We start from the raw sequence: 144,179 nt of genomic DNA on the forward strand, positions 1-144,179 counted from the left end.
AGACGCGTATGCAGACATGACCTTATTTCGCAGATACTGGGCACGGAGGCCAGTCCAGGCAGAGCTACATTACCAACCGGTTCACGTTTGAGTAGCTACGAGGCTCCTGGAATTTCTGCCAGCATCGTTGTCCCTGTTCAGACCCAGAACTGTTGCCGGTTTGCCTGCGAGCCTGAGCCCCGTGCCAGCGCGCCTCGGGGGGCTCTCCAAGCCTCTCCCAGTCTCTGCGGTGCAAAGCCGCGGGGATAAGCGGGCGCTCCCGACACCGCGGGCTGCCGCTGCGCTCGGTGCCGCGGGCGGGCGGCGTTACGCTGGGGGTTCATCTGCTGGGGTGGCGCGTTCGGCTGAGAACGCCACCCGCTCCCCCGCGGCATCTGCCCCAGGGCGCGGGGCGCGAGGGCTGCGGGGGGCAGAACCGCACCCATGGGACAGAAGCGCGCTCGTCCTCCCCCCGCCGTGCCGCCGGCCCCCCGCCCCCGCCGGGCCGGCCTCGGGAACGCCCCGCGGGGCTGGTGCGGCTGCGGCCGCCGGAGCGCGCCTGGCGCGGGGGCAGCGCCGGCCTCTCCCTTCCCGCCCCCGCCCGGCGCCGGCGCCGCGCACAGGGGCGGGCCCAGGGCTGCGGGCAGCGCGGCCGCGGGGCAGCGCGCACCGAGCGCGATGGCGGGGGACCGCGGCGCTGTCCGCCGCCTCCTGCTCCTGCTCCTCTGCAGCTCCGCGGCGGCCGGGTACGTGGGGCCGGGCGAGCCGGGGCCGGGCGGGTGCGCGGGGCGCCGCGCCTCCTCATGCTGCCCGGCGCGCAGGCTGCGCGGGCGGGGGCGCTTCCCCGGGGGTGCCGGCGGCCGGCGGGCAGCTGCGCGGAGCAGCGCTGCCTTCTCCCCGTCCCGCACGCCAGCGCCCGCTGAGCGAGCATCGCCTCCAGCCGCCGCGGCGGAGCGCAACGGGAGGGCTTTGCAACTTGCGCCGTGCGTTCTTGTGCGGACGCTGTTACTTTTTTTGGGATTGTGTTTCACTCCCTGCCCTTTCTCCCTCTGCCCGTTTGGATTTTCCAGACCTGCATTCCTGGTGGCGGCTCCCTGGAACATCAGGCCTGGAGCAAACATGACTGTCGGGGTGGCTCTGCTGCCGGACAGCCCAGCACAGGTCACCGTCAGGGGAGAAGTGATCAGAGATAACGAGACCATCTTGAGCAGGGAGATGGTCTTTGAGAAAGGTAAGAGAACGGAGTTGGCCTGGAAGGATTTAGATTTGCTTTCTCCCACAATAGTCTGTTGCTCCCAAAATATCCCGGCTTCTAAATGGTACTAAAATAGGAGCTTTTATTTTACCAAGTAGGGGCCACTTAAGAGAAAACAATCCTGTGCTCTGCTGGTTCTGTGTGCGGGTGGGTGACTGAGCTGGGTAGTGACTAGTTGCATGGGTGTGCCAACTCATTGTAAACTCTGAAAATAATCCAATAGTAGCAAAGTGTGATGGATATAGGATTTCTGAGAAGCCAGGAAGTACTCTGGTCAATGTGGTGGGATGAAGAACAAGTAGAAGAAGAGGTCCTCACTGGTAGGCTTGTTGTTAGGGTGCAAGGTGGAAGCAAACAGGATAATGGTAGGGGTGGAACAAACAAGGTGATACAGTATCTGCAGATGGCTGCTTCTCATGCCCTAGGAAAGGGAGAATCTGAGGAGGATAGGGGAGATGACTGTGTCAGACACCATTACTTGGAAGCTCTGTGCATTTGCGGAAACAGAAATTTTTAAGGATCAAGAACTGGATCGTGGGACAGGTTGAGGACTGAAGATAAATACCCCTGAGAGCAGGCTGATTTAATTTATGCCCCGGGCAGCAATAGAAGATGTGGTGGCAGTTAATTGCATAAAGGCCAGCTGGGAACAGAAGCACAGAGATGCCCTGCCTGAGATTTTCCCTCATGAGAAAGAAAATATTTTGTCTGGATAATCCAGCTTTCAGACTGTTCTTAGTGTGAGGCAATATAAATGATGCCCAAACTCTAGCTTTTTACTTGTTGTAAGTAGAGAGTCTGGGGGCAATATGAAGTCCTAGAAAAAAACTACCCTGCTGTAATGCACTCTCTTCTTGTTAGTGTCAACTAATTTTTCTGTTAATGTCTTATAATGTAGATACCTTAATTGGAAACATCACACCTTCATTTCAAAGCCTTCATGAAAGGCCGCCTCCCTTCACAACCTGTAGAAAAGACTGAAATTTTGAGTGTGGTGAAGTGCATTTGACCAGATTGAGGAATTCATGGCCTCGTGATGCAGAAAAGCATATCTGATCAACCCCCTTCTTGCTATTTCAAATATTCAGAAAAAGTTCGCCAGAACTATGCATTGGCAGGTTATACTTCAAATTGGGTATTGTTTATCCACTCTAATTTTATATTGTTTCCAGCTCTGTGTCCTCCAGCAGCCAGTGTAAAAGGATAAACCCGAGGTAAATTTCCTGTAGTGGTAAGGCTGATAAAAAAAGAATCATCTAAATTTTCATTCCTTATTTAAATCATATTTAGACACCTGATCTGTTAGCATCCAAATGTAATACTAATGGTTGTTGTGATGTATGCCTAAGGCAAGTACTTTAGGAGGACAGGTTTGCTAGCATCTAAAATCTTCATGCAAGTAAACCAGACTGGCTGCCATGCCTACTACGGTCCTTCATCTTAAGTCTCCATAACACACTATATAGCATATTTAGATTTTGCTTATTCAAAAATAGAGCAAGCCTATTGGATTAGACATAGCAGAGGATTCAGCATTGGACAAAGGAGCATTCATACTCTGTGGAGAAAATAACTTCGATGTATTTATTACGCTGTTAGTAGCGAGCTTGCCTTTTTAAGTTCACAACTCTTCTTCAGACCTTTCCTGGCAATATTTTGATACAAAACCAAAAAAACCAAACCCAAACCAACTGATTCATTGTTTTTACAAGAAAAACTGTCTTCCCCTTTTCTTCTTCTAACTATATGGCTTTTATTTCCTGCTTTTGTTCTGCTTAACATCAAGTTCAGTGAGACTTGCATGGGTTTCAACCTGTCTGTTGTCCTTTTCAACATTAAAAAGCAGACAAGTGCCTGGTAATTCCAAGCATGTGAAAATATTTGGATGTCCGTATCTGCACAGCACACAGAACGATGCTTGACGCTGTGAGTTGCTGAAGTCAGAGGGAATGCTGGGTGATCAGGCATAGGTGTGACACTGTATCAGGCTGGATACAGTGAGGAAAAAGCAGAATATATTTTAAATATATATTTGAATTTTCCATGCTTTTTTACTTGATAAATGGAACCTAAAAAAAAAAAAAAAAAGGTGCTGAGCATGCAGTGTATTTCCTCTTGCAAAGATCTTAAAATTTGGGATGTGGCCATTCATTCGTTAAAGTCAAGTTATATAATTTGTTAGTCATTTGTTCTCTGTGAATAACTATGTAGGCAAAACTGTTACGGGCCAGGGGCAAGGGAACTGCCCTGTAACAGAGGAGGCAGTGTTGAAGGCACGTATCTGAAGGTGCTACACAAGTGGATCAGTTGTGAATAGAGTTACCCAGAGAGAAAGCAGTTTGTCAGGGTAAGATTCTAAAGCTTTAAATTCTTCACCTCACAAAACAACTTTAAGATAAAATATGTAACAATACTGTTGTAACTGTGTTAGTCTAAGAATGTGACTGAAGGACGACTGGGGGAAGTTTTATTAGGCCAGCTGTTGCAGTTGAAGGAAAAAACCCCAAATATATCTCCAGGCACACAAAATCTTCTTTAAATGACATCATTGGTGCATATATTAGTGCCCAGAAAATGTTGCTTTATCTGTCATTTGGGCCCATTGGGTTACACAGGGTGGCTAATACAGTGGTATTACTGTTCCTGCGGTACACATGAATTTGATGACTTTCATTGCCATGTGTCTATGCAGAGTAAGTATTAAGAGAGGCATAGTGTAGCTGAAGATGTTGACATGCTGAATATCCAGGAAGCTGGAACTGATCACCTACCTTGGTTAGGCTGCAAATTTAGTGGCACTGCTGCCTAAGCTGGCTCAGTTATGCTCTGTATTTTTCCTTGCATGGTGGCGGCAAAAGCAGGGGATTAACTGAGTTAAGAAACTGATCTGACTGAAATTAAAGTTTTTATTTTGTTGAATATTTTTTTAGGCAGACAGGTTCCCTGGTTCAGTGTGCAACATTTGTGCTGATGGAAATGAGATGGGTGCAGAGCTGGGAATTGGATGCTGGGGACAGATATGCTGGGGACAGTCTGAAAGACACTGTTTTTATTAGTGCTGTTTAATCTTGCAGGCTGAGTTCAGCTGAGTACCTAAGCGTAAGCGCTATAACATACCTGTCTGGCAAAGTGCATCTGCAGTTGCTTAAAGTTAAGTGCTCTGGTTCTCCAGCAGCAGCTCAGTATGGTGCATGTACTGGTCTGAATTTCCAAGTTAGTTCCGTAAAAGGATCTTGCTGAATTAGAGGCATAGTTATTTTTTCTTTATATAACTCTTGCTTTATGTAAGAAATAGAGTGCTTGCCCTGTGATGGTTGATAAAACATTTCACTGTTTTAATGTTACTGGAAGTAGAATTTTGATATCTGAGTGATGCTTGGGAAATCGTCCATTAGAGAAAGGCTTTAGCAGTTGGGGTTGGTTCACATCTTTATCACGCTTCTCATATAACAAAGGGGAATAATGTATTTATTAATAAAGTGGCTGGTTTGTATGTTTTGGAGTGAGGGAGAAAGTGTGCGTGCACATACATTTAAGGAAGTGCTGATGTTTTGAGCTTGGCTCAATGTTCCAGAATCCAAGCGTACTGTAGCAAGGGAGATTAAGACCAATGTTTTGGTACAGGGATTAAGTTAATTAGATTAAATGTGAACACAGACCAACCGAATGTCTGCAAGCAGGATGTTGCTGCTACAGGTAAACTTTGTGTGAGCAAGTGCAACCGAGAAAAATAAGTCAGGGCGTCACCAGGGGAGAATAGGTTTCCATTGTTTGCAGCAGTCTCCAGAAAAACACGAAGCACTAACTAAAGCTGTTTCTGTGCACGGTATCAAGCCTTGACACATTCTCTGTGGAGATGAAGTATCAGAAAGATCTTCACCCTGATTGAAATTGACTGCAGAAGATAACAATGGCTTATGTGCAATTTGAGCTGTTGGGTTTTCTGGGTCATCAACAACAACAAAAAAGATGGAAATAACAGACAGACAAGTTAAATTTTATGCATGAATGGCTTGATTTTCAGTGATTACAGTGAAGAGTGACTCTTGCCATGCATATTTATCCAGTCATTGATCAATAAAGATGTAGTTTGAATTGGCAAGAAGTGTTGTTGTACAGGGTTTGCTCCCTAGACGTTGCAGCGTGTGTTAGTGTATGAGAAACCTTATACCTTAATTGTGAGAGCTTCTGAAAAGTCTGTTTTCTTTGTTGGTGCTAGAATGGTTTGGAAAAAGTAAGTACATGTAAGCTGAAAAAACGAATTAGTTTTAGAAAAAGCTTTCATTTGTAATGAGTTGTCATCATTTACCCACCTGCCTGAATGTTTTTAATTCTTAAGAATAACATTTAGTTAGAGCTTTGGGTATTTAAGGTACAACGTAATTTATTTAAGGCACAGTGAGTGAGAACTACTTTGTGAAGTGAAGAATCTGGTTTACAATAGCATGCATAGTTTGGGTTCCCCGTAAATTACTTGTACATGTTAATTAATTTGTACTGCTTTTTGTACTTCTAGAGAGGAGTAAATGTACTTGTTAATAGAGGTTACTGAGCTAGAGCGTGGTAAATACTCAGCTAAGATTTATGAAACATGGTAGAGTTTGTGAGAATGTCTGTCAAGCTCAGACTTGTAGTGATCATCCGTATAGACAATGGAAAATCTGCTTTTACCCGAAGGCATGTTTTGCATACTTAGTAATATGGTTCTGACCATGTTAGTATGTGAAACGGCGAAAAGCACTAGGGATAGTAAGTTATATAGTAACAGCCAAATGGGAATGAATGGCTTAAGTATGCCAGTCAGTTTTGTTAACCTTGAGTTGCTTCTGCACCTTATTTCAGAATGAAATGACTCACTCGTCAGTGACCACAAAATCTAGGCTGAAAATCTGTGGGGTAAAGGATTTTGCTGGAAGTTTAGTGGGACAGCTCCTTTCTGCCTAATTCTGCATCAATGCCTAAAAAGCCAAACAGCAAGAGAGAATGAGTCCCATGATTTTGTGTCCATAACCTCCACTTCCAAACACATGTGTAACTGTGCCTCATGAAAAATAAGTTGTCAGTCAGCACAGGCAGATAACCTATGCAAAAGTAGACCGAAGGAAAAGTTTTGGGCAAGGAGGTATTCGGGCTGGATCCAGAGGCAAGGGAGCTAGCAGAGAAGAGGACCCTCTCGTACAGGCTTTTGTATTGCTGGAGTACATATAAGAAAAAAAAAATACCAACAGGCTTCTGTGCCTTTTGTTGAATCTATCCTGCTAACAGGGCCATTAAGTAATTTGCAGAAAGATGGAAGTATCAAGCTCATCCAGTAGTTGAACTTTTTCTTACTGATTGGATACAGTTTGAAATTTGAGGGAGAGTCCTTCTGTGGCTCAAGTTTTACAGGTTTGTGCATGAGGTTGTTTGTTCACCATGGTCTTCACCAATATTCAGCGAAGGAGAGTGTGGCGGACTGGACGCTGTAGGCTGTTTCACAGTACCTTGAGAAGAGTGGAATAACTGACTTCTATCAGAAATGGTGGTAGTGTGGCAACTCTTAGAGAGGAGGGAATATTACATGTGCCAGTGTGGGGTTTCCTGTTGCTACTGTAAACTGGTGGTGCTTTACAGCTTTTAGGAATGGGAGAAGAGAGGAAAAACAAAGTAAAGGCTGTGAACTTAGTGGTGGTGGGGGAAATGATGCCAATAAACAACGGGCATTGGAAGGTAAGATGTTATCAGAAACAAGAAGGAAGGGAAGCAAAGGGAGAACACTCTTGAGGGATTCATATTAATGGGGTAGTACGATTAACATAGCAGAAGGGTAAGAAATAAAGTAACTAAACGCGATCTTAACATGGGCCAAAAAACATCAGATAAAAGGAAACCCATTTGTATAAACTGAAAATGAGATCAGATTACAAAGATAGAGTTTAAAGGAGTAGCATGGGTAAGAAATGACAAAGCTGGAAAGGCCAAACCGTGAGTAGGAAAGAATGTGAAGGATAATAAGGCAGGATTTTTAAATGTCATATTGGTAGCAAGAAAACTAGCAAAGGATGTGGCTTGCTACTCTAATGAGAAAGGTCAGTGATGCTGAGAGGGAGTAAGTGTTCAGTCTTCACTAAGAGGATCAACTAACTGCCATGGAAAAGGGTTAAGAATTAAGGCAACAAAAGGGGAGGAACAGTTTAAAGAGTAATTTGGTAAAGTAGATGTTTAGGCCTGATAAAATTACCTGTAGAATATTTAGGGAATTGTTTGAAATGCTAGTGAAGTTTTGAGAGCATGAGTGAAGAGAGGGGTTCTGGGAGATTGAAAACTTGCAAATAAAATGTGTTCCACCATGGGCTGGCAGGGATTGTAGGTGGATAAGAAGTGGGATATTGTTATATTTTGACTTTAGTAGGGCTGTTGATAGTCTGGCGTGGCACGCTGACAAGGCAGCTGGAGAAGCGGGGACAGCATGGAACTCTTGCTAAATACGTTTGTGGCTGGATGGAAAATACTATTCACAAAGTAGGTCTAAAGTGGTTCACTCTCAAACTGGAAATGGGTTGCCCTGAAACTGTATTGTTCAGTATGACTGACATGGATGAGAAGGGGAGAATGTTTATTAGATCAGTGAAGGAGCAGCAAGGATGCTGGGAGGAAGGATTAGATTTTAAACTCATTTTGGCTATACAGGAAATTATTAGGGGAAAAAACGGAGTATGATTCACTAGGGGAACTGCATAATTCTGCTCTTGTTGAGGAATAAAAGAGCATGTGTTTACTGGATGGGAAAAAAGGTGAGGCAGCAGTCCTGCAGAAAAGGGTGTGTGTGGTGGGCGTGGGTGATGGTTTGAAGGTGGAAGCTTGTAAGTAATACTGTGGTGCTCAAAAAAGAAGGCAAATGCTGTACTCAAGTATATACACAGAAATATTTTCTGTAAGTACTCTAGTAATCTTCACAGCTCTAATTAGGCATCCTGGGGAATGCTGTGCCTGATTTGGGACATTCCTCATGGAGGCTGTGAGCCAACTGGAGATGTTCCAGAGATAGCAGAGGGAAAGATAGGAAATCCATCAGAAGACAAGTTCAAACCAGACAAAAGAAGGTGAGCCTCATACATAAGCTGAAGAGGCATGGGTAAGCTCAGTGGACAGTGAGGTGGGTTGAGAACTGGATGAATGGCAGAGCTCAGAGGGTTGTGGTCAGCAGCAGAGTCCAGCTGGGGGCCTGTAGCCAGCGGTGCTCCCCAGGGGTCAGTACTGGGTCCAGTCCTGTTCAACTTACTCATCAGTGACCTGGCTGAAGGGACAGAGTGTGCCCTCAGCATGTTTGCTGATGGTACAAAGCTGGGAGGAGGCTGATACCCCAGAAGCCTGCACTGCCATTCAGCGAGAGCTGGGCAGACAGGAACCTCATCAAGTTCAACACAGGCAAGTGCAGGGTCCTGGACCTGGGGAGGGACAACCCCATGCACCAGCACAGGCCAGGGGTGACCTGCTGCTCTGCAGAAAAGGACTTTGGGGGTTCTGGGGGACAGCAAGCTGCCCATGAGCCAGCTGTGTGACCTGGTGGCCAGGAAGGGCAACGGTGTCCTGGGGTGCATTAGGAGCAGCGTGGCCAGTAGGTTGGGGGAGGTGATCCTGCCCCTCTGCTCTGCCCTGGTGAGGCCTCATCTGGAGTGCTGTGTCCGGGTCTGGGCTCCCCAGTTCAGGAGAGACAGGGAACTGCTGCACAGGGCCCAGTGGTGGGATACCAAGGTGATGAGGGGACTGGAGCATCTCCCTTGTGAGGAAAGGCTGAGAGAGCTGGGCCTGTGTAGCCTGGAGAGGAGAAGACTGAGAGGGGATCTGATCAATGTCCACTAATATCTTAAAGGCCAGCGTCAAGAGGACAGGGCTGGGCTCTTCTTAGTGGTGCCCAGTGACAGGACAAGGGGCAACGGGCACAAACTGCAACACAGGCAGTTCCATCTGAATATGAAGAAAAAGTTCTTTACTTTGAGGGTGACAGAGCACTGGAACAGGCTGCCCAGAGAGGCTGTGGCATCTCCTTCCCTGGCGAAATTAAAAACCTGCCTGGATTTGACTCTGTGAGTCTTGCTCTAGGAGAACCTGCTTTAGCCGGGGGTTGGACTAGCTGATCTCCAGAGGTCCCTTCCAACCCTGACCATTCTGTGAATCTGTGATTAATGAGGTGGAAATAAATTGTGGAACTCTGTGTTCCACATGTTGTGGGTGGAAAATGTGATTGCTCAAATTCGTGAGGCAAAAGTCCATCAAAGGCTGGTCCAGTATAAAAACACGAATTCTGGCTTGTCAGGCCCCAAGCTCCAGATTGCATAGGCTGGAAAGAGTACCCAAGGAGGGGTCACTGTGTACTTGTTCTGTTTTTATGCTGTTCAGATGTCTGTCCTTGACCATTGTTGGAGATGGTACTTTGGGCTAAACAGACTTTTGATTTGACCCTGGGACTCTTCTACGTTCTGGAAAGCAGGAGGAAAGATGGTAGGCATTGTGGCAAAGTGTCAGGAGAAGTGTGCTACGCACCTGGTTATTACCCTTCAGGTACAAAAAAGGTAGCTTTGAAGAGAAAGGGATGGGAGCTAAAAGTGCATCTCCAGATGGGTATAGGGTGATGTCCTTATTGGCGTCTAATTAGAAAGACATCCAAACTAAGGTGCTGAGGGTTCTAGAAGTACCTGCAGAGACAAGAAGCAGCTGGGAAATTCATGGGTCTGCAGTCACACACAGGTGACTTCTCTTTTCATGAGACTCTTAGGACTATCTGCACTGGCAGCATTGCTGGTTCCCATGCTCTGCTATCCCTAACTACCTGTTTGTGAAGGCAGAGTTGAGATCCTATCTGCATGGGTTGAATAGCACATGGCAAGAAATGATGCTGGTTCACCTAGATTTACTGCAGTCCAAATAAGTATGTGTGTAGAAAATGTGGTCAGAGTGACAGACTTCTTCTCCCCTACTTCTCCAGCTTCCTGGAGGTACAGTTGTGACATCCAGGTGCTTATTTTGTATAATTATATTCATTCAATATATAAATATATTAAATTTTTTACCAATTAATGGAGTCTCTGGTAATATTTTTATATATCTAAATAATTTTGTGATCTCAGAAAAGTTATGTGGCTATTTCATCTCAGACTCTGAATGCTTTCCAGAAAATGGAAGAAAACCAATATGAAAACAAACCTTCTTTCATTCCTTTAAGAGAAACTTAAATAGTTCCTGGATAATGTATTTACAGTAAATGAGTCTGATAGGTGATTTCACTTTGGAATTTTGCTCCAGCTGCAGCCATTGATGCAATGAGGGTGATATTGATACTGCCAAATCTCTAGCATAGACAGACTTAGCCGCATTTTGTCCTTGTATGGTTTCCCTATGTTTTAAGTCAGAACAAAAACTTTGGCTGCTTTAAATTGCAGCAATAGTGGCTTTGTCTGTGTTTATTTCATGGACATCAGAATGGATAATAATGATGGCCAGTAGCGCCTTGAAAGCAGGATGTGCATGTGCCTGTGAGCTTGTGTGTTTGTGTACAGTCACTAAAGGAAAACAAAGTGAACTAAATTAATTTCTCAGGCTTAAATCTGAGATTGTTCAGAATCGTCTATGTAGTTTCATAGATTGGATCTGATGTCATGAAAGTTTTCTCTGTAGTATTCAAAACTTGTCTTGCTAACAGCTGTAAATTTGTAATTCATGGGAATATAGTTATTTGGTTATGATAAGCAGTGATAATGTCATGCACATGACAAAAAGTCCATGGATGTCTCTTAGAGGCTGATCTTGGGAAGAAGTTGAAAAGAGCCTGTACTTGTGTTTAAGTGTCTGGGATGGTAGCTGCTGGATAGCTGTCAGAAGGTCTCTGATTGAAGAGATGATTTAGTTTTAGAAATATTAAGCCATTTTTTTTACTATGCATCATGCAGTGCCTCAGATAAACCACAGAGCATTTTAAGTATTGAGTTCTTGCTTGCAGCTGGCTACTGTCTGACCACACATCTCAAAGTGATAATAGTAGTATAATCATAGAGTTGGTTGTTTTACTTTAGAAGACTTAAGTGGAGAATTAAATGTCTGAATTATGACCTAAGTGTAAAAAGAAATTATAAAGGCCAGTCTGCAGGGAACTTGGTGTTAGTTTGTGGAAGGGATCGTGGATGTGGCAGGGCAACAACAGGTCACCCAGCATCGGCAGTGTGTGTCCGCCTGTCTGAGGGGGTGGAAGATGGTGGTATTTCTTAGGGGTGGATCTGGCAGTGCTGATGAAAGAAGGGCTGAACAGGTAAAAGGTACAAGCAGGGAGGTACCACGACTCCTTTGCTGTGTGAAGTAGGGAATGCCATGGTGAGGGGGCAGAGGAGCAGCCCTTGTCTTCATGCCTTGTGGTAAAACTGTATCTCCTCTGTCGTGGCCATGAGTGTTTCTGGTTGTGCTTTCTGTGGTTGGGTTTCCACCACTCTTCTGACCTTGGAGTAAAGGCATATTGGGGAAAAACCTTTGGAATTAGCTGGAGAAGGTTTTTTTGTCATGACTTGTCCTGGTTGTCAGGAAAATATCCCTACAGTCTGCACCGTAGACCAAAGCTAGAAGTTGCTAGCAACTGCAGAATTTGGTAAAACATGACTTTAATTGCAAAAATGTCTGTGCATGTTGCCTTTCTCCTGTCTTCTAGAGCTGCAATGCAGTCTCTTGACCAGACCCTCAGGTGGTAAATTCAGGTCCAGTTCAGATTATTCCTCCTGTCTCTTTATGCCTGCCTTTATAGTAAGTGTTGCTACCCTGCCTCTCTCCCTTTATAATTTTTGAGTGCTTTTAGCCTCCAAAATTGCCAAAAGGACTGAAATGGATAAGGGGTGGTGGAGATAGGGAGTAGGGTAATGAGTGGCTGTGGAGGGCAGTGTAAATAGTGCTGCAGGCGGGAGGGTTTTAGGAAGGGTTTAGAAGGCTTTGTGGAGAATTATACCCCTTTGCTACAGGCCTGTTGGCGTTTGGCTTTGGATGTCTGCCTGTCACTAGCAGTCCCTATTGCATCCATTTGAGTGCTGTATTGCCCCTCCTTCTATCTGGCCCAAATGTAGCCATAACTTAACAGCAGTGGCTCACACTATGTATTTTGAGCTACTTGAGTAACTAAACAGTGCTAATTTGGGTGCTAATTTTAGGATAATAGATGAGGATTGTAACATGTTTAAAAAAACCTGTGAACTCAACAGATTTGCAGGCCTCCTTTTGTGAAGAAAAAAATATTTTCACTCTCTATAGACAGTTTAGGCCTTGTTATTTATGCTTTCTTTTTTTTAAAAAAAAAAAAACACCAAAAAAAGTATATAGTTGGGATGGGAAGAAGATCTAAAAATGTGGAAGAACATTGAAGAACATTATTTTTTATTTCTCTGTTGTGAGTTTTTTTAAATAGACTCCACAGTAGAAAAAATTCCATTTACCACTGCAGAGAAAATGCTTCTCTGTAAACATTTCCTAAGCATGGCTATGTGAACACAGCTGCCAGAAGAAAGACGTAGCATCATTTCAGTAAATCAATCTGAAGTGATTCCAGTTACATTTTTACATCCTTACACAAGACTAAGAAGGAATGAGGATGTAGGTAGAAAAGGTTAAGTGAGACAGTCTGTAGTGATACCTGCCACATGAGCTAGAATATAGAGTCAAGACCTGAATTTGTATAAATCAGAGACTGAAGTGCTGCTGTGCTGATTTATGTTGGCACAAGCTCTAGTTCACTGTGCCAAGCCATACAGTAATTTTTCTGGAACCTCTGCCCTTTTTTGGGAGTGGCAGCTGAAACATTTATGTCTAGTCCTAGCGCTGGTGGTATCAGCTCATGAAAGTGTAGCATACGTTTCTTGGTTTGGGTCAGGCCCATGCAGTGGGAAGAACGTAAGACTGCAGTGTTTATACAGCTCTTCATAAGTCTAAAAAAATTTGCATGTATTTGGCTCTGTAGAATTTTTTCCTGCTTGCTTTGCTGTTAACAGTACTATTAGACCTCCAAAAAATGGCATGGTGGCTGGGTACATTAAGATGATGATTTAATTTCCCACTGCTGTCTACATGGCCTTTGGATTCTCTTCTGCTGGACTGTCCTAAATGCCAAGGACTCTGAGGAAAAGGAGGCAGGACAACGTGGTGTTTGTTCCCGCAGTATTACCATGTATTTCCTCAATGCAGTATTTATTGAATAAATACAGTACAAGCTTCAGGAATTCTGTGAGAGAAATGATTTTGTAAATGATGAGGAAGGATGTTTTTTCTTGAGGGGCCCTGTGACTTCTGTGGGGATTTTTTTTTGTTGTTTGTTTTTTAACTTTCCTCAAGATTAGCCTGGAAAGGTCCACTGAATTTTTCCTGCCTTCCCCCGCAGCTAGGGCATGGCTCCCAGCTGGGAGTTTTCTTTAACTAATCCCTTGCGGCAGCAGGGACCCGTGCTCTTCCTTGGTCTTTCCCCTCAGTGGCCTGTTGCAGTTGTGCTGGTTAGCCTGCTGCTGCACAGAGCAGGAATGATGAATCGGGAGGAAACATTTTGTTGTCCACAATGCTTGGTGCAGGTGGCAGAGCTGTTCTGGGATCCTTTCTAAACCTACTTCTACTGCCTGGAGTTCGTCACCTGTAATTGTTGAGAGGTGTATTTAACAACTGAAGGGGTCCCTTGCAAGGATGTGCCAAAGGAGGGTGACAGATGTTGCCATTTCTGGGGACAGTGGACTCGACTGATGTTGTGTATAAACCACGTGGAAGTGTTATGCACTGCACGGTGGGTAAAAGTGTCCAGCTGCATGATATAGCTGAGCTTCTAGCAGAGCAGTGCCTTGTGCTGGCTGTTGGGGCATGGTTAACTGCTTATAAGCCTGAGATTGCTGTATCATTAAATATAACTTCAGTTCATATAGTAGACAGAAAAATGTGGTGAATTTCAGCAATTCAGTGTTGGCATAAAGGAACTACTTTGCCTACGGCTCTCACTTGAGCACATCTGAAGCCATCCCTGGGCGTAGCTGAGCAGAGCTCCAGGGAATTCATTGCAACTTGGTAGTCTCTGAGAACATGGGAAAATCTTGCATGACGCGGAAATTCACAGCAACGCCAAAGAGTTTCGGATCTGCCTGGGCTGCTCAGTTCCTAACAAAATAATTACGTAGTGACATGAATTGGAAGATTACCTCATGCCCCAGAGCCTCTTTTATGATTTTCACTGGTTGGGAATGAGGTGGCTCTCTGGGCTTTATCAAGGCAGCCAGCGAGGCTGTAACTCATGACACTGCTTCAGAAGGCAAATGCTTTTCGAGTTGCACAAAGAAGATGTGACTGTGATTTAAATCTCCCTCCTCCCCAACTGCTTCCCCCTCTGCATCACAGCTGTATATTGGCTCAGACCCGATGTTAGGTTTCCCAGGCCTGGGAACACAGAAGAAACCTGGTATTTCTACCTTAAAGGTTTCTGTCTTTTGTGTGCTAGTGGTTCTCAAAATAGGTGGAGGCAAGTGGGCCCTGCTCTGATGAGAAAGCTGCAAAGTACCTGCCCTGTTATGTGTAAGGTTGCTTTGGAAATTGTTAGATGCTGTGCAGGGCGATGTGCAGCAGCCCCCTTCCATGCTCTGCCCTTGTGGTGCGTGTGTGCTAGTGTGTTGGCTATTGGCACGGGTCAAGATGTAGCCCTGTGTGCCAAGCAAGCTTGGTGGAGTGTGGGGCTCCCTGCCGCCCTGCAGTAGGGCAGGATGCCTCGCTGCTGGTTATTGAGAAAATAAGTGTGTATTTTGCCTGAGTCTCCTGTCTGGAAAACCTCAAAGGCTGGCAGGGTTGCTCAGAGTCAACGACTGCATGGGCTGCTTCTTGGGTGAAGAGCGGGATGATAGGAAAATAATTGTGGCTTTAACAGTGGTATAAACATGTTATGGGAAGAACTGTGTTGCTTAGGGCCTGATGCCACCCATTCCCACTAAGCTTTTGCATACCTGAATGAAGTGTTGGGGTGTGCTACCCACAAACTTCATCTGTGGGATGCGAGTCATTTGGCTTAACCCAGGTTATAATTTGAATAGATGGTACTGCTGGATGGGATCTTTCCTTTAGTGCAGCAGCCAGGACAACCTGTGTTCAGTCCATCAAGACTTCCTTCTGTTTGTCACTGTCAAAGGAAAGAATTCCTTGCCTTTTAAAATTAACATTTATTGTAGATCAAAGGTCAAGTGATTGTTTCATCATGGAATGCTTTTATGTTCAGGATCAAGAAGGACATAAAATAAATTAATTCTTTCCTCTTTTTACTTTTTTTTTTCTTACTCCATGAAACAGATGAGTAAAAGACAGGTATAAACCCATAGCTTTTTAGGAGATATGAAAAAGTAACTGAATGGAATTGGCAAAAGAAAATATTAGTCAATATGAGTCAGCAGAGTGCCCTGACAGCCAAGAGGGCAAACCACATCCTGGGGTACATCAAACACAGCATAACCAGCTGGTCAATAGAGGTGATTATCCCGATGTATTTAGCATTGGTACGTCCTCAACTTGAGTACTGTGTATGGTTCTGGGCCCTACAATTTTAAGAAGGATGTGAAGGTCCTCAAATGCATCCAGAGGGGGGCAACAAAGCTGATGGCAGGGCTGGAAGGAATGTCCCATGAGGAGCGGCTGAGGACTTTGGGTTTGTCTAGTTTGGAGAAAAGGAGGCTGAAAGGTGACCTCATCGCTCTCAACAGCTTCTTGAGGAGGCGAAGTGGAGAGGGAGGTGCTGATCTCTTCTCCCTGATATCCAGTGATAGGACATGTGGATTCCCAAAAATCCACAAAGCGGTGCCAGGGGAGGTTCAGACTGGACGTTAGAAAGCATTTTTTACTGAGACCGTGGTCAAACAGTGGAACATGGTTCCTAGAGAGGTGGTTGATGCCCCAAGGCTGTCAGTGTTTAGGAGGCATTTGGACAATGTCCTTAATAACATGCTTTAACTTTTGGGCAGCCCTGAAGTGGTCAGGCAGTTGGATTTAGCTGATCTTTGTAGGTTCTTTCCAACTGAAATATTCTAGTCCTGTTCTATTCACTTATGTAATTAAAATAAAAGCTGTGGCACTGATGGCTCCATGATGTAATGATATCCAGAGGCGTAACAGCACATTTATTTGGATTCTAAAAATATTTGAAGGCACATTAACTAAAATAGTTATAATAAGTTGTATTGACCCACATACATTAATATGTTGGTTACTTATTCCCATGGTGATGTAATGCGTGAGTATGGTTAATTCTGGGTGCTTCTTTGCTTAAGGGTGGTAAATTTTGTGCATGGTTTTAAAAAATAGAGTCTTTATGTGAGCTGCAGAATCAATGGAAAATAATAACTCAGGTGGAACAGTGGTTTGAATAGGTTGTGAAGGTGTTTCAGTCTATGGGAATATAAACGAAAATGTTCCAAGTGGAGAACATGGATGTCAGCCCCCACCAAACAGAGAATTAATGTGCAGGACTGCTAAAGTATGAGCTCCAGTATGCAGCTACATCTTCCATCAACCACATCAGGGAGGAAGGGGTGGAGCGGATTTATCTGGTGAAGGGGAAGCTGGGAGCCAGTGCCCAGTGAAGAAGCAGCTCTAGGTTGTTGTAGAAGTAATGGCTCAGCACAGGCATACTGCCGCGCTGCGGGCTTTGCTTCATAGCAGTGAAGCCACCAGGTGGGAGGTTATGCTAGAGGGAATAGCCAGGATTAAAGGTAGGTTTTTTGCTGTATTCCCTTTCTCTAACAACGTAGTCTTTTTCTGGTTTATTCCTTCAAGAAAAATTGTCAATCTTGATAAAAATGACTACAAAAAGTAGTTGCCTACTAAACCCCAGAGATTAATACAAAATATCCTGGGTTTCTCTTACACGTGAAGGAGTTGATTCTGCAACTTCTTTGCAGAAGCACAGGGATCTTTGGTCTTAGGGCAGTAGTACCAGAGAGGGGAGTTCTCAAGGACAGCAGTACCGTACTCTCCTTGTTTAGGTAGCTCCCAGCTGGGACACTGCTGGCACCCTCAGATCATTATTTAAGCAGAGCACTGCATTTCAGTTTTTCTGGGCTGTTCTGCTCTGGCTGGTTCTTTTAGTGGAATTTGGACAGTGGTGATTGTTAGGGATTTGCTGAATCTGGTAGCCTGATGGTAGGGAGATCATGTCTGTGACTGGGGCATTGGGGTTCCCCCCGCTGGCGTGCCTCTGGGCTTGTGGCGGTGGATGTGTGGTGGGCTGAATGCTCCCCTGGGATGGGCCTGGGTGTTACTGGGATTCCCCCAGCTGCCGGCCTTCCTTTGTAGTCCTTCATGTATCTGTGGAGGTGGGCTGCATATCCCATAACCCGGTGGTGGATGGCAGGGGCCTTGGCAGACTTGGGAGGAGTAAATGCAGGGAATGAGAGGCTGAATGAAGTATAAACACTGTGTCAATACTGACTAATACAGCAGTTGCTGTAGGCTGTGTATTTTTTTAGTTTCACGTTCGGACGGTGTTTGGCAGCTATCAGCTGGCCGGTAAGCATGTGCATGCCGCCAGCTGGTCACAGCCATTGCATGTGTGTTGGCTGGACAGTCCATGTGCCCTGAGCTGCAGAGTAGGTGCGTCAAGGTAATTCGGTTGTCCAATGGCGATTATGGGCAGTGTGGGAACGGGGGAGCAGCACTGCTCTTTTAATTAACCTGATAATGCTGATGTTTTGGTAAGTTTTTATAAGGTTTCTGACAGTGTGGTATTTCTTCTTTTTCATTCAGATTCCTTTGGGACTCTTGTTCTTCCAGCAGTAAGTATTTCTTCCCTTTCCTCCTTCCTTATAAATTGTTGACTCTCTAACTTTTCCTCAGTTGGTGTCGATAAGATGATGTACTTTGTATGTGATTGTAGCTCTTTTCACATTCTCAGATGAGCATATTTATTGATCAGGAAGCCAAGGAGTTTTCAGATGAAGTGCTCTGCAACTTGTTAGAAGTAATTACAGTATGTGGGAGCTAATTTCCAGCATCAGCACAAGCTGATAAAACTTGCACACAGAACTTTACTTTGTGGATTTTTTTTTGACTGGCAGATACCTACGTCTCTCAGACACACCATGAAGGCTGATAAGAGCTGAAAGAATTGTGCAAAGCAATACTTTAGAAATACGAAAATAAAAAAATGTATTTATATATAGTCTTCTTAAGGATTCAGAAATGCATGTTCAGTGAAAGTACGTAATAAGCTAATTGGTCAATAAAATGTGTAATACTGAATTGTGTGTTCACTATGAGTCCTGAATTTATAATCCTGGATGATAATCTTGAAAACCCGATCCATGTATTTGTGAAAATGATGTATTTGTGTCAGAAAAAAAGTTTTACCAAAATCTTTATTTTTTTAAACATTTGGAAATCTTGAGTATCCCTAAATCCAGTGGGTTTTAATTCTGATCTCAAACTGTATATCCGATGAAATAATCTGGAAATGTTTGATTGATGGGTAATCAGTGATAATAAGCAGCTCAACATTATGAAGACTACTAGGTTGAAATGCATCTATACAAACTGTAAATCAACAAACAAAATTCAGGTTTTGTTTTTTTTTTTTAAAAAAAGATTAAATTAACAAGTTCCTTAATATAATCTGGCCAGGTCTTAAAGTGTTAAAGCACCTAAAACTAAGTGAGGTGATTTCCTCCCTCTCTTTCCGCTATCTGAAGTGATGAAAACTGACTCACTTTTTAATAATCAGATGCTTTTTCATTCGTATAGCCCCAGTAGATTTATGTTTTGCCCCAAGTCTATTTGGCTGGTAGCAGAAGGTGGGTAATGAGTGTCTGATTTCAGCTGTCATCATTTCCAGAGGAAACAGTAGCTTCCTTGTCTGAAGTGCTCGTGATGGTGGCTGGTGTGGTTAGAAGTATGTGCGATGGCTTTTTTCTCTCTTACATTAGGAGTCCCAGAATGGAGATTGTAATACCGTTCACTTGGGGGATGTATTGACTAAAATATTTTCACATTAGGTTCCTACTGCCTACTGTTAAAAGCTGTCTTGCTCATATTTGGGTTGAAAAACAACCCTTTAGAGAAGGAGTTGGTGGGGCTGAGGTAAGCAGTTAACCATTATTGTATGAAATATGCAGTTTCTGTTTGTATAGATGTGTGAACCCGAAGGTGGGCTACTTTGCACCTCAGCTGTCCTAATTCACTTCTGTGGCAATAGCAACTTCATTGCCTCTGGCTTTTACATCAAGAAAGGTACAACAGGCAGTTTTGCCACCATGTTGCAGGAAGGAAAGATCTTTTGAAATACAAAAAGTATAAAAATCAAGGGAGCAAACCATCCTGTCTATCATTTTTCATGATAGGAAAAACATACATAAAAATATATGAGGTCTCTAAATGGCATTTACAGACTTACAAAGAAATCAAAGACAGTCCTTGCAAGTATGTTAAAATAATGCTGTAAGAGCACAATTCACCACTATGATGAGACAAAACAACCTGTTTTCCCCCCATTTTGATTTTGAATATTTATAATGTTTCCTGGACTTCTTGTAGGGTATCCTGTCTGCATTTTAAGGACTACACCTTCTTTAATAAATGATAATATTCATAAATTAATCAATTTTTAGGTAATATTTGACAGATACAGGAACTAAGGCTGTTTTCCTCCTATTTAATATATTCCAGAATACTTGGCATGGAATTTGGAGAGTGTTGAAATATGTGAATCATATGTTCTTGGCAATGTGTATACGAAAACCTGCAGTTGAAGAAAATGCAGGATCTATTTCAGTGTGGACCTTTGCACCTAAAATGTAGTTATATAAGTCCAGATTTTAAAGGGGGAATCTCTTCTTCCTGTGTCATCATACGCCTGCTTATGGGTGGAAAAAAAGAGCCTGTTTATTTTTCCCCTTCCTGGCTTGTTTTCTAAAACAGAGTCAACAGAGAGGGATGACACTGGAGTTGATTCCTCTTTATAGGTAAACACACAGAGAAGGAAACAATACTTGATACATTTGCATCTCCTTCGTTTGTCATCCTGTGACATTTTTTCCTGTTTGGGAATTTCTGTTACCTCACTGTGGGCTCTTAAAATTAGTTTTGACAGCATGACAGCCTTTCATTATGGAGCTTGGTAGGATACTTTTGAAGTGCTGTGCCTGGTGAGTTAACAGCTGTAATTTTCATTACCAGTGTAAGAGGAGTGCTTTGTTTCCATATGTTATGCTGAAAAATGCAAGCCTGTCTGTTTTAGTTGTCTTGACTTCAGAGGTTTTACTCCAGATTTACTGTTGTAACTGCAAACAGAAGCATGTGACTCTTAAGCTTTTTAGCAGGGCTACTTGTTGGAACGAGCTGTGTATTGTGTTAAAACCCTTCTTCTTCAAAGAGACACTCTTAAGCACGCGGCAGTACAGAAGCAGGCATCTGGGCAGGGATGTCCCTGGGGGTCCTTCGTTGTCCGTGTAGGCTGTGCTTGAGTGAAATTGCCGTGTGCTGCAGCAGCTCTGCTTCAAGAGTTTTAACCTCCGTGGCTGGGATTCCGCCCACCTAAATTTAGGAAATGAACTGATGCGTCTGAGTTAGGAGCTCTGTTTCCTCTGCCCACTAGGGAGACAGACAGGGAGACCTGTGCATGGGTATTCTGAGCTTACGTGGTCTAAATTTCCTTGCCAGTGGTATGTGTGTTTACTGCCGGCACTGAAGGAGCCTTCAATGTCTATCCTAAATAAGTTAACTGTATAGAATGTCTCTTCCTTTATTCCTTAATATTTTGGGAAGAATACTTATTTTACTTTCTAGATCAGTCGCAATATGTGCTGTAATTATGAATCACTAAACTGAAATGAGACAAAAGCAGTGAGCTTTCTATTGAAAAACAGTACCCCATCTCACGAGATCTTCATTCTCAGTATTTTTCTATCCCATAGGACATGAAGCACAAGCTTGTAAAAAGAAGTGCAAGGTTTTCTTGCTGTCCTTATCTTGCCCTCATATAGCTTCTTTAGCTCTTTCATTTCTGGAAAATTCATTACCAAAAAGTGATAAAGTCAGAGAAATATTAGCCCGCAATATCAAACCCAAGAAATTTCTAAATACCTATGAAAAGAAAAGATAGAGCGCAATCTGTGTGTGAGTCTGTGGCGTGCATAGATACATGGATTGTTGGAAACTTGATTAGTACTGAAAATCGGATGCAAATATGTTAAAAGATGCTTCTGCTAACACATTTTCAGGTAATTGTTGAAATGACATTTTAAAGCCATGAAGTCCTCTCTTTTTTTCAGAATTTACATACAATGATAAGTTCAGGAGTATGTCAGTTCTTTATGTCAAGTGTTTTTGGAACAATAATATCTTCAAGAATATTTGGATAGTTAACAGAGAGTTAAATATAGTTAACGCTATTGTCTTTTTAGTTGCCTTTGAACAGTGCTTCTGGGAGTTATGAATTACTGGTGGAAGGCCATGCTGATGGCCGGCGCATCTTCTCTAACCGTACCAGCTTGATGTACATGTCAAAGAGCATCTCTGTGTTCATCCAGACTGATAAATCTATGTATAAACCAGGACAAGATGTGATGTTTCGGATTGTCACTGTCTACCCTGATCTCAAACCTTACAAAGCATCTCTGAATATATATATCCGAGTAAGTATCTGCAGGAACCTAAGTTATACATAGAAATCTGTCATATGTTCCCACTTTATGTGACAAATAGAGATCATATGTATTGCTACCTAAATCTTGTTAGCAAGACTGCTCACATTTAATATGCAGCCTGACTTTTCTCCTAGGACCCTCGGAAGAAATTGATTCAGCAGTGGTTGATGGAGCAGGGTGATTTGGGCATAGTTTCCAGGAAATTTCAGTTATCAATGAACCCTCCGCTAGGAGACTGGTCCATAGAGGTGGAAGTGAATGTGAGTATTAACATTGCCAATCCCAGAGAGATTTCAGTTCTCCTGATAATGTGAATAACATTGTGTTTGTGTTTGTTTTTGTGAAGCAAAACCAGAAGTAAACATAGACCATGAGATGAAGAAATCCTTCTCTCATGGCAAACTCAGGATATTATGCAAACCTCACAAAACTTTAACTAGTGTGTAGTTCTATAAGGAAAGATATAAAAAAAGCATACATATTTTATCCTAAGGTCTGTGCTGTGTTTTGATTCTGTACAAAAGTTATTTAAAAAGTGAAGGGTTTTAACATTAATATAAAGATCTTATAGACTACTAGTCTTTTTTTTTTTAAGTGAAATGCCCTTACATTCATTTTATAAGTGAATATACAGAAATTTGTTGTGCCCTGCTGTACAGCTAGTCTCAAGGGTTGTGGAATCAAAGACTATTTAGAAATCTCTGCCTAGTTTCAGGGGCGTTTCAGCAGTTCATGGTGACTTGAGTAGTTGCTGAGGAAGAACTAACTATGCAAGATAGAAAAGGTAAATAGTAAAGCAAAACTGTTGCATAACAAAACCAGTATGATCTAGTTTGCACGTTGCTGTTGATAGTAGTTCTATCAGTCCAGTCCTTTCAGCTGTACACTCCTCATACACTGTGGAATATGTTGCAAAAAGAACTGGAGGTTCACCTGTTCAAAACTTTGTGTCAGGTTTATTCAGCCTGCATTAAATGCCCTTAATTTGGGAACTGCATTTCTGACTTGGCTTGCAGTGGCTGTTAGAGACATTTAGCAAGTACAAACAGGGCTGCTTAATGTTCTCTAATGAGAGAGATGATGGGGTGGAAACCAGAAAAACTCATGTGATCATGTATTACTTGGGAGTAATATTTACCAGTACTATTATATGCTCAATAGTTTTCTATAGGCTGAGGTAGGTGAGGGTGGTGCTCCAGTGAGTGTCAGGACTGGATTTTTTGGAAACATTCTCATGTGGGTGTGGAGCCGTTACTATTGTCCTTGACAGGAAAGATGTTTTAAGTTGTTCCTGCCCTTGTCCCTGTGCTCAGCCACTCCTTCCCATCTCTGAGCTGCTATTCAATAGCTTCTCAGTCATGCTGAGGCAGCTGTAGTAAGGCTGAGATCTAAAGCATGCCAGGGAAGTGACCCAGACGGAAAAGCATCTCTGTGTTTTTCTTTGCCTAACGCAGAAAGACTGGTTTATTGATCTGGTTGACAGCACAGCCCCACTCAGCTACACAGGTGCTTTTCAGGAGGTGGGGAAGTGTGGCTCAGATGTGGGAACAAAGGCTGGTGACAGTGCTGGGCTCCTTCAATAGCTCGCTTGCCAGGCAAAAAAAACTTTCTGCAAAGGTTTGAGTAATCCTGAAGTCAGGAGGATGCCGCTGAAGGAATTGAAGCAGCTTTTTTTACGTTCTGAATATGAGTGCCACACCCTCCTGAAACAAAACCAAAAGACAAGGAAAAAGAAAATTGTAAAATTGAAAGAAAAATGCTTTGTAGATTCTTCTGGGCTAATGAAACAGCTGTGAGAAAACAGACAAGTGAAATCTTAGTGGACTGTAGTTGATGGTATTCTAAATTTTAGCCATTTAGTACTACTGTAGAAGGTTAATGACTCTGGGAAAAACATATGACAGGGTGGGAGTATCTCTCAAACCATGAGTAATGAGGAGAAAGTAAATAGGGAATATTTTGTTCACTATTTCTCCTGATGCATAGCTAGAGGGCATGAGGTGATGGAGATGAAGAGCAATTTCAAAATAATTAAAACAGCGTAATTGAACTGTGAGGCACAGCACTGGTGGATGTTGTGAAGACTGAAAACTCAGGTGGGATCAAAAGATGACTGGACAAATTCACAGAAGTACACTCTATTAAGTACTGTTAACTAGAAAGCCCTGAGGCTTGAGCTGACAGTGTCACTGCTGGCTACCCTGGCTGATGCTGTTCTCTAGGTGCTGAACCTTGGCTGCTGCCAAAGACTGGACATCGGCCTTCATGTTAGACCTACCAGGGTACAACCTTTCCCAGGTTGTCTTTTATCATATTTTAATCTAATTTTGCCTAGGATTAGATTTTGAAAACGTAGGGCTTTAACATAGAGTGTTTGGGGTTCTTAAGTTCTAAGTGCTCCAGCAGTATGAAGAATATCCAGGGGCAGGGATGATGCTCATCACTCTAGATATCTTTTTCTGTTCACCATTGTTACAGGAGATGATTCATGGTGGAAAGTACAGCATAATGCTTTTGGTACATTTTGCGAAGTGCTCGCTTGGGAAAAGATAAACTTCAGCAGAACAGGAGCGTGATTATTTTTTTCGTTTACAGAAGAAATGGTTAATATTCAAGAAACAATAAATGGAAAAAAAAGGAACTAGGAGATAGCTGTCAATAGAAATGAAAGTCTGGACTCTTGTTTATTTGTAGGAAATATAAAGATCCCAAGGAAAACTTGGTGGTTGATAGAAGTATGAAAGTATTTCTGCTAGAAACAAAATAAATTCTAATGGTGGCAGAGCCCAGTAACATGAGGAAACAGTAATTATGTGGCAGAGATGGAAACATTTAATAGGGGTGATTATTTTGAGTGGTTAAGTGAATCTCAGTGTGGGGAAATTTGAAAAGACCATCAGAAGGTGAATGTCTTTAACAGAAAGAGTAAGTGAGTTAACATGGGAAACTATAGAGCTGTCATCTGGCATGAGAAAAATGACTACAAAGGTGATTTGGGATTCCACTGATAAAGAGTTAAAATCTTCAAGGTTACTATGGATTTGTTATTGAGGTAGATTTACTGATGTAACAGATTTTTTAAAAGCTTTTCACTATACAAAATCCAATGAAAAACAGCAATGTATGTAAAGTCTGTCAAAAAAGGGTGGATTGATTTTTGGGCAATTGACGCTCACCCAGGGTGTTTCTAATATAAATTGATGACAGAGTTAGCCACGTCAGTGGGAGACTGCAGAAGTCCCATCTGATGACTATATATCAAGAGATCAAATGAACGAATGGATTTATTGATTACAGTCTGTGAGTGCTGTTATGGGTTTTAAAAGGCTTTTTAATCTAGTGGAGAAAAGCATAGTATGAACCAACCAATAGAAATTGAAGCCAGACAAATTCTTCGGCATGTATACATCTTTCATTGATGAGGCTCTTTAATCACTGGAACAAACAAAAAAAATGGGAGTGAGGGCTTCTCTGTTACTTGATGTTTTAGCACCAGGAATAATTGTCTTTTTGGAAGATGCATTGTAATAATGCAGATTGCTGGAGTAGCTGAATACTAGGGTAACCTAACCTGGCGTAAAAGGAGATCAGGCTAAATGGTTCCTTCTGATATTAAACTCTTGGAATTGAAAATTAAAATAGAGGAGAAAAAGAACAGAATATTATATTAAAAAAAAAAAAAAAGTTGTAGGCTTTGGGGTCCAGAAAAACCTGGCTAGCCTTACAACACTTATAAGGATTCCTGTGGGAATAAAATAGCAATGCCAACTCCCACACATAGAAACTTATATCTACCTTCAAACTCCTTTCCCTCCATCATTCACACCTGCTCTACTTTAATTTTCCAATTCCATGTTGAATATAATGACAAAGCAGTATGTATTATTTCTGTAGCATTGGATAAGGCTGTCATATGCAGAGATTATTAAATAACTATTGCAATATTCACACTGTTACACTAGGTGTGTCTAGTGGGTTATCTCACAGACTTACTTTTCTGATAGCATGTGGTACCTTTGGGTTAATTAAATCTGCAAGAAACCGTGCAGAATAAAGGAAAAAAACTTTCCTGATGGGAAACTCTTTGTGGTTCTCTTAGTTCCAAGTGAGCTTATACCTTGAAATACAAGGTCATATGGAATGGGATTCAGCTTGAGTTTTAAGATGTGTGGATGTCTTTATAGGTGATGTGGGGGAGTTTTAGTTGGTATTCAGTGAAAGCTAGTGAGGGACCTGGATCACTCCAAATGGATAATCCTAGCTATTGCCTGGATATCCCTCGCTGTTCTGCAGCTATTCTGCTATCCAAGGGAGGTGCAGGTTTTTACTGTGTTTTGTATAAAGTTACATAGAATCACCAATCCCTTCCTGATAACAGAGGTCACTGAGAACTTGGATTTACTGCTAAGGAATACTTAGTATATGCCTGGCATTTTTATGAGATATGCCTACCTATCCTTAACTAGTACTGCTATCGCAGCTTGGGGATCTACTCAGGGCTTTAGGAACATCTTCAGATGGCAAACCCAGGCTGATCTCCCCATGACTTGGCTATCCAGATGCCATGATGTGAGCTTTCTAGTTAAACAGTTGGCTGTGCAGCCTTTCTGTATCAGGTTTCCCTCTTGTCTTTGAAGAGCACTGTTAAGACAGTAAATAACTTTTCCCTTCTAGTGGTTACAGATCAGTTCCCAAGTGTACTGAGTTTGGATTCCTGGAAGTACTGCCTCTGAATCCTGTTTTAAAACAGGTTCTGGCTGCTTGCTTCTGTTAAACATCCTGTAGTACTTTTTATTAAGAGTTCAGGTGTTAGTACAGCTGTTCCAAGAAAACTCAAGACAGAGTAATTACAGTCTGGTTCCCAAGTCTCCACCTTGTATTTTAGTTGGATATCTTATATTTCCTGTTGTGGAAACTGTTGCTGAAAGGCTTCTAGTTGCTGAGTGTTAGTAGTAGGCATCTCTGACCAGAAGTTGTTCCTAGTTATAAGGCATTTTGTAATCTAATTTATGGAAGTTGTTATTTGGAAATTTATGTTCAAATACTGAAAAGCAGTAATTTTCAGGTACAAGTAGGACTTTCTGAAAGATTTTTGAAAAGTATTATATCTTTTTAGAAGCTTCAGCTGTAAAGCAACTTTCAGAATCAACTGGGGTTGGTGATATACTTTACACTTTGAATTTTTTAACTTTTGAGGTTTTATGTATATTACAGCGTATCCACAGTGAATTCTGTGATGCTACAGATTTCACATTTGATGCGCTGAGTTTGAGGTTATATATATCACTGCTTTAAAAAAGTGTCACCTTCCTTCAAAATCAGACTGTATGAAAAAGCTTTGGAATTGGCTGTGTATTCAATAGTTTGCAAATGAGCACTAATATTTAATCAGGATCTGATCGCATGAATACCGCTGATGCAGGTGGGACTCCGCTTAGTTTCTGGAGACTGTGCTGGTGGATTTAAACAGGAGTCTGGGAATTCACAGAGAATTTTATTTCTGCGTTTATCTCCTGCCTCTGAACATAAAGCACGAAAGTGATCATGAAATCCTTCTGTTAATTCCTGTAGATAAAAATCTGTTGTATTTAGCTGCAAAGCAGAGGTGGAGGAGTCTTTCTGAGGCGGGCCGTGAGATGGCAGTGCAGCCATGGGGATACAGCCGGCGCTGGCTTCCTCAGGGCAAAGCCCTGAGACCGCACCTGGAGTCTTTCCTGATGCTGTAACTTGTGACGCATGTAGGTGTCAAAGAAATAAGAAAATGGACCTAGACCAGATTAGTTTCAGGGACTTTAGCTTGCCAAAGAAGAAGAAAAAAACTGGGTGGAAAAATTATTGTGATCTCACTTGTCGGATTAGACCCAAATGATTTCAAACAAGATTTGCTCATCACAGCAGAGCAAAAGCTGGACTGCAGTTGTTAGTGATTCTCAGATGTCAGGATCCACAGCATCTAAGGCTGAACTGCAGAAAGGCTCGTTAATATTCACAATATCTTAAGGATATCTTTTTGGCACTGTTTCTTAATACTCTGGGCAGTGTGCACAGAATGTAACAGATGTTCTGCAGTTTTAAGAAATGCTGATTTAGAGCAAAATGCTAGTAGTCTGTGTGGGTGAGTGTGTTTAGGAAGCAGGAGAAGGCGTGGAAGACAAAACCGACTAGAATAAAGCAGCTCTGGAAACAAGTGGAATAGACATGATGTTGTTTTCCTATCTTCAAGAAAAAGTATCTCGTGTTGTGTGTGTAACTGCTTGTCTTAAAAGCCACCACTCCTGGAAACTGGTTTAACAACTTCCACTCCAAAATATTTGAACAATATTTGCCAGAGAGACAGCCCTGCCCTGAGGAACTAAAATGATGTGGAGTGGTTGAAGTGCTGTTACTTGTCCTATTCCAAACCAGTTTGGCTGAAAAGTGTGTGTTAGCGGGAAATCTGGCTTGGTGTTCAAATCATCAGGATGACCTAGTAGGGTCTTTTCATTTCCCTGCACTGTGAAGCATGGCTTGCTTTCTGTCATTAAGGTTGTCATTTTAGAGAAAGCGAAGCCAAATATGCTACTCTCACTTTAATCTTTGTCTTTGTTTTCTACTGTTTACAGTTCTGCTAGCTTTTAATTACTTGTTTAATTTATTTATTTTTTTTTTTACTTCTAAGGTAAGTCAACAAGTGAAACAAAATCTCATTTTCAAGGGAGATGCTTTTTCATCCTGCCAGCTGGAGTAACATTCTGTTCTTGGTTTGCGTAACTGCAAGGGTGACATATATATACACTTATCATTGGAAATAAAAGGTGTGCAGAGAACATGAGATAAAATCACTACAGCTCATTTTCCTAAGATACCTGTTCCTAAGATTACCTGATAGTAATGATTGTGGGCTGCAATGCCATTATTTAGCACTTTTTGTTGTAAGGATTATGATCTGCACAAATGTTGTGAAAATAGCGGATTTTACATATATCTTTTCAAACCTAGGAATGTAAATATAGCAATTATTCTGGTGATTGGTGACTTAATAATGAAATTGTAGCAATCTGATTTTTACTTTGATAGAAATGTTTTGCTAGGAAAAGTATAAATATAGGGTAAATAGAGGTTTAAGGGGCTTGGTCTGAGATGCTTAATTTGCAAAGTCATTGATCAGGTAAGTGAGATCAGTTACAATTGTTTCCACCTTGGATCCTGGTCCTAGGGTTTTTTCCATAGGAACTCTCAGTTTATCCCCTCTTGCCACAGACACTCATTCCCATTTGACATGTTTTGATGCTACCTGATGGTTGGTTATCCATATTCAATCTCCTTTGCCCTGTGTTTCAAACCATCTTCGCTGAAATACTCCAGCACATGTGATAACTTGTAGTGGTGTCACTGTTCTCAGGAATAATCAAAGTAATCAGACTTCTGAGCTCTATATCAGCATAACCTCATCACGCAATTGAGCAGAGCTGATAATGTTAACCTTTCCAAAACAGCCACTTCTTAGCGACAGACTGTTGTCTTTCTTGATCTTTCCCTTATTTCCCAGAAGACTCTTAAGTGAAGAGGCAAAACAAGCTTTCAAAAGAGGCCTCTCCCTTCCTGTCCTTTGGGAAGTGGAGATTCTTTTGGTTTCTTAGACTATTTTCCCGGCCCAATTTAGATCAGATTTTCCTCTTGGAAAATCATTGCTCTGGTGTAATCCCTGCATCAAACAAATCAGCTGAGATTCAGAGCTCCAGTTCTAGGCACTGCTGTAAATCACGTCATGATGTTTCCCTGCTGATGGCAGCTTTTGGTATGATGCTGTAAAAAAATGGTTGAACGAGGGTTATATGTCTGTAGACAAATGATGTACATGCCTGTTCAGAATCACTGAATGAGAGTCATTTAGGTTGGAAAAGACCTTTAAGATCATAGAGTCCAACCATAAACCTAGCACTGCCAAGTCCACCACTAAACCATGTCCCTGAGCACCACATCTACACATCTTTTAAATACCATCCAGGGATGGTGACTCAACCACTTCCCTGGGCAGCCTGTTCCATTGCTTGACAACCCTTTTGGTGAATTTTTTCCTAATACTGAATTTAAACCTCTCCTGGTGCTGTTTGAATTTCTTGCACTTTAGCAAGGAAGAACAATTGAGTAAGACAACCGAAAGCAAAATTTATGCCGCTTACTATCATGACTTTTTTGTCAACTGTGATTATACCGAAGAACAAAAACATCTGCTGAATTTTTAATGTTCAGAGAGTGAAAAAACCCTTTAAAATTAATTTCCCAACAATGTGCCATATATAGCCTGGTGTGCCATATCTCAAAGATATGCCAGAATATACTTTCAGATACCCTCCTGAGGAAAATAAGGAAATAAGTAAAAAAATCAGAAAAATAGGAAAATAGAAGAGAATATAAGTAACAATGTATTGTATAGTTGTTTATTTCTTCCATCGATTTTTAACTAACAAATAAACAAGAAAGGAAGATATAACTGAATATCTCTGCTGAAGTATGTACTGTAGACTGTAACAAAATTTTAGCTGCCTTTTGAGTAAGTGAAGAAACTGAGGTTTATACATGCTTTTGAAATGGTCTTGTCCTGTAGATACTGTAGGAGTTTCTCTTTTGTATAGGTATACTTGAGTTAATTTTAAGTGGGCTAGTAAACATACTGCTGGTAAGTCAGTTAATGGTTCATCATGACGACTGAGTACTTATGCTACGTAGTTTTATGCTACCTAGCTTGGATTTTTGTTTTTTTATTCAGAAACCAGGCACATGTAGATGTCTGCAGATTGGAAGCTCCACAAGCTCTTCTCACTTAACAGTCTGCCACATGTGAGCTTCTGTGTCCTTCTCTGGTTCAAATACATACTACTGGTTCCTACAGGAGCTCCATAACAGGAGCTGATAATGGCTGAGCCATGATTTAAAATCACATCTGTCAGAAATTGTAATTTACCTTTAAAATGGGTGGGATTTGGCCTCGAAGGTACGTTAAGCTTGCTAATCTAACCACAATTATATGTATTTTCTTGTATGATTTTTTTTTCTCAATAGGGTCAAGTTCATTATCAAAGATTTAAAGTGATGGAATATGGTAAGTGTTACTTAAGGGCATTTAGTAGTGACCAGAATTGGTAGTTGATTCTGCATTAATTTCAACTAGCTTCCCTTAGCTAGTTCCCTTAACATGAACCTTTTGAATACCCCCAGAAATTTCCAAATCTCTTGCTTCTCTGAGACTAATTCTGTGTCCTGGGAAAAATATCATCTTATCAGGTGCCCTGTTTATCTTTGGTAGTTTTACTACTGTACTGTCTGGATGTCATACAGTCTCTAAAATGCCTATCTTAAGCCTATGAGGTGCAGTTATTGTCCCTGTTTTTCCAGGATCTTGCAGACAATGTGTTCATCCCAAATTATCTGTATAATGTCTGATCATGAAGCTTACATGTCTTAGAAGCTTGTGTACAGGCTGCTGTTACGTTGCTTGTTGTTCTCCCTTCAACAACAAGTCAGTCTGGGGCATGCATAGGGCAGGGTTAAAAATCTATCTTATATTCTAAGGAATTCTAAGAAACTGTAGTAGTCTTTATCATATTACACTTCTACCTTTGTTACTAAAAATAAATAAATCAATCACTTGTGTGAATTTAAAGCTTTCTGTAATTTTTTTCCCAGTTTTACCAAAATTTGATGTTATGATAACAATGCCATTATACTACTCTTTGAGAGAGGAAGATGTAACTGGTGTTGTCACTGCAAAGTAAGTAAATCATTGATACCGTTGTCACCCCCACTTTTAAGAAAATTGTGTCAAGTGAAGAATTATATTCAGAATGCTAAAAACGTACCTTCCAGTCAAAATTATTTGACTAACGTCCATTTCTATTTACTGGAACTTGTTATAACGATGTTAGATAGATTTTCATACTTCTAGTTAAGTTCTTTTTTGGTCTGGTAAAGGTATTTCTAGACTATAGCCAGGACATTCTGAGCTACCTTATTCAGAAAATTTTGTGAGTCTTTTGCTTACTATGTATATTTTGAGGCATTTTTTTTGTTCTTATCGCTCTTTTATGGTGCTCTTCAACTTACTGCATCAAGGTCTGTAGGTACAGTAACTATATTTTATTAGACCACTTGGAAAATTTTGCAGACGTCTATGCGCATCCTTCTTGATCCAATTTATCCACGTTGTAGATTTGAAGTACAGGCTTCTCCTGCCTATCACAATACCTATACCTGTAAGTAGTTGAAGAACTAAAAACTCTTGAGAAATTCAGAAGAGACTTCACATAGTCTATGGTATAAATAATACTTTATTTTTCAGTTGAACAAATACCTAAACAAAAAATTAGTATGCATTAATCTCAAATAGAAATTAATTTTATTTTGGGAAGACGAGAGTCAGATAGAGCTACCTGACAGATCCGTTCAAGAAGACCTGAAATAAAAGGTCTTTTGTGATTTTTTTTTTTTAATGCAATAAAATACATACCTTCTAAACAACACTCTGTTTATAAGTGAAATGTTGAAATGATTGTTTAACAAGCTATTTAAATTAAATGTCTGGACTTCTGAGAAAAAGCTTCCTTTCCTAGAGGCAATGCAGCCTAATACTATAAACAATCTAGGTTTCTTTTAAGGGGCAATTTTTAGAAAAAGGTTTTCCTCAACTTTTTTTCCATTCTGTTTTGCTTTTGGAATCCATTATATGCTGATGTGAATTTGGTTTCCTATGTATTTTTGATCTTCTACAGGGTACCTGGCTCCTACATTAGGTATACTCATAGGGTATTTGAAAGTGTATCTGTCTGCTGCAATAAGTCCAGACTTGGATGCCAGTGAATGGTCTGAGATTGAATCCCAGTAGTGCCAAAGTTTTGTTGATATGTCATAATTATTTATAGGGAATTACTTCATTCCTGGTGACTGCTCCTATAGGCATAATGCCTCTGTATACAAAGAGCTTATGTGTCCCTTACACTTGTAGATGTCATAAAATCCTTTTCCTTTCTCATCTCTGGAGTGTTACTAGATTAAGTACAGAGATGCTATCCAATGGCAGTATCATTTCAAGGTTAATGGCAGCTTATTACTGTAATTAGGTCTGCTTGGAAAGACTGAGTTCAGATGCAAGACAGTGTTGTCAGAGTTCTTCCTGTAACTATGCTATTTTATTGTTCTTTCCCTCTGCTTTTCAGCTTTGATATGTCTTAAGTGGCTGCCAAATTCATAATGATTTAAAATACTTAAAGTTATCACATCTTAGTGCATTACTACTGATGGACTAGTGTGATTTTGGCGTGCCCACCTCACCTTTCTCTGTCTAAATCTGATAATGTCATTGTTTCTTTTGTGTATAACACGGAAACATGTATACAAAATGTTTATTTTATTACTGCTTACTGACTTCAGGTTGCTAATGGCATTCTAGAAGTGAGTATGTTACAGTTTTCAGATTTGCCACAGCTGCAAGTTATGTTTGTCATGTAATAATGCCATGATTTCTTTGGACTGTGATTAGTAAGTAATTTGAGTACAGATATCTTGAGGCCTCTCATTTTGTGTTAGCAGCATTTGGGAAGCAAAACACTTGCACTTCCCACATCTCCTTTTAAATCTACTGTGTATTAGTAATGATGCTGCGTTGGTGTTCTATTCAATGACTTACTTCCAGCTTAGCTTAATATAGTTAATTTTCCTACATTGTACAGCCCATAATAATAGTAATAGGTTTATAGAACTCGTGCAGGGAAGAGCAGCACTGTGCATCTGACTTTAGTGTTGATAAACTGGTCTCAGTATTGAAAATTGTGTTTCAAAGTATAAATGTGTTCTCGCCATGTTTGAGATCGGGAAAAAAATGTTTTAGTAGAATCTTTTGCTTCGAGAGCTCTTCAGGAGCCCAAGCCCCGGCGGTGGCTCCTTGTTTGATTTGGACTGTTGTGTTTCAGGTACACATATGGAAAGCCAGTGAAAGGAACTGTAACGGTCACTTGCCTTTCTGTCTCCTACTGGACAAACAAGAGAAATATAACAACAACAATGGAGGTGAGTCTTCCATTAACAGTTTGCATTATTGCAGACTTTAGACCTGTGTCTCCTTTTGTAGGTTAAATATGCCTGTGACATTCTGGAGCGCTGAGTTCAGCTGGCATGGTCTGAGTGACTTGCAGGGGTAGTGTTAAACTCTCTTTAATTTCCAGAATAAAGTGTCTACATTCAGGCTGCTTGTTGGGAATGATATTTGGCTGCTGTGATCCCTTGAACTGTGCCTGGAAGTTATTTTGGAGAGTGCTAGTTGGCCCAGGAAGAAAAAACTTTCCAGGAGCCGCTGTAGCAGCATAGGTGATGGAGGACACATGCCCAGGAACACTCCCTGGCTCTGTGTGTGCCCCTGCATGCTCAGCCCTGTGTTACAAGGCTGGAGGAGACCACTGTAATTCTCTAGGTGGAGCTCTAGAATGATAGAGACCAAAGCCTTTTGCCTACTAATTGCCTAGTAATTACACTGGAGTTACTGTACTAGTTGTAACCTGGAACATGAAATTTAAAAAGGCATGCAGTTTTGTTCTGAAGATTTAAAAGTAGCGATAGATTCATGGCATCTTTTTGCAAAATCAAGCATTCTACATTTGAGCTGTGGGCTACGTTTGAAGCAGGTCCAATTTCTGCTAAATGGTGTGCCTGTCATTTTCTGTTGGCTGACTTCAGCAGTTGGCTGACTTCAGTGCCTTCAGCAGCACTTAGCCTACAGAAGCTCTGAGCTCAGAGATACTGCATAGGGTGTACCACTCCTCCTCAAGCAGGGATCTGTTCATTGTATTTTTCTGTAAAACATAGGCACCACTGCTCTGGCCATGTAGAAGTGTGGGTAATTCTAGTTATTAGGGGAAAAAAAGTAACTTTCTCCATAAGGCATTGTTGACTCTAAAAAGTAACGAACTTCTGGATTTGATAAAAATTGTTACTGAAAGCAAAAAGAGGTCAGTGTTCATAATTCTCTGGTGCTGACCCCCCAGAACTTGTATGTGGGGAGAGTACAGGACTTAATCAGAAATAAGCTGTTGTAGATGGAAAGACATCCTTGGCTTTGCTGGCTCAACAGTTGTTTTTTTTTTTCCCTGAATTGCAGATAAATGGATCTGTGAATATAACCTGTAACAAGCATACGTTGCAAAACTTGAATGCTGATCAGTTGTGGCACCAAGGTGACAATGATTACACAGAGCCAATAGAAATTATCGCTGTGGTCACTGATTCGCTCACAGGTATGTGGTGGTGTCATGTCTTCTGAGAGAAATCCAAGGAGTAGGTGGTACTGGAAGAATTTAACTGCTGTGTAGAAGGGATTGATTGGGGTGCTAGAAAAATATCATGTGCTGATGGCAGTGTGAACCATATACATGCAAATATATTATCTGAAAAAAATGTATTATCTGAACTATTGCTTGCCTAGATATTATATAGTTTAACCAGCTATTAAGTCAGTTGAATACAGTTCTGTGCTCAATGGTTTGTATATAACCAAGAAATAAGTTCAGATGGGGGCTTAAAGTCAATGACCGATCACTTTTGATGAGAAGAGTAGGCATAAGAACTGCTAGCATTAGCCTGGGTTTTACAAACAATTTTAATCATAAACTTACCTTACTTGTTTGTTTGTTTGTAAACCACATCAGTAGAAAGAGTTCTGCCCCAGTTTGTCAACTGTCTACCTTCTTCTAGACTGGCTGATTTGCAAACTGAGCCTTTTTGTTCTTGTTCCACTGCACCCTGCTTATTAGAAAAAAATAATTTGTACCAAATTTCTGCCTGTCCTAGAAACTAGGTTTCATTACAGATTTTTTTGTAGTAACCCCAGCAAGGTGAAGTTGGTTGAGTTGGGATTCATGAGTTCCTTCCTTGTGTCACTCTGACATAGTCTGTGTGGAGTAGAGCAGTATGTGGTATGGCTTACTTAACATTGTGGAAAACATTGTATACCACCTTTGTACTCATCCTTAGCTGGAGGGATGAAGAGTGATAGGAGTGGAAATGGTGAAAAATATGATAGAATTCTTTAAAAATCATGGACACTGAATAGTAATACTGCTAAAGAAATATGCATGTTAAGAGCATGTTGTCTAAACACATACAATTATTCAACAGGAATCTCCCAAAATTCAAGTACCATCATATTTCCAAAGCAAAGTGACTATTTTATTGAATTTATGGACTACTCTAGAGTTATAAAACCTTCTCTGAACTTCTTAGCTACTGTAAGTTCTTTTTTTTAATTACAATCTGTGCATAAACAAATGTGAATTCCTCTCCTGTATATTTGCTTAGATGCCAAAGTTTGCCTTGAATTTTTAAGTATAATTTACAGACTTGTTTTCAAATTACCTCTTTTTCATGATACATGTTGGCAAATACTAAACTTAGAGGCATTTGCTTTAGAAAAGAAAAAACTGGCAGGGAATGCTATAGGGTTGGCAGGATATATTTTATCGTTTCTCAGCATTGTTATGGAAGAGGAATCTTTTCAGTCTCTAGCTGATTGTTTTCCATTAGGTGACTGTGCATTAAAAAATAATTAGTTGTTGAGTCCCAACCCTCCTAATAATATTTGTGTATGGAAGTGTGTGTGTATACACTCAGAAATATATACTTTATTTAATGAATACGTGTAATTAAGCAGTTGTTAGAAAATTCAGTAAAACTCATCAGACATTGCTTTCAAGTGAAAGTGTCTTTTATGCCTTCTGTCCTGTCTGTCTTACACCAGCTGCAGTTCTCTCTCAGAAATATTTCATGTTCTTCATGCTGTCCATAGTCTGCGTTCAATATTTCTGTATTTAGCAGAGGTTGCATATTGCGTCACTGCATTTTGCTTGAAAAGGGGAATTGACTTTACAATTCTTGAGCTTTACTGTATAGAAATCAGACCTAAATACCAATAAAATAGGCTGAATATACACCTTCAGAGTAGATTGGCTCAAGCCATAGCTTTGTGCTAGCCTGATCATTGGGGGGTTTGGTTTTCTTCCTTTTCATTTTCTTTGTCAGTGTCCCAGTTTAACTCCAGCTCTGACCTGCTGCTTCTTTCTCTTCCAAAGATAAGCTGAGTGAGAGGTAGCTGAGGCATTTAGCAATGCTTGCAGCTGGCAGAGAAGAAGGTGTCAGTTATGTTCCTAGGAGAGTATGAAGGAACAACTACTGCTATTACTAGTAAGTGGAGATCTGCATATGGTGTACAAAGAGGATAGGAAAATAATGGCAGAGGAGGAGAGGTAATGGAGTGACACCTCTGGACTGAAAAAGAAAAGGGAAACAGTTTGGTACTTGTAAACGTAGAAGTTGAATTTTAGAGTGTAATGCAGAAGGAGAATGGGTTTACTATAGATGAGAGTGTGCTTGGATGTGGGAATAAATGTTGATGTAAGCTGTAGTACTGATTGATGGATACTGGAGTGAAGAAGGTGCAGATTGTGAATTTTGGGCCTTTTTTCAGCTCATTTGATGAATCTATAAAGACATCTGACTTGGCACCATCTCTGCTCATCTGACACGTTTTCCTGCACATGAAGTAATGTTAGGTTGTCCTTTGTTGTGATGGTGAGATACAAGTGATAAAATTAAATATTCGGATCTGTATAATTTGCCTGCGAGACAGGCATTTTCAACAAGAAGAGTAATTGGGAGAGCTGAAAGGCTCTCCTTTCAGTTGCCTTAAAGGTCACTTTTCAGTTCCATCTGTGTTGCTTTTGTTCTCTTTGCTCCCTGGAGTTAAAAAATAATTTTGTTTTTGGATGACTTGCTCACCTGCAGTGCTCACAGGGATTAAGAATAAAGTTACTGATATGTGAGAAATCTGAGGATGCTCTTGTTTTTTTTGATATGATGTGAGTGCATATATATTGTCATAGGTTATATGTTGTGCATTTTAGAATTACCTTGTTTTCTGTCTTTTTGCTTTTAGCTAAAGGTGACACGTTTTGATAGCAACCAGCTGACAGCTGAAGAGAGGCAGAATCTTGTCACAATCACTGCACAACAATCAGACCTGCTTTTTCACCAATCTTCACTTTCTCACCTTGAGAATGAGGCAACAGAGGAGAGAAATCTGACAGTCCATGTCCTAAATTACACTGTCCCAGAAAATGGAATAATTGATATTGAGTTTCCAATCCTGTCTGATACAAAAACTCTGAGAGTTCAGGTATTGCTTTGTAATATGTTGTTTTCGAGCAGTGACACACCAAATTGAGTGGCCTGAGATCAATGACTTGCTGTTTCTCCCATCAGTAACAGCTGATACGTCACCTACTGTTATTTTCCTTACCTCATATTTATGTTAGAGCTGGAAAGAGATGGATCCTGTCTAAATGTGATCTGATAATTGTACCAAGGTAACAGGGGAAAAAACCAAAACAGATATCCAGAGCAAGCAGTAAAGTGGTCCTGTACTGCCATTAAGGCTGCAATGTTCTTGTGAACAGTACCTTATACGTGATCACCACACAGATTTTTCTGTTTTGTTAAGAGCTTTGTTTTGCGTTGTCTTCAGGCAGAGTTCCTCAGCAGTAGGACCGACATAAGTGTCTATGATGTGTTCAGCTCCCCCAGCCAGACTTATCTCCAGGTTAAAACAAAAAGCCAGGATATAAAGGTACACTCTGAGACAAAACTTGCCAGTTTAAGAACGGTTCAAGTTACTCATTATGTTTCCATACTCATTCATATGAATTATGTGCTTTTCCTAGGCTGGGAAGCCTTTTGAGGTGAGCATTGCAAGCAACAAGCCAGTGAGAGAGTTCCACTATCTGGTAAGTTGCTGGTTTTACATATAGGGGCAATCCAAGATGACTTTTACCAACTTGAAAAATACTCCAGTGAGTGGAATGTGACTGTACATTGGAGAGAGTCAGTATTTTTCATTGTGCTTTGTGAAAGAGGCACAAAAACTTCCTTTCCACTAAGATGGTCCTTTTTGAAAGAGAGCTCCATTTCATTACCTAGCAGAAATGCCCCTGGCACTGTAAGGAGGTGCTCTCTGGAAAAAGTGTGTCTCTGATTTGGGTGTTGGGTTATCTTTGGTTATAGATGTGTGAGACAAGGCACAACTGTGAGAGCAATACTGTCTCTTGACTGTGCAGAGCACCCATGATGGGAGAAGGGGCAGGGATGTCCCAGGAGTAGCCCAAGCTGGGGCATGTCAGTAAGTCCTGTAGGTGCAGGTGGAAGCAGGGGGCTGGTGGAGCCTATATGCATCGTCAGGACTGTCAGGGCTGAGCCTGCAGGCACAGGGTAAGGAGAAGACCTGCCCGCTGAGGAAAGAGATGGCCCAGTGAGCAGGGTGGCATTGTTAACAAGGGAACTTTGTAGGAAGCATTTTAAAGTAAATGGCTTGTTTAATGGCTCAGCTGCTGTACTGTATTTTACAGCATCTGGATTGAAGGTTTTATATATACCATCGTCTCCCCTCCTGTCTTTAACTTGTACCTGTCTTGTGCACAGGCTACACCATAATGGTCATGGTAACTACAGTTTACAGTTCTTTTTTCTTTCAGAGACTTTAATAGTACACTGAATAAGGAAGACCTTAGGATAATATGAAATGTAGGCATTCATCTGTATTTTCTGAAATAGAAATATATTCTAGATTTTTAAAAAATCAGGTTCGTGCAGTCAAAGGCAGGGAATTGCCCTTCGTGGCTCTGTCTTCATTAGTCAATGGTATGGTCCAGCAGGAACTGATTTAGAGTGAAAAAGTTGATGCTGTGGGCCTGAACTCAAGATGTTTCAAGGTACCTTCAGACTAGCTCTAATCTGATCTGGTAAATGAAGGCCTGTTTTTAACTGGAACATGTTAGAGGGCCCCAGTTCACACTCTCCATGGTGCAAACTGAAGTGTGGTAAGTAGGGGTGTTTGAGAGATTTGCTTTTAAAACTGTGTTCCTGATCCAAACTCAAATGCTATTATAGATGACCCATGTGACCTAGCTGTATTGCTGTTGTATTTTTATGTTCTCATAGCATATATTGTGCTGTTCCTCATCATTGTAGTTCTTGTCCATAGTGATAAAAGAGTTAAAGCATGGAAAAAATCTATTTCTAATATATAAATATTACATTACCCTCCTGTTCCACACCCAGTCTTATAGAACTGGTCAACCACATAGTAAAATAAATAAGTCACAGTTACATGTCTCTTCTTTTAACAGTTATTTGTAGAAGGAATTGCAGACCTTCTGGCATATTGAGATACCAACAGATTGTGTGTTTCAATTTTCCATTTCAGGTGTTATCTAAGGAGCAAATTATGGCTTTTGGCACAAAGGCTGCAAAAACTTTCACTTTAACAGCAGAAAATTCCTGGGCTCCTTTGGCATGTATTCTTGTATTCTACGTTGATGAGCTTGGAGTGGTTGTAAATGATGCTCTCACTGTCCCCATTCAGCCTGTTTTGGATGACAAGGTAACTGTATTGAACTTGAGTCTGAGACCATGATTTTGTCTGTCTATTGCAAGGTAAACAGTATTTTAGGTCACAGGATTCTAAATGTGAAAAGACTTCCTCACTGAGGATCTAACCTGAGCTTTGTGTAAGTCCTTGGAAAGGCTTTTGATAATACCAGTGCAGTTAGGATCCAGCTATTGCATATCTGAAAGAAATTTTTACTAGCTCTGTGTTTTCCACATAAACAGGTGCACTACATCTCCTTGTGTTTTTAATAGTTTGGTCAATTATTAAACCGAAGATTGCTCTGGGCCAGTACAGTGGAAAGGCGCTCATAAGTGCTCTAAGTGTGGAACTGTAAATGTTTATGAAGACCTTGTTCTAGCCTGGCAGTGGTCACATTGTACACGGTGTGTCATCAGTGAATGTGACCAGTGTTTGTGTATGATGTGACTGTGCGTACTTTAACTCAAAAACCTTGAAGAGCAGTGGGAAACCCACTATTGTAGCAATGAATTGATTTTTCCAAGATGAGATTTGGTCCTTTGTGCAAATAAAAGCCTCGGTGTGCTTTTTTTTACAGGTGAGACCACTCAAAGGCTCTCAATGGGTTCAAATTCTTCCTCCCCTATGGAAACTTTGACACTTACAACCAGACATCAGTAGGGAGGCTGCTTGTCTTATTCCTGCATGAAAAAATTCTCCATTCGCTTTGTGATTTATCCAGACTCAGGATATGAGCATTGTTATCACAGGATGAGGAAGTGGAGAGGCAGGATGGTGAGAGGGCTGTAGGCACCCATTTTGTGGTTATGGCTATTATCACAGAATCACAGAATGGTCAGGGTTGGAAGGGACCTCTGGAGATCGTCTAGTCCAACCCCCTGCTAAAGCAGGTTCTCCTAGAGCACATTGCACAGGGTTGTGTCTAGGCGTCTCCAGAGAAGGAGATCCCACAGCCTCTCTGGGCACCTGTCACCCTCAAAGTAAAGAACTTTTTCTTCATATTCAGATGGAACTGCCTGTGTTGCAGTTTGTGTCTGTTGCCTCTTGTCCTGTCGCTGGGCACCACTGAGAAGAGCCTGGCCCCGTCTTCTTGACACTGGCCTTTAAGATATTCATGGACACTGATAGATCCCCTCTCGGTCATCTTCTCTCCAGGCTGAACAGGCCCGGCTCTCTCAGCCTTTCCTCAGAAGGGAAGAAATGTTATTATGTAACAGTGTCTGAGGAATCTAAATAAATAGGAAACAAGTAAGATGATTTAGTTGAAACTTCAGAGTTTTAGGGTAGATATAGGAAGGTATTTCTAATGACGAAGGCAAAACTCTTTGGTTCAGCCTTCTGGAAACAAGTTGAAATATTTCCACTGATTGCAGTGTCCACAAATAAGATTGCGTTACATTTTGTAGCAATGAGGTAAGGCCTGATCTTGAAAATGCCAATTTGATTAAGTGTAGTTTATGGATGAAAAACATGATCGTAGGGTAATATACTGGGAGGATGAAAAGTTGAGACAATACATTATGAGAATTTCAACCCTGCTGTATTTGCTGCATTTCACTGGATAGTGAAAAAATGTAAGATAAGGAAAGAACTGATTTCAAAGGCTTCAAAATTTCAAGCTATTTCTACTTCACCATTTCAATGCTAGCCACTGAAATTAATCCAGTGCTGTGGAAAGCTACTTTTTGTGTAATTTGTAGCCTTGCCAAGCATTTAATTTCTGTAAATGAGTTGGTAAAATCAAATATACAGAGGTGCACTGCTACAGTGAACCCAGAAGCAAAGCATTTTTCTGAGTAAATCAATGTGATGCTCTTTTATAGTGAAGGACATGGTGCTAATCCCATTATATTGGCAGCATCAGTTGGTTTGGTGTTGCTCTGTGATTTTCATACTGAATGTGCTTGGAAGATACCATTACACAGATTTATCAGAGGAAGGGTATAATGAGGCTGTAGTTTCAAACATCTAATATATGTATTTACATGTAGGGTCAGGATTCAGTTGCTTAAGCACAGACATCTACTGTCCTCCAAGAGGCCACAGTGTATTCAAGATGTCATCATTGGGACAGGTGGATGTTTCAAAGGTCCTATAGGAGACCTGTCCCTTTCTGGAATGAGAGCTGAGGATCAGACAGTGTTCTGTGGGACATCTTAAGTGTCCAGTTGCCTTCAAGTGACTGAGTCTCATCTCTGTGTGTGAGTTACGTGTCTAAACTCTGTTTACATAGAATCAGTTACCCCAAAAGTGTGGTTTGAAGTTATTCTTCCTGGACTCCAGTTCCTGCTGCAGAAGGCTTAGTCATGTGTCCTGTCTGGCACTACCACTGGACATGTCTTGGATGCCTTTGAATGTCTCAAACGACACTTAAGTGCCAATGTTTATGTAACTGAATCCAACCCACAGCCATTTCGGTCTGTGGAGCTTGTAGGACTGTTTTATTCACTGCCACTTGGATTTATGCTTCGTGCTGAGCCAAACGACTATCTAGTCTCCATTATTTCTTTTGACTGTGTGTGTGATGGGAGCTTAAACATTGAACTGAAACATGGTCAGCTAAATGTAGGAAATTTAAGTGTGGACCTCAATTCTACCTCGTGACTTTGTAGTAACGGTGGTTTGATGAGGGAAGAGAGTAAAACTGTTCATTTTAAACAGAAATTCTGCCTTGTCCTCTGATGTAGTGGGGATGGGATGCATTAGAAATACCTTACAGCTGATGACCCTTCCTCTCTTCAGTACCCCAAGGAAGGCATCCTGATGCTGTACTAACCTATTTATTTCCTTCTTCCTTACCCGTGCACCTATTACATATATCCCTTTTCTATATTGATCTCACTGTGGAACTCTTAGTTGTAATCTTCAAGGGCTGAATTTTTCCCCAAAATAATCTTTCACTAAATATGTTAGGTGCTGTGTTGTGCACTGATGAACAGCAAATTCATTTCTTTTACTGCCCTCAGCTGTAGAAACTGCTGTGTCCTGGTGGGTCAAGAGGTTGCTGCTTGTATGCTGAGAGCTGGTTGGAATGACAGTGGATCCTGATGCTGACTTCCCACTAGCCCAGGGAACTGATGAGTTTGGAGAGCAAGAGCGCAAAATGAATGCTGTAGTCTTTTCGCAAAGGTCCTAGGAAAAGCAAACCCAGAGTCTTACTTATAGCTAATTAAACTAAGGAAATGCTTCCTTGGAGTTCTTAGTAGCAGTAAATATCACTGTGTAATTTAAAGCAATACTGTTTTTCACTTTTTTCTAGATTAAAATCTCTTGGAGCAAAGATAAGGTCAAACCATCTGAGAAAGTCTCCCTTAAAATCAGTACAACAGAACCAGGATCGGTAATTGGACTTGCAGTTGTTGATAAAAGTACAAAGCTTCTAGGAGAAAGTAGCGACATAACAGAAGATTCTGTAAGTAAATGGGAAAAAGTTTTCATTATTGTATATACGAAATATTTTCATGGAAATGTTATAGTTTATGTGCTGAATAAGTAATATTCTTTGGACAGGATTTTTATTCCTTAATTATGCAAATTTTTTTACTTCCACAAGTAGTTTATCAACACTTGCGGAAAGAATGGAAAAGACTGTAAGGCTTATAAGGTAGTAGGTCCAGCATTTATAATTTGAATTAATACTTTATTGTTCTTCCATTTGATAAACTGCTCAGTTAACACTTGGCAGTTTCTTCTTTCAAAAAAGACAAAAAAGTCAGAAAATCTCCCTACTGATTTGTGCTTTGTGCTCTTTAAAATTAGTAATATAAAAAAAGAAAAAAAATATTTTTTGAAGAGCAGAATAAATTATTAATCTTTTTGAATTCCCTCTAGTTGCAGAAGCTCTAGTACATCAACAATTTGAAAGAGCTTACAATATACGTCATTCTTAAAGTGCTCAAATGACATAGCCTAAGTGCTGCAGAATATCAGTGGACTGTAGGCTGTTATTTTAGGCTTGTTATAGCCTTGGTCACTCTTCCATTAATCATGAAACCATTGCAGCCTAATCTCCTTCGTCCTGTCTTGGATTCTTTTCTCTTTGACATGAGAGCTAAGCGAGCTGCTGCTTGAGGTACAGCTCTATGAATTAACATCTACAACTGAAAGTTCTGAAAAATGTGAATTTGCATTCAGTCTTTGTATGATTTTGTTTTTCTTGTCTTAGATCTTCCATGAGCTCAATTTATACAGCACAATACAGTATTTCCCCCTGGTCAGAGGTTCCTTCGGTGTCTTTCAGGTACTTTTTGTTTATTCTAAGCTGGCTTTTTTACTTACTGCTTAGTGATTTGAACATCTGGAGGACAATGCCCTTTTTAAAGTTCGCAACTGTAGACAGCGTACTGCTTTCATGGCTTGATGTGGGTTTTGAATTGTGACAGTTATCAATATGTAAATACTCTGAATGCAAAGAAATATGTTTATACTTTCAGAAATATGGATTGCTTCATGCTTGGTATTATCTTCCCTTTGAAAAGTTTTCAGTCTTTAAGGCAATATTCAGATACAGATGATCTCAGTTTTGTTGGTTCCTGTATATTAATTGCTTTAGTTCTATGATTGCTTTATTATGATGACTTTTTTTTCTTACAAAAAAAAAAAAAAAAGAAAAGAAAAAGAAAATAGATAAGTACTGTTGATGTCCTGAATGTCTTGTATTGAGATATACTGTATAAATTTTACCTAGAAATGCAGCCTTTGGATATCAACTGATGCAATTCTTGAGGAAGATAAGGAACATTTTCTTTGTAAGTAATAAAAATAAGTGTAGCTGAATTTAATTTACTGAGTAGGGGAGGAGATCCATGTTTTAGGGCCCCTATTAGGTCTTCTTACTGTATGCAGGCTTCATCCAGCCTTGCAAACTATTACCATTTCCAATGTTCAAGACATACAAAATGCATATGACTAGTATTTTAGAAACTTTGGTTTTGCTGCTGTCCTGAGTGACGCTACTTAAAGGCCTGAAGATGAATGGAGCTACTATTTGCCATTCCAGTTGATACAATCCAGTGGTTTGTCATGTGTAGCCATGTTACGCCAGTTCCATAAGCACTCCAGAGAGGCCATGTAGAAATCTTAAGTTTGTGTGAAACACTTTTTACCCAAAAAAAAAAAAAAAAGGCAAGAAAATTAGTTCCTAATGTAGTTACTATATGTAACAAAGCTATAGATTGTTCTCCAAACACTGCAAACACTGTATTAATTTGACTTTTTTAAACTGTATTAATTTGATTTTTCTTAAACATAGATATTTGTAGGTAGGACAATATTTTTTTTATTTTGCAGATGGTGGAATGATACCCATAGAGGATGGTTTTGGTGATGATATGCCGGTATCTAAAAATGGACCTCCTGATTTCAGCAATCTCTATGTGAGGACACATTTTCCAGAGACTTGGCTTTGGATAGACACTAAAACTAGGTATAAGATTAGAAGGAAATGGAACCTGATTTACACTTGCCGTTGTTATTTGGTAGCTTTTAGTAGCATTCTGCAGTGGTGCTGAAGAACATTGCCTAAGTATGTGGTGTTATTTATATTCTGCTACCACCTAGGGGCCACATGTGAGATTGGAGACCCGCCAAACGATGCATTGTACAAAATGCACAAAATAGGACAATGCCTGACTGAAGGCCTTGTAGTTTCAATAGAAACTAGATAAAAATCCTGGACACAAAAGTAACTCTTATCCTTCTGAAGATGGGGAGATAGCAGATAGGGAGACCCAGCCTTTTTCTCTGGAGTACATGAGAAGACGGTGATTAGCCCGGAAAGGGAAATTTATTCCTGTCTGCACCTAATTCAGTGAGCAGTTCAAACAGATGATAGTCGGATAGAAATCCGACTGGTGTCATGAAGCACAAATCTTGTATTCTTTAAGAGCTGAGAGGTTTGGGAAGCAAGTGTCATCTGGGATTGCTTTAAAGGATATGTAAAATTTGATTACATGTAATGTGTTTCAATGTAATTACCTTCAATTAATGTAATTTAAAATAATTTAGACCTTTAAAAATTATTTTGATCCCATCACAAATATTTATAAATGATTAGGAAAATAAAACCAGATAAACAGCGCTTTTTCCACCAAGAGGTTGGATTTAATTTTTGATGGATTTTAAACATTTGTGTCCGCTTAGTGATGTCTGTAAATGGATACTTTTGAAAGTCTGCTCTCCCCTTCTGCCATCAGATCTGACAGAGACACCATAATGGAAGTCATTGTACCTGATACCATCACATCCTGGGTAGCCAGTGCTTTTGTGATGTCTGAAAACAGCGGGCTTGGAGTGACGACTGCTCCAGTGGAGGTACCATGGCACTAGACAGTTTTCTCCTTTAAATGGTGGTAGCACTGTAGATTATTTCTGGAAGCTGTATTTTAGTTCTAACAGCAGCCATCTCCTTATACTAATAAAGTGATTGAGAGGCCATGTGTATCTAATCTGTGAAGAAATCATCATCGCTGAAGATATGTGATACTGTATCTGCCCCCCCCCCCCTTCCTACTCCTCTAAATATCTTGGATTTTACACAGGTACTTGGGTGCCTATTTTTGTTAGAGCACTTTCAGGATGCGCCCCCTTCAGAATCTTTGTATGTAGAAAGGGAGAATGATTGCCTGAGGGCAGTGTGTTTCCATGTTTTCTTGGCTCTGCCAAGAGGGCTTTCCATGAGTTGATAGTGCATGCAGGGGGGTTTGCACAGACTAGCTGGGAAGAGGTGGCTGGGATGGGAGAAACACATTTTATGCTGGAAAGATCATGCCACTCTGCTGCTCCATTAAGACTTACCCTGGGAGCGAGGATGGGAGGGTTGCTTGAAGGTTAAATTCTGGCCTTGCTTTCATTTATCTGTCAAAACTAGTCTTGGAGTAAACATAGGTGCTACTTCTTGGGTGATGTAGCTTGAGGAGCAGAGTGGCCACCGAAAGCTGGCAGTGGGGTGAAATGCTGCTTGCTGCTAAGTTCCTGTCTCCTGAGGCTCTTTTTGTACTTTCAAGTGTTCAAGGAGTTTAGCACTTTAAGCTAAATTCAGGGCTCCTCAGTTTAGGTCTCTAATCTGAGATACCTAATGTACAAGTGCAGTTGTCCTAGGCTCACTGTATTCATGGAAACAGCTACTTAGAGTTATTTAGCCTGTTTAAAATAGGAATTACTTTTTGAAACCTCATTTAACTAGTATTTTACATACATTGAATAATCCTCTGAAGGTAGTTACCTCCTTCCATTCGTTATGTGAAGGTCCTAGAGAAACTATGTTCCTAAGTGAGACAATTCCACTTAAGTGCCTATAGAAAGGTTGAAATGCTGCAGGATTTCCAGCTTGATGCCAAGGCTAGTCCAGGCGTAGCTTGGAGACAGCCATTTACTCGTTTAAGTTCTCATGCCCTCAAATTCTTGGGGAGGGGCAACTTTTGGGATCCAAACCAAGATCTAGGTCCAGATTTCATAGTTGGCTGCTACACCAGACACAGAACATGTGCTTTGAACATCCTGATCATAACTTCATCACAGAATTTGGACCCCAATCGTAATTTTGTGGCTAAGACTCCTTTGAGACTGAAGTCATGATTCTTGTTTCTTTCACTCAGCTTGGCAGATGTGGGACAGAAGGAGGAATATTTTTCTGATTCAGAGTGTATGAAAGTATATACTTGGACTCTCATCCTCAAATCTGAGAAGGCTGCAAGTAGAACAGATGTTGAGATTATTATTTAACTAATCACTCACATGCACTGTTCAGTGCTTCATCCTCGCTGGGATGTTTAGATTGCACTTAAGAGTTCCATATGCTGAAGCATATTAATCAGTACCATATAGAGAGGCAAATAAAAGAAATGCATGAAAACAGTAATGGGGAAATAGATAAGTGACATCTGCATGCTTAATGGCATTTACTGCTTTGCATCTTGGGTTTTTTTTGACTTCTACTACACAGTGTCGATAATTTTACCCTATTGTATTTTATTGTAATATACCAGAATATGTTCTAAAAATTGCAAGAGTTTTACAGAACAACAAAACAAAAAAGACAAAAGAAAATAAATACATAGGGAAGAGCGAACCAAAAATTCTCCATCAGAACTTCTCTAATGACTAATATCTAAAGAATTTTTTGACACTGAAAGCTTTAGCAAACAACTTTTCAAAGTTTAAAAGGAAAAAGTTGGAATATTTGCTAGCTAGAAAGAAAGCTGAGGGGTTTTTGGATCTGAAACTCAAGACACTTGGAAGAATTTTTTTTTATGAAAACCAAATGAAAACCATTTCTAGTTGACATTTCAATAATAGAGGATATCATGCTTCAGCTGTTCTTATTGTACAGATGTTCATAAACAGTGAAATTTTGATCCTATTCAGCTTGATGAGAGCTTACCACTGACTTCTTGGAGCCAGGACTTCATCCAAAACCCTCTGTTCACAGATAAAAGTAACTGCTTGCTGGTATATTTCTACAGTTTTTCTTGTAATTAAGAAAAGATGTATTTTTTGAAATATAAATAAAGAACTTATGCCAAGATTAATTTTACAAAATAACGCATTTTAAGGTGCTGGTGAATTACAGAATTTGGGAGAGTTAGTTGTTTTGTATTCCAATATGCAGTTCTGTATTGACATGGAGATAAAGCAACTGGCACATTCCTAATCATCCATTACTTGTGCACTCAAAACAGTTCACATGTACCTTAATGAGCTGTCAGAACAGATCACAGCTTCCAGACTTGCAGATGATAGACTCTTAGCCCCAATTCAGGTGCCTGTATTGGAACTTGCCCTGTGAAAGCTGCCAGCAGCTCTCATCTGAATGACGCTGCTGCATTCCCACAAAGGTGCTAATGACCAGAAGCATCTTTTGCTTCTGCTTCAGCCCTGCAGTAATTCATTTTGTTAACTGTATAGTACAAGTAAACATACTGTGTCATCTGAATGTAAAAGTGATCAGAAGACAAGCTGTATAGTCATTTTCATGCTAGTAGGGGTTCATTGCTGATTTTGTTTTGCAGTTAGAAGCTTTTCAACCTTTCTTCATTTTCCTCAACCTTCCATACTCTGTCATCAGAGGAGAGCAGTTCATTTTGGAAGTGAACATCTTTAATTATTTGAAAGAAGAAGCTGAGGTAAAAAACCAGACTCTTTGTACTTAAATGTTACTAGACACTGCAGAGTTTTCATCACTGGTGGAGACCATGTCTTTCTCTTGTGAGAACTTTAATATTTTCTTCGGTGGGCAGACTATAAAGCTATTTATACACAAAAAAGGTGGCAGCTTATGAAAGCGGTTCTTCAAAATTAACACTATTGTATTGCAAATGTTACTGTATTTACAGGTTACTGTGATCCTGGATATGAATGATGCTTTTGAAATTATTCTAACATCCAATGAAATAAATGCTACAGAAGATCAGCAGTCTGTATCTGTACCAAGTGAAGATGGGAAAACTGTTCAATTCGCAATCAAGCCAAAAAAGTTGGGAGAGATTCCCATCAAAGTGACAGCAATATCATCTGCTGCTTCTGATGCTATCATCCAGAAAGTTTTAGTAAAGGTAAACAGTCTGCAGCTTGGCTTGTTCCTGAAATAAGTTGTTGCCTAAAATAGACAACAGTGGGCAGCAAAAATGCAAACCAATTTACTTGTCCGCCTCTTGCTTCATAAGGTTGGTTTTGGGTCAGGTGGCTGTAAGTCGAAAGCACTTCTTTTAAAATAATTTCTCCTTTAAAATTCTTTAGATCTCCTTCCAGGAATTAATGTATAGATCTGTTCTACAACAGATATTTGTTCAACAACAAGATAGTTTGTCAAATGCTTCTGAAAGCAAGGTGAAACCTGTTTGTGCATCAGTGAACCCCTGCTGCTAAGATACCTTAATAATCTGGGGAGAGTGGGCCAAATACATTTGTTATGGATAAGTGCAATCAATTTTGCCATACACTTGGTTTTAGTTCAAAGCCTATTTTATATGAACATTTATGTATTTTGCTAGTGGTGGAAATCTAGCCTCCAGACTTTCTGATAAACCAGAAACTGGTAAGACTGGCCTGACTTTGGACATCGAAGTCTGGTTCGTGTTAGGCTCCATTTCAGTGAATGATAGTAGACATTTGTACATCTTATCCTAAAATAAGTGCTTAAGATCATAGAATCAGAATGGTTGAGGTTGGAAGGGAGTAGCCTTACCTTCTTACTCAGGGCAGGATAGACTACAGCAGGATGCTCAGAACCTTGTACAGTCAGGTTTTTAATTCCTTAAGGACAGGGCCTTCACAGCCTCTCTGAACAGTTTGTTCCAGTGTTTAAACACTCTCACAGTTCAAAAAGTTTGGTGGTTTTTTTTTAATAGTTGAAAGGAAATCCCTTTATTTCAAGTTGTGTGCGTTGCCTCCTGCTTTGCTATTGAGCACCTCTGAAAAGAGCCTAGCTCCATCATTACACCCTGCCATAAGGTATTTATACACATTGATGAAACCTCCTGAACTGTAGAGGAGTGAAGCTGGGTTAATGAATATTGATAACATACAGCTGTGGACTGGCTTCAGGGGCGGTGGGTTGGCTGATGTAGACAAGATGCAGCTGTGGCTGGTTCTGTTAAGTGGTCGGGCAGCCAAGGAAGAAGCAGAGAGAAGAAAAATAGAGAGTGCCCCCTGCATGAGGAGAGACTAGGAGAAGGCAGCAGAGGGACTGGTGTGAAGAATATGATAGTATGTGATGGTAAAAGACTTTGTTGCAGCTGGTTAGTTTTGAGAGTGCTGCGACACTGGACCTTTTCTTCTCCAGGCTGAGCAGAGCCAGCCTCTTCTTAGACCCCTTAAAACCACTATCTTGCAGGATTGTGAGATGTTTTCCAGTGGAGCTACTTACTGACCTTTCTGTTGAAGTTCTGTTGTGCAGAAGAGAATAAAAGCCTGTTAGACCAAGGTGTAGGCTGAGGACAGAAACCTATTTATTTTCTCTGCTTCGAGGACAATTTTTCTTAAGGGGTTTTTTCATGCACGAGGAAGCAAAACCTTTATGTCCATGTACCTAACTTCAGTTTAAGTCCTCCTTGTATGACAGGCTGTAGGATTGCAGACAGCATGAAAGGTACTACCTCCAGCCTTGGCATGTGCTCAGCCATGGAGCTCTGTGCTTGGCCTGGAGCTCACTGGAATCGGAGATGCTCTCATTGACTTTGTGGGTGTATTTTTGTAATTCACATGTAGTAGTTGAGGTAGGTCTTCATAATGACAGAAACATTTCTGTGTCAGTTTGGAGAGGCCAATAGCTCAGGTTCTTGATATGTTAGCTGGCAGCACAGAATACCTGTCAGTGTTTTAGACCCCTCAGTACTGTAACCATGCAACTCCTGTCCTAAAAGTAACAAACTGTTGGAGATTACAGTAATCCTATCTTTATTTTGATAGGCTGAAGGATTGGAACAGATATATTCTCAGACCGTCCTTTTGGATTTGACAGAGAATAAACCACAAGTAGTGTCAAAAACTTTGGATTTCACTTTTCCTTCTGATGTTGTAAGTGGCAGTGAGAGAGTGCAGGTCACTGCTGTTGGTAAGGTTTATCTTATTCTGTCTCCATCTTTATTATTTACTGGTCAACTGTATTTTTTTTTTAAATACTTTTTTGCCAGCTGGGCTTTTGTTGAACTCAGTATCTAAAATATATATGTCCATAATCCAGCTGCTGGCATCTTTGCCCTGTAGGCATAGGTGGTTTTTAAAGAACAGAGCAGTTGCCAGTACTAACTAGAAGTAGTAAACTATGTCAAGTAGAGCAAGTAGGCTGGTATGTAATAACCTGAGCTACCCTAGCTGGATTTGCCAGAGCTTCTTTCATAGCCCCTGCTGAATAACCCTTACAACATTTTTGCCCAGTATGGCTGTTGCTTTATAGATTTTTAGGGAACTGCATTCATTTTTATGTAATTGCTATATTAATAGGTTGAATCATTAATTCAAAATAATTTATCATCACGCATTAGAATAAGTGTAAGAAAACTTTATGGATGGAATGTGTTATTCCTTTAATTTATGTAATTTGCAATATTGTGGTATTGACTATCTGTTTGCAGAGTTAGAGGGGGAGTCGGATTTTAATAAGGAAGGTCCTGCAAAGTTTGCACATATCCTGTTTAAATTTTGCTTGTCTGCAGAATAAAACCTAAAACCTGACTGATGATTGTTTCTTGTGACACCTAGGCTTTGGTAACTGTAGGTGAGAGATGAAATACAGGAATTTTCAAATATGTACCATTATTGAAACATTTTCCAGGATTAAATATCTTTTGTTTCTTCTTCTTTTTTTTTTTTTTTAAATGGTAGCTGTTTGAAATTACTCTATTTGGAAAGGTCTGTGGGGAGGTGGGTCAGTGGGCACAAAGTTAATCAGAAGATGAAGTATCTTTTCTGCCTGGTTAGTGGTGTTTAGTATAAACGTTCCTAATGTATTTTCTTGCAGTTTAGATGATACCACACTTTTTGTGTATCTATTTACTTGTGATAAGCTCTAATTTATTTTCATTACATTTTATCTTTCAGGTGATTTACTTGGGCCTTCTATCAATGGTTTGTCATCACTGATCAAGATGCCTTATGGCTGTGGTGAACAGAATATGATCAATTTTGCTCCAAATGTTTATGTTTTGCAATACCTGACTAAAACCAGGCAGCTGAGAGAGGATATTAAATCAAAAGCTGTATCATTTATGAGAAAAGGTCTGTATGCTTAAAGGCAAGGTGTTAGATTTTTAAGAACTCTTACTAGTAAAAAGATATCTGTGACTTTGCATTTGGTGCTTGAAATACTGCTCTAACTTGAAGAAAAGCTCATCTTCTCTTACTTTTCTGGGCTGAAAGAATTAAAGAGCAAATGGTTTTGTTTACAAGGACAAGTTTGCTCAGAAAAAAACAAGCTGTTTTTAAGTAGTTACTTTTTTTTTAAGACAAAAAATGCATTTTAGAAGGTAATTCTTAGGTATTTCCTAGGTGATTGTATTTCTCCTTTGCTAGAACTGTAAGCGAACATTTCTGACCTCTGCTTGAGGCACAGAGGTTGAAAAGTAGTCAGTGGGCAGAGTGAACTATATTCATCCCGTGTGTGTATCTGTCTTCAGTGACACCATCCCCATCCTGCCACGTCCTTGTAAAGCTCAAGGAGTTGCGGTTGCTCTGGTGGCTGTCTTTCACATACCCAGGTTTTAGACTTGATCAGAAGTGAGCTCTGTGCTGGAGATGAAAAGCTGGAAAATTTTAGTTAGACATTGTTGTATATTTTAATTAGGAAATACTGCAAGGCGTCACAAAGTGTGGAGAGCTTAGTTGCACTATGCCTCTCTGTGCCTTTTGGATCAGGCAGTGTCTAACTGCGATGTACCACGCTCGCCATGTGTCAGTCTGCATGCTGAGAGCCTGGTTCACAGAGAGGAATGAGTTTATCCTCATGTGAGCTACACCCCTACTAAGGTGCTATGATGACATTTTCAAATGTTTAAGTCTCAGGTTTTTTGTTTTTTGTTGGGTGTTTGATTTATTTTTTTTTAAGTTGTTGACATTTCCCTTGGAAAAGACACAGCTCAAAATAATTTTTCCTTTCATCAAGATCCCAATTTTCTGTCAAAAGCAGTAAAAGCAGTTAACTGATTTTTTTTTAAACCCTTCCTACTACACGATTTAGTTGAAAAGTAAGGGGGGGAGAAGAGATGTGTTATGTAAACAGCTACTCTGAAGTTTGTAAGCAGTCTGCCACTCTTTGAAGCCTGACTTTTGCTACCATAATTTTTCTGAAGTTTTCCAGTATTGTATTTATTTCAAAGCAAGTGAAAATTATAGGATTAAATGTCACATATGCAAAATATTGTGTTACTTAACTTGTTCCTGCAGCTTTGAATTTAGGTACATGTTTTTAACACTATAATAGCAAAACCAATTAATGTGCTGAAATATTTGTAAGCTTAAGATAGAAAAGAGCCACAACGTGAAAAATACTCTGGTTTTCTGCTTTATTTTAACAATTGATTTCAGTTGTTCCACTGATTCTTTTTGAAAGGTAATCTTAAAGTTGAAATTTATCTTTAGTTTGAGATGTAACTTTTAGTTGCTCAGTTTTTGATAGGATTGTCAGGAAGTTTAACTTAAAATAGATTTTATTTCAGATGTCAGAATTCACTAAATATTTGAAAACATGACCTCATAATCTGAAGTAAATATAATTAATTTTAGGGCTAAATGCTTGTGAGAAGAAGGGATCATATAGCTAGCAGAGACTGCTATACGATCTTTGTTTTAGCAGTCTTTATTTACCTAAAACAAAGGCAAAGTGAAAGAAAAGGTGCCTTTCTGAAGGAAAAAAATTCCTTCAGTTGTGGGAATGACAGATCCCATCTCAAAATCACTTCTTCAGAAATAAAAAAAAATCCTGGTTTGTCTGAAAACTTTGGTGCTAGACCCAAAGCAAGCAATGAGTTTGAGCAGTATATCCAAGCCATTTGAAATGCAAGACCCTTTAGTTCTATCACATATTCCTGAAGCCTGTTCTGTCCCAGTGCACTCTCGGCCTTGCTCAGTGAGCCTCCTGCATCTCTTTGGTTCCAGCTAGTCCTCTGGGACTACTAGTGTACATCATCATAATAGGATCCATCTTTTCCTTGCTTTTCCACTTGAACGTGTTGACATTTGAAGTATTGTTTTTCATGTTTGATTGGAATGAACGCGGTGGTTCGCAGCCCCCAGGTCTCCGTTCCAGCATTTCTGCAGGCTTCCCCATGTTAGATACTCTCATGTTTGGAGACTTGCATGACTGCAGTGGGGTTGGCATTGAGAAGAAAGCAAGCTAACTGCAGGAAATAGCTGTGTGATCGCTCCATCCTCCCCCTGGTTCTGCTCATCTTTCTAATCCCTCCCAATCTTAGACAAATTCGGAGATTAATTTATCCCTGTGTAAGGGCTGCTCAGCATTCTTTGTTAAGCAGGCCGTTGGTCTTAGTTTTGTGCTTTTACGCTACCAGTGGGATGGTGATTATAATACATATTGCTTGTCCCACAGAGAAGTAGACCTCAGTTCTCAAGCCTTGCAGTCAGATACTTTTGAAAAGGAAGCAATCTATTTGTGTGTGTATATATATATATATATATATTTGTGTTCCTCATAGCACGTTATTTTGAGGCTTAAACTTTGACATTGACTCTTGCTTCCCTTGGTGAGAAATGCCATTTCTTCCTTTTTCCTCCCACTCAGGAGGGCTTGACTTCTCAAGGTCATTAACTGGGATGACAGATTTTTCTGTATGGGAAAGATTCACCAGTTTTAACCGTGTAATCAACCACTGTTGTCATGTTAATACATTATAAAACCCCTTTATTTAAGTTTGATTTTTTTATAATAAATTTGAAATTGTGATTCCAAACTCTTCTGAAGAAACAAAAACTTAACCTGATGCTACTGGGATAGGAGTTTGTATGGGAAAATGCACTGGTATACTATAGCAGCTCAGATTCACGTCTTTATATGTCCTCTATAATACAGAGACCTGACTAGGATTTCATCTTACACTGTAACTTAGATTGAGGTACCAGGCCATTTGTTCCTCAGTAATTAGTGGTGTGGTTCGCTCACTGTGTATCTATATTCCGGATAGTATGTAAACAAGTAATTAATCCTTTATCAGTGAAAGCAGAGAACATTTTGGATGGGAACGGTTGTGGCTGGATGGACCTCATGGGACATATTTAAAATCATTAATTTGTGTAGGACTTAGTGATGGTTGCCTGAGGGTTTTCCTTCTGCCTGGCTGATTCACTATTGTGTCTGTCAGGTGTTAGACTAATGAATATACTTTCTTAATTATAATAGCTAAAACAGTAAAGCCAAGGAGAAAGACAAGGTGGGAGGAAAGAAGAAAAGATGTCTTCCAAAATGCTATAAATAGATACAGTTATTGTTCTGGATACACAAATGGCAAGCAAAATGTAAGGGAAGGAAAGCTTTAGGTATCAGGAACTACAGTAAATAGCATATCATAGAAAGCTCTTAATTTCTTAAGATTAATGAACATTGGTTCTGCAGTGAAATCGGCTATTAAGGGTGCTGCTAGGTGGTTGTGAGCAGCTAGTGAGCCCTGTGGGGGCCCTTTTATTATAGATATTCAGCAGTCAGGAGAGAGCTGCACTTGTTCTGGATACTGAAAAATCTTTGGATACATTTTGAATGGGTCCCTCTCAGGATTTCAGGACCTTCAGGTCTTTTGAAATTTTTTACTCATTTCAGAACAGCTTCTTCCAGTGTGCTTTTGTGCTAGCTAATCCTTTGATTTCACAAAAGCAAGCTGCTGAAAGGGTCTGCTTTGTAGCAGCATTTGTAGCTTTGCTGTACCCTTGCCCTTCCAGTTGCAAAAGACTTCATTTTCGCTTGTGCTTCCTTCTGCTGGAAAGATAGAGTGCTTCTGTAGGCACATATAACTCCAGCTCCCCAAAGCAATGAAGCATTCAACTATAGCTGCTACTCCGCTCTGCGCTTGCTGCTGCACTCCTGAAGCCACCGAGTTACGTGGGAGCATGTCTCTCTGCACTGAGCTGTCGTGTTTGGGTGGCAGATGAGTGGGAATGGGAGCTTCTGGTTCTGCTTTTATAGATGGATCCTTAGTGTTACTGCTGCCCACTTTCTCATCATCTTCCTTGCAGTTTTGTGTGTTGCTACATGTTTGGGACATTTTTTATGAAATACAAGCTCAGGTTCTGCCCTTCTCACCCTTAGAAAGTGCCTCGCTTCAGCTGAGCAGGCAGTTTGTGCTGGAACTGTCATGAGAGGGAAGTGTTCAATACCCATCTCTGCTTTTCCACTTCAGGCTACCAAAGAGAGCTGCTTTTCCAGAGGGATGATGGCTCGTTTAGTGCCTTTGGAAATGAAGATCCCTCTGGGAGCACGTGGTAAGTAGTTCTGCCAGATTCACTGTAGAATTTGAGTATTTTAGATACTTTCCCTGCAACTAAAATTTTTTTGTGAAGCTGGTAAAAATTTCCAGTTGTATTAGCCTTCTGCCTGGTTTTCATTAGGTGTTTAGGCCAACTCTAAGGTCATCCCACTGAATAACGTGCTGTCAAAGCCATTATTAGGGCAAGACTTCTTCATTTCACAAAAGATGAATGATGAATTATTTTAGCCAGGGGACTAGCTTGGTCTGAAAATTTTTGTGTTGCTTTCCTCAAAGGAATGAAGAATAATAATTAAATGACTTACTCTTGCAGTTGACTGAAACCATTTAGGGCTATGTGATCATCATTGCTTCAAACAGATTTTCAGTTCTTTCCGTACTGGAGGCTGAAGGCTGATTGAGGCATTTCCTAGGGGGTGAACAGTTAGTGGTGGTAAAAATCTTTCATACTTACCTTGCACATACCTCCTTTTTTTGAGACTGTAAATACAGCTGAAAAAGCCTTCCAAGTGCTGAATGTTACCCTGAGAAGCATAGTGAGCACCGTAGTGGAAGCTAGGCAGATGGCAAAGAGACAAGTTCTAGCTCTTTGTTCAGCTAACCGGTGTCGGTTAGTGTAAATACACTTAAGCATTTCAGTGCGCACTTCTGACTTTAAATAGAACTGTCCCGGTTACTGTGCCACTGATTGAGTCACTCCTCCTGGAGTCGTTGAGCGTCTTTGGTTGACATCAGCAGGGTTTGCCTTTGACTCAGAACTGATGGATTGGAAAATGAAGATAATTTATTTGTACTGGCAACTGTGGTACTTAAATAGTGCAGTGACAGGTTACGTGAATACATGTTTGGCAAAGAAGGGAGTCAAAGCAGGATTTGGCATTGTTAATAATAAGATAAAAAAGGCTGTTTCAATGGTATCGTTACAGGAATGATCATGATAATTAAATCATGCTCATAACTACATTACTTTGTAAACTGATTTTTGCCGCTTTAGCCTAGCAGCAGAAGGCAGGAGAGCAACATTTGAATAAAGATGTACATGTGCTGGCAGACTTGGAGTCTATACTCTGTATTTGTTTTTTAAACATAACAGCTGTTAAAGGGGTGATCTTTAGGAACAAGGACATAACCTCATTTTTTTGAGGGTTAAGCTTAATCTACTTGCTTGTCTGGGTGAGGCATATATTTTCCTCTGTGCTTGGGAGATGTGTGTAGAACATGTAGTATGCATCACTGTATTCTTATATCATCTTAAACAGAAAAAGCTGTAATACGTTGCTAATTTTGTGATACTTACTTAATCTTTTCCCCAAGGTTATCAGCTTTTGTATTAAGATGTTTCCTTCAAGCTCGTCCATTCATAGATATTGACCAAGACGTACTTGTGGATACAGCTAAATGGATTGTCCGGCATCAGAAATTAAATGGAGAATTTAATGAGCCTGGGAAAGTGTTACACAGTGATCTTCAAGGAGGTGCCAATAATCCAGTCACTCTCACAGCTTATATCATGTCATCCCTCCTAGGATTCCCAGATAAACAGGTAATGGAATTCATAAATAGAATTCCTTGTTACTGAAATGCTTCATAAATTGTCAGAGTACCTGGAAAACGCTTGGTAGTTTAAGGCAATAGAGGGACATCTGAACAGAGACAAAATTTGACCTGATTTTGTTCAACTTCCCTTATCTACCAGAGACAATATAAAGTTGTGCTGTTAGACCCTTCAATTTTATGTGCCTTTGCAAAAATCTAAAGGCAGTTGCTTTTAGCAAGAACATTGTCATGGCTTTAGTCCAAGAACTTACAAAGAAATTTATGGCGGGAACTATCCTTAGGATGTTAAGTCATTCCAGTTGATTTAATTAAGATTACTCACGTTCATAAAGGACAGTGCCAGATCAAAAGGCTTGCCTTTGAGATTTGTGCCTGTGACTCTGGAAGAGATTTTCAGTATTTCTTTGTTGTTTGGTGATAGTAATGTTTCTGTTTCTATACAAATTTTTCTTTTAAATTTTAATATTTCAATATATATATTTATTTACTGTACTTTCCTCATTATGATCTTTGTTTCCAGCATGCTTATGTCATCAAGAGTGCTACAAACTTTCTAGAAGATAAACTAGAAGAAGGCATTTCGGATAATTACACTTTGGCACTTGTTACATATGCGTTGTCCTGGGCAAAAAGTACAAAAGCAAAGGAGGCCCTGAATTTACTGAACCAGAGAGCAGAACACCAAGGTATTGCACAACTATCTTAGACAGTTGTATAGATGGATTTTTGTCAAATTTAAAACCACCTATCATATATCTACAACTTGGTATAGAATTAGAGATGAAGAGAACCCTTTTGAATTCAAATGTTTTGAGTATGATACAGAGAATAAGTGGAGAACTTCCAAGACAGCCGTAATGAAAAGTGTCCGTAAATGAATGACAATTCACAACAAAGCTAGGCCTTTCAGTCTCAGTCACCGTGTTCCTGATGGGAGTACCATGATGCTGTTGAAGAACATGACTTGTCAAGTTTTCCTGTGGTGTTATGTGCAACTGTAAGATCAGCCTGGTTAAAGAGAGGTGGATGAGGTTAGCTATTCCAAAGTGGTTTGAGTAGATCAGGAGGGTGTTGGGAGGCAACTAGTTAAAATCAGTATTGTAATGAAGAACTGAAAGATTGGACTTTCTGTAAGACAGTGCAGAGGTCTGTTGCATTTCCTGTAGGAAATCTCTCATTATAATTGTCTCATTATATTTAAATTCTGAGTTCAGCATGACTCAGCTTTTTCCCCTGTTCTGGGGAAAGGACAGGCTATATGGAGTATAAGAAATGGAAGGTTTTTTTGGCTCATAATAGTAACTGTCCTCTTGAAAAATCTGAAGGGATTAATGTTGTAGCCTAGAAATGGAGCCTTCTGGGTGTCCCTCTGTGTTTACCGAGTTAGGTCTTTCAGACAGTCACTTTTGATAAGGGAGGAAGTCACTTTTTTAGAAGACTTGACTCAAGAATGAGCCTAGTGAGCAGCTGTGCTGCTCAAGATGCTAGTCTGGAAGAGAAAGTAGCACCCCAGCAATGAGGTGGCCTTTTCACAAGGGCTCCTTTATGTGAGCACTTCGGACTGATGACAAAAGGATCAATGTAAAGTTCACTGAAATCAATGGGAGTGACTATTTGGAGTCCAGCTTTTTTTGTAGCTGAGTTCAGCCACTGCTGATGAAGTGCTTCAGTCAGTCCTTTACAGGACATGTGCCTAAACATTAACACTTTTAAAGAAGCTTGCTAGATCCCATATGTAGACATTAATTAAGAGATTTCCCTTTCCCAGGAAAGTCTTTCCCAGAAGTTCAAAGACTTCAGTTTGTGGATCTGAGGTTATTGTTGGTTCCTTTTGCAGGAGAATTTCGTTTCTGGATAACACCTGCTTCTGAAATTTCTGATTCATGGCAGCCACGGTCCATCGATATTGAACTTGCAGCATATGCTCTGCTCTCACACTTTCATCAAGACAGATTAGCAGAGGGCATCCCTATTATGAAATGGTTAAGTCAGCAAAGAAATCACCTTGGGGGATTTTCTTCTACTCAGGTAATAGCTTGTCTCGAGGAGTTTCATTATACTTTCTAAATAAGCACTATATATTTAATACAAAAAAAAAAAAAAGGAAAAAAAAAAAGAAAAAGAGACCATTTGGTTTTTTTACGTGATAATTACTGAATTTTGTTTTGCTGTAACAGCCTCTGTTATGTGCAAGCTTGCATTCTTTATGTTATTAGCATCTTAAACCTGGACTACCAATTTTAGTATATTGGCATGTGTAATAAAAGACAGAATTAGAGGGTCACCTTGGTTGTATAAAATATAACAGAAAATCTTAAATTAAGAAGAAGTGATGCCAGTGGAAAAATAATTAATCAGATTTTCCAAGCAAGTATGATAAATATCTCTGCTTACTTTCTTCCCAAGGAGAGGAACCTCTTTCTATTCTTTCCATATGTGGGTCTTTAAACTCCTGAAAGGCTATTAACTAAGATAATAAAGGGGAGTAGGTTTTAGAGAAACAGCTCATCCTAGTGCCTTTGTTGGCAGTTGGTCTTAACTTAATAATGTACTTTGTCCTCATTATTGCATAGATTTTTGATGGGCCATGAAATTTGGAAGATCTTCATTATCTCCAGGAGGTTTCCATGTTCTTGAAACCACATCTTGTAAGCTGTGCCGGCATCCAGAAAATGTGTATAGTCCTTTGGATTGCATTAGTTTAAACTAGCTTTTAAATTAACTGCAAATGCTGGTCACAGTAAAATGTCACATTTCATTGTGCTGCCTAGTACCAAGCTGTACAGGCCATCCTTCATTATTTTCAAATGTTTGTTCATATTAATTGAAATTAGTTCTACTAAATAAAATGCAATTTAAGAACCAGCTTAGTTGCCCAGAGGTTCTAGTATTTTCCTGATGCATTAATCCTTGCTTATTGTTTGAAGAGGCTGATTGAAGCACTAAATGAGTTGAAAAAGCTTTTCTGTATTCTTCAGAAACAATTTTTACTGGTAAAGTTTGAAAATCCAGCAGCGTACCATTTACCCTTGAGGGTGAAGTTGAGAAATGAATTTAATCCTTTTGTTCTTCTATGGTCTAAGCTATTTTGATTTCAGAATTACTACAGTGTCTCTCCAGATGCCTTCTTTTAATTTATGGAAATGACTCCATACTTTTCGTTAACTTCTAAGATTGCTTAAAAAAAAATAATATTTGAAGTGTTTCCTTCCATGAGTTTATTGCATTAGAAACTTAATATATTTTTAAACAGTAAGTAGGAAAGTAATCTGTTGCATGTGTGATGTTTTGTAAATTAGGATAACTTCTTGCAATTTGTATACATGGTATAGTTTACTCTTGATTTGAAATCAGTATATTTTGCTTTATAATACTTTTAATGTTTGGGCATAAAATGTACATGTTTCATATATATAGGAATACAATTCACACAAAAAGTAGCATATATATGAATGTAGTTTTAAAGGGTAGGAAAGAGTAGCAAATTCTGCAAAGCCTGTGTTGCTGGGCAAGAGGGGTGGGCCTGTGAGTCTGGCTTGAGACCATATTTCCTAACTTTTCAGGTTGTGTATTTGACACAGCATTGTCATACTGAGCTGTGTACCTTATGTTCCAGATGTGAATATGTCCTGGTGAAAAGTCTTGGGTATGCCTCCTGCTTTAGAGCATGCCAAGGGGAACATTTATCTTCTCTGCAGGTGGTTCTTTGCCTTCTTGTTTTTCACCTGTGTTTCTGGGAGTCTTTTGAGCCTAGGATGTGGAAGAGCTCTGAAGTCATGTTCAGCAATGTCAGATAGCATTTCTAGATATTTTGAACTCTGAATTTAGGGTGAGAAATGTAATTGTAAGGACTTGGAAAAAGCGCTTCACAGTATTCCTTGGTTTTCACAGCTTAGGTAAGGGCAAGCATATTTCTGCTTTCAGTTGATTAAGATCAGATTCTCCAACAAGATCTTAGAGCCCCTTAGGTCTGTAAGATAGATCAGACATACAGATCTGATAGGTCACTGTAGTTTCATTCCCTTCAGTGTGAAAGAAGTTTTTTCAGTTTGGGCTTCCAAGCTGTGTATCTTCATCACAAACTGACATGTGAGTGGGCTGAGTAAGGGCAGAGTCATTCAGATGCAAAGAAGTACTTGAAGATACTATTTCAGGGTAAATATTAGCCTCCTACTGAAAAAGTCAGCCACTTACTCCAGACTATTGAATGTTTTTGTAGCCCATTAGTTGTATCTTCATTCACACCATGTTAAGCACTGGAGTTGGGATCTCAGCTGTAGTGGTTCAGCGCACCAGCAACTTTGGCACTGCTGCTAATCAGCTGATCTTTCTGGATTTTAAGAAATCAGTGAAGCAGGTCATCTCAGACAAGGATGGGGCATGGGAAGGAGAGTGGTTTCTAATCGTTTAGAGTGAATAGGCAGCACATAGTGGCACCTTAAGGTATGGCACAATCACCATGTCATAGCTCATCAAAGCTTCTGTTATGTTAGCATTTTGTTACTAGAAGTGACCTAAGAATAAACAAACCACCTCTGTATGCTGAGCCTGCAAGCCAATTCCTTCACTGTCACTGGTTAAAAATAGGTGCAAAATGAATTACATAACAGCAAAAATCCCTGAGAAGTGTTAGAGACATAATTTTTTTTTTCTAGAAAACAGTGGATGTTAAAATTATCATTCACTAAACTGTGATGGACCAAATATTCAAAAACTGCCTCTTGTATTCAAAACTTGGAGAGCTAAGCCTGCAATCATACACAAAGAAAAGAAAAAATTACGTATAGATATATGATACTGTGTTTATAAACATATTCTGCAGTGGTTAAACAATTGCACAAAACCTTTAGTTCAAATATAGAGTTTAAAAAATGGGCTGAATACCTTTGAAATTGTTTCCAGGGGTATGATAAAAACTCATTTCAGGCTATTTTTTTAATAAATGTTAATATTTTTTCAGACCTGTAGCTTTTGCTTCAGTGGTCAGGTACCCTGAATAACTCCTGTGCAGTATTGGATATTTAATGCATAGTCACCAAATAAATCTAGAAAGCAGATTGCTTTCCTCATTGGCTTTCTCTTCACTCTTCACATGGTATGTGATTCTGACTGTTGTGTCTACCACCATGTCAGGTCTTCCACATAGCGTGCACAAGAGCAGAACTTCCTTAGCTGGTTCCCAGTTCATTCTCCATTGTATGTCACAGTAGCTAACTTGTCCTGTGTTGCCATCCCTCTTCTGTGCTGGGATCTTTCATACCAGCGGAATCCCAGTGGAGGTGTGGAGGTGGCTGCATGAAGACTCCAGCATAAACAACAAATGGGATAATGCAGGAACTGTGAGGTCCCCGAGGCATGGCCAATGAACAGGAACTTCTCTGTGCAGATGGCTTCTTCAATGCAGGATTTGTTTCTCTCAACAGGACACGGTGGTGGCTCTGCAAGCCTTGAGTCTATTCGCAACTCTCACTACTGCAAGCAAAACAGAAATGGATGTGACAGTGACAGCACCTTCTTTGAAAATGCCAGAAACATTTTCAATTGATACTCAAAACCGTTTTCTGCTTCAGACCAAGGAGGTACTGTAGAAAGCGAGGAATACTTTCGTAAAGTCTAACTGAAAGTACTTTGAAAATACTGTTTTGCTTATCTTTCTTTCAGATTGCCCCTGCACAACCAATGACAATTACAGTGGCAGCGCAAGGAGTAGGATTTGCTGTCTTTCAGGTACACAGTGCAGTTATTCTTGCTAAAAATATGCTCTCTATAAGGAAGGTGTGTTTTGGAGCTTTATCAAACATGCTAATAAGAACAATCTTCTGAAATGTCTCAAATCACTACCAAAGTACTTCACTAATTGAAGAATGCTCTGAACCAAATATTGTGAATGGACATATTCATGTGATTGTTTATGTTTAATGGCCTGGACTTTTTAATACTGCTGGATGATTGACAGTTCTGGGGCACTTCATGGACCATATCGAAACAGCCCTGCCCACCTGCAGAAATGCAGTGTCCATCTGTAAGACAAAGCACTGCAGTGATACATTGGCAGGCACGAAGGTCAGAGTTAAAAAAAAGGCATGTGGACCAGGCAGGAGTGCCTCATTGAGAACCTGTGGTAAAGCATGGTAAGGCACAGATCAGTACAGAACAAGATTACACTGCTAGTTATTAGCATTATTTTCCTTTTATTGAAGCACAATACAACAATGTTGTGAAAGTTAAAAAATAAAAGACTGTTACAGCCAGAATCTCCAGCAATTTTTACACTGTTCTCAAATAGCATGAACGACTGAGTCAAAGGATCCTGCAAACTGCCAGCAGTAATAGATGCTTAGCATCAGCCAGAAGTGGGGGTGTGGTGAGGGATGGAAGGAGGTATAGTGGTCCCCTCTCCGCCTGTCCTGTGAAAGACTCTTTTGGTAGTATGAATTCAAACATCTTTACTTACATTTAAACAAATTAAGCTGGGATCAGCTCATACTCTATTTAGAACTAGGAAACTGTAAACAGCCTTTTCAGGTGCTTGCTCTTTCCTGATAACAGGAAATCTTGTTCTGCCTCCAAGATTTTCTCTAACCCTATGACAAATATAATGTGAGAAGACGACAGTATTGGGTCTGATTTGATATGGCCACTAATGGGTGTCTCTTCCCTGCCGTCCTGTCCATGATAGTGGCTTAGAACCACACAGGTGAAAAAGATGGCTTCTGAAAAGCTATGGGTAGTACAGAAATACTAGCCTCTAAGCATGAGAGACTCATTTTATTTGAAGTATATAGATAAACTCACAATTGCTGAGCGTATCACAAAAGCAGAGAATTCCTACTAGACTCCTTCTAGCTGTACTTGGGAAAACTGAACTTGGGCTGCTTTTAATCATCTCAGAGTTTTATGCCAGGTCAGACTCCATCTCAAGTTCCTTCCAACCTGACCTTCACTTTGGTGTTCTTATGTGTCTGGGAAACAAAAAAGCATGGTGATGGTTGGTAAATATGCTTTTGATAAAAGACCTTTGCGAAGAAACCTTCAGAGCTGCTTATCAGCAGTGAACAGCAGCTAGAGATACGCCTCATTCGTTCAGCACCAGTCTGCAAAACCCGCAGTGCCGTAAATCATGACCCATGTTTATTAATTCCCAGAAGTGCAAATGAAGTTTACAGCAAAGTTCAAAAGTTTCAGAGTATAGCTTAGATTCAGACCTGCAGGCCCAGATAGGAATGAACATCTCAGCAGGACTGCATTCACACATCTGTGGTTACAGTGTGTGTGTATGTGGAATGCAACAAAGTAGGGTTCCAGAACAGTTAGGGCTACTTAACCTTAATCGTTGTTGAGAAATTTTCCCTGATATTAAGACAAGTTATTTGCCAGGCAAGCAGATCAAAAACTTTTCAGCAAATTGTTTCTTGCTGGAAGATGCCGATTTGTTAAAATGAATGCCTTTTGTGGAAGCACGTTGGTTCCAATTATGTTTTTGCCAGCAGGAAAATTTCACATCCAAACCAGTGTGTCTGGTGAGGACTGAGCAGAAGTCCTCCACCCAGAATAACCAGTAGTTGACTCCATGGTTAAAGTTCCTGGTTTGTTGTATGAACATACAAATATGCTCCCAAGTAACTGGTGTTCGGAAACCATTGCCAGATTATCTTCTATGCTTAGGTCACTGTGCTGTCGCCTTTTTTCCTGCAGCTTTGAGTCAGAGATGCTGTGACTTGATTCAAAATACTGTACTTAACACTCTGTAGTAGCTTCTCCAAAACCTTTTCTTTGCTCAGGTCGGTTCTTGCCTTCTGCTTCCTTTGGTAGGTCTGGTATTCTGAAAGAGCACTGATGTCATTTGAATGAGATTGATCTTTTTCCCAGATACAAGCTAGATCTAGGTCACATGTAATAAATCAGATAGCATGTGACATTGCGATCACATTCCTTCAGCTGGGTTTCATTGTCTTAGGCCTGCCAAAGTACAGTGGTGAGATTCACTGTTCTGGGATTTGACTTTCTGGCCAAATATGGCGTGTCAAAACAGTAATTCATTTAAATATCACAGAACACAAGATTTGGTCCATTAATGGAAAAGGCTGCTTTCCCAACAGAATGGATTCTTAGAAAAAAACCCACAACCCCACCTTATATCCTGTGAAATCTCACTATCTGTGTGTGCAAGTTGGCAATGCATTCACTCTTGACCCTGCAGGATCACATAAAATGTATTTATTTTGGATAGTATAATTGCAAAAGCAGACGTTTATGTGTAGCTTTATGATCCTGCTGTCAACAGAGTCTCCTAGCTTATCCCTTCATTATGTGAGCACATTCCACGGAAGACCTAAGACACTTTCTCTGCAAGAGGAAAGAAAGAAAGGATGATTGTAGGTTTAGGGTATACGAAAGGCACTTTCCAGAGAAAGGAGTCAAAGAAGCAGTCTTCCCTAGGTGGCCTGCTGAAAGTCATGGAAGAAATACCTCTCTGCTGTCTGCTGGGCTTGGCAAATGCCTCAAAAATTTGGCATGGCCCATGCTTTCTAGAAGGAAGAATACCGCTGAAATCCAGGACTAGCAATGAGGGAGAGGGTTGGAAGGCTCAAGGAGGATGGGTATGGGCAAAGTGGATGGGTGAACGAGATCTCCTTGATCTCTTGGTAGTGTATAGAGAGAGAATGAGGAAAAAACCTGTTACTCATCACTGAGAATCTGACAGTTTTTTCCACTCAGTGTATTTGTACCGGACTTAGGCTGAACGTTAATCAGTGTAATGGTACTGGAAAAGGTACACTGTGAAACGCACACATATTTCTCCATTACAGTTTGAGTGGATACTAAGTAGTCAAAAAGGGGCAGAAAAATATTGGAGATGATTTCACTGAATTCATGCCCTCAGTCAAGCACATTTGTGCTGCTAGTTGAAAAACAAAAAGGATAGGGAAAGAGAAATCGATTAGAGTATTATAAATGAGTCACTTTTTTGAAACCTGGTGCAGTTGATTGGGTCAGATACTGTTAAAAGCATCTGTCTCATGCAGAAAATTAGCTTTTAGTTTTCTCTTCTTGGGCCTCTCACCAGAACTGGTTGCAGCGTGACGAGACTGGACCAGATCTGCCTCTAGCTTTGGCAGCTGCTTCTTAAAAGGGTTAAGAAGAAATGCAGTTGCTTGTTTCATTGATTTAATGCTAGTTTTTGTCCCTACTGGTATAGTAAGAGTGTATAAAGAAGGAGGCTTTAATTTAAACTCTGTTTTGAAAAAGATTTTTCCTTCCTTGTCATGAGAAATCGGGAAGGGAAAGTCAGACTATAACAGCAATAATTTATTCCATGAAAATACTAGCTGATTGACCTGTTCAGTATGTGGTTTCAGACATCCTTCATTGGCAGTAAATTCCCATTCATTAGCTTTTTCTGGCAAAAGTTAAAACAGCTTTGTTTCTGTGATGACATATCATTGAGGCACCGCCAGCTTGTCTTCACCAAAATTTCTGCATGCCTTTAACTGGCAGGCTTTCTAGATTGGCTTCATCCTTGGTACTGCCTTCTCCTGCAGAGTAGTTTTACAGGATAAGTCTTTGCTGTTGCACGATGGTTGTCCTGAATGCCTGTACAGGACTGGCTCTGTATTCATACAGCATGCTAAATTCAGTGATGCAAGGCAGGGCAACAGGAATTGTGTGTGTGGATTGAAAGAAAGAGCATAACTTTCATATCAAGGAATGAAAGATGTAGCAGCAAAAGCAAAAATCAGAAATTAAAGACTCCTGTTTGCACAGACTTGCTAGCCTATAACAGACTTGCTAACCTATAACTTGGACAGCCCCCTGTTATACCTTTAAATTTGGACTGACAGTTTTCCATTAGCTGCCAGAAACTGTTGTGAAGGGACTATGGCTTTCCAGAGGCACTCTCTTCATTCCCTTTATCCCTAGCCAAGCAAAATACATGTTGGGGTCTTGCAAGGGGAGTTATTTGAGCTACTTTCTGGTTTTCTTTTTCTACCAAAATCAAAGAAGATTCCTCCCTCTGCCCTGCCATGTGTTTTATCTTGATGACAAAGGGAACAGATGATGAATATTAGTTTGTATGTGAAAACTGTGCAAACTTAATGTTGGTGAGAATCACAATTTTGCCAAGTAATGTCAACTATTCTTTGATAGTAAATATTTTCTTAGTTTCTTGTATTCAATTTTGTCATTCTAGGGTTTTGAAAGTTGAGCTTTCTGATTCATCACACTGAAGTGCTGAGTCTGCAACCCATTCTCTTGTCCTCTGTCAGAGGTGGTGTCCCATTTGTGCCACAGCAAAGGGATGCTGCAGTTACCATTAACATCGCATCAGGTGTTAGTTAGCCTGAAGCACATTAGAATGTTTTCTCAAAGTTAAATTTCATTTTTTCTGTCTTTTATGGAGTGTAAGTACAGAAGTAGGCTAGAGCAGATGTGTTGAGGCAACTGATCCTATTCATTATCCTGTATCCCGTAGGGACCAGTAGAGAGAGGATGACCAATGAAGGCTACTAGAACAGGGCAAGCATGAAGCGATATCTCAATGCTATGCCCTCTTGCCTTTCATCAATTTGCTATACGGGGCCTTCCCAATCCACAGTTCATCTCTGTGTGCTTTCTCTGGCTGGGTAGGTGGTTTCTTGGTAGGTTCTTTTTTTCTTCCATAAATATGTAACTTTTAAAGTATTTCTTAACTTTAACAACCACAGCTTCTTATGGCAAGTAGTTCTGCAGCTAATGGTGTATTGCATGAAGAAGCAGTACCTTTCTCGGCTTGAGTCTGCTGCACGTGTTCTTGTATTTTGATAGAAGGTGTAAGAGTGACTGTGTTGGGTCAGAGCAAAGCTCAGTCTAGCCCAGTGTTCTGTTTTCCACAACAGCCAGAAGTGGATGCTCAGGAGAAAGTATAATAAGATAAATACATGTAATACATTACCTGACTGTCTTCTACCTCGTACCCTGTATTATTTGAGACCTTCAGCTGAAGATAGTTTCTGTGGGCTCAGAAAATTTTGGTTCCATGAAGTTGTCTATTTTGCCCTTGAATGCTTGTACAGTTTAGTATCTACAGCATCTTGTGGGAAGGAATTCCGCAATTTAATCTTGCATTGCATGAAAAACTGTTTTCTATTCATTCATCTTTCCCAATGCAGGTCATTAGTCGATAGACCTTTACTGTGTCCTTCTTCCAACTTCACTGTTTACGTCTGAATTTTCATCTAATTTACCATTTCTTAAATGGTTAACAGATCCAGTAGTAATCAGTTCAAACCCCATTATTATGTACGTAAAATTTCTTTCATTCTGCCACTCTTTGCAGTAATCTTGTCTTTGCTACCTCAAATAAATTGGTATAATCAGCAAACTTTATTACATCAGGATTCACCCTATTTTCTGCATCCTGTATAGATACATTTAATGGTCACCCACTTGTCATCCTCTAGTCTGGTACTAAGGCAGTTTTTAAGAAACACTGCAGGTAATAATTCAGCTGTTTCTTTACCTCATCAAATCCAGTTCTGTAGGCAGTACAGCCTGTTTTTTTACTGCATAATATTCTGTCATGGCTGGTAATGTGAGAGTGCTGATTGGTGGGCTCTATTCCAGCTGCAGCATTTCTGCTTTGGCTCTTGACAATTTTATAGGATATTGAGATAATCAGGCTATCTCCTAATTATTCAGACCTCTTTTAAGGGCTTCTGATTTTGCCACTCTTCTACAACCGTTTCAAGGATCTTATGCACGTCTACACTAGAAGAATTGGAAACTCTTCAAACTGTGCCTAGCAGATGAGCTTATTTTATATTAATGTCACTGTCCTGCACTGGACATCCTGCCATACTTCTTGGCTCGCTTAGCAGAGCTTGGCATTGTTGAGCACAGGGGGTGAGAGCTCTGTCCTTGGGGTGGACTGAAGACCGTAGCTTTGTCTTTGCACAGATGAACAAGGTGATGAAACTGCTTACTTAACTGCAAGGAAACTGTTGTTCTGAGCTTGGAGTACCGTGCTATTCCTCATCTGTTTTGTGTGTATGAATTCTGTGAAATGAAGACTGAAGACAAATTCTGTACATATGCTATGTATTTGCTCTTGCTCTGCTTTCATATACAGCCTGTCTTTTTTAACCCAGTGGGTGTTGCTCTCTGAAGTTTCCCTTTATTCATCCCATTTCACTGTCAGGAAGTAGCTGCACACATTATAAACCAGCAGGCAACTAGGGAGAAAATTACTGGTTCTCCTACAGCTCCCTTGTGTTTGCCTCAGTTGTGTCCTGCTAATTATATTGGTTCTCTGCTGCATTACGAAGTCTTCAGAAGGGATAGTTCTTTCGGAGAATTCCTAAGAATCTCGTGTGTGTGACTGTCATATAGAAGGCCATGTATATCCTGTCTCCTGTGAGCACTCCCCTGGCACTATAGTGTTAGGAACCGAAGTGTTTTAACCACACAGATTCGCTTTAAATATGTAACCTAATGTCTCTACTTGCAATCCACAGCTCAATATTATTTACAACACAAAACACACCGGTCAGAGGCTCAGGTCTGTCCGAAAACAAGAAGCCTTTGACTTGAATGTTGATGTAAAGGATGATAAAGATGATAAAAACCATTTGACCTTGAATGTGTGCACAAGGTAGGTAATTTTGTTGAAGCATCTCATACACCTCTTTGTCTGTACATCTTTTAAATGATTTAAAATCAGCTTAACTACCCATTTGTTTGTATGGATTTACCAATGTATGGGATATAAACATATAACTAAAGAGAATAAAGAAATTGCTTTGTAAAACCAGCAGTAGTTAAACTAAGAAGCAATTCCTAAGTCAATAAGTAGATCTTTTGTGCAAAATTGTTGCTGGCCAGGTGATATCTTTTACTGGTATGCATAAAGGTTGTGGTACCCTAAATATCTGAGGTGCATGGCAGTGTTTGTGTGAAATACAAGAAAATGCTCAAAGGCTTCTTTGGTGCAAGTGCTTCTTAGCTATATGGAGAACTGTGGACAGACTTGAAAACTGAACCGATGTCTTCCACATTCTAACTTCTGGTAGCAGACTGTGACAACTGCCCATTACTCTTACCTTTCATGAATAGAATGCTTTGCTTTTGATCTAGAAGTAGATCTATTTTTTTTGTGAAGAGAGAAGGAAGTTCTGAAGTGCTGAAAGCACCATGGAATAGAAGTAATCATTCTTTGGTCATCTCTGTTAATAAACTTTGCTCAGAACAATTTTGGCAGGAGCCAAAATCCATATTTTGATAAATTCAAAGTCATATAAATTTATGATAAATTCAGCTGGGGTTTTGTCTTATTGTGCAAGTATCTTTGTGGTCTTTCATTTACCAGTATGTCTTATGAATATGGTAATGTAATATAATGCAAGCATCGCTCTAGATTTGAAAGAGGTGATGAGTTTTCCAGCCAGGCTGATGCTATTTCTGCTGAATAAGACAGGCGGGAGGACGGGGGTCCATCTGGGATGATGTTTCTTGTTCTGTAAATACCTACTAAGAACTGAGCTGAGACTGCTGAAGTATCATGTCAGAGACCACAGAACAGCCACAAGATGTTACCTGGATAGAATTTGCATTAGATGAGAACAGGTGACGATGAACAGTCGTATTGCATATTCCTAGGTCAGCCAGCCATTAAATCAGGTTGTTTCTTTGACTGCTTTGCTGCCTCATTTTTAATTGCTGAGAGAGTGTTTAAACATGTATTTCTTTGAAATACATGAAGATGTTTGTTCTCTGGCAGTTTCTTCAGTATGCACTTATTGTAGTTAAGAGCACTGCTTATTTGACGGTAAACCCTATAGGACATTGTATCTATATATTTGTGGGTTTAGTCTTCTACCTTTTATTATCTAGAAGGATGTTGAGATGACTACATTCTTTGTATTTTAGGATTTAATCTGTGAATACTTCCTCTAGAAACACTGTTTTCGTCTTGTGACATTTTGATGGGTTCCTTGTAAATGCAAATGCAAGATTTGCAAAGTACCACCTGATCTACCGTGATTACTCTTACATTCATTTCCTCCACATCCTCTTTTTGTTATTTATTTAAACTTTAAACACCATATGCCTGGAACTGTTTTTATGCTCAGCCTACCACAAGGAAGATGTGACTGGAGATGGAGCCTCTAGGTGACACCATTATACAAGTAATCAGCTATAGTGGATATGATTTTAGCACAGAGAGGATTGAGTTAATTTGGGAAATAGCCAGCAGGCACAAAGCCAGAGCCCGGTTTTTATGTGTTTCTGGTAACAAATTCAGTGATACAGATGGTGGGCAAGGACACTAGAATCCATGAGAGCTCTTGAAATAGAATGGGCTTGTTCTCTTTTAAAGTTTTCTGTGAAGTGTCAGCAGCTTTCTACAGTCTAGCACAAATTCCTGACATGTAAAGAGCTTACATGTTGGGTCTGGGATAAGTCTTGGCTGAGCATTCTGATTTTCTGGCTAAGACCTTTGGCTCAGGAGTACAGACAGGAAGGGCTCCATTTCTCTGGGAAGGCACGAGGGTGATGATGTTTTAATTGCAAAGTATTCAAAGGATAGGGGAAAATCTAGTGGCATTATAAAACTGCCCCAGGAGAATATTTGGAACATTAAGATTCATCAACTCTTGTAATGGAAAGTGAACTGGTATAAGTTCTAGTAAGTGTGTTTCTGTTCTTTAGGCTGAGACTTCATCTCTGGTTGCTTAGCTTGATAGACTAGTCATCCTCTTTTTTTTTTTTTTCTGCTTATATATTTTATATAATATATGCATTATCTATCTCAAATTCTTTAATTAGTTTCAGGTTGGTCTACTTATAATCTTTACAGCATGATGTGGCTTTCTGGTAGAGAAACCAAAGCAGGCAAATACAGAAAGACTGCTGAAATCTCCACCGGTTTAGCTAGCTGTGGGTATGTGTAGTCAGGTAACAGAGGCTGCAGCTTTACAATTTTTTTCTTTCTCTAATCTGCAGAATATTCCACCTTTTCACCAGCTTGTTAGTGATTGGTCACGGTCATCTCAACTAGGTATCATTTTTGACAACACTGGAGCAGATGTCTCATTCAAATTGAACTGATTCTTGGTTAGAGAAGCTAACTCACTGTCTGGGAGTCAAATACCCAGGGCTGCCAGTGTCTCCTTTGGTCAGTCTCGTTGCCTGCATACCATTTCCAGGCTTGGGAAACAGCTGATGGTTCTACTCACTGTCTTGTTTATGCTTTCTGTGTACACTAGCTTGGTTGTATTTTCTCCTCTTTTGCATTATCTATGAGAGGGTCTCATACAGCTCTTACATTGCTGAAAGAGCTGAAACATAAAATTTAACTCAAAACATTCTCAGTTCTCTTCAAGTACAAGTTTTAAGTCTTCTTTCTTTCTTTTACTGGTCGTTCTTGCATGGTGACTTTTTTTTTTCTTTTTAAAGAGACCATGGAGTTGAAGAGACAATACCAGGGGCCACCCCTCAAGACTGTCTCTCTTCTTTGTTAAGACAGCCAGATCCTCATAATTTCTAGGGATATATCTTACTCACTTCTTGACAATGCCAAGCGCGTTTAGTTACCTGTTGGTATTTTGATAGGCAGCTTGGGTATTTTCCTCCCCTCTTATTAGTAATTATGCAGAAATAATTACATCCAGTTCCAATTCAGTTATTTGTTTTCAATAGCAGCTACTTTGGCACAGCACATCATCCAACAGATGGTTTCATTTGTTTCTAATCTCATGAGCCAACTGAAGTCAGCAATTGTGCTGTATTTCTTTCAAAGTCATATCTGCATTTAATCAGCCATGCTGCCAGGCTTAACAGCATTGCTTTGAAAGCAAGTCTTCCCTCTTTTTTTTTAAACCATCCAGCTCTACAAAGAATTAGTTTAATAACTTTCAACTACTGTCAAGCCTTTAAAATGAGGATTGGAGAAACTTCTATTCTCGTACAACAATGATCATTTACCCTCTGTGCCAAGGGGGTGAAACTCTTCTGCCATTTGCTTCATTTAAAGTAATAATCTTTTGCAGGTATCACTGTAGCACAGACCATAAATATATTTTGATCTGTTTTGCACCATAGTATTGTAAGGCTTGCTCAACAGAGCAAAGCTTTTTAGTACAGCATCTGATTTTCACATAGGAAGAAGATGTAATGATAAGCAGCATGTATGAAAAAAGAAGGAACTCAACTTCTTAAATCTTCTTTTTCCAAAACTGGATGAATAACATAGCTATGCATTTTAAAAATGGAACTTTGAGAAATAATCTGATGATGACTCTATTAATGGAACTACCAATTTGTATGAAGGAAATATAAAGATTTGGGAGACTTTTTTTGGTGTATACCTTTATCTCATCCTCCAAAAATGAATAAAAGCAAAACAATGCATCCACAATAGGAAATATTTATATTTCTGTTCAAGAGTTCCTACAGCAATTTCTTAATTACTTCTTTTATAACGTATTTAATTGCAATATTTCCTGCATATTTGTGATGTAAGCCTGCACTTATAGATGCCAATGAAAAGCTCCTAGTGGTGTCAGTGTGGTCTCTCATACGATTTATGTACTGTAGTTTTCTCAGTGCTAAACCTGCTTTTGCGTATGTGGTTGAAATTATCAGGCAGAATAATAGAGAAATCAATTATTATCTCTTTATTGTTAGAAAGGTTCTTGTTGGCATTTTTTTCCGTTTGTTTTTTAAGTATTCTTAAGCGTTATTGCTTCTATAGTTGGGATTTAATGATCAAACAGTTTCTTTGGAGTGGATTACTGGTTTTCTACTAAAAGTTCCTTTGTCTCTGTGTTTTGAAAAGGTACTTGGGTTCCAGCACAGCTCCCAGTAGTGGTATGGTCCTCATGGAGGTTGGCTTACTCAGTGGTTTCTCTGCGTCACCAGATTTCATTCTATTAGACAATACATTTAAGAAGATGGAAAAGGACAATGGAAAAGTCAATCTATATTTAGACTCTGTAAGTTGAAAATAACAAGAAATGTGTTTGTAGTGATGTTAATCTTGACTCTGCCATTGTTTGGTTTAAATTTGGAAAGACATTGTATTCTTTGGGTAAACTAACATCTGCTATTCACATTGATTTAACAGTTTCACTGTTTTTTTAGCGAGACTGACTGGATAGGTACAACTCAGTTATATTTTTAAGGGGTTTCTAGATTAAGCCTCTTAAAAATCATACATAAGAAGGCAGACATTTCAAGAAGTCTGTAATTTGGCCAAAATTACTACAAATGAGGTAAGCAACTTTATATGCATCCTGACTCCAAGTCTTCAGAAATTAAATGAACTACCACTGAGCTAGAAGTCCTTACCTCTTCCATGAAACCACCATCACCTGGCTTCTCAGGATGTTTCTCTTGTTTTTCTAGCTAAATGAAACACAGGTTTGTGTGGATATTCCAGCTGTGAGAGACTTCAAAGTGGCAAACATCCAAGATGCTTCAGTGACTGTAGTGGACTATTATGAACCTAGTAAGTGTCAGTCATTCCAAACAGATCTCAGTGATTTGGAAGTTTAAAATAAAGTTTCTTTTTGTGGAAATAAGACAAATTTTAGTGAAGACAAAGACACATCAGACTGAAATTTACTTTTTTCATTGAATTGCAACCTTTTTGGACATTGACATTCCAAATTTTTGTAACAAATAGTAATGTTTTCCCATATATATGTTTACTGTTCTAATGGATTGGTTCCTCAGCTGGTGTGGATTGTCAGAACTTATTTGTCAGCTTGTATAAATTGGCTTCAATATGGCCCAACAAAATGAAGAAAGAACTCCACTGTGGTTCATTTACCAAGTTAATGATTATCTTTCAAGTATCTTTTACATCTGTTTCTGGTTTAAACTATGAGTCCTTCACTGGAGAAAATGCAAGTGTTTTGATTTCTATAGTTATGTACAAAAGATGTACATGGGAAAAACTGTTTCAAAGCTGTCTGGGTTGGGTTGGTTTGGTTTTTTTTGGTGTAGAGTGTGTTTTAGAGAAAGGCAACGATATACAGAGCTCTTGGGCAAAATGAAAAGCAAAGAAAGATTACAAGCTGCTGGAGAAGATATTAAGAGGTTTTCATTACACCAGCCAGCTGAAACATTAAGGATTTGGGCTTGGTCTGAGATAAGGCATAAGAAAGTTGTGTAGGCAATTTTCTTCATGTTGGTTTGTTTTAGCACAAGACAAAAGACAACCAAATATGCTATGATGTGTACTACTTTAGCTAGATGAAGATCATATTTATTCTATGTAGGCTGAAATGTTTGATCAGTCATAGAATTTTAAACTAAAATAGGAAACTAGCGGATGTGACTACACTGTCCATTAATGTAGAGCATGTTTTAAGGCCTAGTGGCTCAGCAAAGTAAAGCAATTTTTGATTGAGGCAAACATATAACACTTAGAATCTGTGGCAAAAAGGAGTTTCCACATGCTTCAGTTTCTAGGAGAAATGCTCAAGACCTAGTCTTTTTATAAGACTGCTGTTAGATAATGAATATGTGTATTAAAAAGTTGCATATAAAAGCACATGCGTTAATATTTTTATTCTATGTAAATACATTTAGTATCCATAAGTTCTCAATTAATCAATATTAATTTAAAGATACTAATTAATATTCTCAAACACTAAAATTTGTGTGACATATTCAGTGCTGCAATAGAAACCTTTGACCTTAAGAAAGAGATTGTTTCAAATACTGTTTTACAAGACACCATTCCTACTATTGTGTAGCATAGGCATACTATTGGTCAACGTGATTCTGAGTTCTCTCCTGAGAGAACACCTTCCTATCTAATACAGGAATGTCCTTTTATTTTGGTCTGTTAGTTTCCATCGCTCTCATAGTCAGTGACCCAAGGTGTATATTTTATGCAATGGTGACAGCCAAATTCATGGCCTGTTCGGAGCGAGGAGATGTCTAAGGAATCCTCATGCTCTGCAGTTTATCTGTGTGGCAGATACTACAGCTGGCATAGGTATAAGGACTGGCTTGGATGCCAATACAGCAGTGCCAGCAAGGAGATCTGCCGGGGTTAATATACACACACCTACTGAGCACATTCACATGGCTGCTGCTTCTCTTACCTGACTTTGTTCAGAGCTAGTTGAGTGTCACAGCTGGGTAAGCATTCGGGCCTGTAAAGTTACATCTTTTATTTATTTTTTTTTTTTAATATCTTGGGGCTTGAAAGGAAACTGAATATCATTTCAGTTAAAAAATACTACTTATAAAAAAAAAAAAAAAAAAAAAAAGAAATTGCATGTCCCTAGTTGGAATGAAAACCTCCAAACCAAAAAAACCAACTGTGGGAAAGAACCTATGCAAAAATTTGTTCTGTGAGCAATTGCTATGCATTGATGTTTTTGAAATGAATACGATTTTCCAGGCTTCTAGTCTTGGCTCTGTAGCAATTCTTCAGGGAACAGGGGAGCAGAATACAGGAGCAGGAGCTAAGTGAGGTGAGCAGTCCCAAATTCAGGGTGCTGAAGCTCCCAAACGTAATGGTGACAGACAAAGCATCAGTTATGAGAGACCTAGCTCTTAAATGTCATAGCCGCTAACCTGCCAGGTAAAACATCCAAATTCCTTTGTCACGGGGGTTGCTTTGTAGGTAGGGGAAAAATTACTTTAAAAATGTTTGACTGAAGTTTGTGAGCACATTGGGTCTCACAGTTGAGATTAAGTCTGTGGAGGTGTGCCTTTCACCAAGCATTTGCCTGAATATACGGAGAACATTTTGACGTTTTGGGAGAAGAGCAAAGGTTAATGCCTAGGCTTAAACACCTGGTCTGGGAAGTATTTTGCAGTGTATGACAAGATCTACATCAGAGTTTAGTGCATCCTTTAAAAATGCTTTCTTTGTGAAACTTAATTTGTTGGTCAGTTCTCGGAAGTGCATTAACTAGTGTTAACTAATCTTTCTGAACAGGGAGAAGAGTGGTGAGAAGCTACAATTCAGAAGTAATGCAAAGTATAACCTCTTGTGACTTCTGTGAAAGCGATTGCGGTCTTTGCCACCGAGGTGGTTCTCCAGCCTTGCTTCAGCACTCTTCGTTGGCCTCTTTGTTCTGTGTGCTGTTTGTCCTTCATGTAAACTTGCTGTGCAGTTGGGTGCTGTAAAAGGAAACTGATCACGTTTCACATCTAAAGTTTCCATAAATTATCCAAAGAAAGTTTTATGTTCAGATACCAGCCTGTCTTTAGCGATTACAGTGACCAAACTCCTGCTGCGTTCAGGGAGAGCTGGGCTGGCCCATATGGTGAATTTCTGGCTGTGCCAGAAAACTTCTTTAAGTGTCTGCTGGAAAAACTTTCCAAGCGTTAGTTTCATACTGAAGTTATTTTCTGAAGAAGCACAGAATTACCAAGAAAGCAGTCAGAAAATACAAACCTAGCTCTATGTTCCTACTTCCTTTTTCCCTCAACTTTAAATTGTGCTTTGTTTTTTTAGGGATGTATGTTAGTTTACTGTGCTTTTCTGAAACACTAGCTGCTTCTCTGTTGGGTTGTTGGTAAGCAGAGCTTGGTATAGAGCTTGGTTTGTTCTGTTCTGCAGCCATGACACAACATTAATACTGAATTTAGCTGTATGCTGTCATGGGGAATAATATGAAAAGGAGCTGGCTTCAGAGCAGATCCAAGAGCCAAAAAGTGCTGCATTCGCAATCTGCTGAACACTCCAGAAAATTGTCAGTCATCTTTTATCGATACAGAGAAGCTAGGTGGATTTTTTTGCCAATTCATAAGCTAATCATGTTTGAAAATAAGGCCTCAGGATGTTCTCATGCATTTTACTCTGAAAGGCTTTTACTGTAAGTGTATCAAAGATGGAGTCTATGTTTGAGACTTCATTTTGCTGGGGTTATTCAGAAGCAAACCCAATTCTCTTTCTGTGTGAGAGTGCTGGTGTCCACTGGCATATTTATGGCCAGCAGGATGATGATTGCTTTGATCCTTTTCTGATTTTTGGAAGTCTTCTAGAAATGTTGCTCTGGGGCATCATTTATATCTTACATTTGCGGTGTTGTCTTGTCGACAATTTAAATGGCGTAACCCTAAGCAGCTACTTACTGCTGTCTGTGCCACGTTAGCTCGTTGGCCCTGACTGCCATCTCTGCGTGCAACTCCTGTTGTTGGTTGGTGGGAGAGGCTTTTAGGAGATGTGGGCTGCACATGCATTCAGTCCAGCAAAACAATTGACGTGCTTGCTTAACTTTAAGCACATCCTTGTATGCTTAAGTGCTTTGCTGAAGTAGGTCGGGGAGACAGACGGCGAAGAGCAGCAGGCACTTTTACACCCAAACCTGCTCTTTGCACGTGAGGAGAATTACAGGTCTTTGTGAATGTAGAAATGCGTGAGCTTGGGACCTCTTCCCTCCTGAGGGAGTGTATGAACCTCTTCCCTGTCTGGCAAGCCGATGTTTCCTTCTTGAACACTGCCTGTGATATCTAATGCTTACTTCTTTTTGATAAGGAAGCCAAGCCGGTAGCAGTCCTGGTTACTGAAGTGAAGTTAATAGCTGTCGTGCCAACTAACACAGGTAGAAATTCTAAGGCTATTGATTCTCTGTCATACCTTTTTGAGACGGAATGTGTACGTGTGCACATGTAATAATATGGCACTTTCCTTGAGCAATTTCTAATTGTTACTCAAATTTTGCTACTGCTTAAAATATATATTTTTGTATTTTATGCTGATCTGTACTTTTGTTTACAAAGGAAGTTAGTGCATGGGAGCATGGGAAAAGGCTTCAACTTCCTGAACTAGGTGCCTTCTAATACCAAGGTGTAGGTTTTTAACTCCAAAACGAGTTTAGGTGGGGTTGTTTACTTCAGCTGTATTGAGAAGTTTTTTCACAAACCTGGGGTTCTGTTCTGTCTCTCTGGCAGACCTTAGTCCTGGTTCTTTGTATACAGTCAGTTCACGCTTTTCAGTTGTCTTTGGGTGCCCTTTGGATCTAGCTGCTTGAATTAGTGCCTTAACATGAGCACCTGTGCTGCTCTGACCCACATGAAGTAAGATCATATTTATTGAAATCCAAAGCACTACGTAGTGAATGGGATACAGGATCTGACCTTCTCTAAGTCATGCCCATGGTTACGCGGCTCCAAAGCTAATAGAAACTGAGATACAAACTGAAACACATCTTTGTGTCTCATATCCTTTATTCACATATGGGAGCATAGATTAAATTGCGCCAAGTTTAAGATCTGGAAAACATTCACACTCTAATCTGGGATATGTTTCACTGTGGGTTTGATTTCTTGGTGGCCTATGAAAGCAGGTTTTCTTTTGCCTTTGGGGACAGCAGTCTTGACGTGTCATTTGCCTTCATTTAATATAATTTCAAGAACCCAAAGCGCACGTACTTTCAGTTTTTAATATATGTAGAACTTCTAAAGGGACATTGATACCTGATTAATGTTGGGATAAAGAGGCTTATGTTCTAGACAAGATGTACTGGAGATGAACTACTCCTTTGCAGTAGATAGTAGGAATAAATTAGTTTTATTTTGCAGGCAGTCCCAGCTTCCTGAATATCCTCCAGAAAAATGGATTTAAGCTGCTCAGCCTAATTTCAGATAGTGCAGCTTTTATTAGTATTCCCTTACATTTATTTCTGAGACAAACAACACATGTTTTTAAATTTCTCTAGGCTGCCTTGCACACCCTACTAAGAAGCATCAGTCATAATGCAGCATGTCATGGAAATTGTCTGAGTCAGTGAACAAACATCCTCTTTTATTTTATTTTTTTCTATACAGCAGGCGTATATTACAGACATCCAAATCTGCCTCTGTACTAAGCTATTTTAAAGGAGCATTGTACATTGTATGACTTTAAAGAAATGTTTACACCAGGTGGCCTTTAACATCCCTACACTGATGCCTTCGGCTATTGCTTTGAATGAGTTGCAGATGATATATTTTGTCTTGTGTGTTGGCAGTGAATGGAACAGAGGAAAGGGAACATTATGTGGCATAGTGACTTTTTTTTTTTTGTTTTCCTTATCATTGCATAGAAACCTTTTACACGAATGCTCAGCATATTTTTTTTTTTTCTTTTAACTGCTCTGTAAAGTCAGGTTTGATGATAGAGGGGCCATGCTCCCACTGAAGTTACTAGGAAATCTTTCAGCAAAAAATCTTCAGTAACTCTTTAGGAACAAGGTCTTTAAGGAGTGGTGCTAGAAGTAGTCAGGAAAAAGGTATTTTGTGATGGAGCCTTCAAGTTGCACTGCCTGAACATTTCTGTGTGGTTGCTGTTTCTTTGAAATCTGAGCATTGTCCAGTACTTCCCATGCCCTTTTCAGCCATATGCTTTCAATGGATGTGGTCTGTGCAGGGCCATTAATATGCTATTAAAGCAGTAAGAAATAGTCATTTAGTTAGGATTGGCTTCATAACAAAACCATAATGCATTTTAATGGATCTTCCCCACCCCCCCCACCCCCCCCGCCCCAGATTCTACCTTTGCTGTCATCCATGATCTTAGCTGAAGTTTTCTTTACAAGTTTCTCTGTGGGTGTCACCTAGAAGCCTTCTATACCACACGTTGTACTGACCAGCCAACAAGTGCTGCCTAACAGTTTTACAGCACCTTGGAGTCTGCGTGCTGGGCCAGCTCAGTGGCTGCTTTGTTGCCCAGCTGCCATGCTGTCCTGTGCTTCACAAGCAGGAGCCTGTGGCTTGTGCACATGAATAATAAAAGGGGGAGCGGCCAGACTGATGCAGGAGAAACATAAAAGCCAAGGTCCAACGTTACGTGCCTCAATTTTGCCTTGAAAGTCACTTGAAAATTGAACCTAAGATTCAAAAATTGGTTTTATTCACTTTTCAAAATACTATCCTAGCAATATTTCTCCAAATGTGTTGTTCAAGTTAGTATGAATATTGGCAACATTTGGTTTAAGCAGATTCCTGTAGAAAGCATATATATATACACATAGCCATTATATAGGCTCCAGTGTACTACAGTGTGCAATGTATGTGCAGTTAAAAACATAAAAGGTCTTCACAAAGTGCCCAAACCAACAGCATTGTGTGATGCTCTGTTTTTCAAAATACACAGGCTTTTAGGGAAGATTATATTTGGGAAGCAACTCGTGCCCAATGGCATAATTTTTCTATCTCAAATACTGAGAAAGAGTATGCAGTTTTAATTCTAATGGCTAATAATATTTCTGTTACAGCCTTTCTTCTTCTACCATAAATCTTTATACAGTGAACCATCTTTATGTGTTTAGTCCTCTTAAATACATAGGAGATTTTGAAATTAGATTTCTCACTAGTAATTTGTCCATAAAATATAACAGCAGTTATGTGATCAGGTCTTTTGAGGAGTTATTAGATTCTCCTTTTCCCCATGTCAAAATATGTGAATTCAGTGTTTTTTCTTATTCAGTTTATTGAATTTTTGTTTGCCACTTGGAAATAGCATTGCACTAATGCTATTCTATGCAATAAAGTCTGACAGTGTGCAGTAACAGATCAATCCAGTGATTTTTTTTCCTAATGGATAGCTCATTATTTTCAGATGTGTATTAATTGCTTATGTGCTACATTTGTGTCACCAGAACTCCAGTGTTAGTATTTCTCTGTAATTTCAAATCATACACTTTATTTCTGTATTTCTTAGTGGTTAATCAAAAGCTTCATCAGCCTTGCTCAGATCTTATGATGTTACATTATGAATTAATTTTTTTTGTTGTGTTTTTTAGTACTGTTAGGTTGGGCGGGATACTGATATGAGGAGGAAAATATAAAAAATGCTGTCTCAAAGGAATTATCATATAAGCAGGTGTAATGTACCATACATTAGCTATCCTACTGGCTGTTGCATCTCTTCTTTTTTCAAATCAGACACTAAGCAATTTGAACTAACATTCTTGGCTGCCTTGAGACTTAGTCAGATACCCACTTTGATCTAGTTTAGGATAATCATATGCATTTCCACTTTTGATCGAATCAGAAACGGTAGAGAAAGAATGCTTTTATGAGCTGTCTTGAGCAAAGGTGAACTAACATGCCAGCTATGCAAATTGCTTCTTTCTTTTCAAATAATAAAACGAATGTTAAGGAACTAGACTGTTCCACAGGATTTTCAAAAACTGTCATTGATTTATTTTTCTTCAAATAAAGTTTTCAATAGCTATTTTTGAATTCTATTAAAGATGACTTTTAATAATATCAAGTGTTTGCTTGTTTAACCATACAGCTTCCTGCACTAGAACACAGCTTCTGTACGCTGTCAACCACTACCCATCCTCACCGCGTCTTAGAGGCTGCCTCACCTGTGTGTTAAAGCTCATAATCCAAAGTGATGCAGCAGTGGTTTCCGTGGTCAGGCTGGTAAGCATGACCCTGCAGATCATTGAGTGGGACTTTTCTGACAAGGGGTCACCTCATTTTAAAAGCATACTGCTTGATTCAACATGAAGTTATAGGAAGCTTTGCTGTTACCTTTGGCAGAAGTAGCATAAATAGTCTTATCTGATGAGCTCAGTTCAGGCCGGCCCGTGGTGTTCGTGGAGAACCTCAGGAACTGTACTGGTTCTGTGGACAGGAGCAAACCTTTTAGATAAAGAGCCCATTGCTGTCCAGGGACTGAAGTGGCTGTAAAAGAGCTCCAGGAAAACTTTATGCTAAAGTATTTTATAAAAACTCAATTGATGTGCAGATTATTATTTTTTGGGGGGGTGAACTGCTATTTTAACTGTCATTTTTCATGCTTTGGAAGTTTGGCCCCCATGGCGCTACTTTTCCCTAATTCTCCTCACAGTTCTCTTGCTGTTCCTCCGGCCTGCCCTTGGAAGGGCTTCCTGGCCTGTTTCAGCTTTGAGGTCAGGATCTGCTCAGCCTTGCTCACTTCTTTTACCCTGACCTCTCAGTGATCTTGCCCATGAGCTCGGCAGCCGTCCCTGTGCTGTCTCACAGGTCTACCCTTTCCTTCAGAGCTTTTGTTGCCTGTGAAGACTGAAATCATTTTCAGTCTCACTTTTGTGGATGAATAGCTACCAACTTGAACTCAGGGTGGATAAAAGGGACACTTTGGACTTGTTCAGCACAGATTTGTGAAGCTGAAATCATGTTTAGCCGACCTGATAGCTTTCCATGATACGGAGATTGGCTGCATGGATGAGAAGAAACATTGGATGTTTATGTAGACTTCAGTAAGGCTTTGTCTCGTAAAATCCTCATAGATAAACTGATGAAAGTATGAGCTAAATGTGTTGTCACTGAGGTGGACTGAAAACTGGCTGAACAGCTAGACTGGAAGGGTTATGATCAGCAGCACAAAGCCCAGCTGCAGAGCAGTCCCTGGTGGCGTACCTCCGGGGTCGATACATGCGTGGTGCGTGGCATGCTCTTACATGCACTTACAAAGCTGTATCGCTGCTCTCCTGCTGCGCTGGGCTGGCATCAGCCAGCAACTAAGCACCCACCAGCTGCTCACTTGCTTCTCACCCGCAGCAGGATGGGGGAGAGAATCAGGAGGGCAAAGAGAGAAAAACTCATGGGTTGAGGTAAAGACAGTTTAATCGGGGAAGGGGAAAAAAAGGGCGGGGGTGGGGGGTGTGGTGGGAAGGAAAAACAAGTGATACAAAGGCAATCACTGACCACCTCCCATCAGCAGACCGATGCCCAGCCAGTGTTTGAGCAACAGCTACTTTGGAAAGTACCTCCAGTTTTATCGCTGATCATGACATTCTGTGGTATGGAACATGCCTTTGGTCAGTTTGGGTCAACTGTCCAGCTGTGTCCTCTCCCAAGCTCTCGCTCACTTCCAGCCTACCTGCTAGGAGGGCAGCAGGAGGAATAGAGATGGCCTTGATGGAGCTAAAACATTGGTGTGTTATCTACACTGCTTTGGTCACAAATCTGATATGCAGCACCGAATGGGCTACTATGAAGAAAATAAACTGTCCCAGCTGGATCAGTACACCTACGAGCCCTTCCAGCAGGTCTGCTTTGCTGTGATTTTTCATGTGACGGTGTGTGTGAGCCTGACAAGCCTTGTGATCCCGTGGAGCTGAGAGCTATTGTGATGACCAACATCTTGCGCTTTCTTGTGTCCTCTGCCTCTGTGTATCTGCCGCTGTCTCTTCCCTTCTAGTGAGATTGCAAGACTCTTGCCATCTAGGTGATGCCTGCCTTTTCCTGTGTTGGCACAAGTTTGTTGCGATAGGGTCTCTCACTGTATGTGCCAATAACATCCTTTTATGGGGAAATACAGTAAAGCCTAAGAGTATAAATTTGGAAATATTTTATTTTGATACAGTTTAAAATACCTCACGTATTGAGTTTGTGTAGCAAAGTTTTGGTAGTGGGGGAGCTATGGGGGTGGCTTCTGTGAGAAGATGCCAGAAGCTTCCCCCGTGTCCAATGGAGCCAAAGCCAGCCAGCTCCAAGATGGATCCACCGTTGGCCAAGGCTGAACGCATCAGTGATGGTGGCAGCACCTCTGGGATAATGTATTTAAGGGGGGGAAAAACTCTCCACTTGTGCAATAGAAACTGCAGTGGGAAAGAGGAGTGAGAACATGTGAGAGCAGCAGCTCTGCAGCCCCCCAGCCCAGTGCAGAAGGAGGGGGAGCGGCTGCTCCCTGTATTCCACCTGCAGCCCGTGGAGGTCCATGGTGGAGCAGGTACCCACCTGCAGCCCGTGGAGGTCCATGGTGGAGCAGGTACCCACCTGCAGCCCGTGGAGGTCCATGGTGGAGCAGGTACCCACCTGCAGCCCGTGGAGGTCCATGGTGGAGCAGGTACCCACCTGCAGCCCGTGCAGGACCCCACACCGGAGCAGGTGGATCCCGAAGGGGGCTGTGACCCGAGGGAAGCCTGTGCTGGAGCAGGGTCCTGGCAGGACCTGTGGCCCCTGCAGAGAGGAGCCCAGGCTGGAGCAGGTTTGCTGGCAGGGCTTGTGACCCTGTGGGAGGGAGCCCAGGCTGGAGCAGTTCGTGAAGAGCTGCAGCCCATGGGAAGGACTCACACTGGAGCGGTTCATGGAGGACTGTGTCCCATGGGAGGGACCCCAGGCTGGAGCCGGGCAGAGTGTGAGGACCCTGCCCCTGAGGGGGAAGGGGCGGCAGAGACAGCGTGTGATGGACTGACCCCAGCCCCCATTGCCCATCCCCCTGCGCTGCTGGGGGGAGGAGGCAGAGAAAATCAAGAGTGAAGTTGAGCCTGGGAAGAAGGGAGGGGGGGACGGAAGGTGTTAGGATTTGGTTTTATTTTCTCATTACCTTACTCTGATTTGATCGGTAACAAATGAAATTAATTTTTCCCCAAGTCGAGTCTGTTTTGCCCATGACAGTAATTGGTGAGTGATGTCCCTGCCCTTATCTCGACCCACAAGACTCTATATTCTCTCCCCCCTGCCCAGCTGAGGAGGGCAGTGACAGAGAAACTTCGGCGGGCGCCTGGCATCCATCTGGGGTCAGCCCACCGCACCTCAGTTGTACAGATCAAGAACCCACAGAAGTAAAATTCCTGTGTTTGTTAGCTTTGAAAAAAATCCCATTCTATAATTGCTTTTTCTCACCTAGAGCTCTCCCTGAAATCCCCCGGCCTTGTAGAAAATACACCTATTTCCAGATGGCAGCAGATGATAAAAGATACAGAATGATTCAGTCTTGTTTCTTGCTTTTTTCCTCCCATATGTGTAACTGCTTTAAGAGCTGCAGGTTTGTGGGTTTGTAGTTTTTGCCCAGAATGAGAAGATAATAAAGCAATAAAAATGCTTAATCTTATTGCCATATGTTTCAGCTGTGTGCTCTTATTCTTAACACATAACTTATGGTGGCGTTCATTTAATAGAAAAGCACTTCCCAAAGTGGAAGATGGTTTCATGTTTTCTCTGCTTTCTCAAAACATTTTCCCTAATGCTCAAGACATTTGCCTGATGTCTGCCATTTGTTCTTCCTGCCTTTCAGCCTCCTTTCTCCCCATTATTAGCACATTAGGGACTAAGGAGTGGTAATCTTTAATGGCAACAAGAACTGCAGCAGGCTGTGACTGCTGAATGTGAAGAATATAAATTTCTAATAATATAAAATGGTGGATGCTGATTGCCGTCTTTGCATGCTCTGCAAATTATCCTTTTCTTGTTTTCCCTTTGATTCCTTCCATCTGAGTTTACTCCGTGTAGCTAGTGTGTTGCTGCAGTCCCGGTAAACACATTACAGTCCTGAGGGGTGACAGGACTGTGACCTTAGGGGAACAACTGAGGAGGGGAGTATTCCTATAATGTCTAAATAATTGATGGAAGGACATGGGTTTCTGAAAAGGGTAAGTCAGAGCACCTAAATTATGTCCCGATTTATTTATTTACTGTGTTTCTGCTATAGAGGGAGCCTAAGGAGACTGATATCCTAGTGACAGTGTCTTAAGGGTCTTCAAGCTCCGTAAGTTAGGGGAGAGATGAACTATACCTGTAAGAGAAGGAAGGGTTAGTTATGAACCACCAGTGCAACCTTTGGCTTCTCCTGGGAGTGACCCAAGTCCCTGGCATGATATGGAAGGTCCTGGGACTCTGTCAGAGGTAGAGCAGCCTCTGAGCAAGACGTGCTCGTGAGACATGGAGCTGCTTTGTACAGTGACCACCTTTGTGGTAAGACTTTTTCCATGTGAAAAAAAAAAATGCAATCTAACACAGGCATGACTTCCAGGGTTGATTTTACCTCTGAGCATGCTGTGACCAAGTACAGCTGTGCTTACCTGGGCAAGAGGAGTTAAACCCTAATGCATCAGAGTTTAAGCTAGCCTTGATTTGTGAGAGACTAGGAATAAATTTGATGTAATAAGTATTGTGCAGCTAAATTTTCATACCTTTGGAAGCATCCTCTGCTGGTTTCATGACTGGGCTGGATGTGTTTCTGCTGTTGTCTGCTATAATGCCCTTCTAGTGCAAGGATCCCTGGATGGAATTGGCACTTACGATCCTCTTCTGGACTTTGAAAGCCTTATAATAACTGACTGTTGCAGTGGAGGAAGGATTATCTTTTGAATCTTTGGAAGAGGAAGTTACTGAATTAGGTTTCACAGGGACGTGTTGGGGTCCTGTTTGGAAAGCTAGAAAAGAGCCTTATTAAATTTGCAGGCAGCAATAGGCTGGGGGGGACTTCCAGCACTGCAGAGAATTCAAGTTGACCTTGAGAAAATGCAGAAATGCTCTGGAAACATTAGTTCCACTTGAACAGAGATAAGAGCAAAGCTCTGTGCTCAGGAAAGACAGTTCTGAGCTGCACAGATGCAGAGTGGGGAATGACTAACAAGGTAGAAATTCTGCTGAAGAAGGGCCGGGATGCGAACGGATCGTTCACGGAATGCAGGCCAAGCTATTGCATCTGACATTTATCAAGCCATCGCAAAAGAAGCAAATGTGCTGGGCTGTGTAAACAGGAGTGTTGTCTGGAAAGCGGTGCCTTCTCCATCCAGCGTTGCTGCAGTCTCAGCTGGAGTAGCTGCTCCTGCGTGGGCACAGTACTCCAGCTGTGCACAAGGGGCTCCAAATGGAAGTGGCAGCTGAAATGATCAGGGACCTCACAGGTGAGATGTATGAGGAAGGGGTTGAAGGAACCAGTGGTTTAAGCTACAGAAGAGACAGCAGAGGTTAATGTGATAACAGTTTATCACAGAGGTTATTATGATAGTAGTAAAAGTAGTAAAGAGATTTAAATATCAGCAAGAAGCAGTAAGTGTAGGTATTAATAAACAGAGTCAAAGGATCTTGAACACTTGAGTTTCTGAAAATAGCTTGTAGGCTAAATAACACCAAGGGAGCCTAAGGAATGAAATCCAACTATTGTAGCTGGGCAACCGAAAGGCTGCGAAGCCTGATAGTGGGGCTTTTAAACAGTTTGATATAAATGAGCTATAAATGCCTGTACCACACTGGGAGACCAGCAAAGGCCAATGTAAGACAGTGTGGGAGTTAATGGAGAAGCTGTTGTAAAACTTGCCTGGGGCATGGACACGATTTCTCAGTGTCTTGACACTCTTATTTATCTGGGTCCAGAAACCTGTGACTGGCTCTGCTCCCGTAAGGCCATAGCAGCAGCTTGAATAAACGGTAGCACAGCAGAATGGAATTCAGGATTATTTAGATGCAAAACTTGTTTTGTGTTTATATTCCTACTGGCAATTAACATTTAGTTTTTGTCTTGTATTTTAGGTAGTTTGTTGCGTTTGGTGTCCTGTTTTATTTTCTTCATTTGCCTTCAGTTTTAAGTCTTTTATGAAATCCAGGTGGCTGATTCCTTCTAAGATGACTACAAGAACTGCTTTGTAGTTCTACCTTATATTTTATGTAGTTTTATGCACTAGTGTCTGCCATAATCTCCCAGCTGATATATGAACAGATTAATAAATGCAGAAGTGTATCTTCTAGGCCAACACTTTTATTATGGTCATTGAGAATGCAATAAAACTGATTCACTGTTCATGAAAGCATGCAAGAAAAGGGAAACCCACTGAGTTTATTACAATGCCATTCAATATATTTTATTACTAGAAGAAATTAATATACAGTTAAGTTTTCAGATGGTTTAAAACGTTCAGGGAGGTAGATAACAGGAAGTTAATTTTGCAGTCTGATAGGAGGTACTTGGTACTGTGGTATCCATACTGAGTCACTTATCTGGAAATTTTAATTTCAGTTTTGTCAGTAATTGTTTAACTTCAAAATATTTTTATATTAAATATGAAAAAAAGAAGAGTGATAAATGTAAAATGGAACATCTTAAAACAACTTTGGCTGTCAATCAAAGCATCATATTTTTGTTTGTTTGTTTGTTTCAGTATTATTAGCTTTAAATAAAGCAAATTAGGAAGATGAGACATTTAGACTATAGGTCAGTTCCCAGAAGGGTGGTTTTGATGCAGGCTACTGGATGAAACGTAGAAGCAACCAGAGCTTGAGTTTAAGTGTAAGTATTGGTGTAAACATACCATCTTTTTCCTACACAAGCAGTCCTGAAGTGTCAGGCAGATGCATGTGTAAGTGGTGCAGAAGTGTTGACTCCTTTCTTTTTTTCTTACCTTTTAAATACTTGCAGAGGAAGCGCAAGTGGTTGGTGCTTGCTTTCAGACCTCAGCATCCTATTCCCTGTGCTGTGGTAGCACATGTCTGTCTGGCACTAGCAGGGTGTTCATGTCTTGAAACCAGCTGAGACCTTAGGCAGTGCTACGCAGGCAAGAGAGGATTTTAATATGTCTGGAGTAAAGAATAAGAAATTGTATCCCTAATAAAAAGGAATAAAATGATATAAAAAAGAGCCTCTCGATGTGATTCACAACAGCCGCCTACCAGGGAGACTCTACGAGTATCCTTGGGGATTCTTCTGGCTCACATTGATGGAAAGGGAGGACTGGGCTAAGGGATACTTTAGGTAAGTGGATAGACATGTCTTTATACATTTTTTAGAGATGAATGCTTATTAAAATGCTGGATCAAGGGGCCGGGATAGTAATATAAGCACATGTGGAAATAATGTACTGAAAAAGCTCTGTGGTTTCATATGGAGAAAAAAGATAGCAGCCAACTCTAGCTCAGTGGGCAACTAATTAAGCCAGAGATCTCTCTGTACATTGTATTCTAAGTTCAGTACAAAGGCATGTATCAGCAAGGTGCCATGTGACTTTTCCTTTACAGTTTGCAGTCGATTTCAGGAATGAACTATGCACCATCACCATAGCGATCATTTAAAGATGAATGGGTTGCCTGGATGTTAGATGAGACTCAGTATGATTAATGTGTCTTGTTCCTGTGCATGATCCTTTTCCTTGGTCATTTGTTCACACGCAGGTAAAGCTTGTTGTTTCTCCCTCCCTGATTTTAATTGGATCTTAGTTAGAATGATAAAAATATGAACACTTTTAATGTTTAACGTTAAGTTATATCGAGACAGTTGTAAGGAGTGAGTTTGCCATTGCTACATATTCTGCTCGCTCCATTTAAAACGGGGTGCTGCGTTTCATGATTCCTTCCCCAACTCCATCCACTATTTCTCCAACACACAGAGACCAACCACAGTCTAGAAGACTTTTATTACAGGATACAGGAGAAGCAAAACCAGAAAAAAAAAAGAAAAAAGGTGTGAATTCTTCATGAGGAAGCACAGCGTGTGGTCTCAAAATGGCACCTCTCACCGAAGGAGTATGAGACATTTAACAGCGCATTATGCGGAAAACAAAGCCTAGTGTGACCTGCCTCAGCTGCTTCTCTAGTTTCATTCTTTTTTCCACTTATTCATAATGACCTTATTCTTCTACATTTGCAACAAGTAGGACTGGGATAACGCTGCACAAGGTCAAATGCAAGAACATCCTCAAACACAAACCTAACCCCCGAGTCTCCCTAGATTAGCACATTTCATCTGGCAACTGGTGGGGCACATCTGGCTTGCAGGAGGTTCGTATCTAGCCCTTTTCCCTGGAGGTGATCGAAAAGCAGTTATGCGAACCACAAGCAAAGCCAAGAGCCACCTTGTGCTCCCCAAGCCTGGGTGGCTGCAGGGAGGCAATGAGAGGGGCGGTGAGCAAGGGGGGCTGCATGCGGCGCGGGCGGCCTGGCAGGCAGCGCTTGCTGCTGGCACTGTCTTGCCCCAAGGCCCCGGTGTGAGCAGCTATCTCCCACCTAGGGCAGTGGCCAGCCTCTGTCCCTGCTCACTGGCCAAAAAATACTTTTGGTGATGGGACGTGAGTCTGTCTGGGAGACACAGGGAAAGCTGGCTGCGTGGAAGAAGGAAAGCAAGGGAGGGAGAAGGAACAAAACTTTAATCAGGCTGATGTTGGACTATTGGTGCTAGATCAATGTATACATCGGTATTTATTCTGTGCTAGCGGCAGCAGAACTGACTTCAGGCTGACCTCGCATGAGTTGTTTTACAGGTCACAAAGCACATTCCTACATGTGTTCAAGATGCATTTTATTGGCCTGGACATGAATCTCTTGCTCTACAACACGTGCAGCGTACCTATAATGTAGATCACTCCACAAAGGATGTCAAGGAGCAGGACATGCTGGCATGAACAAGCCCAGCAACAACGTCAAGCTGCAGTGGAAAAAGGCAAACAACAGGCTCCAGTGTATAAACAAGAGCACACTTGGGAAACACGTGATGCCCTTCCACTCCTCAGCTACCGAGATCACCACGGCTGTGTTTTGTCGAGGTCTGCAGCAGGAAACCAGTGGTCTGACTGTGGAGCTCCCAGGGGCAGACAACAAGGGTTGTCTAGAAAGCACAGCCACCACAGGAAGGTTAACTGAATTAGGGTTGCTTGAAGCCCCTGGGGGTAAGGGGTGGGACAAGATTTTTCTCTGTCAGCTCTGCCTAGCTATATCAAAAACTCTTGAAGTCAAGGAGAATAATTTGTTTGCTGTAACCATGAAAGGTAAGATTAGAAGCAGGTCATTAAATTGCGGAAAACAAGTTTCAGTTTAAACATCAGGGAGAACCTTCCTAAGAGGACAAACAAACTGTGGGACAGGCTGCTGTGGGAGGCAGCCTGCTTCTTCAGCAAGAAGAACAAGTTGGACAGACATCTGCTAATAATGACCTGGGTCTATATGAGTCTTTCTAGGTGGTGGAGATGGGTTAAGTATTCTTTTGATGTCCTTTCCTGCGTTGTTTTGTTATGTCTGCAAGCTCTGCTGCAGTGATATACCATTGGACCGCTTTTATAAGAGACCTGCTGAGACATGCAAGGTGTAACTTTCTGCTGATGCAAAGGTATGTGCTGAAAAACTGCTTTGAATTCACTGGAGCTACAGTGGGGTTACATGGTGTAAATGAAAATTTAGCCCATAATTCCCTCCATAAGTCAATGCCGATTCTTAAAAGCACAGCTGGGCTGCCAGCACATCGGACTTCTGATTTATAACAGGGTTCACAGTATTTTCAGAATGAAACATTCTTGAAAATGCCTCATTGGAAAATATAGGATCAGGCATCCTATAAGAAGTATCAGATACGGTGATCTGAATTTCTGAGTCTTTCAGGGGTTGTCTATGGCTAATAAACACGAGCAGGCAACCTAACTACAGATCTGAGTTGCATGAATGTACATCATGTAACTTTCTCCCAGGGTGTTCCTAAAGTGAGGCCGAATCATAGCATAGGTTTTTGTAGCTTACGAAGCCCAGCTCCTGGTTATTATAAAGAGATTTAAATGATGTCTTTGTGACTGTGCTGGTTAAAGCTGTGTTGTTAGATTACAGCATGCAGATTCAGCTCTACAGAGTATAAGCAAGCTACCTGGGGAGTGTTTTCATTAGTAGCTACGATTCCATGCCAATCATATCATATTTCTCCTGAACTTTCCGACTTTTTCAGCATTTTCTTTCCCAAGGATAAAATTGAAATGTTAGAGGTTACAAAACCAGAAAAATGATTCTGACTATACCTTAGGCACATAATAACACTCACAGAAAGCAAGATCGTGATAACCAAGATAACAAGAACACTTCTGATTTTTAGTTACGCTTTTCCATGAAACCAGAGCTCACGTTTGTCTATCCAAACAGATGTTAAACAAAGGAACTATTTAACACCAAATTAAGTGTGTGCTGAAGGCAGGTTGTTAGGCAGAAGCACAGCTTTACACCCACTACCTTTAAAATACACGTATGGATGGAGCTGGCATGGTCCCGATGCTTCCTAGGATCACATTTCTTGCTGTGCTTACAGTTGTGCCACATTTTAAGTGCTGTGACTGGGTGTACAGGGGTTTTAGGAGTCCGGGACTACACAAGACCCCAAGAGTCAGAGCCCTTCTAGAGTATCTTAGGTTTAAGAGTCCTCATGAACTTAGTCAAGTAGCCCTGCTGTTGCTGTTCCCTGGCACTGAGGTGGCAGGGCAAAACATCCCCTTATTTAAGTGACTAATTATCTATCGCATGCAATACATTCACTGAGGTGCTGGAAAGTGCAGTGTAACTGGTGGTTTCGTGTTTTGTCACACGCTGCTTCTCCAGGAAAGGCTGTGCTGAGATTGAACCTTGAAGGGGCCAGCCGTGCAGCAGAGTACTGTAGGGCATTACTCTAGGTAGGAGGCACTGCCTGCCAGACACGGCTGTGGGCAACAACAGCTGACAGCCACTGGCCTGATTATACAAACCAGAAACAACCCCTGTTCCTTGGGAAGCTGACGCGATTGCAGGATGGAAGTTGAGGACACGGCTAATAAAACCGGGAATTTATCTTTTCCTGGTGAGAATGCGCACTACCTCTATAAAGGCAACTCTGAGAGAGAACAAGGAAGGATATAGAGATGTCCTGACATCTTTAAATTTTTAGCTCTTGAAAAATTCTTTAGCACTGCTCTGCATCTTTTCAAATATCCCATTAACATTTACAGAAGGAAGTCTATCGTGGCTGCTCAGCCACACCGCTTGCTAGAGCTGCTAGTCACCATTTCAAGTGACCAAATGACAGAGAATGTAGCTGGTGTACTGCACACCCTTGTCAAAGAGAAATCAACCGAATCCAACCTGCAGGATTACGTGGGAGCAGTGATAACTGTAGGGAGAGATTTTTGACCTCTGCAAGTTACTAGTTTTGCATATCCACATGTGTATGGCTTGAATAGAAGCACAGCAGTTTGTTATTTTCTGTTCTACAGCTTGCAGCTGTAGAACACTTTAAATCTGAATTTGTCCAAATCTGTGAAATCCCCAGTGATGTAGGTCTTATATCCTGGCAGAAGTTCAACTCAACATCCCCAAAAGAGTGTTGATGAGGTATGTGCTCTCATCGGATACTTTCTGTATTTCCATTCTTCTGGAGTGCAGCTGCCCATGAAAGAAGCCACAATGCTGGGACAGAGCAAATACCAGAATTTCTGCCCTTGGGCCGCTGTAGTTTCACCATCTGAGAAACAACTGATTGCATCCATTTTAAGTATTAACTGCTGTGTTATTAACTTTTTTTTAAATTATTATTTCCTGGTGAAAGCAATAATCCAAACATTAGCACAAACTGGTGCACGCCTTGCAGCACTTGGAGCACAGGGGGAGGCATGGAATTTTCTTTGGAGGCCACCAATGAGTCTCAGCTGAGGCACCTTCTCAAAGTGGGGATGTAATGCTCAGCCACCAGCTGCACGTATTTTAATTTCTTGAGGCCATCTTCAAGTACTTATGTTGAATATTCCAGAATCAGAAATGGAGATGAATTTCAGTTCTTGGTTTCCGAAAATCCCAGAGTCCCCGCGAGCTGTAAGTGAACTGCTCCTTTGAAAATGACCTCACTGCTGTCCAGTGACCTAACTACAATTATAAAAGCTTACTGGTAGGTTCACACTGGAAAAACATTGCCAATAGTCAAAATTAAAAAATCTGCATGCACAGTATTAGCATAACTTGGGTATCGTCTAGTGAGCGAGCCTGGAAGGGTCTGAGAACCAGGTGACAAAAGTTTTTTTTCCTTTTTCTCCTAAAGCCAACAGCCCAATGTAGCTCTAGTTTTACTTCTCAGCATGCTGTATTGGATTTTATCTGGTTTTATTAAAATAGTCGGGTTTTGTGCAAGTCTTTCCATACATGCAGTTAAGCAGAGAAAATAAAGGAGGTAGAAAGATCAAATGACTATGTTGTTAGGTTTTTTTTTCCTTTTATTACTTGCAGCAGAGCATACAAATCTTATGTACCATCATATTCTATGAAGGAGGCTGATGCCCAAGCAGGAGAGGTTCACATATAATCTGTGATTGAAAATTTCAGGTTTTTAGGTTACTTGAGAAGTGCCACTGGTTTAGAGAAAATGCACATTCAGCCACTCTCCATTTTCACTGGATCCTATGCCTAAACCATCCTATTACAGAGTCCTAAAGCCACAGGAACTTACCAAGTTTCCTTTCAAGCTTCCAGATGATCTACAAGTATTTCAGTAAGTCTTGTGTAGACTCCCGATACAAAATTGGATCCCTTAATTAAAGAAAGAATTTACAGTTTGAAGATTTTTTTAAACAGGATTTTCTTTTAAACACAGTTATGGATAGATAGCTGGCTTTATAAAAGTGTATCAGATAAGTATTTCAGATACATTCACTAAAAGATTTTGCAAACAAAGTGATTTTTTAAAAGCTCTAGAGGCAGTGTAGACCCCAGCTGCCATGCGCAGCAAATTCCCATTTTGAAAAAGCTCCTGAAACTGATTGTAAATGATGCACTAATTTCCTAAAAAAAGGGATTTACTGAAACCAGGTTCTACTTCAGGTCAACCTTCTAGACAGCCTTTCAGGTGCTAAACTAATGGAATATGGTGTCGAGCCTCAGCTGAGTTTAACTTAACTAAAAAACTTGTCAATCAAAAATATTAATTGACAAATTATCTGACAAGTCAGATCATTAAACAGCTGGTTCATGTTCTTTTAACATCCAATTTTAAAACAGGTCAGGACTTCGCGCACATGCACAGTCACTGACCGTATCATTACTGTTAACTGGGACAACTAAGGAATCCTTCTCAGTGTCCCCAACCCACTTATGTCAGACATTGTACAATCATAGAGCAAAAATATGGTCCCTACTCCAGCCGACTCACTGTCAACACACGAAACAGGGAGGACACAGAAGGATGCAAATAGATGAAGGGACATGAAGAAATAGCAAGAGAACTACAAAGCAGCAGGTAGGTCATGTAGTGAATGTCTGGTAGAGCTCAGGCATAGACAAAATTCCAGACAAGGTCCTTGCATTTTCTCTTTGAATCTCATTAAAGCATCAACAACTATAAACTTACTTTAATTGTGTAATTAACTGGGGCTTGTGCTGCTTTGCATAACTAGTACTTTAAAGGCATTTAAAGATAATTAATATTGTTTTGTTTAGAAGCCTTAGTGGTGTCATGATCAGTTTTAATGGTCAGAGGAAGAATTGTGATGGGATTTGATTTCAGCGATAAACTTTAGAAGTGATTGCATGTTTGGGGGTGACAGATTGCTTCTTGGTTTAAATGTTAAAAAAAAAATTGCCTTTCATTGTTTTTATTACTCCCCCATGTAGCTAAATAGTTATTCTGGAAATACCATTAAAAGGATTAAAAATAAATGTTTCCCATAAGAGACTTTTCATCATTGCATTCAGTCTTCTCCATGGAAAGCAGTAATTTTAAAATGTAGTTGAATGTCAAAGCTCTGCAGATGTGATTTTCGTGATTTTTAAAAGAAAAAGTTAATTAAGTAGAAGTGACACCCACCTGATTAACTTTTCTCTCTTTTGGATGACTGCTGCTCCACCTCTGTGTGCAGAACTAGTGAGTGGAAAAATCACTCAAGAAACTGAGAAATGAAAGAAATTAAAAGAACCCTAAAAATGTTGGCTCTGTGTCCTGTTCAGCAAATACCATCTTCATAAATAGAAAGGATGACCATGGTATTCTGGAACTGCCTTGCCATGCAGAAGGTGATTCAGAAATGGAGGAGGTCCAGAAGGATGGTGGGGGTGGTGAGGAGAGAGAGAGAGAGAGAATTCCAGATTTAATAACATTGGAAAATTTGAATCAAACTTGAACTCCATTAAAGTTTCTCGATTTCTGTCCTGAAATTTGGAAACATCAGAACTGTACAATTTCTCCAGTGGCTTAATACTTGACGTTTTGCAGCTTGGGAAGAGATGATAAAGCAGCTCAATTCAGAGTTAGCTCCAGAGAGCTCCTGCATCTTAGACACAAATGCTGCCGAGTACTGTAATAAAGCCAACAGTTTTATGCCTCCAAGAGATTGACCTCATTGCAAGGTTTTAGGAAGCAAAGTATTTTAGGACTGGGAAAATCTTTATCAGCCAACTATACTGGGAAATGTTTGGGTCCGAGTGAAGTGTAACATTATTGTGTAGGTAAAAAAAGACATATGCTCATCTGGCTGTACTTCAGAATGCTGTATGTACTGCTCTGTATGGGGTATGTGATGTGTATGAACATCTGGAACAAGCAGACAGTATTTTCGATAAACAGTTGGTGCTACAAGAATTTTGTACTCTATCACATGCCCAGAGGTCTATTAGAAGGTTTACAAAAGCTGAGCACTTTATTGCAAGGGTTGAATTTTGAAACAACAGGAAAATAATCAAGAAGTGGATGAAGATCTCCAGACATACATGCTTTACCTGTCAAACCTCCCGAGTGCCCCATTTTGAGAGTTCAAGATGGCTCAGAGGGCTGTTTTGGCCTGAGGTTTATTATTGCCTTGTGCACTGGGATAAAAGAAAGAATATTGGTCATGTTGATGTAATTCCAGGAGAAACCTGCAGAAATTTCTCTTTGCTTTTCTCTTTCTTTTTGATGCTGAATGTGAATTTTCAAACCATAATATTGAGAGATTTCTATTTTGAGAGTGTTTCACAATGAGTACATTACATATCTTTGCAATGTCATCATTCACCATTTTATGGTAATGATTTCATTCTGTAAAAGTTGTAATTCACCATAAAGTTAGGGAAAAAAAAGACTATAAAACTTTGCTGGAATTGTAGAAAAATTGTGAAGTTTAACTCACCTAACAGAAGCTTGGAAATTTTAGTAAGCTGAGGTTCAGATTTGATTCAAACATTCCAGATTCACCGAGTTGTGATAGTTTTCCCAAAATGATCTTCCTGACCTCATTTAATAAAAATGTGTTAAACTTAAGACTGATTTAGTCTTTGATCTTTCAGAAACTTGGAAGGGGGTGGAGGGGTATTTGCAGTTCCCTGAACCCTTTTGATATTGAAAAAGATACTGCTTTTCTCACAGTATTGTCTAGAAGAGTCTAGTTACGATAGCGCCTGTTTCTCTTGTTATGGATTAGACAATGTCTGATGCCATGGAGGCCTAAACACACCTTCTATGTAAAAGGCTGAGGTTTAAGACCAGCATCACATGAAACCTGCGTTTCCAAATAAGTACCTAAATATTCAACTGTTGTTATCCTCTTATGAATGAATTTTCTTTGGACCAGAAATTCTAATTGAGGATTAAAGAAACTCTTCCCCTAAAAAGTTCTTCAAATTTCTGTGCTCTGGGTAAAAGCTATTAAGCTAGAAGTCATACCTTAGAGTAATACAATTTTTTTTAGGTCCTTAAAAACCTCAAGGAACTCCAGACTTGCACCAAAGTCGTAAGAGGACTGGAAGAAGTGGCATTCAAGTCAAAATAAAGCTTTGGATTCTGGTGAGAGGCAATACTGAGATAGTTGCTTCAGAAGAAACAGCTACTGAAAAACAAAACCCCAAGTCCAAAACCTCCCAAGAAGAAACAGCTGGTTTTGGCCTTTTATGTGTTTATGTGTTTTTAAAATTCCACCTTCATGGCTCCAAACTCATAAACACATGAAGATCATCTTTAATATTAGATTATGAATACATTGCTATCAATAGGCAAACTACTGATGAGTTGTACATTAGAAATTGGTTTCAGTTCTCTCGGTGTATCGACATCACGTGAGTTCATGAGCTGACTTCTCAAGAGCGTGAATGAGGTAGTGTTAAATTAAAGCCTCTAACCCAAGTTAGTCCCTGCACAACAAAATGTTTCCATCCACACTAGGAATCACGTGGATCACGTTTCGGCACTGACCCTATGGATTAAGTTAAAGCAATAGAACTCCAAATTGTATTTCCTTGCACAAAGAAGATTTTCTCACTGATTCCCACAATATGAATATACTTAGTGTGCTGAAAATGGGCTTGGCACCGGGCATGCTGTCTGGTAAAGTGGTCCCTCCCTTCAGCTGTCTATAGATTGAAAAACAGACTGAGAGGAAGTTAACTAGTGAGAAGGCAGACAGCAAAAAAACTTAGAAAAACTTAGCTGCAAGTCTTGCGACGAACGACAGCTGTTTTGTTTCAGGTGTCTCTGTGTCTATTGATCATAGCAGGGACTCGTTACTTAGGATTGCTAGGCTGAATTTATAGACTAACATTCCTGAACTCATATGAAGTGTCATCACTTATCTTAGAAAAACAGTGTCGTTACCTCATAGCATATTGAATGACTGAGTCTATTAACTTTTCCAGTTTTAAAGAATGCCTAGCAAGAAAATTTTTTTAACACATTAAGTGGTCCCAGTGAGGCAAATATCAGCCTTTGCCATTCAGTGAAAACAGTGGTGTGTTCTCCAGTGGACAATGAATCTAACTGTCATGGTACTTAGAGATTTGTCAAGAGGTACTGGGCAACCTTAACTCCCAGGCATGTCAGAGGGGCTTAGGAGCGCTCAGAAACTTGCAACTTCAGAGGCATCTAGAAGAGGCGCTGGCATAGTGCTTATTCAGGCTCACGAGCTCCATTCAGAGTCTTTCTTCCTTTCAAGGATGGCTAAGACCTAACATCTAGCTCATGAACCATGCTTTCCTTTGTCTCCTGGGCAACATGCTACCACTTACAATTCCAGAGCATCGAAACACGTAGTCTTTTAGTAAATTAAAATATGAAAACAATATTGTTTTCAACTTGCAAAGTCTGTGATTTTTTCTTCACTGAACTGTTCAGGTTCCATTGCGACTTGAGGCTGCCTGGAGAACATGCTGGCCTGGGAGGCTGGTATGGAACCAGAGAGGGAGTGACACGTTTGTTTCTGTGACAACCCCTTAGTTCATAGTGTTGCTAGAGGTACCCTGACAATTTTTCAAACACGAAAAGTTACAAATTCTGTATTGTGGGCTACAGGATAGGTGACAACATTTTTGCCCGCCTGCTTTATCCCCATGAACAGCTCACATAGTTCAAATTAAGCAAACCTAAACTAGAGTGAGTCAGCCTTCTTTACTGCCATCTCAGCTAAGGTGATGCCTAGGAAGCACATACCTGTTTTCTACTCCCTTTCCTTGTAGACTTTTTCCCACCCAGATCTTCACCTACTCAACAGTTGCTCTCTCTCTCAAGCTTTTCCATATCTCTTCCCTTCCAGTAGCAGGTCACTCTTGGGATTGCCCCGAGGACTCCTGTGCAGATTTACTCCTCCTTTTCCTCTGCCTAACTTTTGTTGACTTCATTGTTGGGGCTTCTGCTTCCCTTGAGAGAGTTTATGACGATCCAGAAATTACCTCTGCTAGGAAATTATTCTTTTCCTTAAAGGAATGCATTCTTAAAAATAACACTAACCTTTCAGGGTAGACTCAAGAGATGACTAACATTTTGGTGAACTCCCAGCGGTTCATATTCTCTCCTCTTCTCTCTTTCCTTTCAGTTCCATTGTGTGGATTTTCTAACTCTAAAACATAATTGGAAAGCATGTCTTTGTTTATCTCTTTCACCGCACTTTTTTTTTTTGTCCATCTGTAACTCATTTTGATACTCTGAAAATATGAAGGACTGAAGAAGTAACAATGGGTAAGCAGTGTCCTTGTTTTCTCTAGGTCCTTTCAGATACACTTTTTGTCTTCCTCATTTTTTGCCATCTATGGTGAAGACAATGCAAGCTTTAACATTTTGCAGTTGATATCCTCTGTAATAATTCTCCACTTCTTTTATCTACAGCAATTAAACTCAGTCTACCCTCTTCATATTTAAAGGTTTTGGAAAGTATAGTCAATATAAATTTCTGTTCCTTTTCCCTTGTCCAGCTGAAATGGTTTGGGGATTATTATCATTTTTTTTTTTAATGAAGAGAGCCAGCATCCTCTGCTAAATCGCAAAACTGCCAAATTGAAAAGGCTCCTGGATGCTTCTCTTTCCCAGCACATGCTGTTCCACTGTTCACACCATTTATTTTAATACTTGTCAGCTATGCAGTGCCTTTATTTTTTGAAACACTAATCAGCTTGGAGACCCCATAAGGATAAGTGTTAGTCTTTTTTCAAGGAAGACATGATCAGAATGAATAACTTCTGAAGGAGAAAGAGGTGAAAGCCATTGCATCTGCTGGTTTCCAGAGCAGTTAAAGTCACAGAGGTGGCTTCAAGGCCAGGTTTCCATCAGTGGCAAGTACCTTCGGTTAGGGTGGCAGGACATGATGGCCTGGTCCATGTTGGCTTGGGGATGGGAATGTGGAGGCTTGCATCAGCAGGAGGTGGCCCTGTGATTGTGCTGAGGCCAAAAGGATGCTGGGGACACAGCCCTAGAGGAGGATCTCCAGATCGTTGACCTGAGGCTAGCTGCATTAGATCATTCTTTCTGGCATCTGACCAGACTCCTCCAAGAATGGTTTTGGAGCCCACTTCATTTGCCATCCCCACTCCATTTAGTCTCCGTGTTGGGAATCTCATGTGCATCCACATCGTTCTGCTAGTTAGAAACCTTCTCCTAACATCCAGCCTAAATTTATTACTTATGCTTATGGGCTAGGTTGCAGAAAGCAGCCAGAAGAGACAACTATGATCACCAATGGTATGTCTTACTGTCTCTTTTATGGGTCTTTTCCCCCCTAAATCAATTTGTATGGTATATTATTTTAATAATATCAAAATATCATAACATAATTATATCTAATAATACAATATAAAATTTATAATTATATATAACAAAATAATTTAATAATAAAATGGTCTTTTTTTTCTAATCAATTAAACAAGCCTGTCTGTCATGATCACTTTTTTTCTTTGATTTTCAGCCAGAAGCGAGTTTTCTCTTAGGATGTCACTATCCCATCTCACCAGCTCAGTGGCATCACAGGATGAATGCAGTGCCACACACCTTCTGTGGGACAGCTGCCATTGGGAACATGGGAGCGTGCCTGCTAGTGAAAGTGGCTCAGAGACAGGCACACATTTGGAACACAGAGATTCCATCAACTGCACTTTAGAGATAACAGTGGGGTAATAAATGAGCTCCAGAATAGTTCAAGTAGCTTGGAGTCATTCAACGGTCCCACCTGAAATAGCATTGCCCCATTTATTGCTGTGCTGTTGGAGATGTAAGCAATGAAGGCAGGTGGGTAGGAGCCCCATGGGAATAAAAATGAAAGGCATTTTCCATCAGGACCCTTTGACAGTGCTCTTCCCTTCAGTGGTCCAAGATCAGTGATGACAGATCTCCAGGGCGTGCTGCAGCGTGTCCTGTTACTGACTGAGAGGGTCAGTGGTGCACTGCCCTGTTTGTTACCTGTGGTGTGGTGTGCCTTTCTGTGTGGCTCGTTTCCCTTTTCCTTGGTCTGATGCAATTTTTACAGATGAAGCATAAATGGAAGGATCCCAACAGACCTCAAGTAGCTTTTTCCATTGACATAATGCTTTATGCTTTTAAAACTGTTTCAAATAAATATGATAATTAATAAAGATAGTCAACAAATTAGGAACATAAGGCATTTTTGGAGGATGAACAAAGACCACCCAGCATATCGCATATTTCCCTCACATACACATATCTTCTCAGCCTTACCCTAGCCAATTGCTACACAAACAGCTCTAATATTACAATCCTAAATGTTTTATTGGTTATGTCTAGATTTGCTAGAATCATAATTAAAAAGCATGCTATATGCTTGCTTGACCAAAGAATTACAGAGCATCCCAGAAATGATAGAAAACAGGGCTGCTAGGAAATTTAGTGGATCATTATTTCCATTGCTTCCATGGCCAGTTGTCATCCCCGACAGATGTTTGTCTAACCTGTTCTTAAAACCTTCACATCAGTCATTGTGTTGCTTTGGTCTCACAGCTAAACCAACATTGCCCTTCAAAACCCAGCCCCCAAACTGCTCCCCGCCCTGCCCCCCCTGCACCCTAGCAACAGCATTTCTTACTCCCGGAAATTCCCATCCTGCACCCCTAATGCACCAATTGGTGTTGGGGTGAGAGTTTAAACCAGGGATGTATTTTACTGTTCCAGGTAAAAAACCATCTCACTAGAGTTTCATTCCATAGAACCCACTGGCACAAATTAGAGCTGTATTTTCTTACCTGGGCACTCAGAAGCAGGTTGTTTTTTCCAGTCGCAGTAGCAGCAAGGGTAGAAACCCAATCTTCAAAAGTCTTGGGAGCCTGCTTCTCCTTTCTCCTCACGTATAATTTTTCATTTATATAGATCCTTATAATAGAGAACGCTTCCAATGCTCTGGCACCTGTGGCAGACTGTGAAGCGTATTAAAATTATCACTTTGCATTTCCTCGAGCACAGCCCCAAAGCACAGCTAGATCGGAAGGAAGGAAATGAGTTTACCCCTCTGCCAGCTGCAGAGTTTTAAGTCCCTCAGTTCCCCACCCACCTCCTCACAGGTGAGGAATATGATTCTCTCTCAGAGACTAATAACTGCATGTGGCTTGGAGGTGAGATAATTTCCGAGACCCTAATAGAGAATTTCCTGCTGTGGTCCTGCTCCTGCAACAGTGGGGCTCAGCAGCAGCGCGTTGCTGAGGCAGCTCTGCCTAGCCACTGTAGGGAAAAGAGAGCATCTCTTAGGCAAGGCTTGACTTCTTAAGACTGGTCTTAAAAACCTACTTTGGCAGACAGCCCCGTTGCCAGCGCAAGTCTGCAGAGAGCCCACATTGGTATCTTCATGTAAGGAAATTCCTCATCAGGAGTAGGAGGTTGAGCTGATTAGCTGCAGCCTCCAAATAGCTGAACCATTGCTCTGTGCAGAGCACAGCACCATCATCTCGTCTCCAGCTGACACAGGCTCAAAAGACAGTTGCAAAGTTCAAATCCAAAGGAAAAAAAAAAAAAAAAAAAAGAAAGAAAAAAGGGTGCAATCCTTTCGCCATCTGCTAAGTGGAAAAAAACAAACTTTGCCATAGCAGTTGCTAATCTTCGCCTGGTGGCTACGATGCTGAACAGACACCCCAACTGCAAAATCAAACAGCAGAAGGCAGGCACACACCTGTCAGGAAACCAGCAGAAAGTGCCGCTCTTCTGACTGCTTGGCACAAGCAGACAAGTATCACCTACTCGGAGCCAACCCTGCAATGTCCCAAAATGCTATGTAATGCAACTGACAGCGCCGGTCAGTGGAGGCAGTGATTATAAAGCAGACTGCCACTGGTATATTGCCCTCACCACATCCTATGGCTGTTCATTAATGCAGACCAGAGGCCTTCGGAGTCGCAGATGCTCCACATATCTAAGAATCACACTGTTAAGGCAGCGTCTCATTCCCTCTTCTGTGAGTGTCCTACTCTCAATGAGAGGACAGTGTGGTGGGTGGGGAACAGAGGTGGCAGCTGGGTTTCATTTCTGCCACCTCTGCAGAGGGTCAGGGATGAGGAGCAGAGGTAAAGGGAGCAAGCGAGTGATCCTTTGCTCCTTTTAAAAAAAAGCTATTTAGGCTCCTGTCTTCAGGGATCTGGATTATGACTCTTGAATGAATGGAGTAAAATCATAAAAATCAAGGTACAGTACCAGAAGACACAGGAGGAGAGCAGAAGGCCCTGACCTGAAAGAACTGATGAGATTTATTGGTTTCCTACCCAGCACTGGGGTTTTTTTTAAGCTCCTGCTAGCTCTCCCCATGCATTGTGTGGTGAACTGAAGCAAGATACTTGAGACTTAGATCTTGTGAGGCTCGTAGCACCCTAGACCCTATCTGGTCTGGGTTCTAATGGGTATCCAGTTTGTATCTGATGACGGGTGGATTGACTGGCCTGCCTGAGATCCAGTGCCGTCTGCAGTCTGTGTCATCGATAAACCAATGCTAGGCTGGTTCCAGTCGATGGTAACACCACTGCAGCCCCTTTCAAAGTCCTCTGAGTGACAAGTATGCTTTTTGAGCAAGGCTGGCAGGTGGGAGCTCTGGGGTTTCCTTGGCCTTCTCTATAACTGGGGCTGCAGCTCAAGATGATAGCAGAGCTCTGCCATCCCCCCTGGGGCTGGGGCTGTGCAGACCCTGTGGCTGCTGCTGCGGGTGAGGCTGGAGCCGGCCATCCCAGAGCTGTGCCAGGGGCTGCTGTCCTTGGCAGGGGGCTCTCCCTCCTGGAGCTGCATCCTGCTGGAGGCATGGCTCAGGGCAGAGCTGTGCAGCAGACAAGACTCATCTGCTCGGCCTGGGTATTTAATCAGGAGGGGATCATTTTCTGTGGAGGGCAATGTGTCCACAGGCAAAGGAGATATTAGACTGGGTTGCCAGAAATAGGTGCGTGACGTAAGCCCAGCCCAGATGGGGATGTTTCTAATATCAATAGTTAAATGCATTGGAGGCAAAAAAAGTGAGAAAAATACTGTTTATTGGCTTTCACTTTGACAAAGAAAAGTAAATTTGCTTTTTCTGCTTTTTGCTTCTTCCATATCTCTGTAAATGGAGATCCTATCTGTAGCATTTTACTGTTATGGAGAACAGAGTAACAGTGCAAAAACTGGCATGATGCGCCCCTGATTTCCCATCCTATTCCCATGGGGATTTAGGAAGGAACTGCACCAGACACAGCATTTGTCAGAGCTTTGGTCTTTATTTTTTTTCCAAGCCCAGAAAAAAAGAAACTCTGTTTCTGTTTGATCCTGATGAGACTGATGTTGAGGAATTTGCCACCAGTGAAAGGGCCACTGAGCTTTCGGGGAGGATGAGACTGCAAACATCGACGGTTACTGCTGGATGAAAAAGCAAAATGGCATGCACAGTAGCCTTATTTAACCTGTGCACTGCCTCTCAGACAGCCTGACATCAGGCCTGCCGCGATGGCAAAATAGCACTGCTTTGAGTCTGCAAAAATAATTAGGGTATTCTGCTGCTGCAGGGACTGGGGCCAAGCAGCGAAGACAATCTGCCTTTGAATGCAATCAAATGCGAGGTTCTGCTCAAAGGCTGGGGAGAAATGCCAGGAAGACAATGTGAGCACTAGTGGGACGTCTGGTCCCTGGGCCAGGCAGTGTGCCAGCCTGCACCGACCTGCTTGGCCACCATCGCCTGCCTCCACCCGAGAAAATGCTGGGACATTTTGAAAAGGTTTGTCAACCAAGACCTTTGGTCTTCTAGTATTAAAAAGCTACCCAAACAGTTATCATGCTAACTGGAAAAAACACAGCAAATCCTAATGAATATAATGCTTTACTTTTCATTATCAAGACCGATGAGTAATGGGAAAATGGCAATGTTCCAGTATTATCACAATTGTTTATAGTTTAAAATACATACAGGACTGATTAAGTTTCTTTTTCAGGCTGAAGAAAAAATGTTTACGAACACTGTGGCTGAGCACCTGTTAGACCTCTTGCTGGTTTCTGTCCAAGCTTGGACCCAACCTCTTTTCACCATCAAGGTGAAATTCCCAACTGCAGCATTGCCGGAAATCTAATCCTCATTCATTTTCCCTCTAGTTTCAGGAATGAAATAACACTATAAAAAATGCATCAAAACAAGCCTGGAAAAATATTTGCTGTAGTAGAGAAAGCAGGAGATAAGAAGACTCACAAACTACCGCAATTTTTGTGTGTATGTACTCAAATCAAATCAGATTTGATGGCAACGTACGTATTATTTCTTCCAGACTCATTTTTCTGCAACAATTGAATTATCACGTCACTTGGCACAATTGATGTCCGTGTGTTTTTTCCTAAGACAGGTCTTGTTTGTACTCTCCTCTAAAGCAAGAAACGGTAACTCTTATACATGATGTGATTTATTGTCCCAGCTGCTCCTAAACAACACAGGCTTATAGTCAAATCAGTCTGCCAAATAAAATTATTAGTTGAATAAATCTGAGAAGTGAAAGAAACTCAGTGGTATTTCAGAGTTTCCTATCCGAATAAAGCTCTTTTGCACAGACTTTGTGAACAGCTGAGTCCATAGCGTATATACTTACAACCCCAGCATTAAATGTTTTATTATTTCTTTCAAGCAGAGACCTCGATGAAGTAAAGGCAATTGAATACTGGATTGCTGGCTTTTGCAGTGGGAAAAGAGTAAAACAGCCGGTAAAAGCCATCCATGAGCTTGTTTCTCAGTGGGCAGTGCGGCCCTTGCTGCCTGTGGCGCTGAGGCAGGGCACGGCAGGTAGCAATCGGTCCCACCCCTGTTCCTCCAGTTTTACACCCAGGCACCCAGGTCTTTTGGTTCGTGGCCTGTGTTGTTGGAATGAGGGTTGCTGAACCACCACCTCAGCTGAATGTCATCGCTGGTGTCATTTCCCTGGTACAGATGGGGACTTGCTGCCTGTTCAGTCATTCAGGGATGACCATTACTAACTAGTCTGTTCTGTTGGGCACAAAAATATCTCACCAGCCCAGCAGATCCAGCCAACAGACAGCTGGCAGACAGTTATAGCCCCCATTTTCAAGCTGAGGATGGAGATGAGGAGAGCTTTCCTGCCATCCCACACTGCATACCTTCCCATGGCCAATCACAGTCCCCCAGCCAACTCCTCTCCCAGTCTCTTGCTTAGTCTTTCATGGTTTAACACAGGAAAAACCCCAAGAAACCCCAAACCATTCCTGTTCACAGATGTTAGGGAAGCTGGGATTCTCCTGGATGACGCACATTGGGCCCCTATCCAGGGGCGGCTGAGAGGGTGGTCCAGCCTTGCTGCAGGAGGGTGGCTGGGGGCCTCAGCCAAGCCCCCGCCATGCCACAGGAGAGGGCTTTGAGCGGGAAAGCCATTTAGAAAGCAAAGGGATTAAACACACCTGGGGTGTAGGAACGGCGTATCAGAAGCACAGATCAAAGGGAAAAGATGGCTTTGATTGTAAGAGGATTCATAAAGTCATTACTTGAAAAGAAACCCAGCGCCTGGGGAAGGGAAGTGTCACTGGGAGCGGGGAGAGCAACGGAGGCTTTAATTTTCATGTCGCTTTGCCACAAAGCAAAGATCACATGGGGAATGCTGTGCCCTGGCACTGCTCTGCCATACACCGTCTGCTAAGAAATGAGCTTTGTAGCCCTGTTCTGCACACAGATATCTCCCTGCGGGATAAATCCTCACCCTTTTCACAGGTTCCCAGGTTGGGAGTTGTGTCCTTGGTCCAAACCAGGGGGATATTGACCAAATATTCTTGTGGGTGTAAGCAAAGGCAAACGATCAGTTGTACAGCTGTGATTCCTCCACGTGGAACAGACTTGCTGTTTCCCTGAAGGGTCAGAGTAATAAGGAGGATTTATATGGCAAAGCAGCAATGGACGTCTCACAGGGACAGAGATTGGGGATCTAGTTGACCGGAAAATTTCAACGTGAAACTGAAAAGATTAAGATGTAATCCACTCCCCCCCCCCCCCCAAAAAAAAAAAAAGAAAAGAAACCCAACAAAAAAAAACCCCAAAAGCAACAACATCCCCCCTCCCCAAACCCTGCAGGTTAGGTTTCAGCCAAAAATGTCAAATGTTCAGGGAAAATGTTTCAAAATGGCAAATGATGAAAGAATTGTGGTTTCCTATAAAAAAGGAAGAGAAAAATTTCCAAGAAAGCTTTTGCCTAGACAAAAATGTACTTTTCCATTAAAAAATCAAAAGAAAGATTAGATCAGACAATCTCTCCCCAGCCCTGGTTAGGCCCAGCATTCCTGAGAGGACCATATCCACTAGATGTCAGCCTATTGCCATGCAATAAAACCAAATGAGCCAGAAATGTCGTCAGGAGATTTTCAGGTTGAGGATATTTCCACTGAGCAGACTTGTGTCAAAAATGTTGCCAATAACTTTTTAATTTCTATAAAATTCCTCAGCTTTGGATTTCCAGAGTTTTTCAAAGCCATTGCAACACATTCCATGGACTATGCCAGCCAAATATTTTTCCACTAGCACATCTAACCCCTGACTGACCTTTGATTCACCAGATCAAAAACTTTTAGGCAACGTCTGAATAGCATATAGAGAGTTTAAATCCCCTCTAACTCCTCCACCCCTCACACCTCCCCCTTCAGTTTGTGGTGTTACTGATTTTCTAGAGAGAGAGAGAAACAAGCACCTTATTTAGCTGAGGTATGTATACAGTGCTAATAAATTTCTTAATGCAGTATTTCACATAGCTGAAGTAAATGCCTTTCCCCCTGATACCAACACTTGAAGAGAAATGGGGTGTATTCCATGAGACGTGACCTTTAAGAAAATTTCTGTGACTGTCCTGCTCTCAGCAATCATTATTTTGGGCTGCAGGTGTTCCAAGCAAAGACCAGAAAAGCCATTAGAGACAATGACTACAGAAAAGGATATTCTTCCCACTACATGTGACAAATGGCATGATACTGTACATTGCTTGTGTTGACTTTAATTCCTGAATTGACTTCTGTGGAATTTGTGGCAGTTGTAATACATGAAAATGTGGCCACCAGTTTCTAAAAGTTGTGGTCTGGGTGGTGGGGCTGTTTCAGTGTATTCTGCTGCTTGTATCTTCATTAGTATTGTTTGTGCCTTTTTCAATATAGATTATGTTCCAATAAAAATAAGTAGGATTTGCCTCTGGCACAGAATGCAATAGGTGAAATCATTTAGACCTCAGGTCAGAATGGCAGTTTCTTTCCTAGATGCAAAAGTATAATTTTAGGAGGTTTGCTCACATACTTTCCCTGCTGAATGAGAACCTGAATTTTCAGAAGATCGAGACTCCTTTTCACACACACATACAACTACAGTAACAAGGGCAGTTCAGATTTGGAGGATTTTGTATATGACAAGCCAGCTTTTCTGAAAAGTGCACAGAGACACCTGGGCAATATTTTAAGCACAAAATCTGCTAGGGCATCTGGTTTGAAGCCTTTTCTTGATGATCAGTTGTGATTCCTTCATGCTCAGAAGAAACTCTGTGTCTTAAGAAAAGTTATAAAAGTTTTTCTGAAGGTTTTATTTGGTACAATTAATCTGCATCCGGTACTTGCTGCTGAATTTCATGGGTGTGCATAGCCTCTACACCTTTTAATACCAGATTGTTGGGAGACATATAATCAGCTGGCAAAAGAAAAAATGCGTGTATCAGATTTGTGTTTGCAAGATTGGACAAAATAGGAAAGAAAAAAAAGACCCCTCCCAGTCATAAGACTTCAAAGCTTCACCTTCCTTACAGAATCTAGGAGTGAAAATTGAAAAATATAACTTCTCATATTAAACAACTTCCTGTTCTGCTGGGTGGTGGGCATCAAGCCATGCTTCATAGTAATGGCCTTGGGAGAGACCAAGGGACAGTTTTGGGTAGCCACTGGCCTTATGGTGGTAATAAGAACACATTTGATTACAAATACTGGAGCTTCATCTTTCCATAAGAAGCTGCTGTAACTGAACTGTACAAATTAAAATTCCTTTTTATTTCTAAGAGAAGTGGCTGGCATAACAGAAAGGTGTAAATAGGTAGTTAATAGGCTGAGTCTCTTGGTGTTGACTGGAGGTTAGTGCCAAGAAAACTGTCAGTAGCGGGACCAAAGAAGCCATACACATATAGCTCATTCAAAAGGAGCCTAAAGAAATCAGCAGCAAAAGTTTGGGAGAAAGCACGAGCTAAATACATGCTCTGACTTGCAAGCACTCTTTCCAGCCACATTTGGCTTTCATTTACAAATCCTGCTTTGCACATGAGGTCTGTCTCACAGGTGTAGTGTGTTCCAGACAGCAGAGATCAAACAAAATTGGATAAATCTGCCTATTGAGACTTAACACATGATGTATGCTGGAAGATATGATACAACACCTTTGGTCCTCTGTAGTTATTCATAAGTTGGAACATACTCTTATTTAAAGAGGTTCACTGGAAAAGTGTTGTTTAATTTGTTCTAGCCTAACACTTACCTTCAAACCATCAGTAGGATTTTCCCTGTAACTGGAACAGTTTATATGAGCTGTGACCTCTCTGGTGGGTCTTTGTTTTTCAGGTGGTTGGGGCTCATTAGATTGTCTGCTGGTGACAATTATTTCTCCCAGGTCTTTGGGAACACACAGTAATCGAGCAGTTAAAACAACAAAGATGACAACCCAGCCCCGCTCTGTTGCTGTACAGATTCACTGTTGCATGAGCCCTAGCTTAGAGGGTCACCAGAAAGCTTTAACTCTTCTCACATAATAGTCCACGTCCCTCTATCAGATGGGAAATAATAGCACTTTTGGCTTCAATGCTTGTTCAACATGCTGCAAAGACACAATTCCTTTTTAGCTAGACAGCAAGGTTGGGCTTTACATGTAAAAACATCTGGGAGAAGACTTTCTCAACACAGATACTCTGGGCTCTTCTTTTGACTGAAAATGTAGTGCTTCCTTGTACATAATTTTCTTCTAGGTTTGGCTCTGGGGCTAGGAAGTACAGAAAAGTTTACTTTATTCTGAAAATACTGCTTAATAACAACAACAGAAAAAAATTCCTATACCCCTTTCCCTGAAGAGTGTCCTTGAAATGATGGGAAGGCTTATACGTTCCCACAGTCCTAGAGACTATGTGGTGTGGGGTTTTTCTGTTAAGAACACCTCAACTTAGTTAAACGAATAAGTGTCAGGTGAAAATCCTTCTTTGAAGGACCCAGTGATCCTTCAAACTGTGAATAAAAAGATGAACCATCATAATGCTCTTGTACAGAAACCCAAAAATTGTTTCATCCCAGGGATGTAGTTTCTCCAGGTAGCAGTTTATTTAAAAATGACTCTGTTGTGGGAGGATTCTCTGGGGCAGGCTCTGGGAAGCAGAGGGAAGATTGAGAAATCCAAGACAAAGCAAACTGTTGCAAATGATAGGAATGTTAATACAAAGCCTGCAATGACAAGAGTGGTCCAGGAATGAAAAAAGGTGTAGTACAGCCCTAGTACTGAGCAAAGGTGGCTGGCTGGAAGGTGATAAAAAGTGACTAAACAAAAGGGAAGAAGTTTCAATCAATCTAACAGGGCGCCCATGACGAGGAATATTAATTATGTCTTCTGGAAGAGAAATGCCACTTCTACAGCAGAAGCCAATTAACAGTTAATTGTTTCTCTCCATAACAAACCGTTCTTGAAAATGACAACTGGGAAATGTTACACACTGGCAGACTGTGAATGAGGACACTAGATCATCAGTTGAAATGCTGATTTACAATGCCCTAGGGACAGTATCTGCTCCCTAAGGGAAGATGGAGAGGAACTCCCACAGCCCTGAGATGCTGCATCTTGGTGTGATGAAGTGGGAGACCAAGGGGAGTCAAGAGGGCTTATAAGGGAGAATCTTCTGGCCATCAGACTCTTCTTTTGAGGCCAGAAAAGCCTGAGTCAGAGCTGTCCCTGAAGCACACAGAGATGGCTAGGTCCCATCCTGAACTGGGACACGTAATCTTTACTTTGCTGCATATGTATTTTTGGGGAACTGTGAGACTTGTTTGGGTACTCTAGAAGATCCAACCCCACCTCAGGGCTGTCTGAAAGGTCTCAATGGAATGTCTGTGGACAGCAAATAAAATGGCCAGACCCCTAAGGACTGGATGGATGTTGTTATACTGCTGCAGGGGATGCTGCCAGTCCCCGGATCAGCAAATCTAGTCTGAATAAGCAAAATAATGGGTAGGTATGTGAGGGAGGAAAGCAGCCACAACAGGCAGCAGCTCCTCAGATCAACTCCAGAATGAAAAACAGTAAAAAGTTGCATAAAACAAAGAACACAGCGAAAAGATGAGAGACGGGTGGAAACACAAGGATGGTATTGCTGGAGAGCCTGGAGCAGCTGCTGAAAGAGACATAGTAAAACACTTGATAAGCTCAAGTAGGTCCTAAGTGCCATGCTTGCACTGCTTGGCTTGTTCACTGTGGCAGAGGGAGAGTGCAGAAAACATGGAAAATGCGGGACCATGATGGCAGAACACTCTCCAGAGGTGCTGGACAGGCTGATACTACAAATTGGTGTTGCCTGAGGTTGGGGAAATGCTGTGTACCTGCAGGCAGACCCTGTGGTATTGCAGACGGTGGAGACAGAAAGGAGGCAGGGGAGTGGAGTGGAACATTTTATGCAAAAGCAGTAACACACTGCTAAGAAATTAACTACAAAACCCCTTTAAATCAATTTACTGAGGAAAGGAGGTAGAGATATCTGAATAGATGTTTAAGAATGAAAAAAGTTGCTCTGCCAGGACAATCTGCCTTTAGACAGCTGGAAAGAAACATGAAAGGGGCTGACTAGCAGTAACCTTCTGTTGCAGGCAGGCTTAGAGGGAAAGCTTTTGTGTCTGAACATCAGAGATGCCTAAGGGATGTAAAACAAAGCTGAGAGATTTTTCAAACACTGTTCTTGCCCTAAGCAGTGCTTGACAGACTAAATATGATTCTTCTTGAAGGTGCAAATTGAAGTTAGCATTCAAGTGCAAGGTATGGCCTGAAATGACATGTGTAGTATCCATATGACTGCTTATCCATATTAATTGTATTTAATAATAATGTTTTATGATTTTATAATAGTTGTCTGGAGCAATAAAGATTTTAAGGATGAGCTTTCCACTGCCAGGGCAACATTTAGCAAGGTTATCTTTTATGAACAGTGCTCCAGGAATCAACTGTTCCTTCTGACATTTTTCAGAGTGGGAGATTGTGACACAAGCCCTAAGAAGGTCACAAAAAAGAAATGAATGGGATTGTTTTGCCCCTATAAAAATAACAGAGGAATGCCAGAATTCATAATTATTGGCAGCCTCAGGGCACATTGCTGCAAGTCAGTGTTGCTGGAACAGTGCAGGGAGGTTTGGACCATGTCTGCTTGCACTGTGCTGCGTTCTCATCGTTGCTTACTCATTTCTCACTTTCCAACATACTAAAGCCAACATTTTTCACATTTGCATGGTAAAGTCCAGCTGAGTTAATTAAATCAGAAGTGAGCAGGATACCAAGTGATTTCATAGAGTATGTCAGTTGTGTTTTTTATGCAGGGGGGTTTCTCAGTATACTCTGTTCAGAACACGGAAGAAAAATCAAAACGTATTTTCCCCCCATTTTTAGTGTGCATGGTGAGTAATGTCCTTCCAGCAGTGCCATCTTTGTCAGAAGTGTGGCAGCTCCTCACAAACTCTGTACCTGACTAGAGATGTTACAGCAGAGCAGCCTTAGGGTTGGGACAGCCATTAAAATTGGTAGAGTGCCAGATGAAAGACAGTAATTCTGTGGATATGCTTTAAGCATGTGGCAGATCTAAGTTACTGTACTATAGCTTCAACCTCTTTCATTACAGGGTAAGAGATCTGCAGCATCCAAATTAAGTTATCTTCTGTACTTTGCTGGGAGAATTACAATACATAGAGAACAGGGATTTTGCATTGGAGCTAAGCATACAATATGACAGTGTAATAGTTATGAAATATGCCTTCTTCTGTTCAGGACTAAATAGTAAGTCAAGCTTCCTCAGCAGCACATTTTGACTTTCATTTGCCCAGATTGCTGAATAGCCCAATTTTTACCTCTTAAGTAGTCCCTCTTTCTGCTTCCACTTGTGGCTGCTTTCCCCTCTCACACCTGTGTATAACCTTGCTCAGTCAGACTTCAGATTTGATTATGCGAGGACTGGCAGCAGATGGTAAATAACTGTGAAAAAGGTTGTTGTGGTAAGGACACTACTTCTCCAGGAACTGCTGCAAAGGTGATGTGTTTCACAAAAGGCTATTAGCAGAACACAGAAAGGATGAGTTTGCTTGCTTATTACAAGGATAGCAGGATTTGAACCCTGCAAGCTTAAATTTTCTCTGCCTTTGTTTGTTTGTTTATTTTTGCTAACAGCGTTTGCTTGTCAGGGCCTACACTTTCAAGGTGACATTATTTAGTGAATCCTACTTTATAAGAAATAAAAAATACTTTAGAGTTTTATCTGAGGTAGTGAGATGCACAAGTTGGCAAAACTGAAGTTTGTTTTTCTTGCCATTAGAGATATAATAAAACTATTTCATAGCTCTCTGATATCATTAGATTTTGCCTGTAGTTCTTCAACAACAAACATATAGTACAAGCCATTCCTATTAAGAACAGCAGTGTTAAAGTTTTAGACTCTCATAGCATGACTGCATAATAATCCAGTGAGGTCAAAACATAGTAAGCAGCTAACCGACTCCCTCAGGTAGCATTAACAGAGAGGAAACTGAACTGCCCACAAGCATAAGGCAGCTTTGCATGGATTTTCCATTAAATGTTCTGTCAGTTTGCTGAAGTTCTCTTTACTTGCTGAGAACAGCCAAACTAATATTACAGATAAGAAGAATTAGTTAAAGGTGAGAGAATAATACTCGGGGAGTTTCCTTCAGATTTCAGAGTCTTTTATGTTTTTTTCCAGTTTCCCAGCCAACCACAAGATAAACTGATACCTGCCTCAGTGCTGTATACAGTGTTGTAACATCTTGCAGGACCGGGAAAAAAGGTTTTGTGACATGCTGAAAAACTTTTCTGGTGTTCTACCTTTTTGTCTTAGATCTATATTGTAAATATTGCTAGAGGAATGATGTCAGTGGGGGATGAGTTTAGAGAATGGTTGCCACTGGTGTGAACACCAGGCATCAAAAAGAGTAAGAATGAATAGGGATGTCTGAAAATACCCAGAAGGAAACCTCTGAATACACACTGCAGTTATGTCTGAAAGATGCTTTTAATCTGCAGTCACTTGGTGATGCTCTTGAGTTGTATTTCAGCTTTGGAACAGATAACTGGCAGAAGGGAATGTATTACTTAATTGTTCGTCCATTTTCATTCCTCTCTCTCAGCTGAATCCTGAATTTAGGATAGGGGCCCACTGCACACTCCTGAGCTCTCTCCTAGGTCTCTCCTGGACAGACTTGACGAACAAGGCTAGACTCCTTGTGCATTCTGTGCCAGAAATGATCAGTCCAGGAGGTGGGATGTTTCTCACTGTTTCCAGCCATCTAAAAATATCCACCAAAAATTAGTTGTTCAGACTCTCTTCATTGTTGCTAGAGAGACAGAGGCCCTTCCAGAGAGTACTTCACCTCAACTCACCGTAAGCCAGGTAGCCAGCTGTCCTTTGACCACACAAGAAACCTGCATGGATATTATGTACTAGATTCCCATTTTTTCGGGGATGCCTCTTCCTAAGTTTCTTTTCTCTTTTTTTTTGACCCTGTGGGCTAATCCAGCCCCATGTTGCATTCACAGTACAGCACTACCTGAGATACAGCAGAGAACATATGCCTATAAAGCCCAGCATGAGGCATGTGATCAAATGCTGAGGTGTCTGCAGTATCTCAACTGTAACAGGAATCTAAGGAGCTAACCAATGCTAAAAATAGCTGCATCAGCTCTGTCTTGGTATTTCCAAGACTTCTGTTCATGCCAGCCTCCCGTGGATGCACTGGGGAGCTAAGTCTTCTGAAACTGCAGCTGCTGAAGATCGGGTCCTGGGACTGTTCTGACACATTGCTGCTCATCTGAAACACTTAGAAAGGTTTATTAGGCTGATAAAATGATCTAGTCAATTCTGACTTGTGTGAAAGGCCAGAGAACCCAGCCACATTTTATTTTCCAGCACATCTCTCTTTCTGTAGCACCTTTTCCCCGAGATACTTAATATCTTGACACCTTGGATGAAAAAAATTATTGTAAAGCATAAATACTTACATGTCCACTTTATGTTTCGTGTTTTACCATTGTGTAACAAAGGAAGCTACCTTTGTGATGCCAGAAAATATGCCTTAAATAACATGTTTATGAGAAAATAGCTGCAAGTTACACAACTGATGAATTTGTATTTATGGGAACTCAGTGGGAAGTGGATGACTTTTAAAACAGACTCAAATATGGAAGCCTTTTTATTGGCAGTGTCCTCTCTTTGCAAAATGTATGCTTGAAAGCTGTGAGTTTTGTTGTTCTTTGTTTCTTTGGCCTCATGATGTGATTAATTAGGCAGCTTAGAATTTTTGGATGTTGTATCAACCAGCAGTTTTTCTTAAGTTCTGGGTATGTTGATGTGGCATTTGTCTAGGCATCATTTTTCAGTTTGCTCTTGTTGAACAGCCATTTAAATGTGATGCTGGACTGAACTGAACGCTACATTTATATTGCTGTGAGATCTCAAATAAATGCTATTGGAAACTTTTATTATCTGCTGTGAAGAGTGGAAATACCAACAAGGAAAGTCAATTAATGTCAAACGTTATTTTCACACTGTCACATCCTGAGGGTGGTTTAAACCTGGTCAAATGTAGGGGGGTCTAATGGGAATAGAGTGCAGCAGTAAAGTAAAAAAAAACTATTGAAGAACTGCTGACACTCCAGTACCTGTGTCGGGGGAATTATTTTCTTACAAACAAAAAGGTGCTCTAAGGGCAGATCGCAAGCCAAACGCAGCCTCCTGTGCCTCCGGGGGTGTGTGGGTGTGTGGGGGGTGATGGCTCCGTCACTCCTGCCATCAAGCTGTCAGTGGGGCTGACCTGAACTTGGGCTTTTTTTTTTTTTTTTTCCAGTCTGCAGTGCATTGATCAATCTTGCTGGCAGATTTGCTGCTGCGTTATTTTCCAATTCTAGTGCCTGGAGGCTCTCCTCTGCTCAAGTAGAACAGATTGTCCTGTCACTGCAACAAAAGGGCCACAGCAGTTTTATCCCTCACTCTAGGAACAAAAAGCAAAATGAGGAATCCAACTAGAAATGTTTCTAAGTTTTCAAAACCTAAAATGCACATGGGTCAAAGTCCTTGGCCTGTGTGCTCCACCTATGGAAAGACATAATTGACTGCTGAATCAGTGAATTCCTCTCCAGCAGATTTCTCAAGCACTGTAAAAGAGTCTGATACATTGAATGAGACGTGTGTGAAAGAGTTGAAGCAATGCTTATTCCTATTTTGTCTCAATCTGTTTTTTTCTTTTCTGTTTATTTTTCAAGAAAAGAAAACATTCTCAGTAGTTGCCAGCCTGATATCTGTAAAATATTCTGCTTTTTCTGAATGAGCACAGGAAAAAGTCTAAAGTTGTATGTTTACTGGGAGTTGTATGAATTATACAAATTATTAGTCATACAAAAATATTTTTATAAAACAATGAAGAACATATGTTTCCTATTCCATGTAAAATACAGTCATCTTACAAAGAAACAAAACATTGAATTCCATACAACAGAAGAAATAGTAATCCAGAATAATTTTAAATTACATTGCCACAGCCTATGCTAGTCATTGAAGAGTATTCCACTCCTTCCGCATGTTTGGGTTTTTTTTCATATAAAACCACACTTTGCGAGAAGAGGGATTTTATATTAGGACTTCATTGGTAACTGAATGGAAGTGGTGTTTTTCACCCAATATATTTGAATATTCAGTATTAGCCACTTCTGGCAGAATGAATGACTTTAAAATTTAGATGGTTGATCTTGCAAGAGTTACTTGTTTTATTCACAGGATTCTCCATTTTAAATATAGCTTATGCTGCAAATGACATAGTGAAACCAGTGATTTTTAGTAACCTCAGAACATAAGATTATTTGTAGATCTTACATTGTTTCTAGGCTAAATGCTATAAATAGACATATTTTTACTGCATTCTGGGCTGTATCTATGTGGTGTCTCAATATAACTTAACTGATGCATCCAGGTAGGATAGAGCTTGTTGGAAGGTGGTTGAGTGATACCAACAAATACCATGGAAGGTTCTGCAAATTTCAGAAAACTTAATTGTTTGAGTCAGGCTTGGGATGGGAAGAATAGGAATGAATTAGTGAAATAATTTTGTGCAATGACTTCTGACTTATCACTGTCTTCTGGAGATTCATACACCACATAAAGGCACTGATTGATGCTTAATGATATGAAAAGTATGTGAATTGAGCCTAGTTACAGTTATATCTGACTTACAGAGGTCCTTAGTGATGTGGGAAACAAACTGTGTGGATTTCATTCCTGACTTCCTTAGTGCGTCTAGGCATATTACTCGTGTGCAAAAATGGAAGGTCACTGGAGCTACAGCTAAACCATGGAGCTCAGGGTTCTTCACAGATCCCAGAAACAGGTAGACAGAATTCGTGGTCCAACCCCATTTAGGACAAGATCTGCGTGAATGGCACCACTCCTTCACCTTGATTTTCATTGGAATTGATGGCTTGTAAGGAGCTATGGATGACTGGGGGTGAGGACTGTGAGGTACTGAGGTATGCTAAATGTATTAGGCCAAGAGCCCAGACAACACAATTCTCTACTCAACTGAATAGATAAAACCACATTCTTTGAGCTTTGAGCTGCTGTTTAACAATTGTTAATGATATATCTGCTAAACAGCTTGGAATATACTGTGTAGTCACTGAAATGAGTGAATTTGTGGCAAGCCAGGAGCTGATGGTGCCTCTACCTGCACTTATTGATGCAGAATACCAGATAAAGTCTGTAGTTACCTAGGCTTCAGTTTCCATCTCTTTTGTTCATATGCTGTGGTACCGTAGAGCCAGCTGGGTCTAGTGGAACCACAGAGCTGCTGGACATTGAGCATGGCCTGGGAAAGGGGCATAAGATACTGATTCAAAAGCACAGATGCCTGAAAGGTATTGGAGTGATCAAAGAATAATGGGTAGGCAGCAGGGAAATAAATGCCTTGAAAAGGTAGCTATGTCAAGAACAAATGTGGCACAGGGTATTTCTACACAGCACAGGGACATCTGGTCTGAGTGCCTCAGCCAACCTGGCAGTATCACCTCATGTTGTCCTTGGTCATTTTTCCCCAAGGTCCCTTGCAATGGAGCATCAGGACACAGTGGCCCAGCTGTAGTGATGTGGACTTAACAGATATTTCCATGAGACTGACCCTGTCTTTTATAATTACTGAGTGAATGACCCTGAACATAAATTTGCATAATTAATGGCTCATATTAACCTTCACTTTCTTTTCTGTAGAACTCCTGCCTAGCTGAGCTTCTGTGCAGCTGATTCTTACTGAGGTGTATTGTGTTTTTTTAAGGTCATTTCTTAATTTTGTGACAATCAATCAGAATTCTCATTCTACTCATCCCAGCATTCCTGTGCCTTCCAAGCTCCCTGTTCCAGCACTACCTGCTGTTTCAGTGGCAGTGCTTTCTTTGTCATCAAGATTATAAGGGCCACAAGTGTAGATCAAGCAGAGATTCCTCTGCATGCTCCTTGAGATTTATGGTTTGGCAATTAACCTCTAATAATTAATCTCTAGGCACATTTATGTGAAGAAAACGAAGCATGCCAGGGAATGATCCTGGGGTCAGGACTCCATCATTTGTGCTGTTTATGATCTTTCAGAACAGTCATGGTTGTGACTGAGGTCCAAGCCAGCTAATGCTTTCTCAAGCAGTGTTTGAGCGCGAGTGTTGTTGACATGGACCAGAGGTTGCTTAGGCTGAGCAACAGGCACCTGAGATGTGGTCATCGTGTTATGGAGGGGAAGGAAGTTAAACAATGTGGACATAGGATGTTCTGTGCCAGAAAATGTCTAAGCATAGCTTAGTTCACTTACAGATTTATATTGTCTGGATCTAGGTTTTCCATAGAAGTTACAGTATTTATTTACAATTTGTGTATTATTTATTTATGAAAATGTGTTGTAGAACAGTGCCAGAAAGTGTGTGAATGTTAATATACACAACATTGACTACGTTTCTCTCATCTAAAAGGCCCAAATACCTTTTGCAGAGGGAAATTAGATGATTTGTTAGAACAATATTGACTGTGACTCATCTCCTTGCTATTTTTGATATGTTTTCAAATAGTACGGATTTGCATTCTAGTACTGACACGAGGTTAGGCTGACTGACCCCTAATCCTCTGACTCCCATTTTCCTCATTTTCCAAAGGGAGACCCTTGATTTTCCCTTTACTGGCCTTCTGGAGCCTCAGCTATCCTCCATGAACTCTTTAAGGTGATGGCCGTGAAATTACATCAGAGTAAATTCAATCAAGCCAGCTTTTATCACTGCTCTTTCATCTGCTGTTTCCCTGCTCTAGACCGGATTCTTGTTCTCACTTGCAGTAATACCATTACCTCCTTCAAATTTTTTAATGTTGTTGTAAGCTTTCTTTTTCCACCAAGCAGTGAACCATTCTTTGAAAGGTCTTCAGATGTTACCTTGAAATGAGACACAATTTTTGATAAATTTGAGTATCCTGTTGAGTTGTAGGAAAGTAAGGCATTCGCAGTTCTATGATCCCAGAATAAAATCTGCATTTTGTTCGTTGTTGAAAACATTTGTGCGAGACGTTTGAGACAATATTGGAATGAATTGTATCAAAATCTTAAAGACTATTTTGCTTGCTGCAGTGGTTCTTTTAGCTTTAGCAGTTGTTACGCTGTCTAATTTAGGAAAGAACAGCTTATGCATGTGTACATGGCAAAGCATATCGAAAAACACTTTATCCTTTTCAAAACCTGTGCTGAACAATTTGAGACAGTGTTATGCAGACTTTCTGGTTTGGGGAGTGATATGTGTGACTAACTTGGTAATGGAATTGGCAGAAACAATGTTGGCTAAGTGCTTGGACCAAGAGCTTTGATATAATAAAGCTGCACTTTCAAGGCCTTTTCTGCAGTGTTTTAGACAGTCAGGAGGTCCAGCAATTATTGTTCCATTATATCAGTCCCAGTGGGTACTGCATGCTGATCCCTGCTGCTTAAGTGCATTAACTTCTGAGAACTTAATAATTTAAATAGTGCCTATTTTTTTTTTTTCATTTTTCATTAGATATATTAATTAGTATTGCATGGATTTAGACATTTCATGGTTGTTTCTGGTAGGAATGTGAGTGTGTTTCTGAGTCTTAATGAAAGTGGAAAAAACACTTTAATCTCTTCTGCATGAATTTCATTTTAATTGAAACCTTTTCATTTTCACATGGACTCTAGTTAGGAGAACATGATTATTGGTAGAATCATTACAGAATTTTGCCTCTGTCACAGGCACAGTCTGAACACTGAGACATGAAGTATTCATCATCTATTCTCATGTGTAGGACATATTTCATTCTATTCTGACGTTTCTTAAGTTTTCTGACCTGATATTCTGGAATACTATATTTTGCATAGAATTAGAATAATATCATTACAGAATAACTATTGCGTTTTCTAGCAAAATCCAGCAGTTCTTTCGAGACATGGAATACCTAAAATATGCTGTTATGATATTCATGTTTCCACTCTACCAGTAGAGTATTTAGCAGTTTACTGACTTCTGTTAATAACACACAATAAAAAGGGTAAAGTTTTTATTAAAAGGTTGGTCAGTGGTATTTAAAAGGCTGATCAGTCTCTCAGGGTAGAATTTATTTGAGACTGGGACACCTAAATTTACATCCGTAGATGTAGGTGCTTGGGCATTCCTGTTATGGAGTCAATGGTGCTTGAAGACCAGCTACTAACATCTTAACCTGATTGCTTTAACTTAAGATGTTTACCGTTAGTTGAGATGCCTTGGGCCGTATGAGACATCCGAAGAGCACATCCACGGGACAACACCCCTGTGGAAGACCTGAGTCCTTCTGGAGTGGCAGATCAAGGTGAAGCCTTGAATACCCTACTTGACATCATAAAAAAGACAGTGAGTGTAATTTCAGGCAAATGAATCAAGCCTTGACGTTTATTCTGGGGCATGACAAGCAGCTCTGCAGGCTCCATTGATGGGGTTGACCAGAACGCTGTTTTATTTGGAAAGCTTACACAGCTGGCTCACATGTGGATGCCTTCACTTAGACATCTGAATTTAGGTATTTGAATCTGGATCCAAGTTCCACTGTGGTGCAGGAACTGAGAGCTTGTAAACAACTTGGGAATATTATGCACATGAAATCCTTGTAGGTGGAACAAAGAAAAAAATTTCCATGTTTAGAAAAAATAATTTCTATGAAGTTAATGGAATACTGTTAGGGAAATACTTTTTTTTATTCTTTCTCTCACGTATTCTCTACCATTCTTATTTTCTCCAATGACTAGAAATGTATTCTTTTACTATTGGAGACACTTTCTGATTTTCATAAATTTATGGTTTTCTGCAGGTAGCATTTGGCTTCCCACATGTTAGTCAAACCTGTGGTTAATGTGAATGGGTGAAATCAAGAGCAAAGTGCTGTCTTCAGTCATTTAAGATGTATTCTTGAGAAGGGTTTCATTGTCCTCTTTTCATGGAAAGGCACATATTCCTTAGTCTTCATATGACCAAAATAACCCTTTTACAGGTGTCCCCCCAAATTCATTGGCCGTTCTATATTCTCAGCTTTCTCTGTCTGTTCATGAAACTCCAGAGAAGATCCTGACACCTAAGGACAGAATTATGGAATAACTGCACAGTAGGGAAGGCTCGGAGTTTCCCAGTGTAGTTGCACAAAAGCTTTGGGAGGCATGTAAATGCTTTCAGATGCATTGCAAAACTGATGTAGGTTTTTTCAACAGTGATAACAAAGTTGTCATGAAGCAATGGTGTTCCATTCCTCATCACACAGAAGGTATGAAAATGAGCCTTCATTTATGGGAAAGACTGTAATCATAATTTATGACACCCACACGTGGTTTAAAGGATTGGGGTCTAATTCTCCAATCCATACAAGGCAATTTGCATGAGTGAGCAGCAAAAAGTATCTTTTAACTGCAGTAAGGATGAACATTTACCCTTACGTGGTGGAGCTGAGATGTTAGAAAGATGGTAGGATCACCCTCTGATCTCCAGTGCCAGCCCCCTTCTTACTCACAGTAATGGAAAGTAGTTGTTCGTACTTGTGCCTGAGCATCATCACAGAATGGTAATAGGCAATTCCCTGCTTGCTTTTCTGTTTGGGCAGAATTTGGCTGGAAAGAGCTAAAGACAAAAACGTGAAGCCTGAGGCAATTGCTTTGTTAGTGGCTGGACAATGTTGAATGAAGCCTCTGAAGAAAGTTCAGTGTAGGGGCTCTTTACAATGCGATATGCACTCATATTAGACATTTCTGTATTGTTGGTTCAACGTTGCTCTAAATCTGTGTGCTGAACTGATTACAAATCCCATCTAGCTTGGCACTAGTTACAGACTAGTAATCCTTTTTGAGGCATTCAGCTGATGTCATGACACATAGCTGGACTGAAGAAAGTAAAAAGTTTTCAGTAATGCTTGGCTTGTTTTCTGACGCAGGTTTGGTTTAAACAGCTTTCAAGATCTGCCACATTTTAGTAAAATGAAAGTTGGGAACTCTTTCAAAAAGCAGAAAGATGCTTGATAGCATTAGCCACAACAAAATCTGGTGTTGCTAAGAGAAGAAACCACCAACAGGCTTTCTGCTCTTCTTTGTGAGGCAGATAATACTAGCAAGGCAGTAAGTCAAGGTTTTGCTCTAAGGAAACCACTGTCCGACATGCATTATAGCACTGGTGCTCAGTTTCAGCACCAACTTTTACTCCTTGATCTGTGGAGAAGGACTATTTGTTCATTCTAATCTCTAGCATGCACTTAGATTGATGAGGTTATGTATCAGGGCTGTTTTAGTAATAAGCTGGGGTATGGCTGAAACCAAGTTCTCTGCAAGGCAAAGCGGAGAGTATGTTTCTGGTAGCATTGAGCATCTTCAGGTGGCATTGATGTCAGTAGCTTTGGGTTCCTCCTGGAGAGGAATGGCATGCAGAAGGTGTCTGTCTCTCCAGCCTGCCCCAAGACTGATGAGCTTCCACTGCAATATGTAATGAATTCTTGCTATTTGCCTGGAAAAGGCTGTGTTTTTACCAGCTCAAGTCTAAATAAATGAAGTGTTTATCTTGTGGAAGAGCTCATTAGCGTTTGGAGAACGAGCACACAATTTTCTTGAGCAAGTAACTGTAACAGATGACTGAAATCTGGAATTCTTGCCGTGCTGTCAATGCCAATTTCATTTTAGGAAAAGAAGTACAAAATTACAGTGTTATAGTATGGATAAGGAACAAAACATTTCAGACATCTATTAATTTACACTTCCCAGTTTTATATGACAGATTTTTCTTTCTTGTCCCTTGAGCTGTTCTCTACTTGATTTCTATGTCTCTTCTTAAGTTTTGCATATCTGCTGTGTAAATGGTATGTTTTTCTATGTCGTGGTACTCAGAGACCTTTTCCCCCCGAAATATTCCTGTCTATGTCACATCCTGCTGTCTTTGGTTACAGGTGTAACAGTTGTATTTTCATGTACTTCTACCACAGACAACCGTGGAAAAGCTGCACTGTTGACAGACTAGACCGACTGTAGCATTTGGCCATCCACCTGTGAGATCTCCTGGTTGCACAATGTTTTTAGGGTTCTGTAGTGGTAGTACGGTGGTTGTGAGACCTCTTTTTTTTTTTTTTTTTTTGGACAAAGGCCTTCTGATATTGAAGTCAATGGCAAAACTATCATTATATCACTAGTATTTCTGATATTCATGGTGCTCTGTAAATTTACACATTCTTGTTCAGTGTAACCATTTCGACCCACTGTCATGGTCATATCAGTGGAATTTGGCTCAGATTGCCTAGAGTTCATTCTGAAAAGATCCTTCTCTCTTCGCTGACAGATAAAAATGTAATTGGACTGTCTTCATGTACATAGCAAAGGCTATGCCTTAGTGGTGCAAAGTGACTTTTCATGCTGACTGCTACTGGCAGTTTGCTTGCCTGATATTCTTAGTCAAGCTGATATCCTGGCAGTAGCCTATCAGTACCTTAATAAGTTATTAACAGCTGAACAGAAAACTTGATCAGTACTGGAGTTTACAAATTCTGAATTAAGATAGCATATTCAAGAATATTCAGTGTTGACCTGATTGTGTTACCACTGTGAAGAATGGTAAGACTGCCAAGACTCCTGCTTGGAGGGAATATAGCATATTTTGTGAAACATAGAAGAGTTGTAATATTTATTAGCCTTTCCCCCCTTTCATTTCTTTGATAAATTGCTAGATTTACTATTCAGATATGCGGCCGATATACGAGAGTTAATGCAAATCCTTTCCTTATCATAAGCTAGAAAATATTGGAATCTAGATGGCGTTTATGGGAGAATCAGCAGTTAATAATTACCCAGATAAACTGAAACTGTAGTTTCAGGAGGCTGTTGTCCTGTCAGTGATGAACACAAAATCCAAATTTAAATTCATGTTGTATCCCCACAGAACTTTAAAGCTTCTGATATTAAAATTAAAATATTAAAAATTAAAAATTAAAAATAATTTTGTAGAACCATTACTGTTTGAGTCTTAAAAGCTTGTTAAATTTATGCTTGAAAAACAGAGGGTTGTATACAGTTCTCTGTGGATTTAATGGTAATTGCAGTACTATCAAAGTGAGCTAAGCCTCATTATTGTACTTTAAAGCTGTTTGCATCAGACTGCTGTGTGTACACTGTATGTGAGTTCAGATCGTGTGCATGTGGTAGCCAGGGGACAATAAACGTGCCTGGGTTAGCTTGGACACCGTTTGCATTCCACAGTTATAATCAAATGAAAATATGTAGAAGTTTAATTTAAAAAGCACCATTAAGTTGTAAACCATAGTAGTGCTGGGACACAAGTTGTGTAACAAACCACATGGGCAAGTGGTGATTACAATCTTGCATTTCTTCTTGTGGGCTCTGTTGAGTTTCGTATGACGTGTGCTACCAAACTATGTCTGTTCTCCTTTCCTTTCCTCAGTGGAACAGAAGTCTTATGATTGCTGCTTTCCTCTGCATTAGCCGTGGTGTTTTATTTTGCAGTCCTGTCATTTAGTTCTGTTTCAGTGCAATGTTTAGGTTCATGGGGTCTCTCCATCAAGACAAGCAGGACTTTCCTCCATCCCCTGCTGTGTAGCACGCTGGCTAGCAAAGGTGACACAGCGGGTCTCAATGGGTTCATTATGTGTGATGGCTAAAAGCACTTCCCTACATGATTTATTTATAGATGAAAACTGGTAGAGGCTGGTCTGTGTAATAGAGTAGATGACTTGGTCTCTTGTAAACAATATCCTGTTTCTTAAGGGAAGACATTGAAGAATTACTGGTTGTAACCCCATAAACTGGCGCTGTTTCAGCAGCTTTGGTGGACTCAGAAAGTTGACAGCTTCCAGGGGCAGTGCAAGCAGCACCTATTTTTCGGCATTTCCCCCAGCCTGCTACAACTGTAAAGAAAGGCTATGAATGATTTTATTACGAATCAGTGAGCTGATGCCAGGTAAAGACAGACCAGAGGTCTCCACCACCAAAGATCCTAAGGGCTTGCTTGGGACCCTGTAATTCTGGCCCCTCACAGACTTGGCAACTGTCAAACTGATCTGTCTCACTAATAAAGGGTAGGAAAATGGTGGGTCGTATAAAATGATATACTTCACCACCCAATTTGTTCATCTGACAAACTGGGATAAGCTCTTTGGGAGATTATCTGCAGTGTTTATTAGAGAGGCTCATAGTAGTTCTCCTTGGGTGAACTCCAGGGAGAGCTGAGGTGTAAAACCCGAATGGCAGAGAAGGGAGCTGAAGACAGGGAAGCCTTGCAGCGTCAGTGAGAGCTCAAACATCAGAAGCATGCCTCCTGCCCGGCTATGTTAAAATTGTCACTAGTAGCTATGTTATAAAAAAAAGAGGTCACCATTTGGGTGGCAGAAGATAGGGCTCTGACAGCTTGTTAAGAAGATAGTGGGACACCTGGACACCTGGCTCAGGGGGACGAGGCCTGCCAGCATTTCTCTTGCTACCAGATAAGCATCCTGGCTCTTTTGGATCCGGTCTGTGATGTCCAGCTCTCCCCTACACATGGGAGTTGGAGTGGGCTTACTTGCTTCTGGGCATCACTTCAGCTTCCCTAAAACCTGGCCCATGACTCCCTTTTTTGGGAGTTTATAGACCTGCAGTGCATCAAAAGGTATTTTAATGCCAGCCCTGTCTCTGTTGGTAAAGAAAGTATTACTCATGGAGAAAAAAAATTATCTATGTATGCTGACATAAACCCATACACTGTAATTTAGATTTCTAAATTCTATGATGTAGCCACCACATTGATTACACTGGGGTTGTACTATGCAGCTATTAGTCATCTCAGTAGGATGTGTTTTGCTATGGTAAAGTCTACACAAAAAACAGATCTGCATTTTCTAATTTTCAAGATTACTAGTCCATTTCATCAGGAGGCTAAAAAACATGAATGCGTTAAACAGAAAAGTCATAACATATGCAACTTTCCAATATATTTTTTATTTTACAAACTAACCAGAAACTAAGTTAGGTGACAACAGTAGACTTAAAAAATTGTCTTTAATTGAAGGACTGCATTTCACCCTGTTACATACATGCAAATTCAGAGTAAGTCCGGATCCAGGAACTTAATTTTCGGCATGTATAAATAAATACAGAGACTAGAGAAATTGTTTTTATCTTGTGAATGGAAATATTTTATTAATTAAGAAAAATTCAGCTTTCTCAAAAGTAACATTTCTAGCCACAGGAAAAAAATATAATTAGAACAAGACTCACATGATTTTTCTTTCATGGTTAATAAAAATGAAGGGAAAATAACATGTGCACTTGTTCCATAGAGAAAATGAACCTTCTACCACTTTTAGACAGAGCTCTAGATACTTATTTTTTTAGCTGTGCACATACCCATCCTACGTCCAGTTAATTGGTGAGATGAGAACTGATTAATTTTCACACTCTATCACAATTCTAAAAACCCCACAGCCCTCTACTGTTGTTTAACCCTCTATTTAAGCATCACAAATGCCATTGCTTAGTGAAGTACAAAATTACCATTGAAATACATTTCCCAATAAGGTCTTAAAGAGAAAGGAACATCTTACTTCATCACAAGCAAAAGTTAAAACCTTGGAGAAATTGCTACTATAATTTATTGAAGAAGTGTATTCTATCGCTGAAGAACCAGGAAAAGAAATCTCTCTAGTATGTTCTGATTGTAGAAAAGTCACTTCAGCTGTGGTCTGCTTATGCCATGTCTCCTAGACTTACTCTGTAGAGAGCAGGTGTTTTGAAAGAAAGGCGTTCATCAGCTGGCATGTGAAAAGATGCCAGACCACAGGCAAGATCTCAGCTCAGAAGGTCTTTGATTTTGAATGTTAAGGATTATTCTGAAAGAGACTTTGAGCTGTTATTTATTCCATCTGCTTGGCTAAACTGCAGGCTCATGGTGGTTCACCATCATTCTTGACTCGGGTGTTTCACTTGTTCTTACCTCTTCAGAGACAGATTCCTTGACTGTGGAAGTGCTTCAGTTCAGCACTTTTTTACTCCTAGATTGATTCCAAAATTTCTTTCTCCTTTTCTGCAGTTTCAAAGCAATGACTGCTTGTCCTGATCACAGTAGAGTGCAGTTTGTTTGTTTCTTCTCTGCCACAGACTTATGGATATGAAGACTGTTACCATGTCTCCCCTCTAGACTAAATATCTCCAAGTTCTTGAGTTGTTTTTTTCTAAAAATAATCCTGGTGGTTTGTTTTTTTGGTTTTTTTTTTTTTTTTTAGGTTTTTGCAGATCTCTGGAATGTCTCAATTTTGTTGAATGAAATGCCCTAAATTGAACTGTATTGTGCATAGAACAAAATGTGTTTAGGTATACTTAATTTTAGCTAGCAACAAAAGTGGGGAAAAACATTTTTGTATTTTCAGTAAGAGTTTTCCTGAAATATGGTTTAATAGGATTCTTTGTCACTCTGTTTCATATTACATTCTCCCTTCCAGACAACAAAAACCAGTTTACATCTTGGACACTATAGTTGAGTAATCATAAAACAAAATATATGATGTCAAGATTAAAATAAACAAGCTGAAGGCAATATGGCAATATGATAAAGGACTGGTTTAATTGTGAGAAATGGCCAAACAGATAAAAGCAGAAAACCAAGTAAGGGTAATCACAGATGAAAGCCCTAGCAGTGGAAGTTTTGTTAACTTTTTTACTAGAATAATCCTTAGCTATGACATAGATAATTTTTTCTGATGTTTTTCAGAAAACATAATTCAAAAGTCTTTGTAAGTTATTAGCTGATCAACTGACCACTGTAGAATTGTAATTTCCTAGTTAATCCATGTAGATTATAACTGACAATCCAGGTTAATTCAGGAAATTATCTTTTTATTGTTACTTATTCCTGAGGAAGTCATTGAACTCCACAGAGTCCAGAGAAAAATACATCTACTAATAATAACTTCTATGTATTCTAACTACTCTTTTGAGGATTACCTACCCATTTCTAGATAGTTGTTGGGCAAAAAGGCTTCCCCTCAACTTTTATGGATGATAGAGCTCTTGCAGAAATCCAGGTGAGTGAGGAGGAAGTCTGAAACCATCCTCTGAAACCATATCCCACTTTCCTTCCTCTTCTCCCATATCTTGTATGTGCTCCTGTGTATTTGTTGCTGGAGATCACCTCTACTTGATCAGAGATCCCATTTCTCACCACTGTAAAGAGTTTCCACGTGTCCCTCTACCTTCTCTTATGTTCGGGTGGATGCTTCTCTGCTGAGCACTGATTTGCCAAACTCTTGCAGCAGATGACATTTTTGCACTCATATGGAAACATGAGAATCCAGCAAGGAAGGGAATTCTCCCTTCTCTGAGACTGACCACCGGCTGCCACAGGTAGTGTATCATAGATGGGCAGTCCTGGTGGGGCTCACAGAAAATCTTTTCCCCACACCACAAACCACAAGACCACTTCACGGTGTCCTCCAGCATTGTCAGCACTGGATAGGTGAAGCTAAAGGTTAGACAAGCTACAAAAGACTCTAAACTGTTGTACCTGGCAGTGCTGGGTCTAGCCACAGGCACATCCAAGCTCACATCAGTGCATCCTCCCTAAACTCTTGGTTACTACAGAAAGAGAGTTTGGCTGTGTAGGCTGAAAAGGAGTTGAAGATTGTGACCATTTTCCCCGCCTGGAGGCCTGGAGGATGTAGAGCCCAGAGCATGATCATGCTCATTATAAATACAGCCTGTGCTATGGGATTATACTGAATGTTGTGATTTATTTTGTGAACCCTTCAGTCAGTACGTTTGCTGTAATTCTTAAAAACATCATCAGTCAGAAATAGCAAGAATAATTACTTCATTAAGACATCCTGATGAGATCAGGGATTATGGTAATAGCAGATCTGTAGTCTATTTTGATTTTGTCAGTACCTCAGATAAATGATTCTGGTGGTTGTTTACTCAGCAAATTAACTGCATTCCAATTCACTTTATTGTACTTCATAACTTATTTGCTCAGTCTTGTTTACAGTGTAACTAAGCTGACCAAGACTTTATCATGTTTGCATTGAGAATGCTGTGAAGAAAGCTAGACTGGTTGGTGTGTGTCCCATGTATACAGAATGTTCCACAGTGGCAAGCCACTAGCAACTTGATACATACTTAATAGGAAAAAAGCACTACTTATATCTGGTGAACTTGTAAATCCACAATTTTTAACCTACACTTTTCATTTTCTCAACATAAACCTCGTAATCACAGCTTCCATCTGTGTTTTAGAAATTTTTGTCGTTGCCAGATGAATTAGTGTGTTCTTATGCTTGAGCAGGCTCCTGGGTCCAGAATGACTCCATCCCTTTCTAATACAACTCTGCACCTCTCTGTGCCGTTACCTTTTTGCCCCCTCTAAGCACAGGTCTTGGTCTCACAGGCCTTCTGGTAAGCTGTATGCAGCAAGTGATGTAGAGTTGAATTCTTCAGGCTCTGCTCTTCTGCGAGTTTATATCCACATGCAGAGACTTTTCCAGCCTGCTATGATTTGGGAGAAAAGTCAGCCTGTACCAGTCAGGAAGGGAGGTTTTGCACTCTTAAATACAGTTACATCCATAAGCAGCATCCAGTTTCTCTCCCGTTATTTGGAAAAGCATCTGCCTCCCCTCCACCAAGTTATCATTGTCTGAAATGACCACGTGTTCCAGAAGAAATGCTTAGAGATTGCATTTTCAAGGTTCAAACACAATTTTATACCAGTGTTAGTATAGCTGGTTGTTGGCTTAATTAGGGCCACAGGTGCCTCTCTTAGGCTGGAGATGTTGGAGATGTTCGCTGAATAAGGTAGTCTGAGCCTGGGAGTGTCTGTGTTCATTTGACTTTTCACTCATTGAAGTCTCATTCTGCTGTATGAAAAACACAGAGAAAACTGGGTAAGCAGCATGACCTGCAAGAGAACATATAATAAAATACACCAATTACTGGAAAATGTCAAAAAATTTTTATATGGAACCATCTGGATGAATTTGGTGGCTGTTTGGAGAGCTGAGCCAGTGTTGGAGCCAGAGGACAGGGACATGTATGCATCCAGGATTAATCATGAATCAAAACAGATGAAGAATAAAAAATGGATGGGATGTACATACTGTGGAGCTGCCTCATTAGTTATGTTGCCCAATGTTATGGGCCTCATTAGTCTGAGCAACCTGGTTAGCTGAATGCTATCCCGTTGCCACCTCTGTGGCTCCTGCTGACCTCATTTTCACAAGAATTGTGCTTTTAAAATCTCTGTGCTATAATCTTATTTAATATTATGTTTGAATCTGGTATTATTTGTCTAGAAAAAAAATGCATTTTCAGTATTTAATATGTCTACTTATTTAATTATTTTAAAGAATGGCTGCAGTAGGAACACATGGCAGGCAAATCTGACTTATTTTCAAAGTAGAACATGTACATGCAAATCACTGTTTGTTCACATTATTGACTCAATATGTTCTGCATGAAAACTCAGATGGCAGAAACTGTGTTTTATCTAAAGTTTTCCCTCTGTCTCATGGCACTATTTGGAGTTGTGATGCATAAACACTATAATACTGAAAGGAGTGCTGTGAGGAAGCAGCATGTTTGTCTTCATGATGTAAGATATTCACTGTGCTTGTCTTAATTATGGATGAAATCATAGAATCATTGAGGTTGGAAAAGACCTTTAAGATCATCAAGTCCAATTGTAAACCTACCATTGCCAAGTTCACCACTAAGCCATGTCCCTAAGCACCACATCTACACATCTTTTAAATAACTCCACGGATGGTGACTCAACCACTTCCCTGGGCAGCCTGTTCCATTGCTTGTCAGCCCTTTCAGTGAAGACATTTTTCCTAATACCTAATCTAAACTTCTTCTGGCACAACTTGAGGCTGTTTCCTCTTGTCCTATGAGTTCTTACCTGAGAAACAGACTGAAGTCCACCTTGCTACAGCCTCCTTTCAGGCAGTTGTAGAGAGTGGTAAAGTCCCCCCTTAGCATCCTCCTCTCCAGGCTAAACACCCCCAGTTCCCACAGCCGCTCCTCATAACACTTGTGCTCCAGACCCTTCCCCAGCTCCGTTGCCCTTCTCTGGACATGCTCCAGCACCTCAATGTCTGTTTTTTAGTGGGGGACCCCAACCTGAACCCAGGATTTGAGGTGCGACCTCACTACTGTCCAGTACAGGGGGACAGTCACTGCCCTGGTCCTGCTGGCCACACTGTTGCTGATACAAGCCAGGATGCTGTTGCCCTCCTGGCCACCTGGGCACACCGATGGCTCATGTTCAGGTGGCTGTTGACCAGCACCCCCAGGCCCTTTCCCACCAGGCAGCTTTCCAGCCACCCCTGCCCAAGCCTGTAGCGCTGTGTGGGGTTGCTGTGACCCAAGTGCAGGACCCGGCCCTGAGCCTCGCTGAACCTCATAGAACTGGCCTTGGCCCATTGATCCAGCCCGTCCAGACCCCCCTGCAGAGCCTTCCTGCCCTCAAGCAGATCAACACTCTCCCCTGTAACTTGGTGTCACCTGCAAACTTACTGAGTGTGCACTCGACCCCCTTGTCCAGATCACTGATAGAGACATTAAACAGGACTGGCCCCAGTACCGAGCCCTGTGGAACACCACTTGTGACCGGCCACCAAGTGCATGTAACCCCACTCACCACCACTCTTTGGGCTCAGCTGTCCAGCCAGCTTGTTACCCAGTGTAAAGTACACCTGCCTAAGCCATGAGCAGCCAGTTTCTCCAGGAGAATGCTGTGGGAAATTGTGTCAAAGGCTTTGCTAAAGTTCAGGTGGGCAACATCCACAGCCTTTCCCTCATCTACTAGCAGGTCACCTTGTCATAGAAGGAGATCAGGTTCATCAAGCAGGACCTGCTTCTCATAAACCCAGGCTGGCTGGGCCTGATCACCTGGCTGTCCTTTGTGCTGCATGATGGCATTCGCAATGATCTGCTCCATAACTTTCCCTGGCATCAAGGCCAGGCTGACAGGCCTGATGTTCTCCAGGTCCTCCTTCTTTCCCTTCTTGTAGATGGACATCACATTTGCCAACTTCCAGTCAACTGGGACCTCCCCAGTTATCCAGGACTGCTGTTAAATGATTGGAAGTGTCTTGGCGAGCACTTCTGTCAGGTTCCTTAGTACCCTTGGGTGGATCCTGTCCAGCCCCATAGACTTGTGTGTGTCTAAGTGGTGTCACTGGCACGTCACTAACCATTTTCCTTGTATTATGGGGACTTCATTTGGCTCCACATCCCTGTCTTCCAGCTCTGAGGTACTCTGAGAGCAACTTGTCTTACTAATGAAGGCTGAGGCAAAGAAGGCATTAAGTACCTCATCCTTTTCCTCATCCTTTGTCACTATGTTTCTCCCCACATCCAATAAAGGATGGAGATTCTCCTTAGCCCTCCTTTTGTTGCTAATGTATTTGTACAAACATTTTTTATTGTCTTTATGGCAGTAGCCAAATTATGTTCTAGTTGGGTTTGGCCTCTCTAATTTTCTCCCTGCATAACCTCATGACATCCTTGTAGTCCTCCCGAGTTGCTGCCCCTTCTTCTAAAGGCCATAAACTCTCCTTTTTCACCAGAGTTCCAGCCAAAGTTCTCCCTTCAGCCAGGCTGCTGTTCTTCCCCTCCAACATGCCTTTCAGCACATGGGGACAGCCTGCTCCTGCACCTTCAAGATTTCCTTCTCAAAGAATGCCCAGCCTTCCTGGACCCCTCTGCCCTTCAGGACTGCCTCCCAAGGGACTCTGTCGACCAGGCTCCTAAAGAGGCCAAAGCCTTCTGGAAGTCCAAGGTAGCAGTTCTGCTGGCCCCCCTCCTTACCTCTCTGAGAATCAAAAACTATCATTTCATTGCTGCTATGCTCAAGACAGACTTCAGCCATCACATCACGTACAAGTCTTTGTCTGCGAGCAGCAGGTCCAGTGGGGCACCTTCCCTAGTTGGCTCCCTCACCAGCTGTGTCAGGAAGTTGCCTTCTACATGCTTCCAGGAACCTTGTAGACTTTTTCCTCTCCACTGTGTTGTATTTCCAGCAGAGATCTGGTAAAGTGAAGTTCCTCATGAAACATAGGCTAGCGATTGTGAGACTTCTCTCAGTGCTTATAGAAATTTCATCCATCTCTTCATCCTGGTTGAGTGGTCTATAACAGACTCCCACCATGATATCTGCCTTGTTGGCCTTCCCTCTGATTCTTATCCATAAACACTTGACCCTTTCATCACCGTCAAGCTGTAGACAGTCAAAACACTCCCTAACATACAGGGCTACCTCACTGCTACCCCACCACCTCTCCTTCCTTGCCAATACCTTCTGAAAAGTTTATAGCCGTTCACTGCAGCGCTACCATTGTGTAATTCATCACCACGTTTCCTAGATTGCAACTATATCACGGTTTTCCAGCTGCCCGGTGGCTTCCAGCACCTCCTGTGTATTGCCCATGCTGCATGCATTGGTGTAGATGCACTTCAGCTGGGTTACTGATCCCTCCACCTGTTTTGGGAGAGAAGCTCTAATTCCTGTGTGACCATTCTCAGGTCCTTCTGTGGTTTCTAAGGCATCAATAAGCCTTGTGTCTTTGCTGCCATGTAGATCTCTACCGCCTGCCTCCACTGAAATGGCAAGCCAAAGGGCCTTGCTAACACATTGTCCCTCAAATATTGGCGTGCTGTGTGCAGTCTTACCTCTAGTAAGCCTGGACTTACCTCTAGTGAGCCTGGGACAAGGTAACTCTATAAGCTATACAGCTCAATTGGTTATGGTAAGATTATTGTATTCAGTGACAAAACTGTCCCCAGTATGATTATTTTATTGACAAATTAAACCAGAGTAGACTCTAGAAAAGATGTGAGTAATTTTGTCATGTTAGGATTGATAGTAATTAAAAGTTTTTAGTTTTCCTGTTATTTTGTTCATTCTTTTTGATGTTTCTGGTGGTTTTTAATGACCACATTTCTAACTGCACTAGGTAATGTACAGATTAAGGTTTTTTGAAGTTTCTGTTCTGTGTATATGACAGATATAAAAGAACTTTAACTTTGGAGAGGGTAAAATGAGCAACACAACTATGTAGAATATTTTTGTGGAATCTCTTCGTTTAATTTAAGAACTGTGTTAATGAATGTCTCAACAAATGAAGTGCATACACCAGTACCTGAGACTCTTGGGAACAGATACGTCAACTTTCATCTGTTGTTTTAGCATGTTTTTAATTTGTCTTGTGTACAGAGAAATCCCACAGTAAACTTGGCCTGTAGCTTATTTATCCATGTTAATGTTGATGAGCATGTGTGTATAGCTACATATTACTTGTCTGTGGCTATTTCTGGAAGAAAATAATTTTCCCCTGTGCTAAACGAACAATAACAATGCCTGTAGGGCTTTCTGCAACAGAAGACTATTAGTGCTATATTTCACCTTCCTTGCTCTTTTTACTATAGTATGATATTATAATATTTCAAAAATAATTCTGTATATTTTACATTATAGTTCATAAATCAACCTTGAGTTGTTACCCAAACCTTTCCTTATAAGGATACATATTTCTTGGGTTAACTTCTCTCCAATAATGTTCTGGGCTTGTATCAGCAATACAAAACAGTTACAGCAGAAATTAAATATCAGTTATCATTCCTAGTAAGAAAAGGTGATCTCCGGTACATGCATGTAAGATCTGCTAACACAGCCCATGTTCTAATTATAACTAGCATGATGTGCTCATTATTGTGACTGTTTGTTCAAGATGTCCCTGTTTTTCTGCTAATGTGTGCTGTTTTCCGCAGCCCAAATACCTGAAAAAGATAGCAGAGTGTTTGCAAGCGGAAGCAGCTGCTTTCCAAAGGTCCAGCAGAGCCTCAGTTGTTACTGATTCGTATGGACAGTCAGCACATGCTTAGAAAAATTACATGGCAGCAATGAAATGCTTGGTGTCTGGCACATCAATGGAGATGGAAACTGGTGAGATGTTGTTGGCTATGCTGGTGTTTGTGGTGGCACAGTGGCTTTGCCAACAGCAACCCAGTCCCTTTCAGGCTACGCCTGGGTGAGCTTTTACAGGCAAGTACACTCCAGCCCTGCTGCAGTCCTAGCAAACGTGAGCTGGCTCTTGTGTCTGGCTGCCTCAGAGCACAGGCAAGTGCAGCCCATAGGGGCTTACAAAAGGTAGTGTGGATAAACCAGTAATTTTACTGTCCTTAAAAAATCCACACACATGATTATGTTAAGGAGAAGGGAAGCCTTCAGGCAGAAGGAACTGGGAAGGTAAAGCCAACTCTTTGCACCCAGTGTGGCTTTAGCATGTGATGGAAAACTGAGCTATCAAATACCCTTAAGATCAGTTTTATCTGCCGTTCTCAGAGTGAACATTTGGACACATTAAAACAGCCTGGCTCAAGCACTCAACACACCACTCTCAAGAATGACAATTCAGGCATGCATGATAATGTGTTTCCAACCCAAGCTCTCACTCAGGCAGTCTGGAAGCGCCAGGTGCAAGGCAGTATTGCTGCAGTCCAGGCAGTATTACTGCAGTCCAGTCTATCAGCAGGTGTCCTGTACATGACTCTTCCTATGCACTTGGTAGAGGTTTCTGATGCTAGAGCCAGGATACAGCTGAGTTTCAGACATCATGAAGTTTGGCAGGTATAAACCTTAGCTTCACAAGACAGCCATGACCTCAGGATGCTCAAGTGACAGGGATTCTAAAAGATTCTGGGAAACATGGGAAGAAAAGAAACATAGAACATATCTAAGTAACATCTGAGAAGCTACTATGAAATGTAAAGCCATTTTTAAATTGTCTTCTTATTCTACATCAGGAAATTTATACTTCGGAGATGTAAGATGAATAGAAATGTACTAATTTTTCCAAAATGCTACAATGTCTGTGCATACTTGGAAGTCAGCACACAAATTAATAGCTATGGCAACTTCTGTTACATAGTATATGGATTCTGTGTCATAATAACATTCCCTTTGCTGCAGTACCCAGCCTTCGCCAGTGGCCAGCAATAGGTGCTGGAGAGGACAATAAAAATATCAAACAGATGGTGACATTTCACAATAATCTGGTGTCCAGGAGTCTAGGACTTGAGGCAATTTCATAGTACCTGACTAACAGCTCTTACATGAGTGTCTGCAGTTGCTTTTAGACTATTGACATCGCGTTGAAATGAATTCACAAGGTTAAGTGGATGTTGTGTGAAGAATACCTCCTCTTATTCACTCAGAACTTGAGATGTGCAGACTTCTTCTGATAGCTCTCCTTCCCTGTATTGTGGGAGAATTCAGAGAGGCCATGTACTGGATAAAAATAACAACAAAAAAGTTTTAGACTGATATATTTCTCAAGAGCCCTTATGGAGTCTAGATAAAAACCTAATTATCTCATTTGGCCAGATGTAAGAACACTCAAACCTGAAGGTGTTTGAATGCAGGGTCCAGCTTTTATAATTTGTACCCATTTCTAAGGAAAACACAGTCTCTAATGCACGTTCGTGACTCAGGAGATGAAGCCACTCTCTGTGTGGTTCCCGTGAATTGCTCCTGAGGAGCTGTGTTGCATGCTCATCCTCAGTTTGGAGGGCAGAAGACATGGAGAACAGCCAGTGCAAACCTGTGCTGTGGGTTGTAGTTTCCCTCAAAGCATTTGAAATAGCAGACACAGGACCATTTCCTTTTCCAAACAAACACCACAACCTGATCTGGCTCTTTAGACACTTTAAAATTCCATTTTCTTCAAAAATTCATCCAAAGTAATATATTAGAGAAAAGATCTTAAAAGCACTATGACTAGAAGAGCTCTAGGGAAACAAGATCAACTGATTAGACTTTTTTGTTTGGTTTGATAACTCTGCAACTCTTATTCTCCTATTTTTGGTACATCTAAATGTAGAGTATTCATTATTCTATAAATAGCTTGTGGCAAGAGAGACAGAGTGACAGACCGTATATTATTTGATTGTTTTGATTTAAAATATATGCTCTATTCTAACTCCTGCATGGTACCCATGTGTACATGTAGCTTTTGAGGGAAAGCCTAGTGACGGTCTTTGTCTATTTGTTCATCTCAGGATCCCCCAAACAACAATTTTTATCAAAATGAAGGAATAACTCACAGAAGCATGTGATGGCGACTGGCAGGCCAAACCTAAATCAATGTTCATTGTTTCATACTGAGCCTGGAATGAATCTATGGAGAGGCAGCAGGGATGATCTATGAAGTATGATATCTGTAAGGTCAATAAGCCTTTGAGAGAGCCATTGCTAAAAAACATTCCCCAAAACTATTTGCATTCTTAATGCTCCACTGTTTTTGAGAAAACTGTGAAACGAGGTCCTGCTGTAGTACCTCTGAACTTGAGGCTTTTCTAGCTGAGCTCTCAAAGCTGTAAGTAGGGATGGTATGCTGTCCACACAGGCCAGAGATCTTCCACCCTTTCCTCAGTCCAAGATCATATAGATGGATATATTTACTTATAGAATTGTGCTGTGCTCAGGATGTACTAGGCAAACACTGTGAGAAGAGATTGATTTTCAGTGGATTTGAACTCCAATTCAAACACTTCTGAGCATGTTTCCTTTAGTGCTGTTATTCTTTCTGAGACTGTTCATCAACTGGGAATATCCCTGAGCCACCATCTTGTAATCAGCTGCTGATTTTCGGAGTTCACCACCAAATGTTTTTGTGCTACTCAACTTGAGTAAGCCTACAGCATCCTCTTCCCCCAGCCTGTCTGCCTCCAGCCCGTCTGTCTGATTCGTTGCCCCTCTAGAGCAAACAATTTCTGTCTTTGGTCTGTCTCCTCCAGATGCTTACTGCCTTCTTTTCTCATAGCTCCTTTCACATTTACTACAAAAAATCACGTTCTGTACAGGTTTATTATTCCCTAGCAATAAGAAGACTTCTTATAGGTTGGAAAAAACAAACATTCTGCCATGGCATGCTTCCCATGAAGTAAAGTTCTTCTAGTAAGTGATACATGCTGCTTCTGCTAGAAAGTTTAGAAATGTGAAATAAAATAACAAACTGTTTTTTAGAGCGATAGCCTCATTCAAGTGCTGTCTTCTGGACGGAAAGTTCGCTCAGGTACAAGTATTGCTCTGGGTTCCAGTAACATATCTCTATGTCATGCACTCTGTAAACTAGCCTCTGCTTACTACACATGCAATTTAAAACCTAGAGCTTTACATGAACATAAGGTCTGTGATAGTGCATGTGGTTTGTGTTTGGGTACCTCAGCACCTTTTGCAGAAATGGTGTGTAGAGTTGTATGTGTGGCAGCCACAGGGGGACATTTGATTGTGCAGCCTGTGAAAGGGGACTTTCAAATCGGGGCAAACCTAATTGTTTTTTTCTGGGAGGAGACAGATGCTTATACAGCACAAAGGGGGGATGCTGAATTCGGTAGCCTGACAGAAGCGAGGCTGCCACAGCTCCACGCCCTGGGTCTAACCAGTAGTGAGGCTGAGCATGTGTTCCCAGCAGGCACCTAGACATACGTGTGCATGCATGAAGTACATGTGTCACACAGGTAGACACAGACAGACATACTCAGCATTTGCACAAATACCAGATCATCAGCGTCATCATCCTGTTCCCTTCTCTGGCAGATCAGGAAGAAGGTCTGTTAGTGGGAAATACGTATGTACATATGTACAGTGTGGACACCCCCAGCTGCTGGGTTTAGCTGCTGGGCTGTGTGCCCTCCTTTGATGGGCCTGTGAGGAGCTGGGACTGGGTGTTATTTTAGGTCCCTTACCTGCTGTTGTTCCTCTACACTCCTTTCCATGTCCATGCAGATGAGGTTTTCATCACATAAGCTGACATATGTAGTATAGAATTAAAAATTACCTGTTTTGAAATACTGGATAGCAATGGAGAGAACAGGTGTTTGAATAAATTAATAGAAATCCAGGGACAACAGCTGCTGTAGTATACTTACGGGCAATCTGCAGAAAACTTTAAATGTTAACAGGTAGCATGTAGACTCCTAGGGTAATGTCTCCCCTGCATGATGAAATAAAAGTGCCCAGCAAGCTGTACTTGTTTTTGCCTTTGCATGTCTTATGTTTGCTTTCATTTTCAGTAGAGAAATGATGTGAGTTCTGAATGTCCATTTGTTATCTTGCATCACAACAGTTCTGTTTAAAAGGAGTTTTAGGGTTCAAAATACTGAGCAGAAAATTCCCATAAAATGGAATAAATTTTGAGCTTTTATGCAGATACTCTGGAAAGAGGATACTGGAGTTTGGCCTATTACATCCGCAGATTTGACCTTTATGTCTCCCTGTTTCCTGTTCTGAATGTTGAAGATGATATTATTATTCTTTAATTACTATTACTATTATTATTATTACTATTACTATTTATTACTATTTTTACTATTTATCACTATTTATTACTATTACTATTACTACTACTATTATTATCATTATTATTATTATTATTATTTATTATTATACTACAATAGCAGTAGTAATAATAGGGTGTGGTCTCTGATGAAATAGCCATGGCCATATAGAATGGTGGCTGCCGGAATGCTTTTCCACCAGGGTGATCCTTGCATAATGCTTGGCAGCACTTTTTCAGTGGTTTCCCTCATAAGGTTTTGCGTTTCTTATGGAGGTGAGGAACTTGGAGTTGTTTGGACACATGAAAATAACAGAAAATCCATGAGATTTCACAGAATTTTTCACTTGCCTCCAACAGATGGGCAAGGCATGAAAGTTTAATGCATGCAGCTGATGTTTGCTAAGCCTGAAAAAGATGACTTTCCAGGACCTCTACACTTTTGGGCTTGGGAATATGTTCATGAATAGTGGAAGATCACGGCTGACACCGAGCAGCTGGGCCTGTTTGAAAGTTTGTGGTCTGAGAGCAGTAAGATAAACAGCAGCTCAGCAGAGTCCTACTGAAAAAATAAATAGAACATGTTATCCCAAACTTTTGAACAATTAGGAAAAAGTACATCATGTTGAGCATGGACTTTATTAGTTTATATTCATTAGTATATATAAATAAATAAATAAAGTATAACTTTATTAGTTATAGTATTAAAACATGTCCAGAAGGTCCTGATTTGTGAGAACTTGAATTTGATCTGGAGGAGGAGAATAGTACTGTTTGTAGTGGTTAGGTTACGTATCTCATACATATTGTGAAAACAGCAGTTTGGTTTTCACTTGAATCAGCTTCGTTTATGTATAGCTGATATGCCAAGTTCAGTTCATGGAGCTGACTGTGTATTTCAGCTATTTATGCTTAAAGATTCATTATGACTATGTTTAAAGGGTTTTTTTTCTGCAATTTCCCCCCTTCTGTTTATATCTTCATACAAAAATGGCATCCACAGAATGCTGGTCTCAGAGCTGAATATGAAATTAGTGGTCCTGAACTGGACTCATGTAATTTACCAGGCATTTGGCCCCACTTCTCCTTTTTAAAAACAAATGATGATAACATCTACTGGTTTTCATTTTAATGCACTAGAATTAGCTGTA

At 40.7% G+C, this 144,179-nt stretch overlaps 1 protein-coding gene across 1 annotated transcript; it reads left to right on the forward strand.

The window, feature by feature from the left end:
• Positions 1 to 633: 633 nt before the first annotated feature.
• Positions 634 to 84,007, forward strand: CD109 (CD109 molecule). Its single transcript, XM_037392558.1, has 33 exons — positions 634 to 725; positions 1,050 to 1,210; positions 17,990 to 18,018; positions 21,640 to 21,870; positions 22,017 to 22,142; positions 30,925 to 30,964; positions 31,549 to 31,633; positions 33,828 to 33,924; positions 35,009 to 35,144; positions 36,025 to 36,134; positions 37,838 to 38,077; positions 38,426 to 38,527; positions 38,622 to 38,684; positions 40,160 to 40,336; positions 43,584 to 43,736; positions 44,490 to 44,564; positions 45,012 to 45,072; positions 45,614 to 45,749; positions 46,519 to 46,636; positions 49,333 to 49,446; positions 49,657 to 49,875; positions 51,731 to 51,875; positions 52,862 to 53,038; positions 57,163 to 57,244; positions 58,564 to 58,792; positions 59,327 to 59,492; positions 60,644 to 60,834; positions 64,230 to 64,385; positions 64,468 to 64,533; positions 71,301 to 71,437; positions 75,623 to 75,779; positions 76,192 to 76,294; positions 78,749 to 84,007. The coding sequence occupies exons 1-33, from the start codon at positions 658 to 660 to the stop codon at positions 78,937 to 78,939; spliced, it is 4,341 nt and encodes a 1,446-aa protein (XP_037248455.1). The 5' UTR covers positions 634 to 657; the 3' UTR covers positions 78,940 to 84,007.
• Positions 84,008 to 144,179: the final 60,172 nt, after the last annotated feature.

The sequence above is a fragment of the Falco rusticolus genome, chromosome 6 (assembly GCF_015220075.1).
Source record: "Falco rusticolus isolate bFalRus1 chromosome 6, bFalRus1.pri, whole genome shotgun sequence".
NCBI lineage: Eukaryota > Metazoa > Chordata > Aves > Falconiformes > Falconidae > Falco > Falco rusticolus.

What these genes read in the sequence shown, in the direction of transcription:
- CD109 (XM_037392558.1), top strand. Translation starts at nt 658, where the DNA reads ATGGCGGGGGACCGCGGCGCTGTCCGCCGCCTCCTGCTCCTGCTCCTC. An exon ending in CCAGAGAGCAGAACACCAAG is followed by an intron (nt 59,493 to 60,643) that starts GTATTGCACAAC and finishes TTCCTTTTGCAG; the next exon opens with GAGAATTTCGTTTCTGGATA. An exon ending in AGTGGACTATTATGAACCTA is followed by an intron (nt 76,295 to 78,748) that starts GTAAGTGTCAGT and finishes CTTTCTGAACAG; the next exon opens with GGAGAAGAGTGGTGAGAAGC.